General features: G+C 42.4%; 1 protein-coding gene across 2 annotated transcripts; it reads right to left on the bottom strand.

Moving 5' to 3' along the window:
- Window positions 1-27,245: 27,245 nt before the first annotated feature.
- Cd109 (CD109 molecule) lies at window positions 27,246-140,969 on the bottom strand. 2 transcript variants are annotated; one of them, XM_029482122.2, is made up of 33 exons: window positions 140,792-140,969; window positions 139,675-139,847; window positions 118,020-118,048; window positions 116,218-116,448; window positions 111,084-111,209; window positions 98,540-98,579; window positions 94,817-94,901; window positions 92,027-92,123; window positions 91,325-91,484; window positions 90,591-90,700; window positions 87,901-88,116; window positions 86,784-86,885; window positions 86,631-86,693; window positions 84,918-85,094; window positions 82,448-82,600; window positions 80,728-80,802; window positions 80,257-80,317; window positions 72,283-72,424; window positions 71,500-71,617; window positions 67,553-67,666; window positions 63,473-63,691; window positions 62,572-62,716; window positions 61,064-61,240; window positions 49,167-49,248; window positions 46,850-47,078; window positions 44,873-45,038; window positions 41,903-42,090; window positions 41,308-41,475; window positions 40,030-40,095; window positions 35,692-35,831; window positions 32,980-33,127; window positions 30,701-30,803; window positions 27,246-28,587 (listed from the first exon to the last, which is right to left on the bottom strand). In XM_029482122.2, exons 1-33 carry the CDS (start codon window positions 140,860-140,862, stop codon window positions 28,421-28,423), a joined length of 4,341 nt encoding a protein of 1,446 aa, XP_029337982.1. In that variant the 5' UTR covers window positions 140,863-140,969; the 3' UTR covers window positions 27,246-28,420. The 2 variants fall into 2 exon arrangements, with proteins under 2 accessions (XP_029337982.1, XP_021028513.1); XM_021172854.3 differs by having other exon boundaries at window positions 41,320-41,475.
- Between the last annotated feature and the right edge of the window lie 3,210 nt (window positions 140,970-144,179).

The raw sequence follows: 144,179 nt of genomic DNA, 5'->3' as shown, positions 1-144,179 counted from the left end.
AGAACACAATTTCCAGCCCAGGCTACTATGCCCAGCCAAACTCTCAATTACCATAGATGGAGAAACCAAAGTATTCCACGATAAAACCAAATTCACACATTATCTTTCCACAAATCCAGCACTTCAAAGGATAATAACAGAAAAAAACCAATACAAGGACGGAAACCACGTCCTAGAAAAAGCAAGAAGGTAATCCCTCAACAAACCTAAAAGAAGACAGCCACAAAAACAGAACACCAACTCTAACAACAAAAATAAAAGGAAGCAACAATTACTTCTCCCTAATATCTCTTAATATCAATGGACTCAACTCCCCAATAAAAAGACATAGACTAACAGGCTGGCTACAGAAACAGGACCCAACATTTTGCTGCTTACAGGAAACTCATCTCAGAGAAAAAGATAGACACTACCTCAGAATGAAAGGCTGGAAAACAATTTTCCAAGCAAATGGTAGGAAGAAAGAAGCTGGAGTAGCCATTATAATATCTGATAAGATTGACTTCCAACCCAAAGTCATCAAAAAAAAAGACAAGGAAGCTCATCCGGGCGGATCAGCGCCGGGGTAGCGGGAGCGCAGGGTTGCCTGACACCCGCCAGCTACCCACGACCCCCGCCGTAGGATTTTGGGACTGCTGGTGAGTGGAACACAGCTTCTGCTCCAATCCAATTGCGCGGGACCTGAGACTGCATTAGTTAGGGAAGCAGAAACCGGCCTGAGTAGGGCCACAGGCCTCATCCTGCCGGATCAGCGCCCGGGTAGAGGGAGCGCAGGGTTGCCTGACACCCGCCAGCTACCCACGACCCCCGCCGCAGGATTTTGGGACTGCTGGTGAGTGGAACACAGCTTCTGCTCCAGTCCAATCACGCGGGACCTGAGACTGCTCTGGTTGGGGAGAGAGAAATCCGGCCTACATAGGGCCACAACCCTCTTCCGGTCAGAAAAGCACTGGGGCAGCTGGGGCGCAGGATCGGCTGACACTCGCCAGCTACCCACAACACCCGCCACAGGATCTTAAGACTTCTGGTGAGTGGAGCACAGCTTCTGCTCCAATCCAATTGCGCGGGACCTGAGACTGCATTAGTTAGGGAAGCAGAAACCAGCCTGAGTAGGGCCACAGGCCTCATCCGGCCGGATCAGCGCCTGGGTAGCGGGAGAGCAGGGTTGCCTGACACCCGCCAGCTACCCACGACCCCCGCCGCAGGATTTTGGGACTGCTGGTGAGTGGAACACAGCTTCTGCTCCAATCTTTAAACAGTGACAACAATAACAACTAACCCCAGAGATTACCAGATGGCGAAAGGTAAACGTAATAATCTTACTAACAGAAACCAAGACCACCCACCATCATCAGAACCCAGCACCCCCACTTCGCCCAGTCCAGGGCACCCCAACACACCGGAAAAGCTAGACACGGATTTAAAAGCATATCTCCTGATGATGATAGAGGACTTCAAGAAGGACTTTAATAACACACTTAAAGAAATGCAGGAGAACACTGGTAAACAGGTAGAAGACAGTAAAGAGGAAGCACAAAAATCCCTTAAAGAATTGCAGGAGAACACTGCTAAAGAGTTACAAATCCTTAAAGAAAAACAGGATAACATAATCAAACAGGTAGAAGTCCTTACAGAAAAACAGGAAAACACATCCAAACAGATGATGGAAATGAACAAAACCATACTAGACCTAAAAAGGGAAGTAGACACAATAAAGAAAACCCAAAATGAGGCAACACTGGAGATAGAAACCCTAGGAAAGAAATCTGGAACCATAGATACGAGCATCAGCAACAGAATACAAGAGATGGAAGAGAGAATCTCAGGTGCAGAAGATTCCATAGAGAACATCGGCACAACAATCAAGGAAAATGTAAAATGCAAAAAGATCCTAACTCAAAACATCCAAGAAATACAGGACGCAATGAGAAGACCAAACCTACGGATAATAGGAGTGGATGAGAATGAAGATTTTCAACTCAAAGGACCAGCAAACATCTTCAACAAAATTATAGAAGAAAACTTCCCAAATCTAAAGAAAGAGATGCCCATGAACATACAAGAAGCCTACAGAACTCCAAATAGACTGGACCAGAAAAGAAATTCCTTCCGACACATTATAATCAGAACAACAAATGCTCTAAATAAAGATAGAATACTAAAAGCAGTAAGAGAAAAAGGCCAAGTAACATATAAAGGCAAGCCTATCAGAATTACACCAGATTTTTCACCAGAGACTATGAAAGCCAGAAGATCCTGGACGGATGTTATACAGACACTAAAAGAACACAAATTCCAGCCCAGGCTACTATACCCAGCCAAACTCTCAATTAACATAGATGGAGAAACCAAAGTATTCCACGACAAAACCAAATTCACACATTATCTCTCCACGAATCCAGCCCTTCAAAGGATAATAACAGAAAAAAACCAATACAAGGACAGGAACCACGCCCTAGAAACAACAAGAAGGTAATCCCTCAACAAACCTAAAAGAAGACAGCCACAAGAACAAAATGCCAACTTTAACAACAATAATAACAGGAAACAACAATTACTTTTCCTTAATATCTCTTAATATCAATGGACTCAACTCCCCGATAAAAAGACATAGACTAACAAACTGGCTACACAAACAAGACCCAACATTTTGCTGCTTACAGGAAACTCATCTCAGAGAAAAGGATAGACACTACCTCAGAATGAAAGGCTGGAAAACAATTTTCCAAGCAAATGGCATGAAGAAACAAGCTGGAGTAGCCATTCTAATATCTGATAAGATTGACTTCCAACCCAAAGTCATTAAAAAAGACAGGGAGGGACACTTCATACTCATCAAAGGTAAAATCCTCCAAGAGGAACTATCAATCCTGAATATCTATGCTCCAAATACAAAGGCAGCCACATTCATTAAAGAAACTTTAGTAAATTTCAAAGCACACATTGCACCTCATACAATAATAGTGGGAGACTTCAACACACCACTTTCACCAATGGACAGATCATGGACAGAAACTAAACAGGGACACAGAGAAACTAAGAGAAATTATGAATCAAATGGATCTGGCAGATATCTACAGAACATTCTATCCTAAAACAAAAGGATATACCTTCTTCTCAGCACCTCATGGTACCTTCTCCAAAATTGACCACATAATTGGTCACAAAGCAGGCCTCAACAGATACAAAAATATTGAAATTGTCCCATGCATCCTATCAGATCACCATGGACTAAGGCTGATCTTCAATAACAAAATAAATAATAGAAAGCCAACCTTCACGTGGAAACTGAACAACACTCTTCTCAATGATACCTTGGTCAAGGAAGGAATAAAGAAAGAAATTAAGGACTTTTTAGAGTTCAATGAAAGTGAAGCCACAACATACCCAAACTTATGGGACGCAATGAAAGCATTTCTAAGAGGAAAAATCATAGCTCTGAGTGCCTCCAAAAGGAAACTAGAGGGAGCACACATTAGCAGCTTGACAACACACCTAAAAGCACTAGAACAAAAGGAAGCAAATTCACCGAAGAGGAGTAGACGGCAGGAAATAATCAAACTCAGGGGTGAAATCAACCAAGTGGAAACAAGAAAAACTATTCAAAGAATCAACCAATCAAGGAGCTGGTTCTTTGAGAAAATCAACAAGATAGATAAACCCTTAGCCAGACTCACTAGAGGGCACAGGGAAAGCATCCTAATTAACAAAATCAGAAATGAAAAAGGAGACATAACAACAGATCCTGAAGACATCCAAAACACCATCAGATCCTTCTACCAAAGGCTATACTCAACAAAACTGGAGAACCTGGATGAAATGGAGAAGTTCCTAGACAGATACCAGGTACCAAAGTTGAATCAAGATCAGGTTAATGATCTAAACAGCCCTATATCCCCCAAAGAAATAGAAGCAGTCATTAATAGTCTCCCAACTAAAAAAAGCCCAGGACCAGATGGGTTTAGTGCAGAGTTCTATCAGACCTTCAAAGAAGATCTAATCCCAGTTCTTCACAAACTATTCCACAAAATAGAAACAGAAGGTACTCTACCCAACTCATTCTATGAAGCCACAATTACTCTGATACCTAAACCACAAAAAGACCCAACAAAGATAGAAAACTTCAGACCAATATCCCTTATGAATATTGATGCAAAAATCCTCAATAAAGTTCTTGCTAACCGAATCCAAGAACACATCAAAGCAGTCATCCATCCTGACCAAGTAGGTTTCATCCCAGAGATGCAGGGATGGTTCAATATACGGAAATCCATCAACGTAATCCAGTATATAAACAAACTCAAAGACAAAAACCACATGGTCAACTCGTTAGATGCGGAAAAAGCATTTGACAAGATCCAACACCCATTCATGATAAAAGTCTTGGAAAGATCAGGAATTCAAGGCCCATACCTAAACATGATAAAAGCAATCTACAGCAAACCAGTAGCCAACATCAAAGTAAATGGTGAGAAGCTTGAAGCAATCCCTCTAACATCAGGGACTAGACAAGGCTGTCCACTTTCTCCATACCTATTCAACATTGTACTTGAAGTCCTAGCCAGAGCAATTCGACAACAAAAGGAGATCAAAGGGATACAAATTGGAAAAGATGAAGTCAAAATATCACTTTTTGCAGATGATATGATAGTATATATAAGTGACCCTAAAAATGCCACCAGAGAACTCCTAAGCCTGATAAACAGCTTTGGTGAAGTAGCTGGATATAAAATTAACTCAAACAAATCAATGGCCTTTCTCTACACAAAGAATAAACAGGCTGAGAAAGAAATTAGGGAAACAACACCCTTCTCAATAGTCACAAATAATATAAAATATCTTGGTGTGACTCTAACTAAGGAAGTGAAAGATCTGTATAATAAAAACTTCAAGTCTCTGAAGAAAGAAATTATAGAAGATCTCAGAAGATGGAAAGATCTCCCATGCTCATGGATTGGCAGGATCAACATTGTAAAAATGGCTATCTTGCCAAAAGCAATCTACAGATTCAATGCAATCCCCATCAAAATTCCAAATCAATTCTTCAACGAATTAGAAAGTGCAATCTGCAAATTCATCTGGAATAACAAAAAACCTAGGATAGCAAAAACTCTTCTCAAGGCTAAAAGAACCTCTGGTGGAATCACCATGCCGGACCTAAAGCTCTACTACAGAGCAATTGTGATAAAAACTGCATGGTACTGGTATAGTGACAGACAAATAGACCAATGGAATAGAACTGAAGACCCAGAAATGAACCCACACACCTACGGTCACTTGATCTTCGACAAGGGAGCTAAAAACATCCAGTGGAAGAAAGACAGCATTTTCAACAAATGGTGCTGGCACAACTGGTTGTTAACATGTAGAAGAATGCAAATCGATCCATTCCTATCTCCTTGTACTAAGGTCAAGTCTAAGTGGATCAAGGAACTTCACATAAAACCAGAGACACTGAAACTTATAGAGGAGAAAGTGGGGAAAAGCCTTGAAGATATGGGCACAGGGGAAAAATTCCTGAATAGAACAGTAATGGCTTGTGCTGTAAGATCGAGAATTGACAAGTGGGACCTCATGAAACTACAAAGCTTCTGCAAGGCTAAAGACACCATCAATAAGACAAAAAAACCACCAACAGATTGGGAAAGGATCTTCACCTATCCTAAATCAGATAAGGGACTAATATCCAATATATATAAAGAACTCAAGAAGGTGGACTCCAGAAAGTCAAATAACCCCATTAAAAAATGGGGCTCAGCACTGAACAAAGAATTCTCACCTGAGGAATACCGAATGGCAGAGAAACACCTGAAAAAATGTTCAACATCCTTAATCATCAGGGAAATGCAAATCAAAACAACCCTGAGATTCCACCTCACACCAGTCAGAATGGCTAAGATCAAAAATTCAGGTGACAGCAGATGCTGGCAAGGATGTGGAGAAAGAGGAACACTCCTCCATTGTTGGTGGGATTGCAAGCTTGTACAACCACTCTGGAAATCAGTCTGGCGGTTCCTCAGAAAATTGGACATAGTACTACCGGAGGATCCAGCAATACCTCTCCTGGGCATATATCCAGAAGATGTCCCAACCGGTAAAAAGGACACATGCTCCACTATGTTCATAGCAGCCCTATTTATAATAGCCAGAAGCTGGAAAGAACCCAGATGTCCCTCAACAGAGGAATGGATACAGAAATTATGGTACATTTACACAATGGAGTACTACTCAGCTATTAAAAAGAATAAATTTATGAAATTCCTAGCCAAATGGATGGACCTGGAGGGCATCATCTTGAGTGAAGTAACACAATCACAAAAGTACTCACACAATATGTATTCACTGATAAGTGGATATTAGCCCAAAACTTAGGATACCCAAGATATAAGATACAATTTGCTAAACGCATGAAACTCAAGAAGAATGAAGACCAAAGTGTGGACACTGTGCACCTTCTTAGAATTGGGAACAAAACACCCAGGGAAGGAGTTACAGAGACAAAGTTCGTAGCTGTGATGAAAGGATGGACCATTTAGAGACTGCCGTATCCAGGGATCCATCCCATAATCAGCTTCTAAACGCTGACACCATTGCATACACTAGCAAGATTTTGCTGAAAGGACCCAAATATAGCTGTCTCTTGTGAGACGATGCCGGGGCCTAGCAAACACAGGAGTGGATGTTCACAGTCAGCTATTGGATGTATCACAGGGCTCCCAATGGAGAAGCTAGAGAAAGTACCCAAGGAGCTAAAGGGATCTGCAACCCTATTGTTGGAACAACATGATGTACTAACCAGAACCCCGGAGCTCTTGTCTCTAGCTGCATATGTATCGAAAGATGGCCTAGTCGGCCATCAATGGAAAGAGAGGCCCATTGGACTTGCAAACTTTATATGCCCCAATATAGGGGAATGCCAGGGCCAAAAGAATGGGAATGGGTGGGTAGGGAAGTGGGGGGCGCTATGGGGGACTTTTGGGATAGCATTGGAAATGTAATTGAGGAAAATATGTAATAAAAATATTAAAAAAAAAAAGACAAGGAAGGGCACTTCATTCTCATCAAAGGTAAAATCCTCCAAGAGGAACTATCAATCCTGAATATCTATGCTCCAAATACAAGGGCCGCCTCATTCATTAAAGATACATTAGTAAAGCTCAAAGCACACATTGCACCTCACACAATAATAGTGGGAGACTTCAACACACCACTTTCACCAATGGACAGATCATGGAAACAGAAACTAAACAGGGACACAGTGAAACTAACAGAGGTTATGAAACAAATGGATCTGACAGATATCCACAGAACATTTTATCCTAAAACAAAAGGATATACCTTCTTCTCAGCACCTCACGGTACCTTCTCCAAAATTGACCACATAATTGGTCACAAAACAAGCCTCAACATATACAAAAATATTGAAATTGTCCCATGCACCCTATCAGATCACCATGGACTAAGGCTGATCTTCAATAACAAAATAAATAATAGAAAGCCAACACACACGTGGAAACTAAACAACACTCTTCTCAATGATACCTTGGTCAAGGAAGGAATAAAGAAAGAAATTAAGGACTTTCTGGAGTTTAATGAAAATGAAGCCACAACATACCCAAACTTATGGGACACATTGAAAGCATTTCTAAGAGGAAAACTCATAGCTCTGAGTGCCTCCAAAAAGAAACTAGAGAGAGCACACATTAGCAGCTTGACAACACACCTAAAAGCTCTAGAACGAAAGGAAGCAAATTCACCCAAGAGGAGTAGATGGCAGGAAATAATCAAACTCAGGGGCAAAATCAACCACGTGGAAACAAGAAGAACTATTCAAAGAATCAACCAATCAAGGAGCTGGTTCTTTGAGAAAATCAACAAGATAGATAAACCCTTAGCCAGACTCACTAGAGGGCATAGGGAAAGTATTCTAATTAACAAAATCAGAAATGAAAAGGGAGACATAACAACAGACCCTGAAGAAATCCAAAACACCATCAGATCCTTCTACAAAAGGCTATACTCAACAAAACTGGAGAACCTGGATGAAATGGACAAGTTTCTAACAGATACCAGGTACCAAAGTTAAATCAAGATCAGGTTAATGATCTAAACAGTCCCATATCCCCTAAAGAAATAGAAGCAGTCATTAATAGTCTCCCAACCAAGAAAAGCCCAGGACCAGATGGGTTTAGTGCAGAGTTCTATCAAACCTTTTAAGAATAACTAATAGCAGTTCTTCACAAACTATTCCATAAAATAAAATCAGAAGGTACTCTACCCAACTCATTCTATGAAGCCACAATTACTCTGATATCTAAACCACATAAAGACCCAACAAAAATAGAGAACTTCAGCCCAATTTCCCTTATGAATATTGATGCAAAAATCCTCAATAAAGTTCTCGCTACCCGAATTCAAGAACACATCAAAACAATCATCCATCCTGACCAAGTAGGATTCATCCCAGGGATGCAAGGATGGTTCAATATACGAAAATCCATCAATGTAATCCATTATATAAACAAACTCAAAGACAAAAACCACATGATCATCTCGTTAGATGCTGAAAAAGCATTTGACAAAATCCAACACCCATTCATGATAAAAGTCTTGGAAAGATCAGGAATTCAAGGCCCATACCTAACCATGATAAAAGCAATCTACAGCAAACCAGTAGCCAACATCAAAGTAAATGGTGAGAAGCTGGAAGCAATCCCACTAAAATCAGGGACTAGACAAGGCTGCCCACTCTCTCCCTACCTATTCAACATTGTACTTGAAGTCCTAGCCAGAGCAAATAGACAACAAAAGGAGATCAAGGGGATACAAATCGGAAAAGAAGAAGTCAAAATATCGCTTTTTGCAGATGATATGATAGTATACATAAGTGACCCTAAAAATTCCACCAGAGAACTCCTAAGCCTAATAAATAGCTTCGGTGAAGTAGCTGGATATAAAATTAACTCAAGCAAGTCAATGGCCTTTCTGTACACAAAGGATAAACAGGCAGAGAAGGAAATTAGGGAAACAACACCCTTCTCAATAGTCACAAACAATATAATATACCTTGGCGTGACTCTAACTAAGGAAGTGAAAGATCTGTATGACAAGAACTTCAAGTCCCTGAAGAAAGAAATTAAAGAAGATCTCAGAAGATGGAAAAACCTCCCATGCTCATGGATTGACAGGATCAACACTGTAAAAATGGCTATCTTACCAAAAGCAATCTACAGATTAAATGCAATCCCCATCAAAATTCCAACTCAATTCTTCAAGGAATTAGAAAGGGCAATCTGCAAATTCATCTGGAACAACAAAAAACCTAGGATAGCATAAACTCTTCTCAAGGATAAAAGAACCTCTGGTGGAATCACCATGCCTGACCTAAATCTGTACTGCAGAGCAATTGTGATAAAAACTGCATGGTACTGGTATAACGACAGACATGTAGACCAATGGAACAGAATTGAAGACCCTGAGATCAACCCACATACCTATGGTCACTTGATCTTTGACAAGGGAGCAAAAACCATCCAGTGGAAAAAAGACAGCATTTTCAACAAATGGTGCTGGCACAACTGGCAGTTATCATGTAGAAGAATATGAACTGATCCATTCCTATCTCCTTGTACCAAGGTCAAATCTAAGTGGATTAAGAACTCCACATAAACCCAGAGACACTGAAACTTATAGAGGAGAAAGTAGGGAAAAGCCTCGAAGATATGGGTACAGGGGGGAAATTCCTGAATAGAACAGCAAAGGCTTGTGCTGTAAGATCGAGAATCGATAAATGGGACCTCATAAAGTTGCAAAGCTTCTACAAGGCAAAAGACACTGTCAATAAGACAAAAAGACCACCAACAGATTGGGAAAGGATCTTTACCTATCCTAAATCAGATAGGGGACTAATATCCAATATATATAAGGAACTCAAGAAGGTGGACTCCAGAAAATCAAATAACCCCGTTAAAAAATGGGGCTCAGAACTGAACAAAGAATTCTCACCTGAGGAATACCGAATGGCAGAGAAGCACCTGAAAAAATGTTCAACATCCTTAATCATCAGGGAAATGCAAATCAAAACAACCCTGAGATTCCATCTCACACCAGTCAGAATGGCTAAGATCAAAAATTCAGGTGACAGCAGATGCTGGCGAGGATGTGGAGAAAGAGGAACACTCCTTCATTGTTGGTGGGATTGCAAGCTGGTACAACCACTCTGGAAATCAGTTTGGCGGTTCCTCAGAAAATTGGACATAATACTACCAGAGGATCCAGCAATACCTCTCCTGGGCATTTATCCAGAAGATGTTCCAACCGGTAAGAAGGACACATGCTCCACTATGTTCATAGCAGCCTTATTTATAATAGCCAGAAGCTGGAAAGAACCCAGATGCCCCTCAACAGAGGAATGGATACAGAAAATGTGGTACATTTACACAATGGAGTACTACTCAGCTATTAAAATGAATGAATTTATGAAATTCCTAGCCAAATGGATGGATCTGGAGGGCATCATCCTGAGTGAGGTAACATATTCACAAAGGAACTCACACAATATGTACTCACTGATAAGTGGATATTAGCCCAAAAACTTAGGATACCCAAGATATAAGATACAATTTCTTAAACGCATGAAACTCAAGAAGAACGAAGACCAAAGTGTGGACACTGTGCCCCTTCTTAGAATTGGGAACAAAACACCCAGGGAAGGAGTTACAGAGACAAAGTTCGTAGCTGTGATGAAAGGATGGACCATTTAGAGACTGCCGTATCCAGGGATCCATCCCATAATCAGCTTCTAAACGCTGACACCATTGCATACACTAGCAAGATTTTGCTGAAAGGACCCAAATATAGCTGTCTCTTGTGAGACGATGCCGGGGCCTAGCAAACACAGGAGTGGATGTTCACAGTCAGCTATTGGATGTATCACAGGGCTCCCAATGGAGAAGCTAGAGAAAGTACCCAAGGAGCTAAAGGGATCTGCAACCCTATTGTTGGAACAACATGATGTACTAACCAGAACCCCGGAGCTCTTGTCTCTAGCTGCTTATGTATCGAAAGATGGCCTAGTTGGCCATCAATGGAAAGAGAGGCCCATTGGACTTGCAAACTTTATATGCCCCAATATAGGGGAATGCCAGGGCCAAAAGAATGGGAATGGGTGGGTAGGGAAGTGGGGGGCACTATGGGGGACTTTTGGGATAGCATTGGAAATGTAATTGAGGAAAATATGTAATAAAAATATTAAAAATAAAAAAAAAGGAGTTACAGAGATAAAGTTTGGAGCTGTGAAGAAAGGATGGACCATCTAAAGACTGCCATATCCAGGGATCCATCCCATAATCAGCTTCCAAACGCTGACACCATTGCATACACTAGCAAGATTTGGCTGAAAGGACCCATATATAGCTGTCTCTTGTGAAACAATGCCAGGGCCTAGCAAACACAGAAGTGGATGCTCACAGTCAGCTATTGGATGGATCACAGGGCCCCCAATGGAGGAGCTAGAGAAAGTACCCGAGGAACTAAAGGGAACTGCAACCCCATAGGTGGATCATTATTATGAACTAACGAGTACCCCAGAGCTCTTGACTCTAGCTGCATTTGTATCAAAAGATGGCCTAGTCGGCCATCACTGGAAAGAGAGGCCCATTGGACTTGCCAACTTTATATGCCCCAGTACAGGGGAATGCCAGGGCCAAGGGGGGGGTGGGGGGGGTGGGGACTGGGGGGGGTGTATTGGGGACTTTTTGGATAGCATTGGAAATGTAATTGAGGAAAATACCTAATTAAAAAAAAAACAGTCATTGTTTCAATGTGCTCAGCATGTATTTTCACTGTCTGTATCTGATAGAATAGCAGTTCACAGTGGGAAGAGATAAGGCAAGGTTAAACTTAACAAAGAGTGGTCCCCAGGGCTAGCAGATCTCACCCACAGCAGTAGACTAATGGTGCTCACCTCCCTCACCTGGGTTGTAAGGCACAGGATCCTATTTCTACCCCAACTAGCGATAAATATTACAGTGAGTCTCACAAGGGCCATGCACACGGTGCAATGACACATGAGGACAAAACACTCATACGATAAAAGCAAACAAATTTTAAAATCTACTGATAAAAAAGGAAATGCTATTAGTCTAAGTGAAGCAGATTATTCCATCCATCACCTCATGTAGCTCTCTCTCCTTTCCCCCATTGGCATGAGCCAGGTTGTTGTTGGTTCTGAACCTTGTTTAAAAATATAGCTCTTGGGGGCTGGCCAGATGGCTCAGCGGGTAAGAGCACTGACTGCTCTTCCAAAGGTCCTGAGTTCAAATCCCAGCAACCACATGGTGGCTTCCAAGCACCCATAATGAGATCTGATTCCCCTCTGAAGACAGCTACAGCTACAGTGTACTTATATATAATAATAAATAGATTATATATATATATCTTATTGACCAACTCTCAAAAGGGCAGTAACTACACCGACTGTATCTTAAGTAACTCTACTCCCAGTCCCCATCAAGTTGCAGTTCTACGGTTTACTTCATCCAGCATCTTGTTTCCCCAGAATGTTCAGTTCCTAAGCAACTGCATTCTTGACATTCATCTGCAGTGCCCCTACCTTTATGATAGCAGAACCAGCATGTGTATGCTGACAGTGTGGATAAGTTACTTTGTTAAAAGGCCAAGACTTTTCTGCACTTCTGTAATATCTGGAATTACTATAAGAAACTTTAGAATTATAATGAATTTTACTTGTAATGAAATGTTCTATAAGACTAGAAAATTTCCTAATCCCTCTTTCATTATAAACTTCTTATAAAATCTGGTACAAGGTACATATTACTAGAAAGTGTGTATGCACATGCGTGCGTGAGTATATGTGCATGTGTGTGCATGTGTGCATGTACATATGTGTGTTTGTGTTCACATGTGTGTTCATGTGTGTGCATGTGTGTGAGAGAGAGAGATCATACATGTACAATCACATGATCACACGTGCAGCAGTACAGTCCTCATCAAAATCTAATAATTTGGTTTTACACATATAAAACCCCAAAATTCATGTAGAAGCTTGAGGGATCCTCAACAGCCAAAATAAATGTGAACAGGAAAGTGACTTTGAAGGTATTTCCTGAATTTCAGGAGTTTCTACAAAAGGGAAAAGCCCACAGGGCCTCAACCCTACAAAAAGAATTGCCGATTATTGAGGAAAGCTGGGGTGAGAGAGGTGGACTTCCCCAGGGACAAGCACACCACTTAGTTGTCCAGTGGCAAATGGTCAGCCCTGAAAACATACTATAAGGAATTATTTGGACTAAATGGATATTTGGAAATATATATATTTAATACATACATGCATGCACTGACAATTAGTGAAAAGAGAGGCTTGAACTTGAAGGAGAGACAAGAGGGGTGCGTAGGGGGCTAAAGAGACAAAAGGGAAGAGAAAAATGTTGTAATTAAATTATAATATCAAATTTTAAAATGTATAGTAATAAAAGTATAGTGCTGCCATTAAGACAGATATATAAACCAAGGTAATAAATTGGTAAGACCAAAATAAATCCACAAATATATGATCAGGTTAATTTTTACATAATTCAATACTATTCAATTGGAAAGGGATGATATTTCATAGAATATATTTGAGAAAATTAGTATCTACATTCATAAAACTCAAGTTTTATTTTACGTCATGAAAGACAAATTTAAAGAATCAAAGACCTAAATCTAAAACCTTTAGACGAAAATCAAAGAAAACTTCATGATCTGAAGTTTCACAATAATTTCTTGGGTGTGGCACATATTTATGCATGATTAATTGATTGATTGATTGATTGATTGAGTCACAGGTAGATCTCTGTGAGTTCAAGGACAGCCCAGCCTATAGAGCTAGTTCTAGGACAGCCAGGGCAACACAGAGCAACTCTGTCTCTAAAATCAAAATAAAACAACATCATCAACAACAACGACAACAAGAATGCAAACCAAACCATAGTGTAAACTGTAAACTGATGTGGATGGCTATCGTCAAAATACAGAGAATAAAACATGTTGGCAATGTTACGAGCAAATCTAAAGCCGTAAATTTGCCACTGCTGCTAGGAATGAAATGTGGTGTTTCTATGACAGGATGGCGATCCTCAAAAAAATTTATCTACAGGTCTGATGATTGTGGAGTGCTTGCTTAGCATGCCCCACACCCTGAGTTCCATCCCCAGCATTGCGTAAACCAAGTGTGGAGGCTCATGCCTAAGTCCCAGCATTCCTGAGATGGAGACAGGTGGTTCAGAAGTCACTCTTCTGCCACAGTGTGCTCAGGGTCACGCTGGCCTACGTGAAACAAACGTGTTTCTAACAAACAAAGCAAAACACAAAAATATCATTAGGCAATTGCATTCATTGGTACATGCTGCAGATAACAGAAAGCAGACCCTTGAATACGTGCAAAACCATGTTTCTGGCAGCCTTTATTCACAGCAGCCAAAAGGGGGAAGCCACCCTAGTGCCCACAGTGAGATAGATGTATTGGGGTCCAAAATCTCCTCCCAAACCACACAGACGCTGATCTCAGTCAGACAGGGATTTATTTTAGTGAGCATACATCCCAGGACTGGTCAACCAGGGCCATGGTCCAGTCTCAGGAACTGAGCCATGACAGTGAGTGAAGATTCTACAGGGTTTTTAAACCCAAATTTCTCAAACTTCTGTGCCAAGTTATTTCACCAATCAGGATTTAGGGATAGGGGATTTCCTCAGGAACATGTCATTATTGTACACTTATCATGCTCCCATTGGTTGGGGTATTCAGCTGTGGCAGGGGACTTGTCTAATACTCATGTTTTAATTTGTCTACTAGGATGGGACTTGTCTAACATCCATGTCTTAATTTGCCAACCAGGATGTCAGCTACCCACATACATGACTCTTCCTGCCAAGTAGGATGTCAGTTCCCAGGAAGGTCTGGGGAACTTAAACTTTACTGGACCACTACTCAGAATGAAAATCTTATTGCAAATAATTTCTTATATTGATGTAGGTGTCTCTCTTATGTTGGGTCCATCCCAAGGGCAGCTTATAAAGGCAAATACCATAAAAGCTTATACACAGGTGCAGGAAGTGCTGTTCAAGTCCAGGCTTATTGTGGGACTATACAAAACAGTTCTACTGACTTTTGTCGTGATTGGCTGACAAGGGCACAGAACATAACAGATTATGTAATCAGTCTTGGCATTAGAAAGTTTCCTAGTAACAGCAGAAACATATGAAAAAGTTTCCTTACAGTGGCAGGCTAGCTAAGTAACTGTTACCTATGCCTTAACATTTTACCCAGGCCTTAACATTTGACAAGGTCCCAACAAAATGAACAACAATGTTCTGCCAGTGCTTGACAAATACAGAAGTAGATGCTCACAGCCCTCCATTGGTCTGAGCACAGGGTCCCCATTGAAGGAGCTAGAGAAAGGACCCAAGGAGTTGAAGGGGTTTACAGCTCCGTAGGATGAACAACAATATAAACTAACCAGTACCCCCAGAGATCTCAGGGACTAAACCACCAACCAAAGAGTACACATAGAGGGACCCATGGCTCCAACTGCATATGTAGCAGAGGATGGCCTAGTTGGTCATCAATGGGAGGAGAGGCCCTTGGTCCTGGGAAGGCTCTATACCCCAGACTAGGGGAATGCCAGGGCCAGGAAGAGGGAGTGGGTGTGTTGGTGAGCAGGGGGAGGGGGTTTTTGGAGAAAGACCAGGAAAGGGGATAAGATTTGAAATGTAAATAAAGAAAATATCTAGTAAAAAATTACAGTAGATGCATTCAATGGAAGAAAATTGTGACGTGCCTACATGAATAAATCTTGAAGTTGCTACGCTAAACAAAGAAAGCCATGCACAAAGGTACAATGACTGTGTCATTCCACTCCCACAAGTTACCAGAAAACACAAAATTGCTTGGTGATGTCTGGGGTGTAGAGAGGGGAGGATGGAGAAGTATCACTTGGTAGCTGTGGAGTTTTAGGAAATGAAGGAAGCTCTGGAGATGTAGTGATACTGGCTGTACAGTGGAGTAGATATGCTCATTACAGCTGGGATCCATGCTTGAAGCATCTAAGTGGTACATTTGTATGTGTATATGCTTTATCACACTGAAACTGTGATTCATTAGACACGGGTGAAGTTCACAAAAATAATTTGTGTGAAAAGAAAGAAGGCAGAGTAACCAACAATCTTTAGGGACAGGCCAGGGAAAGCAGTGAGTGGACAGCAGAAGAGACCAAGAACCTGTGTCCCAACCTCATCTTTGCCATTGCCCAACATCTGCCTCCTTTCTCACACTCAAGCCCAGCCTCATATCTTTTATGTTTGGGAGAACAGCAGAACAGCTAACTCTCAGTTTCTAAGCTAAATCTGAGTGGGACCATTTCAACCACACTTATGCTGTCCGCTGTGAGGATAGAGATGGGGTGTGTGGACCTGGCTGTTCCCACTGTGCATGTATGGTAAGGGCAGGGCACAAGATGAGACGTGACCAGCGAAGGCAGCCGACTCTGAGCTGCCAGCCACGGCACATGTGACCATTATGCTTTTGCACACTTTTAAAACGTCTTTTTAAAAATCTTCAGGCTAGAAAGGTAGCTCAGCTGTTCAGAGCACTGGTTGTTCTTCCAAAGAACCCGGGTTCAATTCCCAGCACCCACATGGCAGCTCACAACTGTCTGTAGCTCCAGTTCTAGATGACCTGCCTCCCTCACACAAACATACGTGTAGGCAGAACACCAACGCACATAAATTTTTTTAAAAATTAAAATTAAATTAAATCTTAAAAAATATATCTCTTGATGCCACCCACTTCCTCCAAGGTTCTCCCTCCCTCCCAGCTATCTGGTCAACCTACTGATGCCATGAATACAAGTCTCTGTATTAGAAGGAAGAGTCTGTCCCCTTTCACTAAAGTCCCCTACCTCTCTCTGGAACTCCTAACAAATCATTTGTGCCTTAACCTTGGGCCTTGCCCTTCTTACATGACCCTTATTTGCATTTTCACTGAGATTTCAGATATTATACTTTATCTTTACCATTAAATGTCTTAGGCAAAGGCCTTTCTTTACTATATTAAATTATACTATATGTATACTATATGTAAAAGGTAGCGTGAGCAAGAAAGTTTTAGAGAATTGTGAGGTTCAACAAACAACTCATAAGGAGAAATTGAGCAATGCAGATAATAAGGGTTAAAACCTTGTAGCCTCAGATTACATTTAGTGTTATTTTAGTTTTGACTAAAAATACCAGCCACTGTGTTATATAAATGCCTTCACCATCGTGTAAGTGTAAGACCAAAGAGATTTTTTTAAGTGCATTATTAAACTAACTACGAAAAGGCTTCCACATAAAATAAAAAACTAAAGCAATACAAATTGCACAGAGAAATGAGTTTAAGAAAATCAAAGCCAAATGGTAAAAGCCGAATTCTAAAGAAAAAGAATGATTCGCAGATGGTTCAGGAGCAGAACAGGGTAGCAAAACAAAATACAGGACCACAGAGATCATCAAATCAGTACCATGCCCAGGATTACAGTGAGACTGGCTGGCTGGAAACATGTTTGTTCTCAATTGCAAGCCAGAAAACTAGGACTCTGATGTAACCCTAATGAAGAGCGTGGGCTCAGGTGCTGGGTTCAAATCTTACTTCTTCCTCTTAAGTTCTATAATGCTGGGAAATAACTCACTAGCCCTAAACTCATCTCTAAATGGGGGGAATAATAATACTCACTCTATCACTGGATAGAGGTAAATATAAAGTATTTAGTGAAGAACCAGATAACTCCATAGACATAAAGTTAAGCACAGGGTCACGTTATTACTGGGATGGCACTGGGGTGGTTTTTATCATCCAACTCCAGTTTTACTCTACATTGCTCCCCCCATACTGAATGTGCTCTTTGCAGGCACGGGGCCATGCTAGATTAGAAGCTGAGGGATTGTGGATAAAGTGCAAGACTAAAACATAGTCAGTTGAGCTCCTGGAAGTCAGGTGAGAGTGAACTGTGGATGCTGTGTGATGCTGTCGGGATCCGAGCTGCTAAGAATGAACCGGCAGCGCTCTCCACTGCGATCACCTGGTCCATGACCTCATTCTCTCGGTATCTTGGCCTCTAATACATCATTGTCTTATTCCAGGTCTCTACTGCTGTGAAAACAATAACCACAATCATGAACAGCTTGAGGAGGGAAGGGTTTATTTCACCACGTCACTGCCCATTGAGGAGAGAAGTCAAGGCAGGAACCTAGTAGCAGAGCTGATGTTGTGGAGAGGTGTTGCTTACTGGCTTAGTCAGCCTGCCTTCTTAGACCACCTAAGACCACCTCCCCAGGATGGCACTGCCCTCAATGGACTGGGCCTTCCCATAGCTATCACTAATTAAGAATCACCATAGACTTGCCCACAGACCAATATGGTAGGCAATTGAGATCTCCCTCTCCCTCTCCCTCTCCCTCTCCCTCTCCCTCTCCCTCTCCCTCTCCCTCTCCCTCTCCCTCTCCCTCTCCCTCTCCCTCTCCCTCTCCCTCTCCCTCTCCCTCTCCCTCTCCCTCTCCCTCTCCCTCTCCCTCTGTCTCTCTCTCCCTCCGTCTCTCTCTCTCTCCCTCTCCCTCTGGTTTTTGAGACAGGGTTTCTCTGTATAGCCCTGGCTGTCCTGGAACTCACTTTGCAGACCAGGCTGTCCTCAAACTCAGAAATCTGCCTGCCTCTGCCTCCTGAGTGCTGGGATTAAAGGCATGTGCCACCACGCCCAACTGGCTTTCTCTTCCAAAATGACCATTCAGTTCTAAACCTATTTTTGGTTTCTTCTCTTGAAAACAATTGCGTAAGGAAGTAAATTCTTCCCTGGCAGTAAACATAGAGGAATTACTGCTTTGATTCTCTCATCCAAATAATTGAGAGATTTGGAAAAATTTTGTCCAGAGGTGGAGGTTTTCTATGGCATCTGAGGTTAGAAAAAAATACTACCCCTGCTTCTCCAGTTCCCTACAGTCCATTGTGGGTGTCTGAAAAAAACCTGTCATTCCTATGGTGGCAACAGCCTAAGGCTCTCTTAGGATAGGAGAGTCTCTCTAGCCCTGACTTAAATTTGTTTGAGAACTTCACATTCAAATTCCTATCAGTATCTTATCAACAAATGCTCTGCTTCCACACTGTGCCACTTCTAAGTATGACTCACTCCTGATGACTTTAGCTCCTCTTCATATCCTACAGTGTGACTGGAAAAGGCCAAAACACTGAGAAATCACTAACTTGGAGAAAAGCATGGGCAATTAGAGCATAAATTTGGATCTTCAGCCTTCCCAGTTATCCAGTGCTTCCCAGCCTTCCTCTGTACCTCAGAGGTCATCTTAACACTCCCCCCAACACACAACCACACAACATACATGCATACAGATTATACACACACTACATGCACACAACACACAGCACACAAAATACCACATACACACCACACTCACACAACACACAACACATTCACTACATATACATACACAACACACAGCATACAATATACCACACACAACATAATACACCACATATACATCACACACACTCAACACACACACATACATACCACACATACACACACACACATACCTGACAGCACAGGAGTAGGTCCAGAGAAAGGCAAGCTGCCTTGCTCATCTCCTGACTTCTGGTTCCCTGAGGACCCACAGCCTTTTGAAATATGACTACAAGAGTGGGTTTCAGGACCCAAATATAGCTGTCTCTTGTGAGACGATGCCGGGGCCTAGCAAACACAGGAGTGGATGTTCACAGTCAGCTATTGGATGTATCACAGGGCTCCCAATGGAGAAGCTAGAGAAAGTACCCAAGGAGCTAAAGGGATCTGCAACCCTATTGTCGGAACAACATGATGTACTAACCAGAACCCCGGAGCTCTTGTCTCTAGCTGCATATGTATCGAAAGATGGCCTAGTCGGCCATCACTGGAAAGAGAGGCCCATTGGACTTGCAAACTTTATATGCCCCAATATAGGGGAATGCCAGGGCCAAAAGAATGGGAATGGGTGGGTAGGGAAGTGGGGGGCGCTATGGGGGACTTTTGGGATAGCATTGGAAATGTAACTGAGGAAAATATGTAATAAAAATATTAAAAAAAAAGAGTGGGTTTCCCTTTGGGGGGGGATACAACCTCCATCCGAGTACCTTCTGTCTCTCACAGGGAAAATCATCACAAACATTTGCTTGCAGGAAGTGGGGAGGGCTGTGAAGACGTCCCTTCCATAAAGCACAGAACCCAAGGATGCTCTTTCCTCTCAGAGACCACAGATAACCCTCCAGAGGGAAAGGACTTTTCCTCTCACTTCTACACACATAAATTAGTCTGAAATTAACTAATGAGCACATGTAAGGCTGATGCCCTACAAGGCCAACAAGCATCTATTCTTATTCTTATCCTAGCTGTGGTTGCAAAAGGAAAAGGGCAGGGCGGAGGGAAGCACAAGGCAAAAGTAGGTAGGAAAAGACAGCAATAAATATCTGTCAGATGATTAAGCCAGACTCTTTGATTCCATTAGAGGATTAAAATTCCACAAACTCTGGGTCAAACTTTACTTGCCATAACTTATTCCCTAATCAAAACAGGCTAGAAGGATGATAGTGGAATTTGGCAATCATGGCCCTTTCTAGACTATCCAAAGGTTAACGATCATCAGGGTTTTAAACCCCAGGGTTTATTTTTATGAAGTCAAAAGGCACCCCCCACTCTGCCAGGATTTTTCCTCTAAAAATAACAAATTAGTATGCATAAGTTACATGCCAAAGATAAGAGCTCATCCTAAATCGTGTGCGGTTTTCTGAGGAAGAGAGCTTTTGATAACCAGGATATATGTTTGCACAGAGACTGGTGCAAGGATGGGAGGGTAATTCAGATCTCATTTTATTTTTAGTTCACAACAGAAAATTGATTTTGAAATTTGTATTGGGGATGTACTGTCTTCCCTTACCTCTCTCCTCTGCCCTCTAGTGGCAGCGTATGTTCATGCAATCAGTAATTCTATTGCTTTTCTTTCTTTCTTTTCTTTTTTTTTTTTTTTTTTTTGGCCTACTATAAACTTTTAAATCAATTTAATAAATACATTTTACTGTGTGACAAAGTTCCATATTTTCACTTTATTTTAAGATGGTGTATTAGCTTAAAGTAACTTTACCAAAACAATGTCATTGGGAAACTCCCACAGAGACACAATCTAAAGAATATTGTGGCAACCAAAAGGCATGGAAGGAATAGAATATAATTTCCATAGCTTAATTCTAGGATATACATTATCATTGCCATGCTAAGTCCTACATCAATGACAATATCTGCAGTTGGCTAACCTTGGCCAACAGTAGGGCCGACTTTGATGTCTCCCATCACACCTGTTGGCATTCTGTAAAATCTGCCATGGAGAGTGTGACAGAGACATTGTTACTGTGAGTATCCTAAATCTACCATGTGAGAATAATGCCTCACAAATATGTAATGGCACTTGAGCCACTGTACCAATTTAAAACATGCAAAGTAGTTATCATCCTTAACTTGGAAAATCTAAAAGCAGAATTTGCAGCTTCTCATTCCATGAGCATCAATAGTTCAACAAAGCAAGTCAGAAAAAAAAAAAAAGGAAGGTTGTTACAAAGAGTGTGGGCCAGCAGGGGGGAAATGCTGGTCCTCTTTAAGACAAGAAAGACAAAAACAATTATAACACCATTTTCTATGTCATGGGACACCCAGAAATGTCAAATAAAAATATTGAATTGTGTCGAAACAAAGACAACTGATGATATACTAGCCAGGAAAAAATATATAACTATATTTATATCAATAGACATACAGGATTAAGCATGATTTCAAAAAATATAAAATAAAAAAATAAAGCCAGGCGCATCTGAATAGGATCTGGAACTACACCTGCAATTCTGAAAAGTCCCACGTGCCAGCTGCAATATTGCCTGTGTCAATAACAAACTCTGAGGGAAAGCTGTGTATCTGAGTCCACATGAGCACAACTCTCTCCATCTTACAGTGAATATGCTTGGACCAGGGAATGGCACTCTTAGGAGGTGTGGCCTTACTGGAGTAGGTGTGGCCTTGTTGGAGGAAATGTGTCACTGTCATCGGGATGGGCAATGAGACCCTCCTACTAACCACAAGGCAGCCAGGCTACTCTTCAGCTCCCTTTGGATGAAGATGTAGAGCTCTCAACTCTTTCTGTGCCATGCCTTCCTGGATGCTGCCAAGCTCCCATCTTGATACTGGACTGAACCTCTGAACCTGTAAGCCAGCCTCAGTTACATGTTCTCCTTCATAAGAGTTTGCCTTGGTCACGGTGGTTGTTCACAGCAGTAAAACTCTAAGACATAAAGCGAAAATGCCAGCCCACAGATGCTGCCTTCAGAGGATCTTGAAAAGCAGGATGCACATAGAGTGCAATGGAGCACTGTGATCAAGACAGCATCTCACTCACTGGGAACATCCTAGTGGTCCGTCATCTTTTTCAGAACCAAAGCAAAGTACAGTGAGGTGGTAAACACATAGAATCACTGTTCTGTTCTGAATGTTTTTACCTATTGGTTATCACAGTATTCAGTATAGAGAACCAGAGTACAGGCAAATGTGGACAGAAGCATCTTCACTGCTATCTTCAGTTTCCTAGGCAATGGGACCTTAGATCAGACCACATCACTAAATGAAATCAATGGTCAAGTATCAGCCAAAGCAAATTTAAGGAAAGATACATTTGTAAATATCATTGCTTAGAGCCGTGACCGAAACGCCCTCCTGCTCGTCATTAACATGTTACCACTCCACACAGCCCTCCAGTTCTTCCTCAGGGAGCCTTTCAGTCACGTCTAACTCACTGCTGTGGCAGAACAAACTTTCTAAGAGCAATACAAAGCAGGAAGAGACCAAGCCATTGGCACAGAGCTATTAAGTGTAGAGGAATTTCAATCCATGATCCAGCTGGAATGACATACCTTTAATCCTTCTGACTGGAATACAGACACACCTTCAGTACACACCTTTAATCCCTAACAATGAAGGTAAAGTTAGTTTGTAGAAGGAAGCAGTCATGTTTGAGAGTGACGTTTGAGGGGCTGACAAAGTGACAAATCAGAAAGGTCTGACAGAATGAGTCAGGGCTAGAATATGACCAACTCTCATGAGAACAGCACAGGGAGATGCTATTTAAGAACATCGCAGGGGGAGTCAGTCAGTTGGGAGTCAACACAGTGAGTGCAGTGCAGTGGAGCTGAGTTCATGCCATCCAGTGCAGGTCAGCAGAGGCAGTGGAACCCAGAGAATAAGAGTGAGCCAGAAGATTAGAATGAATGGCCAGAGCAAGTTTGAGGCCAGGCCGAACAATTCAGAAACTGAGAGAAGCCAGATTGAGTCAGTCAGCATGGAGAGGAGTTGAAGCCTAACAAGCTGAGTTGTAACAGCCAGCCAGAGTTCAGAAAGAACTAGAAAGGGTGAGCTTATTCAGCAATAAGCCTCTGAGATGACAATTACATCAGGTGAATTGAAGTGCCATTTACAGTTAAGCCATGAGGAAGTACCATCTCAGCCTTGTCCTTCACCTGCTCACTCTTAATAAATTGACAATCAAAGAGAGATACAAGCTAAGGCAGGACCTTAAAAGCTAAAGAAGTACTTTACAAAAGCATTTTAATTCTAGTTGTTTGATTAATCGGTTGGGTTCTTGGAGAGCTGACAATCAGGAACTGCACCCAAGGCCTCACTGAGCACGCACTCGACCACTGAGCTATGTCCCCAGTCTCATGTAGCCCAGGCCGGCCTCAAACTCATACAGTCTAATGAATGATGCCCTTCAGCTTCTGCTCCTCCTGCATCCACTTGAGTCCAGTTATTATCAATACCTGTGTGTACCGTTATCCCAAGTCTGACTCAGTGATAGTCCTCAAACCCAGGGCTCCATGCATACGAGGCAAGCACTCTACAAACTGACCTGTATATGTCTGGTCACTGAATTATAGTTTTTAAGTGAGGAAACCTGTTTTACACAAAGATAATTCACATCCCAGTGGCCTCTCAGATCTACTGTTTCTTAGAGTGCACATCATTAGACCGGGAGGATAACTGATTATCGCAGAAGATAAGATACTGCTGGTGAGTACAGGATTCTTTGGGCAGGAAGGGGAGATCACATCCTTTACCAACACCCTCTCTCTGCTCCTTTGTTCATGTAACCTTTCCGGTGGGTTGTCTCCATTGGCATTCATGTCCCCACTGGCTTTTAATGGGAAATCTGGTTTCAGTAGCAGGCACAATGTGACTGTAGTTCCCATGTAGTGGAAGACAAGGTCCTTCACTTCTGTTCCTGCTAAGATTCAGTGACACAGCACCTGAGTACTTATCGGGGAAGATGTGGTCTATAGTTTCTTAGAGGTAAGAATAGGAATAAGAGATGAAAGGAGAAGGGATGAGAAGGGGAGAGGAGGGAAAGAGAAGGAAGGAAATTATAAATGAAGGATAGTATGCATTTGAGGTATGAGTTATGGTACAGAAATATTGTAGAATAGGTGCAGAAAAGGAAGAGTATAAAAATCTTGTTCAAATGAGATACAACCAAAAATAAAAATAATAAAATAAAATAAACTATTAAGTACAAAAGTATAAATAAGTAAACAATAAAAATGAAAGTCAGAAATGAAGTGAAACAGAATATACTTTGCTATTGGCTGGTGTTTTTCCTGGTGGGTCTGAATAAGGTTTCTTCCACCATTCCCTTGATTGGTTTAGATATCCTGCTGTGCAGGCTATACAGAGCTGATGTTCTCTGTAACTCATTGTGTGCGACTCCACTTTCTGCAGGGGTCCCCTAGTCTGAGTCCCCCAGCACTCCCCAGTTATAACATCACTGCTGCGGAGTGGTGAGCGGGGAATCACACACTGCACTGGGCTCTGACAGTGTGTAGAGGTCCCTGTTCACTGGGCTCTGACAGTGTGTAGAGGTCCCTGTTCACTGGGCTCTGACAGTGTGTAGAGGTCCCTGTTCACTGGGCTCTGACAGTGTGTAGAGGTCCCTGTTCACTGGGCTCTGACAGTGTGTAGAGGTCCCTGTTCACTGGGCTCTGACAGTGTGTAGAGGTCCCTGTTCACCGGGCTCTGACAGTGTGTAGAGGTCCCTGTTCACTGGGCTCTGACAGTGTGTAGAGGTCCCTGTTCACCGGGCTCTGACAGTGTGTAGAGGTCCCTGTTCACCGGGCTCTGACAGTGTGTAGAGGTCCCTGTTCACTGGGCTCTGACAGTGTGTAGAGGTCCCTGTTCACTGGGCTCTGACAGTGTGTAGAGGTCCCTGTTCACTGGGCTCTGACAGTGTGTAGAGGTCCCTGTTCACTGGGCTCTGACAGTGTGTAGAGGTCCCTGTTCACTGGGCTCTGACAGTGTGTAGAGGTCCCTGTTCACCGGGCTCTGACAGTGTGTAGAGGTCCCTGTTCACTGGGCTCTGACAGTGTGTAGAGGTCCCTGTTCACCGGGCTCTGACAGTGTGTAGAGGTCCCTGTTCACTGGGCTCTGACAGTGTGTAGAGGTCCCTGTTCACCGGGCTCTGACAGTGTGTAGAGGTCCCTGTTCACTGGGCTCTGACAGTGTGTAGAGGTCCCTGTTCACCGGGCTCTGACAGTGTGTAGAGGTCCCTGTTCACTGGGCTCTGACAGTGTGTAGAGGTCCCTGTTCACTGGACTCTGACAGTGTGTAGAGGTCCCTGTTCACTGGGCTCTGACAGTGTGTAGAGGTCCCTGTTCACCGGGCTCTGACAGTGTGTAGAGGTCCCTGTTCACTGGGCTCTGACAGTGTGTAGAGGTCCCTGTTCACTGGACTCTGACAGTGTGTAGAGGTCCCTGTTCACTGGGCTCTGACAGTGTGTAGAGGTCCCTGTTCACTGGGCTCTGACAGTGTGTAGAGGTCCCTGTGCACTGGACTCTGACAGTGTGTAGAGGTCCCTGTTCACTGGGCTCTGACAGTGTGTAGAGGTCCCTGTTCACTGGGCTCTGACAGTGTGTAGAGGTCCCTGTTCACTGGGCTCTGACAGTGTGTAGAGGTCCCTGTTCACTGGGCTCTGACAGTGTGTAGAGGTCCCTGTTCACTGGGCTCTGACAGTGTGTAGAGGTCCCTGTTCACTGGGCTCTGACAGTGTGTAGAGGTCCCTGTTCACTGGGCTCTGACATTGTGTAGAGGTCCCTGTTCACTGGGCTCTGACAGTGTGTAGAGGTCCCTGTTCACTGGGCTCTGACAGTGTGTAGAGGTCCCTGTTCACTGGGCTCTGACAGTGTGTAGAGGTCCCTGTTCACTGGGCTCTGACAGTGTGTAGAGGTCCCTGTTCACTGGGCTCTGACAGTGTGTAGAGGTCCCTGTTCACTGGGCTCTGACAGTGTGTAGAGGTCCCTGTTCACTGGACTCTGACAGTGTGTAGAGGTCCCTGTTCACTGGACTCTGACAGTGTGTAGAGGTCCCTGTTCGCTGGGCTCTGAGTGTGTAGAGGTCCCTGTTCACTGGGCTCTGACAGTGTGTAGAGGTCCCTGTACACCATCCCAACTGGATCACAGCTGTTTTGTGTTTGGTTTTTTTTTTTTCTTCTTCTTCTTCTTCTTTTTCTTTGTTGACCTGCTCCAAGTTCAGCACACTTCTTGAACCAAGGCAATGGACCTGCAGAGGTAGTGGCTGCCCACCTCCATCCATTCTGTACCCAACCCATCATCTGTCACCACAGACCCAGGACACCTATTCTATTATATTATATTATTCTATTATATTCTATATATTATATTGTATTATATTATATTATATATATAGATTTATATTATATTATATTATATTATATTATATTATATTATATGACACCTATGAGCCGACAGGGAATGTACCTGTCTGGTAGCCACTGCTAACCCCACTGCATTTTGCTTACTTGTCAATCAGTGGTCGCCCCTGCCTGCTTCTGTGCAGAAGATTTCGAGTGTCTCCCCTCAGCTTCTTTCATTTTCCTCCAGCTCTTTCTGTCCTATGAAAAGAGTCTGGTCATTTTATCCTGGCCCTTGTTCACCTGGTCACACAGCTATTTCTAAATAGATGAAAATATTATAAAGCAAACTCTTTAGAGTTGTGTAATTATATATCCATTTGAGAGAGAAAAGTAAAACACAGAATTAAAGAGCAAAATTAAACCACTTCTTAGATTGATTTGTTTTAATCTTTGAATGTTTACATATGTAACCTATTTCAGGGTACTCAAAAGGGATCGCTGGAAGGGAGAGAAGGAATGAAGAGATGAGGAAAGAATATTTCTTTAAGTGCTTACAAAAAACAACAACCAATAAATCCCATACTCCAGAATCAATTTGACTGAGAACACAAGAATCTTCTTAATGACTTACAGCATCACTGGGCACCAAACAGCCCAATACCCAGACCCTGTGGCTGGAAGAGACTGAACAGAAGCCAGGACCAGCACTATCGAACTTCGGGCAGAATTGTGTCCTGACTCTCTGAGGTCTTCAAGCTCAGCTTGTTTCCCAGGGGGATGGGTAGGCTGTGACACAAAGCAATATTCCTCATACCTTCGGTTCAGAGTGTCTCCTGGACTGAGCTCTTCTAGGCCAAGTCATGTGGGCATATGTCAGAGGGTTCTCCAGCTTGCACTCCTGAAGCAGGGTCAGAGTGAGACTGTCGCCATGACAGAAGAGAACACCCCAGCAACCCTTGAAGGCAACTTTCAGTGTGATACAGCAGCATGATACAGGAAATGTTTAAGACAGGAAATTTTCTCTATAAAGAGATTGGGGAGAGTCAAGTCTGGGGCATGTCATCAGAGCTGCAGCAGAAAAAGACCATTTTACTTTTTAAAACTTACTACCTACATTCTAAAAGAGAGTCAGCGTGCTGATCAGAGAGTCTCACTGAGACAGTGGGATGGGCCTACAGCAGAGTCAGGCCAGATGTGGGAAGGAACAGAGAGCAAAGTACCTCCTGTTGCTGCGATGACACCAGGGCAGATGCTGAAGGACTGGATACAGGAGAGCCCCCGCCCCTCACATCTTTTACAAAACAGGAATAATAGAAAATAACATTTTTATTCTAGCAAAAACAAATGCATCTAATAAACTTTCTTAGAGAAGGAGATATAAAGAGACACGGCGTCGTCATCCTGGTCATCTTCCACACAAAGATTGGGTGAATTGTTTTACGTGCTTACACAAGCTCTGGCCTGTTACACTCCCCAGGCCCCCCAAGAAAGGGAAACAATTGATTTTCAGAACCGTCAGAGGCAATCATCAGTTGTAGAAAGAAAACAATCACACTTGACTTTCTGGAAATGCTAGTTTTAGACGGAGTCCTTGAAAAATAAATCATAATCAATGTTGCACAAAGTACAGAAGGATGGAGCAAAAGACGAGAAGGCTCGAAGAACGTCGAAGGGAGTCCGTGGCTCCGTCCGTGTGTGACTTGCAGTTGGTGTCTGGACTGAGGTAACATGAGGACAGCTTCACCTGGGTGTTGTAGCTTCGCACTGCCTGTCTCCCTGTTTAAAGAGGCAGACATCCAGGTTACGTCTCCTCTGTTGAGGAACAGTGATCTTGCTGAGCATAAGGGTATCATGAGGTGGTTAGTCTTCACATGGTTTATTTTTTCTTTACCAGAACAAATGCAGTGCTCAAAAGGGGGCGGGGGCGGGGGGAGGAGCACAGATTGTAAACAAACGCCAAGAAACAATGTGTTCAGCCCAAGTCATCCACAAGCTGTTGGCCAGCATTAAAAGGCAGTGAACTGGCGGCAGCTGCACACACTAATCTCTAACTGAAGCGGGGAGAATTTTAAAGCTTGATTCGTTTCATCTTCTCAAGCGCTTACTTGGGGATGATATTTTCTACTCCATTAGGATCCCTGGGAAGAGTGTCTAACCCAGGTTTCACTAAGAGACTCTAAAGATGCTAGGAAGTCATCTATGCCCCTGATGTTAGACAGGGGCACACTAGCCAACACTGCTCACACCAGGGACAATTCGTAGCACACACTGATATTTTTAAACCGCATAAATAGCCTATCACAATATAATAAACTCACCAAAACAAAACCAGCTTTGTTTCAATGTTTTTAAAAAACTAAATGCGTACTAACTTATAATCCATCAATTTGAGGTACATTTTATACTATCAATGCTATTTTAAAGACTATATAAGGTGCATATCACGTTATAAAAAGCTCACTGAAAAACTAAACATTTTGTTTTATAATTCTAATAATTTTTTTTATTTTCTCCTGTTTTTTTAAAGATTGTCTTCAATATTACAAATGTATTTTCAGATAGTTTAAAAAAACATTAGTAGGTTTGATTTTTACTATCTTTCTTAAATTCATTGTAAAATAGTTCCCTCATAAATAAGTTGTTTTCCACAAAGTATGTATTTATATAAACACATATAAATATATGTAATGTATACATTAAATATTTGGCATACAACATATTATATATAATAAAATCTGTATACATATACCTTGAATCTTTTCTCTTTTTTTGTTTTGTTTTGTTTTTTTTTTCGAGACAGGGTTTCTCTGTGTAGCCCTGGCTGTCCTGAAACTCACTCTGTAGACCAGGCTGGCCTCGAACCCAGAAATCCACCTGCCTCTGCCTCCCAAGTGCTGGGATTAAAGGAGTGCGCCACGACCACCCAGCAAATCTTTTCATTTCTTAAGTGTTTAAAATATTTTGTATGCACCTAAAGACTATGAGTTGTGGGATTTTTGCAACTAGATTAAATAATACTTTGGATAGCAGGGGACTGTTATTAGGTCCCCACAGTATATTCTATCCCTTCACCTTAGGAAAAAGGTCCTACACCTCTCTTTCAAATATCCCACAAAACCTTGGGGGAATCCTCATCAATGACAGCTGAAAGCAAAGGACCAAAGTGGGTGGGGTTAATCCCAGGAGAGAGAACCACCTGGCACTGCACCTTTGTCTCTATACCTTGGAGTACTCTATCAAGCATTTCCAGAACAGTGAGCTGGCTCACCTTATTTCAAATGAAATTACCTGCAATTACCTGATACACAGTTATGTTTGCCCTTCTCATGCATTCCAATATTCCTGAAGTACCATGAGCACTTATGCAGAACAAACCTTTAATATTAGAAACTCTAGCCACAATTACCCCCTCACACAGCTTCAGTCTGAGTTCAACTTTTCCTAATTAATTTGGTAGTCTGCCTGGAGTTCCTGGTGAAGAATTAAACCCCACGGTATTATTCCACTCCTGTGGAATCCCCCTTCACCTCAGGGGTCAGACACACTAGGGGCTTGGAAAGAAACAAAAACTTGGAAACTAAACATAACTAGACACTGTTGGTTTTCTTGTGAAGTTTGTAATTATCGCATAAACCGTAAACACACTCATAAACACTATAGGTAGAATATCCCTTTTTAACGTTCCTACCTATACTAAAGAATGCCGCGTGAGCCTTATAAATTGTCAGTAGTCTTCATTTACAGACAGCCTGCCGCCTGCATCTCCTCCATCCACACGTTTTTCCTTCCAACCAACTGTCCCACAAAACTAACCCTGCAAGATGTCACTTTAAATGAGTCAAATGCCTGCCTTGATTCCCAAAGTCTTAGAAACCCCAGATCCACTTACTTGGTTCATAGTAGTCCATTATAGATACTGAACCATCTCGAATATTTGAAACTTTGTAGTCTCTCACAGTGGGAATATTAACACAAAACTGGGATTCATTTACCTATAAGTAAATAAATAAATAAATAAATAAATAAATGATTTGAAGAAGCTGGCACACAGTGTGTTCATAAAAATATCTGAGACATTAATTTTTCTTTCATTTTAGGAAATAAATAGAAACTAATATCTGGGGAGAATTTCTGAATGTCAGGTAGTATAGTTAAGAACTTATTATACATTTTTCTTATTTAAATTCCAAAACAACACTAATAGCATAGGAATGGTTCTTAGTCCTCTTCTACTAAAGGGGATGCTTGAGATTCAGAATCATTTAGTAGACAGCTAGCCTGCTCCTGGGACCACCCAAATCTGTGTCTTGGGCAGTGCATCGCAGTTCTAGCTGTTGCGAATGATTCAGAGAAGCCTAAGTCTACAGACAAGGACCAGTCCATGGAAGCCTTCCAGAGAGACCCCAGGGAAGGGATGCATGCCACAGCTCGTGAGGGACTGACACTTATTTCTATAAATGACCCTGATTTACAACTGTGAAAATGTAAACCATCTATCATGGAAATCAATATAGATATCTGTGTGTGTGTGTGTGTGTGTGTGTGTGTGCATGTATGCATATGTATATATTATCTGAATACATACACACCACACACACATATACACAATATTCCATGACAAAGCTATGCCACTCTTGAGTATGTACTGAAAGGACTCTAACTCAACCACAACCCACCCATTCATGTTTCTTCCTGCACTATTCATAACCCCAAAGAAATGGAAGCAGCCTAGATGAGTGAATGAAGAAAATGTGTGGCATACATACACAGCGGAAGGTCCGTTTAGCCTGAAAGAAAATTAAATCACAGTATTTGCAGGAAAAGAAATGGAACTGGAAAGTGTTGTGTTAAACCAAGTCAGACCCAGAGTGCTCAACAAATACCATGTGCTTTCGCTCAACTGAAGAGCCTAGATTTTAATTTTGACACGTGTTTATGCACAGGATGGGGTGTGAGACACTAAACCAGGAAGGAAAACATGAAGAGGGTGGGGGCACAAAGGATCCTAATGTGGGGAAAGGGTAATGGAATATATGTGAAGTGAAAGCAGAAATGGAGGCTACTGGGAGAGAGAAAGGGTGTTAGCTAGAATGAGCAGGGCCGTAGGGGCATTTCTATATACAAATGAAGATGCCATAATCAAACCCTTCGCCTTGTTTGTCCGATTATAAAAATTAATCAAAAAGGAAAAACGATTTAAAAAGAAACTGCTTATCAGGGCAGTGGAGAGGGTTCTGTGAAGTGTCTTCTGCAAGCAAGAGGTCCTAAATTCAGATCTCTGGAATTCACATAAGAAAGCCAAGCATGACACCATGTTCCCGCAATCTGGCACTCAGGAGTCGAAGACAGACAAATCCCCAGAGCTCGCTGACAGGCCAGCCTACATGAACCATAAGCCCCAGGGTCACTGAGCTATCCTCACTCATAACAAGAAGGTGGAGAGTGATGGAGGAGACAGTCAGTGTCAATTTATAAACTCCACATGCACATGCACACCAAATGTACACACAAAAAATTAATATTCCAAATGACTGTATAATATATATGCAAATATATATGTATACTATATATACATAATACTCCAATAAAAACTTACTCAGCTCTTTATAAAAAGACCTTCCTCGGGTTCATCATTAATAGTAACTCTCACACAGTGATATCTTTCTTTAAACTTGTGAGTGTATCCATGGTATGTGTATGTATATGTGGTTTATGTGTATTTGGTGGGGGCGGTGTAGATTCACCCATGCATATGAAAGCCAGAAAAGAGCACCAGACATTCTATTCTATCAGTCTCCACTTTATTCTTATGACCCAGGGTCTCCTGCTAAACCTGGAGCTGGGCTGACTGCCAGGAGGCCCTGGGATCCTCTTGTTTTCGCCCTCCACAATGATGGGGTTACAAGCATGTGTAGTCATGCCCAGTTTTTTGTATGGGTCCTGGGAACTGGAATTCAGGCCATCACACTGTACAGAAAGAGCCCTTACCCACTGAGCCATCTCCTCAGCCCCAGTGAGGTCTTTTAATAGAAAAAAATATCTGATTGTCATATCAAAATCATTCAAAAACAAAAAAAGCTGAAATGATGATCTAATACTTAATAGGCTTCTAAACACCATACACAGAACCTTCCACAATAAAGGTTTATGAAACATCTTACTACTTACAGAATCTAAATAAAGGTTGAGTTTCCCGTTATCATATTCCACTTTCTTCAGGGTCTCACTCAGAGGAATTGAATCTGAAGATGCACTAAAGCCACTGAGAAGGTTCACTTCCATAAGGACCATGCCTGTCCTCTCTGAACCCAAGTGACTGTATCAAAGGAAGACACAAGGAGAAAAAGAAAACCTTTAGGAAAAACTTCAACACATGATCTATATGTAAAACTTAAGTCTTCCAAATATTGCTCTAAACACTGTTCAAGCACAACTAAAATTCACTATAGGAACATTTAGAACACGTTTTCTTCTAGCTGTGGTAGTTTTATAACTTGTGGTGACAAGTGGAACGAGAGCTATAAGTGGATTCTTGAATAGGATGCAATGAGGAAGGCTCGGCTTGCAGGCTGTAGCAGGGACAGTGCATAACCATTCAATGGGTTCTAATGGCACTTTATACTGGTTCTAAACTAAATATTTCTCAAAACATTGGCATTCTTTCAAAAGTTGGCAGTACCAACTTCGGCTGCTTAAAACAGATGAAGAGAGGTGTCACTTGGCCTCTCTGTGTAGGTCCCAGTCTGAGACACAGAGGTATGATACTCAGCCAGTATTTGATAAATGAATCAATCAATCAATCAATCAACCAATCAAGAGAAAAGCAAGGGTGGAATTACTGACTGGCTAGAACTATCTAGTAAGGCCTAAAGGAGATGCATGTAAAGATTTCGTTTAATGTCTGACATATAGGTTTGGGATACATATAGGTCCCTCCTATGATAGTAAATAATAATATCTTGATGTTTTCATTCTTTAATAGAGACCAGTTACAAAGTTAAATAAAGAATAATGAAAGTCCTGTTTCCTTTCCTGCTGTAGAAATGCAAATAGCCCCAACTGCTGGTCAGAATACTCAAGAAAGGGGGAGGGGGAAGGGGGAATGGGGCAAACACATGGGCTGTTTCATCTCAGTCAAATGACAAGATCCAAAGGTACAACAGATAGTAGTAAATAACTAAGAAAGCTGAGTACCTAGATCAACACCCAGAGATAACCTTCATAGAGCACCAGTGGCTTCCAGCCCAACAACAAGCTGAGTTCATCATTGAAATGCCTTGAGATATTTGAAAGGAGCATCCTAGATGCAGAACATTTGAAAGTCACTTCTTTCTCAACACCAAGCAATGCTGGGGTGAGAAGACAGACTGACCAAGGAAAGCTTATGAAGCCTCTGGATTTAAGAGCTTTCTCTTGGTTGTTCTCAAAATCATGTGCACAAGCATAAGTAACAGGCTGGAGAAGAAAGCTGCACAGCTCTACTGGGAGATGAGCATTTCTGCAGAAATGAGATTTTCAAGTGCTTCTAGATACAGACCAATTTAAGAACACTTCTGGAAGCTTCAGTTACTAGCACACAATTACCCAAGACCAGAATCTTCTAAAGTGGAGTGTTTTCAGTATCTAAAATAACTATTCTTTTTTTCTGGATGTGTATGCTGTTATAAATTTTGGACCAAGAGTTAAAGGTAAATCTGAAACCAAAATGAAATTATTTCAACAAGAAAATAACCGTTTGTAACATTAAATAAGATTCAATATTTTACAGTTTTCCTAAATTAGACTTAAGTTTTATGAGGTTATATCTTTATCATCAACCACCCCAGGATTTTGACTAGGTTCACTTGGAGTGGGCCTCAAATACCATCATAAAGTGTCTAGTTATCCCCAAATACTTGCACCATTATCACATCAGTGGGCACATCTTGCCTGGTGGGTTAGAATTGTAATACACAGGATCAACAGCAGGGAGAGATCACTGGTGAGTGTTCTACCCCCACACCCTACATAGCACCTTCCCTCAGAATGAACACTAGCCAGGAAGGAGAGAGCTGGAAGCCCAGCTCGTCCACCTCCATTTCTCTATATCCTGTAACCAGAATGTGTGATGTCTTCATCAGTAGGGTCTTACCATCTGGTTCTGATGAACAGCCAAGAGTAATGGCAATAGCCTGCCTACTTTTGGGGTCCTCTGAGACCTCTCCCACCATCAACTCCTAGGAGGGTAATCCACAACTGGCACTGGGAAAGAAACAACTTCCTTGTTTGAAACTTTATGACTAAATGGCTCAGTTGGTCAAAAATGAGCTTTGTAACTGGAGCTCGAGCCATAGAACCCAAGGTGTAAGGGAAGAATCAACTGCAGAAAGTAGTTCTCTGAATTCCTGATACATACCATGCCCCACGCATGCTCTCACTGAGATGTATGTATCCTAAACCCAGCAAGAATCAACAAACAAGAACATTTTAGGGGCTGGAGAGCTAGCTAGGTGGTTGAGTGTGCTGGCTGGCTGTTCTCATGGAGGACCTGGGTTCAATTCTCAGCACATATAAAGTAGATCACAACCATCTGTAACTCCTGCCCCAGGGGACCTCATGTTCGCTCAGGGCTTTCTCAGATTCCCTCAATAAAATAAAATAATCTTAAAGAATTTATTTACTTCTATCCGAATTTGTTATAAATACAAAGAAAACTTGTGAACATTTTTGGCCGACCTAAGAAGGGCTTAAACATAGTTACCTGCACTTCTAGTATGAAATCTGTGGAGCACTGATAAAAGAAATCTCTTAATAGGGACTCCTGCAATGGTCCCACTTGACAACCATACAAATTAAGCCTTGAAATCTACTTTCTTAAAGGATCCGTTCACAGATACCTACCTTGTGCACACATTCAGATTCAGGTGACTGATGTCGTCCTCATTGTTCACAATGACGTCTAAATCAAAAACTTCTTGATTTTCGGTAGATCTCTGTCTTCTAGAAGAACCTGAACCTTTCACGTTATAGTCAACATTAAGCTGCAATAGAAAAAAGTTTCAATTAGCTTAAGTGAAGTTATAGACATCAGAGAGATGACGGCCACCTCTTTATTAAACCACCTCAATTTCTATCTACATGAAACTTAGCATATGTGACAAATTAACAGCAGTAAGCTGTTTGCAATTGTCTAAATAGTAGGTAATAATTCTTTTGTAATAAAACCAATTAAAGTTATGGTTAAAAATTATTTTTAAATTACTTTAAATTTGTGCTTAAATTATTTTTTAAAAAAAGTACCAGCCAAAAAAGTAAGCATCCTTATCCAATGCTTTTGTAAATGTTTGTCATTTTTATTGAGAAAATTATTAGGTGATACACCAAAGTAATGTCAGAACACTAGGGATGATATTTGTAGGTAAGAAAAAGAAGGGGGGGGGGAAGGAAAGCTACAGACAACCTTCTCGAAAGCATTGACTAATGTGTAATTAATTTAGTAATTTCTAAGCTTTGCTATTTTTTTTAAAGCTTTGCTATTTAAATGGAACTTCAGAACTCCCAGTAAGACAGGTCAAATTCAAATACCACCTGTCCAAATGCTGAAGATTAGATTTCATCATAAACCATTTTTCAAATATGTTAAAATAAATGACAGGTCAACGGAGTCTTTTTCAGCACATGCATCTTCTGTACCTAGCTGTGGCATGAACCGTACCATGGGAACAGCAGAGCAATGTGAGGACCAGTGTCTTTCTCAAAGCTTCCCCAAATCAGAAGCTTAGGAATGTGCTCAAATTTCTCTAGGCTGCCTCATCCCAAATAGAATGGAATTTTTAAATATTTCCTGCATCTACGTATTTTGAAACAGAATATCATAGATATTATAGAACCTGATATTACTATGTAATACTGAATTTCCCTTTAATTCTACTTGAAATGTATACATGACCCATGCACACCTCAGAAGCAAACATCTGGTACTCTTACTGTATTTAAGCACTTTAAACTATCTCTTGCTAAGCCTCCTCTCCTCAAATCTAATTTTTCTGTTTTGCCACAATACAAGTTCATTCACTTGCTCCTTCTGAGTGTGTTACTCTGGATATTTTCCAAGTCTCTTTTTTTTTTCAAACTACAACAATTAATTATTAAGTATAATATTAACTAGGATTGTCCCCAGAGCAATTGAAGAGCAGCTTTCTAACATCCAAAAACTATCTGTTAACATTAGCATCTGCCTTTCCATGCATGAAGCTGTCCCTTTAAGAGTCTAGTGTCATCAAGCAAGATGGCTATGCTTATCACTAGAGCAATGGCTAGCATCTATCTATAAGGATAGGGGTTGAGAGTGAGCCAACAGTAAAACTCAATTGTCTATTCACACAACTTCAAAAGAATGTATTCATCATCTCTTAGACTTTTCATGCCCCGGTACGTAAACATTTACTGCAAACCTGAGAGCTCCCTTTGCACTCTTTCCAGAGATCTTAGAAAAATATTCACAAAAGGGATCTCAATTCTTATTTCTGGGTGGTTGAGCTTTTTACATTTTCCCTCTTTCGTGAGAAATGCCTATGAGTCCCTCTCTCTTGTCTTCTGAATTTTGATACAGACATCAACTAGTGACCAATCTGACCAAAAGGTCTGTGTTTCCCAGTGTCCTTCAAACCTCCATCAATAGCTTCCAGCCAGCGCAGTGCTTCCAACAAATGTGGTGATTTAAGAAGACTAAGTTTCCAATTTTGTCTAAAAAGTGCTGCATAGTTACTCTTGGATTTATGTTTTGCAACAAGCAGCAGTCTTGGGAATAAGAGTTTCCCGTGGTTCTTCATATAGAACCACATAAATTATTTCCTATTTTTTTATTCTCACTGGAGAAAAAAAAACATTTCATTTCACTATAATTATTTTTCCTTGCCTTTTTTTTTAAGATGCTCCCTGTGTCTTGACTATCATGCAAAATAATCTTAGGGAGCCAGATTGAAGGCTCAGCCAATAAAAACGCTTGCTGTGCAAACCTGACCAGCTGAACTCTTTTCCTGGAACCCATAATGAAAAGAGAAAGCAGACCTCCTCACATGCACAGAGGTACGTGTGCACCAACGCGTACATACACATGCACATGTGCACCAAAAATAAATAAATCATCCTTTCCAAAAACCTTGAGAACTATTGGGCAGTTTCCAAAACGTATCCGTTTGGCCAAGTGTGTCTTCCCTGTTGAGCAATCATCACACCTGCACTGCCTAACTCGGTTCAGTTTGGCACAAACCAGGCATCTAGAAGGAGGGGATCTCAGTTGAGGAGCTGAGTCTTCAGGTTACATAGGCCAGGCGGCAGCTCGGAGGGGCATTAATGATTGGCGTGAGGGGGGCCAGCTAACCGGGGCAAGTGGTCCTGGGTTGTATAAAAAAAAAAAAAAAAAAAAAAAAAGCAGGCTGAGGAAGCCAAGGGAGAAAGCTAGTAAGCAGAAGTCTTCCATGGCCTCTGTTTCAGTTCCTGCCTCCGTGCTCCTGCCCTGGCTTTCCTTCATGATGGTCTGACACTGAGTTGTGTAAGTCAAATAAAACCCTGCCTTTCCAAGTTGCTTTTGGCCACGGTGTTTTATCACAGCAACAGAAAGCCAATGAAGATGCTCTTTCTCTCAGTTAAAGTAACTGTACCAGGGTTTTTAAAAAGTCCTTTTTGTTGGACCCTTTTGGAAAGGGGAGCAAACTGGGAGAGACGGTGGCCGGGACAAGTGTGGGTAACTAAGGGCGTAACTGTGATCAAAATATGTTGTCTGCATGTATGAAAATGTCATGCTAAAAACTACTACCAAATAGCATTAGTGAAGGCTTTTAAGAATATCTTTTTGCGGCCGGGCGTGGTGGCACACACCTTTAATCCCAGCACTCGGGAGGTAGAGGCAGGCGGATTTCTGAGTTTGAGGCCAGCCTGGTCTACAAAGTGAGCTCCAGGACAGCCAGGGCTACACAGAGAAACCCTGTCTCAAAAAACCAAAAAAAAAAAAAAAAAAGAATATCTTTTTGCTCTAGTAGCCATTTTATTACCCTCTAAGTGCTTGTTTGGTTTGTTCCCACTCAGGCCTTGTCATTTGTTCTCCGGATTTCCATTAAGATTACTTTAAAGGCTCTACAGTCTATATAGGTCTTCAGTACGATTACTCTAATCAGTGCTTTTCATGCTATCTCCCTTTTAACTGCAGCACTCATTGACCTTCCAAAGTAGACTTGTAAGCATTTTCCTCCTGCATCACGGCATCAAACATAATATAGTCATGCTCTAATTTTTTAATTTGCTACTTCATGAGGTTTTACTTTAAAGAAACACAATGTATCAAGACAACTTATGAAGCCATACTGACCTTCATATTCTTAGATAAATATTAAGAAGTTACAAATAAAATACATATTTATTCTCAGGCCCTCACATTGTATCAACTAGCAATGTAAATTTTTAGTTTCATTTGAAATTTTAAGTGTGTGTGTGTGTGTGTGTGTGTGTGTGTGTGTGTGTGTGTATAGTCTTACACACAGAGGCCAGAGGTGCAGGATTCCTCTAGAGCTGGAGTTATAGGTAACCGTGAGCACGTGACATGGGCGCTGGGACTTGGTCTTTTTGGAAGAACAGCCTTTGCCCTTAACCACCAAACCATCCCTATAGCCCTCAACACTATAATGTTTTAACTGTGTTTTCAAATACAACAAAAAATGTAGGCACCAAGCAAGGTGACACGTGCATGAAATCTCAGCACCTTGGAGACTGAGGCAGGAGGATCACAAGTTTGAGACCAGCCTGAGCTACAATGTGTAGCTGTGTCTACATAGTAAAACCATGTCTCAAAGGAAAAGAGGGGGTTTCCCGACTGTTTGTATAATTCACACTGGTGGGTTTCAACTTAAACTTCAAAAAGCAAGCAATCTCTAAAAGATGTTTTTCAAGTAGATTGCCAATACAAATAATTAGTTTATGCTCTAGTTAGTAACATCTCTAATACTTCTTATTAAAGAAGGAAACATATCTAGGGCAACATGGGGAAGTAGGTTTTCTTCCTCCTTTCCCTATGTGCATCCCAGGGATCAAACTCAGGCTCGGCAACAAGCACCTTTATCCCAGGAGGCATCTTGCCAGCCCTCATTAAAAGCCTCACACAAGCTGTCTAAGTTAAAGGCTTAGCAAAGGATGGTTAACAGAAGTCATACTTCACCACACAAAGAGACAATCACACAGACATACCTGACAAATAGCAAATCCCGAGCCATGTGCAGAAACATTAACAGTGATGGGATCTAGCGCTGTAAGCTGATAAAGGTAAGAGAGAGAAAGTGAGGGAGTCGAATTTGCCACAGACAGATCATTCCCAGTAGCACGAGTTCTGTGCCGTATCCCACACCAGAAGCAGAGGTAGTCCTGGAGAATGCTGGGAGCTCTGCATGGTCTCAATGATCAAAGGCTCTGTCTGCATCAACCATGTAACCCGGGCGAAGTGTTCTCCAAGCTCTTTCCCCCCAAGCCTTTGGGGAGGCACAATCCGTGCTCCTGACCAGAGTGCTCCCCTGTTGGAGTTGAAGCATGTCTCCCCGACCTCCCTTCATCAGGGCCGACCATGAACACAATCACTATGCTTAGCTCTAGCCTTCTTTTCCTGTGTCATGACTCCTTCTTCACCTATCTGGCAGCATAATCTTTTATTGTATTTTAAAGTAAGAATGACTGTACGTGTTTCTAATCCCAACATCCTGGAGGCAGGGGCAGAAAAGAATTATGAGGTCGAGGCCATCCTGGACTACATAGTGACTTCTATGCTACCAGAAAAAAAAAACATAATAGTGGTGATGATGATGATGATGATGCCAGACAGTGGTGGCACACACCTTTAATCTCAGCACTCAGGAGGCAGAGACAGGTGGATCTCTGTGAGTTCAGGGCCAGTCTGATATACAAAGTGAGTTCCAGGACAGCCAAAGCTACACAGAGAAACCCTGTCTTGAAAAACCAATTAATTACATAATTAGTTAGTTAACTAACTAATTGATTAACATATAACAATAATCCTACTCCCAATCCTCACTGTACTAAGAGAACAGGAAATACAGCTGAAAGAATAAGTATATGAGCCAGTGGGTTTAAACCCCAGGTCTACCATCCCTCACTTGTCTCCACTGCGAGTTTTCTGTGTCAAACTGTGGACAGCAGGCTTGGCCTGAGGCCTAACTGCAGGAGCACCTCTACAATGTCCATGCAACGCTGACACTCAGTAGGTATCACTCCTTCCCACTGGGAAAGCGTTCATATCTTCTCTTCTGCCCATCTTTCTTTCTCTCAAAGGTCCCATCTCCTCCACCCTTCCTTAGTAAAGAAAATCCAACCAAAAGCAGGACAGCCTGTCTCTACCTTTCTATGGAGCTCTGGGAAGAACTCTTTGTTGAAGTGAATTAAACTTGACTCTAAAAAGAAAAATTAAAACAGTATTCCAGAATAAAGAACCATCTACGCAGGTTTTAAACGACCCACCCCTGTCTTCACCTCTTCCTGCTGAAGGAGAAAGAGGTTCTGGGAGTCAATCCGGAAGTGTATGGATCTTGGTATGCCAGGCCCTGTGACGGTCAGTTGGATATCTGTATTTTCCTTGTGCACAAGGGCTGAAAATTCAGATAATGCCTTCAGGGCCACAACAGTATCCTGTTGAGAAAAAAAAATAGTTATGCATTTTTTTTCTTGAAGTATCCAGCAAGATCTCCAAAGAAAACAGTGAAGGCAACATTTGGGAACCTGCTGCACAATTTTTCACTCTTCTTGAGAGAAGACTGCTTTCTCGGTCCTCTGGGGGTCTCTTGCTAGGAGTATGCAAGAGGCTTAACAAACTACTACCACACAGACCTGAGCAACATGCTTACGTCAGTTACCGCAGACACAAAATAGCTAATAAAGATGGAGAACCGATAAAATCTTTATGTACTGGATATGAAGCTCAAATAAGAAAAGCACTAAAATTACCATGTTAAGCCTTTCATTTAATGTACGGAACTCGTTATGAAAGGCAGCTATGCTTTTCATAGATATTAGAAATTATCTTTTTTTCAGGGGAAAAAAATCTATCATCTCTCACCTGAGTGGATACAAAACCTCCCAGGCTGTTTCTTTGCTGGATGAGCCACCTCATAACCGGGATTCCCTCAGACACATGGTGCAGCGTGTGTGCCAGCAGTGCATAAGCAGCGATTTCAATGTCCACGGAGCGCGGCTGCCAGGACTCAGAGAGCGTGGGTCCTGATGACAACCAGAACTGTGTGTCTCCTAAGAAAAAAGGAAACCATACTGAGCAAACGCCAAAGAGCTTACGGTTGATACAAGAAAAACATGTCTGTAAACGTTCAAGCTCTATTTGACCAGCAAAAAGCAGATTATATATATATATATATATATATATATATATATATATATATATGCCTATATAAGCACATATAAACATGTTACATTTTAAACTGTTACAGTGTAGAAATTTTCATCCTTTCTTTGTTGCCTGCGTTTGAGAATGTTTTGATTAAAACATTTTCCCAAGGGAAACACCATATGTCTGGAGCAAGACTAAACAGTTATAAATAAAAAGGGGAAACATACATACACATACACACACACACTATATATATATACACACACACACACACACACTTTTTTTTTCCTTCCACAAATAGTTTCAGGCACTTGGGAAAGAATCCTGTTCCAAGAATGTATCAGAAACCAGCTCTCATGGTCTGTCAGACCGCTCCCCTTTTCTGTCCACTCAAAGCTTATGTTATAAATTCAAAATCCAGGCCCCAAGAACAACTGAGCAAGCATGGCTAGGTCAACAACCTTCCCAAGATAATCCTGCTCTAGCCTGTTAGCCCCTCCTGCACGAAGGCCTCTGCTTGCTCTCATCCTCAAGACGGTGATGGAGAGTGAGACAAGAATCGCAGTCGGCCCAGAACAAATTCAGGTGCATGGTAGCGTCTGTGTGGTACATTCACTCTGCAACCCTGGCACAAGTAACGAGGACTGGACCTAAACTATTAACCTTAGTGTCTGTCTCTACAGTCTGTTCTGAGAATTATTCTCTCCTCTCTCTCTCCCTCTCTCTCTCTCTCTCTCTGTGAGTGTGTAAGTGTTTGAGTGTTTGAGTGTGTGTGAGTGTGTGTGTGTATGTCTGACTGTGTGTGTGTGTCTGTGTGTATGTCTGACTGTGTGTGTGTGTCTGTGAGTGTTTGTATCTGTGTGTCTGAGAGTGCATGTGTGAGTGTGTGTGTCTGTATGTCTGTGTGTGAGTGTGTGTGTGTCTGTATATCTGTGTGTGGGTGTGTATATGTATATATATATATATATATATATATATATATATATATGTGTGTGTGTGTGTGTGTGTGTGTGTGTGTGTATGTGAAGGGCTATGTGTGTCTGAGTGTGTGTGTGGGAGTGTGTGTGTGTGACTGTATGTGAAAGTGTGTGTGTGAGTGTGTGTATGTCTGTGTGTGAAAGTATGTGTGTTTGTGTGTTAGTGTGTGTGTGTATATATCTATGAAAGGGGTGTGTGTCTGTGTGTGTCTATGAATGTGTGAGTGTATGTGTTTGTGTGTGTCTGTGAGTGTGTGTATTTGTATGTGTGTGTATGGCTATGAATGTGTGTGAAAGTGTGTGTGTTTGTGTGTGTATATCTATGAAGGGGGGTGTCTGTGTATGTGAATATGTATGTATGTATGTGACTGTGTGTGTCTATGAGTGTGTGAGTATGTGTGTTTGTGTGTTTGTCTGTGAATGTTTGAGCGTGTGTGTGTGTGTGTGTGTGTGTGTGACTGTATGTGAAAGTATGTGTGTGTGTGTGTATCTATAAAGGGGATGTGTGTCTGTGTTGTGAGCATGTATGTATGTATGTATGTGACTGTGTGTGTCTATGAGTGTGTGAGTGTTTGTGTTTGTGTGTGTGTCTGTGAGTGTGTGTATGTGTGTGAATGTTTGAGTGTGTGTGTGTGTATGTGTGTGTGACTGTATGTGAAAGTGTGTGTGTGTGTGTGTGTATCTATAAAGGGGATGTGTGTCTGTGTGTGTGAGCATGTATGTATGTATGTATGTATGTATGTATGTATGTGACTGTGTGTGTCTATGAGTGTGTGAGTGTTTGTGTTTGTGTGTGTGTCTGTGAGTGTGTGTGTGTGTGTGTGTGTGTGTGTGTGTGTGCATGCGCACACTGGCTCCCTTAGAGCTGAGGTTATATGCCTTTGTGAGCTGCTTGGGTCCTGAGATCCAGATTCTAGTCCTCATGACAGGGCAGCAAATGTGTTTAACTGCCAAGTCATCTCTCCAGCCCCACGCTATCTCTTTTCAAATGAACAGAACTTTGAATCGGTGGATACTATCTAAAATTACTTACACACACCAGTTCACCCTAAGACACACTTTGATCTCTGACTACTTTATAAGAACCTTTGGAAGAGTAACATCTGTACTTCACAGGCCAGAAACTCAAAAGAGTAACCAACTCAAAGGGAAATTCAAGGGAGAACCTGTCTAAAAGAAGATGCCAGGCTGGGGAGTTGGCTCAGTGGTTAAGAGCTCTACCTGATTTCTGGCCAAGCAGAACTAGCTGTTACTCCAGTTCTGGGGAATGCACTGCCCTCTGCTGGCGGCTGTGGGCACTACATGCACATAGTACACAGACTGGCAAAACACCCATAGTAAGTAGGTAGGTAGGTAGGTAGGTAGGTAGGTAGGTAGGTAGGTAGATGATAGATAGATAGATAGATAGATAGATAGATAGATAGATAGATAGATAGATAGATAGATAGATAGATAGATAGATAGATAGATGATAGATAGATAGATAGATAGATAGATAGATAAAAGTCAAGTTCAAGTCCTGGGATGACAAGGATCAATTCAATATAACATAACATGCAGATCACATCTGGTCTTGAACTGATCTGCATTTTTCATCTTATCCAAACGATGCAAATGTCATAAATATCATAATTAACATACAAAAGTTTTTCAATCTATTCTATGAAGCCCAACATTCCACAAGCCTCGGCTGGGTCCCAGGCATTACCTTCCTTTTCTGATCGCTGCATCAGCAAGTTCAAAGCCTCCTCTGCTTTAGGGCTCCCAACTGTAGACAGGGCATAGGATATAATTGCTAAGGTATAATTGTCCGAAATTCCTCTGCTGAATTCAAATTCCAAAAACTTGATTGAGTCTTGTAGATCGATATTAGGCTTGGAAGAAAAACATGCATATTTTACTACTTCCCCTTATGTAAATAAAAAGTTCGTGGAAACATCCACTCAAAGGATGATTCCAGGCCTGTTAAATATCTGACCTCGGTGTAGACAATGGGAATCAACAATGTTTACTGACATTTAAATATCTGCTATATATCCTGAAAATAATAGTACTGTTCTGTTGCTGTAACCAAGGAGACACTATTCTTAGAAATAAATAAATAAACAAACAAACAAACAAATGCAACTTCTAGAGCCTCTTTATCCTGCTGAGTATTATAAATCCAAATGGCAAAAGAAAACTATGGCTTCAGGAATATGCTTCTCGTATGAACCCTAGGAATTGAATCTCTAAGCCCAGAGAAAAGTTTGTCTTGCACAGGTCCAGTACTAAAGTGAGAAAACAGTCAGGTTTAATAAAGAGAATGGCTACTGAGATTGAGAAGTGGGGCCAATAAGCAATATGGCATCAAACAGCCAGAGAGCCCTATGGCAACATTAAGGGAGAAAGAACCTGTAGAGACCATACCCAGTGGATAGGCAAGGCCCCCAGTTGAAGGATGAGGCCACTCACCCATCTCAAAAATATTAATACAGAATTACTCCTGTCAAAAGGAAATGCAGGGACAAAGAGTGAAGCAGAGACTGAAGGAAAGGCCATCTAGAGACTGCCCCACCTAGGGATCCATCCCATCTGCAGACACCAAACCCAGACACTGTTGCAGATGCCAAGAAGTGCTTGCTGACAGGAACCTGGTACAGCTGCCCCCTGAGAGGCTGTGCCAGAGCCTGAACAATACAGATATGGATGCTCACTGCCAACCCTCAAACTGAGCATGGGGACCCCAATGGAGGAGTTAGGAGGAGGCCTTTTAGAGATGAAGGGGTTTGCAACACCATAGGAGGAACAACAGTATCAATCAACCAGACAGACAGAGAGACACACACACGCACAGAGTACCCAGGGACTAAACCACCAACCAAAAAGTACATGGAAGGACCCATGGCTCCAGCTGCATAGGAAGGAGAGCATTGCCTTATTCATCAATGGGAGGGGAGCCCTGTGGAGGCTCGATATCCCAGCGAAGGGGAATTCTAGGGTGGTGAGGCTGGAGTGAGTGGGGGAGTGGGGGAGCACCCTCATAGAAGCAGGGCAGAGGGGTGTGGGATTGGGGGTTTGTGGAGGGGAAACTGGTAAGGGGGACAACATTTGAAATGTAAGTAAATGAAATAACCAAGTTTTAAAAAGATGATTACATCTTTGCATGGGCATCCATCATCATCTACAGCCTTGCCCGCTTTCCGCTCTTCTGCCAAGTTTCAAAGGTGAGAAGTTTTCACTAAATTAACAGACAGTGCAATTATTCCCTACAGGTTTAAAGATCTTAAAAACAAACTAAGGAAAAAAATCCTTCAAGGTGACTGAGGACGTAGCTTGGCCGGGCGTCTGCCTCCCCTGAGCAACACCCTGGGCTCAATCTATAGCACTGAAAAAAAAATTCACTTCAACTTGCTAGGACACATTTCAAAATTCTAAAGTGCTTTCTCCTAACAATGAAACATTGCTGACCTCTGTTCCAATAACAAGCACAATGCATATATTATTACAAAGCCTTTCAGCGTCCCCTAAGAATGGGTTACTATTTTTCTCTAAATTTTGGAATGTGTGCCCAAATGCAAAGGCATAGCTATACAAACACAGATTTCACATGCCATGTAAAATTGCAAAGTACTTCCCATTTCAAGACACATATTTGACTCAGCAAGATCCACTTTATTTCAATTTGTGAAAAAAAAAAAAATACCTGATACTTTTTGTATCCCAGGACAGAAGTCACAATATAGGCTGTAAGTGTTACTGGGCTTTTGGTGCCCCCTTGAAGTTCATTGTGAATCACTCTTCCTGGCTCCCAAAATTCACCATTGAATTTCTTATGTGCATTAAGCCAAGTATATGTTCTGTGTAACACATCCTGATCAATATCTATATAGTAATCAGCTTCCAGAAAGCATCTTAAAACAAATGCTGACAGCCTTGGAGAAAAAAGAAGAAAGCACATAAGATACAGTTAAGCCCTAAGTTCACGCTGAGCACATGAAACACAAAACAGTTCCCCTTCGGAAAAGTCACCAGATATAAAACAAAAGGAAAGACAGCAAAGAGACAATATTAAAAAAACAAAAAAACAAAAATGTGTCTTAGCTGGTAGACCTGGTTCTTATTTGGGCATGACTAAGAAATTTCAGATCAAATCACAGAACGTCACATTTGAAAATGAATTTAGGAATTATCTGCTTGTTATTTAGAAATAATCTTATGCCAGTATTTTACAGGTTGAGAATCCAGCCTTCCATGGTGGTTAAATTACAAAATGGTGCACATCTCTTGACTGCTCCAGGCATGCACCAAAAAAACTTCACAATGCTCAGCTCAAAGCTTTAGATAAGCATTTGACGTTCACAAGCAAAGCTCAGTACTTTACCTGAGAGAAATGGGTAGTTTTCAGTCCTGTAGAACTGTAAATTAAAGGTCAAGCCTCCCTGATCCACATATGTACGTTTACCATCTGCTGCCAATACCTAGAAATGGTGTGTGTCTATGTGTCTGTGTCTCTCTGTGTGTGTCTATGTGTGTGTGTGTGTGTGTGTGTGTGTGTGTGTGTGTGCCTGTGTAGAAGCCCAAGGTTAACACTGAATGTCTCCTCATGTCTTTCCTCATTCTCTCCTACCTTTGTTTTTTGAGACAAGGTATATCACTGAACCTGAAATTTACCAACTGTACCAAACTGGATGGCCAATGAGCTTCAGAGACCTGCTTGTCTCCTCAAACACCACCTAATCCCTCCCATCTCATAGGCTCATGACACCATGATCAGTTTTTCACATGGATTCTAGAATCCAAACTCAGTTCTCATGCTTGTGTGACAGGCACTGTACTACGTGTAGCATCTCCCCAGCCCTAGGAATAATTTTTAGAGAGAGAAAGAAAAGACATTAAAATAAGAATAGAGCAGAGCAGAAGGAAGGGATATGAAGGTGGAGAGAAGAGAGGAGATATATAGATTATATAGAGGTACAGGTACAGAGACAGATAGATAGATAGATAGATAGATAGATAGATAGATAGATAGATAGATAGATAGATAGAGATAGATAGATAGATAGATAGATAGATAGATAGATAGATAGATGTGTGAGGGGAAAGAAAGAATGAAAGGTGGGTACAAAAGTGGAAGGCAGGAAGAGAGATTATACAACTGAAACCCCTCATAACAAAAATGTATAGTATTTCTCGTACACTTCACAGAACCATGCTACAAAACATTTGTATTTGTGGGGAGAGGGTTAGAGGACAGACAGGATCTCAGGCTGTGGCCCAAGGTGGCCTTGATCCTCCCGCGTATACATCCAAAGTGCTGGAGTTACAAGCTTGAGCCACTGCCCAGCAAGAACAGCAGAGTGCAAAGAATGCCAAGTGGGAGAATAAAGTGCTCTCAGTTACAGATTGGCATCTGGCTTCTGAACAAGACAACGGCCAAGGCAGTATGTCTCCTCAAAGCCCTACGGGAACTTACTCTAGCATCCAGGCCTCCTCTATTGCAGGCAGACAGAGAAGACCACCCCAGTCCTTGAAGTCAGCCATAGCAGACAGAACAAGGAGTGGGGGTAACTGTCCCAAATCAACCACAAGGATTGGAGGCAGGAGGACATGCTGTGGACTTACTCCTTAATCCCAACATTCTTCCTTTTTCAAGAAGTATGGTCGTAGGGAAACCACCCAGGCTATTTTAACAAAGCTCTTGCACTAAAATCAGAGCTAGCAACACAAATGGCACAAGGGCATTTTTCTCGTCATCTGTACCATCATCTTAAAGAATTTTTGTTGCAGCTTTTCCGACAAAAAAAAAAAAGTATTTTTTTCTGTTTCTAAATAGAAAGCACTTGATTTGCAAATACTTTACAATCATTATTAATGACCTCTTTTAAAGGCATGCTTGGTAAAAAGCAGTTACAACATCCACACAAATAGTCTTGTCTGTCCATCCCATGGCTACTGCAGCCTAATAAACACCTGATCTGTGATGCAGAATTGTTTAATTAGAAGAAAAAAACCGCACTTACCAAGTGCTCCCAGAAGAGTCACTGTCCCCAAAAGCACTGAAGGAGCCATCTTCCCTCTGATAAAGAAGCTCCCTTTGGTAACCTGAAGATACATAAATCCAGGCACAATCAACCCACTTGCTATGGCATCATGCTGGGGCCGTTGGCAAAGAGGGGAAATAAGAAGTGATACCCAAGACCCTTTGGGTCATCCAGAAGCAAGCAAAGACAAGGCTGAGCTTCACTGACTTCCAGTGTTCACCAAAGGGTTTCCATGCTTAGCTAAGATTGCCTGTGGTCTAGGGAAAACACTATCATAACTAAAGTTTAAAGCAGAGTACAGAGAGCACAGCTGATTTCTGTCCTTAGACTGACAACAGAGGGAAAATTACAGACAATCTAAGGCAGTGTTTTTTAAATGGCTTGATCATGGACACCTGAGGCAAATGATAAAACCAACTGGTCTTCTCCACACCAATTCCATACTTCACGTTTACACACACACACACACACACACACACACACACACGGTGGTAGTAATGAAGTATTACTATATAAGTAACTTAGGATACTTTGGAGATGGCTCACTCATAAAGTGCTCACCACACAAGCATGCGGACCTGAGTTCAAGCCCCTATCACTACCCCAAAAGGCAATCACCTATAACCCCAGAACTGAAGAGGCAGACTATCTGGAATTTACTGGTCAGTCAATGAGCTCCAGGTTCAGTGATAGACCAGACTCAAAAACTAATAAGATGGAGATATGACTGAGGGAGACACCTGGTATCAGCCTCTGGGGTCCACATATGATTGTGCATACATGTACCCATATGCAGCGTACATACACAAAAATACACACACAAATAAAGTAAGTTGTGAAAGTGTTAATACACCTGCTTTAATGAAAGCAGAGGTTTCTTATACTTGCAAATAAATTATTGCAAACGAAGGGAAGTTGGTTCACATTTGCAAAGCCATACAGAGTTCAATGTCCAGTGTTAGAAACTGTGTGGCTGGTGGGATTGCAAGCTTGTACAACCACTCTGGAAATCAGTCTGGAGGTTCCTCAGAAAATTGGACATAGTACTACCGGAGGATCCAGCAATACCTCTCCTGGGCATATATCCAGAAGATGTCCCAACCGGTAAAACGGACACATGCTCCACTATGTTCATAGCAGCCCTATTTATAATAGCCAGAAGCTGGAAAGAACCCAGATGTCCCTCAACAGAGGAATGGATACAGAAATTATGGTACATTTACACAATGGAGTACTACTCAACTATTAAAAAGAATGAATTTATGAAATTCCTAGCCAAATGGATGGACCTGGAGGGCATCATCTTGAGTGAGGTAACACAATCACAAAGGAACTCACACAATATGTATTCAGTGATAAGTGGATATTAGCCCAAAACTTAGGATACCCAAGATATAAGATACAATTTGCTAAACGCATGAAACTCAAGAAGAATGAAGTGTGGACACTGTGCCCCTTCTTAGAATTGGGAACAAAACACCCATGGAAGGAGTTACAGAGACAAAGTTTGGAGCTGTGATGAAAGGATGGACCATCTAGAGACTGCCGTATCCAGGGATCCATCCCATAATCAGCTTCTAAACGCTGACACCATTGCATACACTAGCAAGATTTTGCTGAAAGGACCCAAATATAGCTGTCTCTTGTGAGACGATGCCGGGGCCTAGCAAACACAGGAGTGGATGTTCACAGTCAGCTATTGGATGTATCACAGGGCTCCCAATGGAGAAGCTAGTGAAAGTACCCAAGGAGCTAAAGGGATCTGCAACCCTATAGTTGGAACAACATGATGAACTAACCAGAACCCCGGAGCTCTTGTCTCTAGCTGCATATGTATCGAAAGATGGCCTAGTCGGCCATCACTGGAAAGAGAGGCCCATTGGACTTGCAAACTTTATATGCCCCAATATAGGGGAATGCCAGGGCCAAAAGAATGGGAATGGGTGGGTAGGGAAGTGGGGGGCGCTAAGGGGGACTTTTGGGATAGCATTGGAAATGTAATTGAGGAAAATATGTAATAAAAAATATTAAAAATTAAAAAAAAAAAGAAAGAAACTGTGTGGCAAGCCCGTGGGCATCACTGAACAGTCCACCTCTCCTATGGAATCCTGAGCTGCTCTCCCTTGGATTTTCTACTACAAAGCCTGCATCTGAGCATCTGGATTAAGGAATAAGACAGAACATTATGTTTCACGGTGATATTTGAGATTGATAATAAAGGGAATGTATATATATTTATAGTAAAAGCAAATTTTTCTTAGTTTTAAGAAGAGAACATTAGTTTATAATCTTCATTTTTATGCCTAAAATATTTCTGATAGACAAATTGAAAATCTTTATTTTGTATTCACATTGTACAAAGAACTGCGAGAAGCCCCTTATAAGTAAAAACTTGGGTGACTCTAATAACCCTAAGATGTGATGTCATTATTAACCTTTTCATGAGATAACATAAAATGGGTCAGAGCTGAGATCAAGGCATGAAATCAGAATTTATGGAAATTACCACGCAGGTAGGTATCCTCCAACCCTCCCCCCATCAGTGTCAAAAACTAGCCTTAGTCCCCCACTAAGGGCAGCCAGTCCAGAGGAAACAGGGCTCGACCATTTTCAGTTGTCAAGTGGATCAATAAAACAGATCCCAGACTCCCAGCTCTGCTCCTATGGAAAAGAGAAGGAAAGAAGGGAAACCAGGGAGAAAAGCTGCTTTGACTCTCTGCGGCAGTCTCTTCTGACACTCCCTTCCTCGTCCTACACTGGCCATGCATGCTGGAGACGCCTTGGCTGCTTGTCCTCCAAGCAACTGCCTATGTCAGGCCTAAACTCCACTCCATTAGCAGGAAAGGACACTGATGACGTGGCTATAATGTTTACTGTTAGTATCTAAGTTGGAGATTTTTCAGCACAATAGATGAGCAAGTCAAAAGCTTGGTTTTCTCCAAAAGTTTACAAATAAATAAGAGTATCACTCACATGATCACTGTTTTACAAACAGCTCTTTTTGTGTGGCAAATAATAACATAATAATCATAATTATCAAACATCTCTGAAAATTAAAATACAGAAGTTAGGAAGCTGTTGGGTACCAATCTATAAACTACTGCCTACAATGGGTCAGATAAGACGCAAATCTTTCCAGTCATGAGTTTTCTCTGGGCTAACCATGAACGTAGTCACAACTTATCAAACTAAAGTTGAAAGCACTGACTACAGAAATAAAAAAAGAACAGCCCAGGGCTGGGGTGCAACTCATCAGTAGAGCACTTGCCCAGTGTGTGCCTTGCTCAGGGTCCAGTTCTGAGAGAAGAGAGTATTTTAACAGACGAAAACAGGATTTCAAGACTCAGTCAGAGTCTCACCTGTAATGCAAACTGCAGACGTTGTCATTTAAACATCTGAAGAAAAGGCTCCTTAAGCAGATTCAATAGATAAAGGCTCCTGCTGCCAAGCCTGGAGACCTGGGTTTGACTCCCACATGAGAAACAAGAGAACCAAGTCCCAAAAGTTGTCCTCTGACCTCTACACACATGTCCTCCCATACTTAGACATCCACATACACAAAATAAAAATAAAAATAAATAAAATGTAACTTTAAAACAAATCTGAATATATGAAGAAAACAAGCCGATAAATGTTTCAATTAACAGGCTCAGGATTTCCACTCCTTGTCAAAAATGGTTTCTTTTTACAGTTCTTTCTTTTCTTGACAGCAAACTGTGTTTCACTCAGTGATGTAGCTATTGGTTATAGGACCCCTGGGCCACCAACACTTAAGTAAGACAATGTGCTGTCCCTAAGTGACATTTAAGTAATCATAATTCACACTAGATCTTCATTAATGACTTAAAAAATAAAAACAACTTCATAATATTTACAAGACTTAGAAAAGACAATCTCTGAAGGGAGACTCTGATGTCATCACGAAGAGTGATGTCAGGAAACATGGACCGACAAGCCTCTTCCGGTCAGAAAAGCACCGGGGTAGCTAGGGCACAGGGTCGGCTGACACTTGCCTGCTGCCCACAACACCCGCCACAGGATCTTAAGACTTCTGGTGAGTGGAACACAGCTTCTGCTCCAATCCAATTGCGCGCGGGACCTGAGAGTGCATTAGTTAGGGAAGCAGAAACCGCCTGAGTAGGGCCACAGGCCTCATCCGGCCGGATCAGCACCGGGGTAGCTAGAGCGCAGGGTCGGCTGACACCCGCCAGCTACCCACGACCCCCGCCACAGGATTTTGAGACTGCTGGTGAGTGGAACACAGCTTCTGCTCCAGTCCAATCACGCGGGACCTGAGACTGCTTTGGTTGGGGAGGGAGAAATTCGGCCTACATAGGGCCACAAGCCTCTTCCGGTCAGAAAAGCACCAAGGTAGCTAGGGCGCAGGGTCGGCTGACACTCGCCAGCTACCCACAACACCCGCCACAGGATCTTAAGACTTCTGGTGAGTGGAACACAGCTTCTGCTCCAATCCAATTGCGCGCGGGACCTGAGACTGCATTAGTTAGGGAAGCAAAAACCGGCCAGAGTAGGGCCACAGGCCTCATCCGGCCGGATCAGCACCGGGGTACTGCCAGCTACCCACGACCCCCGCCACAGGATTTTGAGACTGCTGGTGAGTGGAACACAGCTTCTGCTCCAATCTTTAAACAGTGACAACGACAACAACTAACCCCAGAGATTACCAGATGGCGAAAGGTAAACGTAATAATCTTACTAACAGAAACCAAGACTACTCACCATCATCAGAACCCAGCACTCCCACTTCGCCCAGTCCAGGGCACCCCAACACACCGGAAAAGCTAGACACGGATCTAAAAGCATATCTCCTGATGATGGTAGAGGACTTCAAGAAGGACTTTAATAACACACTTAAAGAAATACAAAGGAACACTGGTAAACAGGTAGAAGACAGTAAAGAGGAAGCACAAAAATCCCTTAAAGAATTGCAGGAGAACACTGATAAAGAGTTACAAATCCTTAAATAAAAACAGGATAACATAATCAAACAGGTAGAAGTCCTTAATGAAAAACAGGAAAACACATCCAAACAGATGATTGAAATGAACAAAACCATACTAGACCTAAAAAGGGAAGTAGACACAATAAAGAAAACCCAAAATGAGGCAACACTGGAGATAGAAACCCTAGGAAAGAAATCTGGAACCATAGATACCAGCATCAGCAACAGAATACAAGAGATGGAAAAGAGAATCTCAGGTGCAGAAGATTCCATAGAGAACATCGGCACAACAATCAAGGAAAATGTAAAATGCAAAAAGATCCTAACTCAAAACATCCAAGAAATACAGGACACAATGAGAAGACCAAACCTATGGATAATAGGAGTGGATGAGAATGAAGATTTTCAACTCAAAGGACCAGCAAACATCTTCAACAAAATTATAGAAGAAAACTTCCCAAATCTAAAGAAAGAGATGCCCATGAACATACAAGAAGCCTACAGAACTCCAAATAGACTGGACCAGAAAAGAAATACCTCCCGACACATAATAATCAGAACAACAAATGCTCTAAATAAAGACAGAATACTAAAAGCAGTAAGAGAAAAAGGCCAAGTAACATATAAAGGCAAGCCTATCAGAATTACACCAGATTTTTCACCAGAGACTATGAAAGCCAGAAGATCCTGGACGGATGTTATACAGACACTAAAAGAACACAAATTCCAGCCCAGGCTACTATACCCAGCCAAACTCTCAATTAACATAGATGGAGAAACCAAAGTATTCCACGACAAAACCAAATTCACACATTATCTCTCCACGAATCCAGCCCTTCAAAGGATAATAACAGAAAAAAACCAATACAAGGACAGGAACCACGCCCTAGAAACAACAAGAAGGTAATCCCTCAACAAACCTAAAAGAAGACAGCCACAAGAACAGAATGCCAACTTTAACAACAAAAATAACAGGAAACAACAATTACTTTTCCTTAATATCTCTTAATATCAATGGACTCAACTCCCCGATAAAAAGACATAGACTAACAAACTGGCTACACAAAGAAGACCCAACATTTTGCTGCTTACAGGAAACTCATCTCAGAGAAAAAGATAGACACTACCTCAGAATGAAAGGCTGGAAAACAATTTTCCAAGCAAATGGTATGAAGAAACAAGCTGGAGTAGCCATTCTAATATCTGATAAGATTGACTTCCAACCCAAAGTCATAAAAAAGACAGGGAGGGACACTTCATACTCATCAAAGGTAAAATCCTCCAAGAGGAACTATCAATCCTGAATATCTATGCTCCAAATACAAAGGCAGCCACATTCATTAAAGAAACTTTAGTAAATCTCAAAGCACACATTGCACCTCATACAATAATAGTGGGAGACTTCAACACACCACTTTCACCAATGGACAGATCATGGACAGAAACTAAACAGGGACACAGAGAAACTAAGAGAAATTATGAATCAAATGGATCTGGCAGATATCTACAGAACATTCTATCCTAAAACAAAAGGATATACCTTCTTCTCAGCACCTCATGGTACCTTCTCCAAAATTGACCACATAATTGGTCACAAAACAGGCCTCAACAGATACAAAAATATTGAAATTGTCCCATGCATCCTATCAGATCACCATGGACTAAGGCTGATCTTCAATAACAAAATAAATAATAAAAAGCCAACCTTCACATGGAAACTGAACAACACTCTTCTCAATGATACCTTGGTCAAGGAAGGAATAAAGAAAGAAATTAAGGACTTTTTAGAGTTCAATGAAAATGAAGCCACAACATACCCAAACTTATGGGACGCAATGAAAGCATTTCTAAGAGGAAAACTCATAGCTCTGAGTGCCTCCAAAAGGAAACTAGAGAGAGCACACATTAGCAGCTTGACAACATACCTAAAAGCACTAGAACAAAAGGAAGCAAATTCACCCAAGAGGAGTAGACGGCAGGAAATAATCAAACTCAGGGGCGAAATCAAACAAGTGGAAACAAGAAAAACTATTCAAAGAATCAACCAATCAAGGAGCTGGTTCTTTGAGAAAATCAACAAGATAGATAAACCCTTAGCCAGACTCACTAGAGGGCACAGGGAAAGCATCATAATTAACAAAATCAGAAATGAAAAAGGAGACATAACAACAGATCCTGAAGACATCCAAAACACCATCAGATCCTTCTACCAAAGGCTATACTCAACAAAACTGGAGAACCTGGATGAAATGGAGAAGTTCCTAGACAGATACCAGGTACCAAAGTTGAATCAAGATCAGGTTAATGATCTAAACAGCCCTATATCCCCCAAAGAAATAGAAGCAGTCATTAATAGTCTCCCAACTAAAAAAAGCCCAGGACCAGATGGGTTTAGTGCAGAGTTCTATCAGACCTTCAAAGAAGATCTAATCCCAGTTCTTCACAAACTATTCCACAAAATAGAAACAGAAGGTACTCTACCCAACTCATTCTATGAAGCCACAATTACTCTGATACCTAAACCACAAAAAGACACAACAAAGAAAACTTCAGACCAATATCCCTTATGAATATTGATGCAAAAATCCTCAATAAAGTTCTTGCTAACCGAATCCAAGAACACATCAAAGCAATCATCCATCCTGACCAAGTAGGTTTCATCCCAGGGATGCAGGGATGGTTCAATATACGGAAATCCATCAACGTAATCCAGTATATAAACAAACTCAAAGACAAAAACCACATGGTCATCTCCTTAGATGTGGAAAAAGCATTTGACAAGATCCAACACCCATTCATGATAAAAGTCTTGGAAAGATCAGGAATTCAAGGCCCATACCTAAACATGATAAAAGCAATCTACAGCAAACCAGTAGCCAACATCAAAGTAAATGGTGAGAAGCTTGAAGCAATCCCTCTAAAATCAGGGACTAGACAAGGCTGTCCACTTTCTCCATACCTATTCAACATTGTACTTGAAGTCCTAGCCAGAGCAATTCGACAACAAAAGGAGATCAAAGGGATACAAATTGGAAAAGATGAAGTCAAAATATCACTTTTTGCAGATGATATGATAGTATATATAAGTGACCCTAAAAATTCCACCAGAGAACTCCTAAGCCTGATAAACAGCTTCAGTGAAGTAGCTGGATATAAAATTAACTCAAACAAATCAATGGCCTTTCTCTACACAAAGAATAAACAGGCTGAGAAAGAAATTAGGGAAACAACACCCTTCTCAATAGTCACAAATAATATAAAATATCTTGGCGTGACTCTAACTAAGGAAGTGAAAGATCTGTATAATAAAAACTTCAAGTCTCTGAAGAAAGAAATTATAGAAGATCTCAGAAGATGGAAAGATCTCCCATGCTCATGGATTGGCAGGATCAACATTGTAAAAATGGCTATCTTGCCAAAAGCAATCTACAGATTCAATGCAATCCCCATCAAAATTCCAAATCAATTCTTCAACGAATTAGAAAGTGCAATCTGCAAATTCATCTGGAATAACAAAAAACCTAGGATAGCAAAAACTCTTCTCAAGGATAAAAGAACCTCTGGTGGAATCACCATGCCGGACCTAAAGCTCTACTACAGAGCAATTGTGATAAAAACTGCATGGTACTGGTATAGTGACAGACAAATAGACCAATGGAATAGAATTGAAGACCCAGAAATGAACCCACACACCTACGGTCACTTGATCTTCGACAAGGGAGCTAAAAACATCCAGTGGAAGAAAGACAGCATTTTCAACAAATGGTGCTGGCACAACTGGTTGTTAACATGTAGAAGAATGCGAATCGATCCATTCCTATCTCCTTGTACTAAGGTCAAGTCTAAGTGAATCAAGGAACTTCACATAAAACCAGAGACACTGAAACTTATAGAGGAGAAAGTGGGGAAAAGCCTTGAAGATATGGGCACAGGGGAAAAATTCCTGAATAGAACAGTAATGGCTTGTGCTGTAAGATCGAGAATTGACAAGTGGGACCTCATGAAACTACAAAGCTTCTGCAAGGCTAAAGACACCATCAATAAGACAAAAAAACCACCAACAGATTGGGAAAGGATCTTCACCTATCCTAAATCAGATAAGGGACTAATATCCAATATATATAAAGAACTCAAGAAGGTGGACTCCAGAAAGTCAAATAACCCCATTAAAAAATGGGGCTCAGAACTGAACAAAGAATTCTCACCTGAGGAATACCGAATGGCAGAGAAGCACCTGAAAAAATGTTCAACATCCTTAATCATCAGGGAAATGCAAATCAAAACAACCCTGAGATTCCACCTCACACCAGTCAGAATGGCTAAGATCAAAAATTCAGGTGACAGCAGATGCTGGCGAGGATGTGGAGAAAGAGGAACACTCCTCCATTGTTGGTGGGATTGCAAGCTTGTACAACCACTCTGGAAATCAGTCTGGCGGTTCCTCAGAAAATTGGACATAGTACTACCGGAGGATCCAGCAATACCTCTCCTGGGCATATATCCAGAAGATGTCCCAACCGGTAAAACGGACACATGCTCCACTATGTTCATAGCAGCCCTATTTATAATAGCCAGAAGCTGGAAAGAACCCAGATGTCCCTCAACAGAGGAATGGATACAGAAATTATGGTACATTTACACAATGGAGTACTACTCAGCTATTAAAAAGAATGAATTTATGAAATTCCTAGCCAAATGGATGGACCTGGAGTGCATCATCTTGAGTGAGGTAACACAATCACAAAGGAACTCACACAATATGTATTCAGTGATAAGTGGATATTAGCCCAAAACTTAGGATACCCAAGATATAAGATACAATTTGCTAAACGCATGAAACTCAAGAAGAATGAAGTGTGGACACTGTGCCCCTTCTTAGAATTGGGAACAAAACACCCATGGAAGGAGTTACAGAGACAAAGTTTGGAGCTGTGATGAAAGGATGGACCATCTAGAGACTGCCGTATCCAGGGATCCATCCCATAATCAGCTTCTAAACGCTGACACCATTGCATACACTAGCAAGATTTTGCTGAAAGGACCCAAATATAGCTGTCTCTTGTGAGACGATGCCGGGGCCTAGCAAACACAGGAGTGGATGTTCACAGTCAGCTATTGGATGTATCACAGGGCTCCCAATGGAGAAGCTAGAGAAAGTACCCAAGGAGCTAAAGGGATCTGCAACCCTATTGTTGGAACAACATGATGTACTAACCAGAACCCCGGAGCTCTTGTCTCTAGCTGCATATGTATCGAAAGATGGCCTAGTCGGCCATCAATGGAAAGAGAGGCCCATTGGACTTGCAAACTTTATATGCCCCAATATAGGGGAATGCCAGGGCCAAAAGAATGGGAATGGGTGGGTAGGGAAGTGGGGGGCACTATGGGGGACTTTTGGGATAGCATTGGAAATGTAATTGAGGAAAATATGTAATAAAAATATTAAAAATTAAAAAAAAAAAGGAAACATGGACCATCTTCCTCAGATGAAAGCTGTTGGGCCAGCCAGAACACTGATCACACATCCTGGCTGGTAAGGACGTGCCAAGGCTAGGTAGAATGGTTAGTGTCTACAGGTATGAACTGAACTGTGGAAGCACTTCCGAATTCTCCTGGACCTGACTTCCATTATTAAAAGGATGAACTTGAGAGCCCAGAAATTTGATATTGATCATCATCCAGTCACTCTTCCTGTGCCTCCATTTCCTCACCTAGGATATGGAGATAGTGGTGCAACTCCCACCAATGGGTTCTGTGAGAATTAAAGAAACATGCAAAGCTTTTCCCTAAGATTAGCTGCCCTTTCTATTATCACACAATTCGGTATAAACAGTTTTCTGTATAATGAAGGACTCTAAAAGAAGGGTTCGTATCAAAACAGTCTCATTACTTGAGTTTGGCAATTTATGGAAAATGGGCATGATGGCTACTGGTGTGCCTCTCTGTCATTTAGTCCATTCATCTTTAAAGAAGGAAGAAGAGGAGGAGGGAGAGGGGTTGGGGAGAGGGAGGAAGGAGAGGAAGAGGAGAGAAAGAAACCACACACACACACACACACACACACACACACACACACATGCACATATACACACTCTAGAAAACATTGAACTATACTTTCCCAGACTGTGCTGAGTAAGCGCTTCCCAGTCATTTCCTATATAAATCCTTCCCATCTTGATGAGTTTCCTGTCTAGTGTACATCATACAAACCATGCAGGCAAAAGCAAGGTGAGACTGTTATTTGGGGCTGGCTTTTGTAGTGTTTTATGATTGTTAGAAATGGTTCACTAATCTTCAACTTCTCTGGCCATGGACGCTGGAGGCAAGAACTCGGAACACAGTGAATAGTGAGTTGAAATCCCAGGCTAGCAACTAGCTCACCATACATAGCCCTGGGAAAGCTACTTAACTTTCCTGTGTCCTGGCTCCCTTGAGCTAATAGACAGCTTACAACACGGCCTGCCACATCGGCAGCACTAGACCCACGCTAACGTTACTGTGGGCAGGTCGTAGCCATAGCTGAGCAGTTCTTGTAGCTCAGACAGTCACGTCAGATGTGCAAGCATCCACTCCATACACACTGTTCTACCACAAAGCTAACCTGAACCACCTAAGACTCTGTCTGAAGAAAGAATCGTGAACAAGTGCTCACAAATGAGCAATGGATAAAATTCATTCATTTTATTTTATAAAAGAGTTTTAAATTAGCAGCAGTTAAGCAACAGTTGGCTACCTGAAGACAAGCGGCCCCGCCCCACTGCCTGACCTTCAGCACATCTGTACCAAGTAGTTCCACAAATCATGCACTAAACACAACCTCCATCTATTCAAAACATGGCTTAGGGAGACCCTGACCTACAAACAACTGGAAACTTGTTTTTAACAAATAAAAGTCTATGCACCTACTGCTTACCTTGCCTCATATATGAAAGGGCCTTTTCTTTTAAATTAACTGTCAGCTGTTTCTGTTTAGTCAGATAATCCAAAATGTAAATATTTGGAGCAAAATATATCATGTTCTGTTCACCACATCCATAAGGCATCCGTATCAGTGAAGATAAGCCATTGATGGAGGAACCAAGAATATCTCCTGCAAGCACAAAACATTTGGTTCAATGAGTGATAATCATTTGCTCTTACCTGCTGGTGGCAGGCAGTCTCAGCTCAGTACAGGTATCTATCATAGAAGCCAGTGAGACAGAGTAGAAACTTAATCAAAACAAGAGCAATACCGTAAATACAGGGTTTCTCTGTGTAGCCCTGGCTGTCCTGAAACTCACTCTGTAGACCAGGCTGCCCTTGAACTCAGAAACCCACCTGCTTCTGCCTCCCAAGTGCTGGGATTAAAGGCGTGTGCCACCACGCCCGGCAATACCATAGATCTTAACTTGTGGACTGCATGATAAGTCAGGATGCTTCTGCCTAAATAAAGGGTATAAACTAAGTGTTTCTTTAAATTAGAGAGTCAAACAAGTGTCAGAAATTAAATGTCAAGACATTTAATGCTTCAAAGGAGACTCAACGTGCATTGGGGAAGACTGTTTAATTCAAAAGCATTTTAGGTTACTGGAAGGGAACTAGAAGTAACTGACATTCCTGCAGTAAAGGCTGCTAGGATCTTGCACAGGAAACTATTCTAGGCAAGGGTTCCCAAGCCTTGCTTACCAGACTCGCTGGTGTAAAGTTTCCAAACTACACTTGCCCTGACCATAGTCTAAGAAATTCTAGTTCAGTACGTTTAGGAAAAAACAGACATTTGTGTTTTTAAACACGTTATGTAAGATTAAAATCCCCAGCAGTGGCCGAGAGGCACAGAGTCCGGAAGCTCTTCTCTAGAAGACACTCTTCCCTCTTGCTGTTAGAGAAGGTGTGGCCTTGTATCTGTACATGAGTTTATCTATACATAAGAAGCAACACCATCGGAAATCCAAAGCTTCCAGCTAGGTGTATCGATGCATGCTTCTAGTCCCAGCAAAGAAGCTGAGGCACACGGATCTGGATTTCAAGGCCAGCCTAGGCTACATACCAAGACCTTATCTCATAAAACAAAGAGCCAGTGATATAGGTCATGGGTAGAGAACTTGCCTAGTACGTGCAAAGCACTGTGTTTCATCTTGGGAAGAAGGGAGAAAGATTAAAGGAGAGAGGAAGGAGGGGAAGGAAAGAGAGAGGAAGGAAGAAAGGGAGCAAGCTCAGACCCACCCCAGACATACTAAACCAGAACTTCTTGTTAAGCAAGACAACACACTCACAAATGCATTCTGCATGTTGAAAAACACTGATTTAAGTTACAGTAGTTGACACCAACTAAAATCTCCCACAATCTTTTCCCATTGGGGCTAAGTAAGACAATATAGCTATAAATAGATGGAAAAATATTATCAAATGCAAATCAGCCAGTATGCCACACACTACTCTTACCAATTGCTGTGATCTGAACTCTTTCACTGCCAATGACCGTATCAGGAGGAAAGGAGAATCTCATAGATTTCTGGTTACTTTCTACGTTGCTATCTGTCAGATCCAATAAGACAGATTGCGAATACGACTTTTCTATCCCTTCAGGCTGTAGGGGAAAGAACACAGCATGTCATCTGCTTATCTGTTAACAGAGAATGGTGTGCAGATCTAATGACAAAGATCTAGTCCGCTGTGGACACAGCTGCTCAGTCCATACCTACCTACCATTTCCTGATTCCGACTTGAAACATGTTAAGCACTTGCATTCTAGTTAAATTGAGAAAGCATTTTATGGAACTGGAATGGAAATGAAAATGACAGGGGGAGAGGTGAAAAAGAACATGACAAAGAAAACCCTCAGGGAGCAGATTCATCCGATGTTATCCAAACAAAAGCACCAAACGCCTTAACTGAACTCACTTTTAACTGGACAGAGATCCAGATCCAAGGCAATGACACCCCAGAACAAGAGTGGCCATCCACCGTGCTGGGCTGTGTTTTTATACACAATGTCCTCTCAAACCAAGAGTCTATGAAATCTACTTTGAGGAGTTCTAAAATGCCTACTCTCTACCTCATCAACCTATGATCCAGTAGGAGTGTAACGCTGTTTGTAGCTGTAAAGGACTATTTAGAAATACTTGACAATCCTAAATTCGCTTCTGCTCAAATTTAAAAGGGAAAATGACAGTATCTTTATAACACACATGTGTAACATTTTTACAGACGGATAAGAAAACAACATTACCAGGAGAAAATATTTCAGGATTACTAAAAATTTGACACAGAAACACCATCTCCCATTTGCTTTTTAATTCCGCGCTAAGTTTCAACTATATCCATCTAAACCCCAAATATTTACCTTTACTACAATTGTCCGGGTGACAGCATCAGAGGCAGTGGGTGAGGCAGCCGTCACTGTGATGGGAATCTCTCCCAAGTGCGTGGGCTTGATGGGAAAAACAAGAGTGATCCCATTATCCCTGGGAACTTGAACAGTCTTCCGGTATATGGTGTTATTGACGTCATTTGAAGTCATTAAAATATCAAAGCTGTCACTTTCCTCAATGAGTACCACAACCTGGGAAAGAAAGAGAAAGTAAAACCCAAAATTTTGTGTTTAAAAAAAATTGCTCTCCTGTAAAGTGTCGTCTATCGCTATTATATTACAAGTATGAGACTCAAAACCAGAGAAAAATAGGACAAAGACTCAGGCATTTTTTGGCTTAATTTCCTGTCCTTACACTAACTTATCTCACTACACAAAGCCACTGAGTGATGGAACTATACACAGAAAGTCCACTTCAAACATTAGTTTCAGCATCTCCTGACTTAACTGTGCCATCTTAGGAGACACCGGTTCTATCAGGGAAGCATGAGACAGATTAAAATACTGTTTGATCTACTGAGGCTCTCAGCAAAAATTATTCAATGAAAACTGTGATTACTACATTCATTCTAAAGCATATGCTATTTACAAATTTATTCTCTGCTCTCCTTAAGTAGAATTCTTCCAGGCTGGAGTAGTGGTTTGGTTTGGTTTGGTTTGGTTTTGTATTTGTTTTTGAGACAGGGTCTTATTGTGCAGGCCTGGCTGGCCTAAAACTTGCTATGAAGATCAGACTGGCTTTGAACTCACAGAGAGATATGCTTGCCTCTGCCTCTGCCTCCTCTGCCTCTGCCTCCTCTGCCTCTGCCTCCTCTGCCTCTGCCGCCTCTGCCTCTGCCTCCTCTGCCTCTGCCGCCTCTGCCTCTGCCGCCTCTGCCTGCCTCTGCCTGCCTCTGCCTGCCTCTGCCGCCTCTGCCTGCCTCTGCCTGCCTCTGCCTGCCTCTGCCCCTCTGCCCCTCTGCCCCTCTGCCCCTCTGCCCCTCTGCCCCTCTGCCCCTCTGCCCCTCTGCCCCTCTGCCCCTCTGCCCCTCTGCCCCTCTGCCCCTCTGCCCCTCTGCCCCTCTGCCCCTCTGCCCCTCTGCCCCTCTGCCCCTCTGCCCCTCTGCCCCTCTGCCCCTCTGCCCCTCTGCCCCTCTGCCCCTCTGCCCCTCTGCCCCTCTGCCCCTCTGCCTCTGCCTCTGCCAAGTTCTGGGGTTAAAGACATATCACTATGCCCAAAGGTGAGGGAGGGTTTAGAGCAGCAGCTTTCAACCTGTGGGTCACAAATCCTTTGAGAGTCGAATGACCCTTTCACAGGGGTCAACTCAGACCATCTGCACATCGATATTTATGTTACAACTCATAGCAGAGCCACCATTAGACTTATGAAGTTGCAATGAAAATAATTGTATGGCTGGAGGGTCACCATGACATGAGGAACTGGATCAAGGGCCACAGCATTAGGAAAGTCGAGAACCACTGGTTTAAGAGTCTAACGTTGTAAGCCTAGCTAGCCTGAAACTCATTATGTAGACCAGGCTATACTCAAATTTCCAACAATCCTCCTGACCCTGCCTCCCAAGTGCTGAGATGATAGGTGTGTCCCACCACAACCAGCATGGGCCTTACATTTTACAAAGTATTTTCTAATTTATTTTCTCTCTTTTTTTTTCACAATAACTTGTGCACCTAATAGTAATAATGATTCTTTTAAAATAGATTAGGAAACTATGAATCATGTTATTAAGTTATCTGCTAGTGAGAGGCAAACTGGATGTTAGGCTTTTTGATTGGATCTTCTGCTCCTTATACAGTAACATTCTGGCCACATTAAAAAGTACAGTTAAAACGTGAAATGCTGGAGCTGGCAGGATATCTCAGTGGTTGGCTTATGCCTATTCCATCTCCAACACCAAAAAAGTAATAAGTAAACATTTTGATTTACTATGCGGATGTACACACTTAACCTCATACAATGAGGTTATCAGCATATGCCAAGGGCTGAAAACTAAGCCATTTGACTAATGCAACTGTAGGTACATCGCAAGCAGTGGTTAAGTCCTAATCCTTGCATTACAGCAACCTGACTGCCTGACGAGACACAGGAACATGACTCCCACAAAAAAAAAAAAAAATTACTGAAAACATAATGTTCTGAATAACCCTACAAACCTAACAGAGTAGGCGAGTTCCTCAGGAAAGGAATCCTAGCTGCAAGCTAGCTCAGATAGAATAAATTCTTACCAACTGCCATGTTTCAGGAAATATTAAAAGGAACTGCAGTTCCCGCACTACACCCAGCTACTCTCTCTGCCCCAGCAGTGGTCTCGCTGCCTCTGTCTCCATTTAGCCCCAGCAGCAACCAATCGCAGTCCTCCCAGCTCCAGTTGGCTTGTCTCAGTGCCGCCCATACCTTCTCAGCCATTTACCTCCAGGGGCTACTTATCACAAATCCCCTTAACCCAGTAAACCAAAACTCTAGAAGCTTATAATCAATCGGTCAGATTTATATATCAATAAATTCTCAATACACAAGATAACCAACCAATAAATTCAGGGTCAATTGATAATGGTCCAAGCTGCCCACCTAGATGAGGCAGGTTACCCCAATTACTCTATCCCTATATGATATTATAGTCACCTGTGGCTATTTAAAGCCACGCTGAATCTGAACCATCCTGTTCATCCTCCATCTTGCTTCCTCTCCTTCTCCTGTGTTGCTCCCTGTCTCAGCAACTCTTAGCTCCACCTCCTTCTTCCCTGTCCAATCAAGGGCCTCCTGCTGCACTAATATTTAAATTAAGTGGACAGAGAAAATCCTGCCACACTGCAGTAGGTTCAAAATGGTAATGAGAAGAAGAAAAACACATTCTAGGTATGGAAGACCAGGAAGAAGACAGGAGGTAGAAGAAAGAAAGGCACCTCCCCAAGGCCAAAAGGAAGTTCCCTAGCTAAACAGGAAGATCTGTTCTAGGAAACTAAGAGAATGCACAGATATTCTAATGATATACCCAGACATTAATAAGCAGAAGAAATCACTAACAAAGTATGTATACTTTCAATCTCCCATCATCATACAAAATTCATGGAGGAATATCAGATGTGTGCTTCCTCCCTATGAGTCGTTAGTCATGGAGGCTCCAAAGGACCCCAGAAAAGTATCGGTCATTGCCATTGTCTTGGCTGCCTAGACCCTGTTGCTGAAGATAACATAAACTTTAGTTATACTACAAAGACAAATAATGCTACAACTGAGCCAGAAGCTTCCTCCATGTTGGTTAGCCCTCCCGGTGCCAAAAGCTGCCATGTAGGCAACTTACGGAGAAAATTTATCAATGCTCTTACCCATATGTGGATCTTGCATGTTATACAGTCCCAATCTGTCAGGCAAGAAATGCCCACGGGTACAATAGTGGAGCGACAGTTATGGCAGTAACCAACTGCTTTCCAATTCATTCTAAGGCCCACTCTATTTATGTTTGTACCAATAGACCAGTGCTGTTCTCCAGCTGGGTTAAAGCAATGAAGAGAGGTTAATACCAAGGCTTAGCCCATTGACTTACAGCTAGGGACGGCATTCACAGGGTCCAGCCATCCTTGAGGAGCTATTGTACGTTCTAATGACTGAAAGGGAGAGTCATTGCCGTCAGTGGTATAGGCACTAGAAAGCCATCTATATTTCAGTGAATAGCTCCATACACATGTTCATGTGGGTGGCCCTGGTTAAAGGCAAGGGAGCCATAGTACAAAATTAAGAGAAAAAGACATAGAAGTGGGAGGAGGAACCTCCTGGGAGAAAAGGAGAGTAAGAGAGGGTAAAGTGAATTCGACTAGACTGTGTTATATGTGGGTGTGAAACTGTCAAAGAATAAATTTAATACTTATTAAAATTTCAAATTACCAAGTTAAAAGAGTAAAGCCAGTAAAACACATATAAGCCAAAAAGCAAAAAACAAACAAACAAACAAAAATGCTTGAAGATTCTGATGCTCAAGTACTATGCATACTATGCAACCAACCAAATCTTGCATTTTGTTCCAAAGTATAAAATCAACAAAGCTTTGAACACATTACCTTAACGGTATCTTTCAAATAATTAACGATGGATACTTCCAAAGCAAACTCTTCACCTCTGATAACAGAGTACGGAAGATTCAGGAAAAGGAAAAACGGCTGGAAGGCTTGCAGCTAGAGAGGACACAATGAGGACATGTTTTGATTCTGATTTTAAAAAATGTTTCACATTATATACAAGAGCAATATTCATAGGACCTTTACAGCCTGGAACTCCTAGAGGTGTCCACATGCCTATCTACCATCACCTAGCAACAGCTTACACTGAGTGAGTGGTGAAAAGCTGTTATTTAACCTAGTAATTACTGCGCTATGTTAAGCACCTAGTAGTAACCAAGCACTTCATATGTTATTTGTGCAATCATTATACCCCCATAAGGGTGCTGTGTTCCTATTTTATTTTTTAAAAATGATGTTCGGAAATTTCTGTAACTACTACAAGTGAAGGAGCCATAACCCATTCTCTGCGATACCAAAACAAGCTGCCATTCTGTTACACTATTGATTCCATAATGTGCTTCAACAGTTACTGTCCAATCCAACAGTTCCTGTTTGAGACGCACTTGAGGAAATCTCTCAGTGTGGCCAGCTCAGAATGCCCCCTCCTGAAATAAAGCCACTTTAGGCCAGTGGTTTCTAGTAGGCATACCCTGTGCCTCCAACCCATGCCTCTGTAAGCTACATACAGCAAAGCCAACATGAACATGACCCAATACAACATTAAGCATGGGGGTAAGTGGGTTGGTTTTTTGATTTTTTTGAAATTTGATTGCACATTTCTCAACTATGAACTTTGTAGATGACAAGACCACCTCATAATGTAAAGAAGATGGGCGTGTCTGCCAGGTTTATGTAGACATGTGTAGACTGAACCTTTTAGATTGTCACAGTGGCCGAACAGTAGTAGCAGCATTTTGTGGAATCAAGTTCTACAACACTTAGTATTGTCCCAAACCATAAACAACCACTGTCTTGTATTCCTTGTGATTCTTAATTATTTATTATTTGTGTGTGGTTTATATTTGGGACACAGAAATATGATTTGTTGCAGATTACAGATCTTATAATTTAAAATACCATGTAAGTACTGATAAATATTGAATATTTGCTTAGACATTTATGTAAATAAATTATCTGTTTAAATGACCTGGGCTTTCACCATATCATATACAAACCCAAAGGACTAATATTTCTACAAATTTCAATTACAGATCCTAAGGAGGCAACACAAAATCTCTGTTATTGGGGCTTTCAGGTATAATAGTAGTGATAGCTACTGGATTGAGGCCATTCAAGATCCTTATATTCTTATTAGTAACTGGAAACAAAATATGATGATATTTGAGCATGGACATGAAGAAATGCCTGCTAGGAGACAGCTTGAGAAGTTGTGCTCATCTTTAAAATAATCTAGCCATTGTAAGCTTTATAACAAAATAGGGGCCGGAGAAATGAATGGTTAAGAGGTTAAGAACACTTGCTGCTCATATGAAGAACCGAGATTTGATTCCCAGCCTTCACAAGTCAGCTCAAAACTCAAGTTCCAGGGGATCCAACACCCTTTTCTAGCTTCCTTGGGCACCAGGCACATACACAGTGCACATAAATAGATATGGGCAAAACACTCTTATGTATAAAATTTTTAAATGTTACACTTGATGTAGCCAAAAGGCTGAATTTTCTCTACTACTATAAGCTTAAAAGTAAGTTATAATACAAATGATACCTGTTTTCTGTTTCCAGGAATGATTAAGTAAAGGAAATTCCTGCCATCTATGCAATGAAGTATTCATTGCTTAAATAGCATTACTTATTGACAGTCTTACTTAGCATAGTAATGCTTGGGTTACCTAAAATTGATCATAATGTGGAACTTTGTCCTAGTAAAGATAGTGGCAATTGGTAATAAAATAAAAATTAATTCAACACTGAAATCTTGAAAAATAATAAGCATTATAGCAATGACTTGAGTTGGAAATTAGGAAGAAATGCCTACAAATAAGTGACAAGGTAAATTAAGGTTTATAATGTTGAAAAGGATAAATTAAGCAAACTGTGACACAAATTTTAAATATAGAAAATCTGTAAAATGTTATGTGTTATCTAAATTTGAATGTTTTAGATACATTTATGATGTACTAAATTACTCTTGTGAGGCTATTCTTGGGCCTAGCAAACACAGAAGTAGATGCTCACAGTCAACTATTGGATGGATCACAGGGCCCCCAACGGAGGAGCTAGAGAAAGTACCCAAGGAGCTAAAGGGATCTGCAACCCTATAGGTGGAACAACAATATGAACTAACCAGTACCCTGGAGCTCTTGTCTCTAGCTGCGTATGAATCAGAAGATGGCCTAGTCGGCCATCAATGGAAAAAGAGGCCCATTGGTCGTGCAAAGCTTCAATACAGGGGAACACCAGGGCCAAGAAGTGGGAGTGGTGGGGGAGGAGGGAGGGGGTAGGGCATGGGGGACTTTTGGGATAGCATTGGAAATGTAAATGAAGAAAATACCTAATAAAAAAACAAACAAAATAATTACTGCTTTTAGTAGTATGTGGTGCATTTACCTTAGTTAATTATAATTACCTATATGTATTTACTATTGCAAAAATATGCACCATTTACAGAACATTTAATTTTACTCTGGTGTTCCTTCCATGTATGAAGACATTGAACCCTGACCACAACCTACAGTAAAGGAAGAGAACGTCAGAGCACTGAGCTGACCACTGCTTGACCCACACCAGGCTCTTACGCTCAGAGTTTATAAACATACATTTTTTTTAAAACATATTTCTTTCTTTCCTTTTTTTTTAAGATTTATTTATGTATTTGTCTATTTTATTTATTCAATGTGTATGAGTACACTGTAGTTGTCTTCAGACACACCAGAAGAGGGCATTGGATCCCACAGATGGTTGTGAGCCACCATGTGGTTGCTGGAAATTGAATTCAAGACCTCTGAAAGAGCGGTAGTCATTACTGTTAACCACTGAGCCATATATATACATATATATATGACTTCATTTTCAAAGGAAAAGCTTCAACCGTGCATGCATTTTCTGATTTGACTAAAAGACTTCTGACTTGGGGGCTGGTGAGATGACTCAGTGGTTAAGAGCACCGACTGCTCTTCCAAAGGTCCTGAGTTAGATCCGTAACAAGATCTAACTCCCTTCTGGAGTGTCTGAAGACAGCTACAGTGTACTCACTTATAATAAATAAATAAATCTTAAAAAAAAAAAAAAGACTTCTGGCTCAAAGAATGAAATAAAAACCTAGAATTAAAAAGTAAAAAAAAAAAAAAAAAAAAAAAAAAAAAGTTTAAACAGTAATATTTTTAACCTTATGACCAAATCTACCAATTTAATATAACTCAGATTCAACAGGGCCAGCAAGATGACTCAGTGGGTAAAGATACTTGCTAGACAAGTCTGGCAATTGGAGTTCAATTCCCATTCCCAGAATTAACATAAACATAATTGGAGAGAATTGACCCCACCAAGTTGCCCTCTGACTTCCATGTGTGTGTGCTGTGGTGCACACACACTAACACAATAATAATAACAATGAAATAATAATAAGAAATAATAATAATAATTTATGGCTGGGGAGACGGTTCAACGACTAAGAGCTGCTCTCCCAGAAGACCCAGGTTCAATTCCCAGTACCCCCATGGCAGCTCACAACTGTAACTCCAGTTCCAGGGGATCTGACATCCTCATACAGACGTATGCCCAGGTAAAACACCAATGCACATAAAATAAAAATAAACTTATAAATAATAATACCTTACTATTTTTTTTAAAAGATGTTGCCACAATTGAAGGCAGAAAGGTAAAATCACAGTAAACCATGATCAATAAAGTAATAGATAGCTGATCATTCTCTGAGCCTCATTTCATTAGATTTCTGAGCCCTTCCCCCAAGTCAATATTCTTTCTACCTCTGCTGGAGCGGTTGTTAACCCAAAACCCAGGTCTTCTGAGATGACAAAAGCCGAAGCCACCCAAGAAGTGATGGAGTCAGGTACAGTAACTTCAAATTCTTCATAAATCTTAGATCTGAAGTCAACACAAATACAGAAATTACACAACCAACATTTCACATCATTCCAAATAAGTCAACATAACAATTATTAGAAATTTTAATTATTAGAAACAATTATTAGAAAATTTTTAATTTTTTACATTTATGTCATTTACATATCTAAGTTTAAAGTCTCTGAGCATCTCAGTTTCTCAAGAAGTAGTTTATAATATCATACTATGCACATTCCAATAAAATCCTTCTCAGTTGACTACTATTATTTTCAGCAGTGGTCTTAAATACATATTTTCCAGTTTTACTCCAATACTCCTCTCTCAATTTACAGATAAGTTTGTGGGTGTTTGGTTGGTTGTTTTATCTGTATCCCTATCATGTCTGTTATGGGTTTTCCTCCAATAAAGGCTAGGAGACTTCAAGAAATTTTAATTCACCCTTCCTTTTATAAAGCCTGTCACCCTCTCCTTGGTGATACTCTGTGGTCACAATGCTCATGTGATTCAATCAAACACTACAATTAGAGGCAACCGACATCATACTAAACCCCAAACTCCTTCATCTACTTAGTTCCTCAACACACAAGATTTATACTTAAAGTACATTAGAAAGTAGGAAAATATTATTCAAGATATACACTAAGCAAAACACAAATGGACAAAGAACTTTCTTTACAGATCATTACCCCATGTAGGCGTCTAGCCAAATCCATGTTTCTGGAAAATTCTTCCTGACATGTACATTGTTAACTGAAGAAGCATCTTCAAAATCAACCAGGTTTGCCTCATTTTCCTCCGCAAAGCGCTCAGAATACTCTTCAGTATCGTCTGCAATAGACATGGACCATGGTGGGGAAAGGAAAGGCACCAGACAGAAAGAATTGCAAGCTTGGCCCCCGGGACCCTCAACCTCACAACAGAATGAAGTTCAGAATTTATCTTGTTCAACTCTGTTTTCTGAAGAATTATCCTAGATAACAGACAAGCCATAGGACTTACCAAAACCACATGGACAGTGAACTCAGAACTAAAAATATTTTTTCAGTCTCCTCTGTTCCAATGACCAATAGCTGAAAACTTAGATATTAGTTGCCTACTTTATTTAATTTTAAATTATTAAAGTTAAATCACATTTTTGAACCTGCCTATGTTTTTTTGTACTGTTCTTTGCATGTTCATTGGTGCTGGGTGCTATTGGCTTTGTTCAGCCTAGGACATTATACTCAATCAAATGGTTGGATTACAAATTTAAACAAATGCGTGTGGATATCAAGATATTTGGGTCATATATCTATCTCTTTTTTTTTTTTCAATTTTTCTGTAAGTCTAAAATTCTTACAAACTATGAGCCAGCATAGATAGTACTTAGTACTCAGTAGAGGCAGGCCAATCTCGGACAGTTCAACACCAGCCAATTCCCAGGATGGCCAATGCTATGTAGAGAGACCTTGTCTCAAAAAAAAAATTTTAAATATAATGTAAAGAAAATTACATCACAGTGTAATAGGTACCAAAGCTATAAAAATGACTACAATAAAATATTTTATAACCTATAGAGAAGATAAAAATTTTTTAATAAACATGAAAGGATGATAATATGTAAGGTCTATTAAACAAAAAATAGTTAAATTTACAAGTAATCTGAATGATGAAAAGAATTTCAGTAGAAAATACTCCTTTTCCAGTCAGTTGTCTGCATTCCATTTTCTTCAAGTCTTACAACCAAGGGCAAACCATGCACAAGAGAAAACTGAAGCACGTACAAAACCGTCTCCAGAATACAATACTGAGTATTTGGTTAAAATGGCATCATGGAGAGAAGAAGGAATGGTTGCATTCAGACTTTGAGTATATACATCATACTAGAGACTTTGGAAAGCAATCTTGTGGTTTCTCAAAAAATTGGGAATAGTTCTACCTCAGGATCCACTACCACTCCTGGGCATATACCCCGAAAATGTTTCACCATCCCACAAGGACACTTGCTCAACTATATTCACAGTGGCTTTACTTATAATAGACAGAAACTGGAAACAACCTAGATGTCCCTCAACCAAAGAATGGATAAGAAAACGTGGTTCACTTACACAATGAAATACTGTTCAGCTATTAAAAACAACGACATCATAAAATTGGCAGACAACTAGATCAAACTAGAAAACACCCTGAGTGAGATGATCCAGACCCAGAAAAACAAACACGGTATGTACTCACTTACAGTTGGACATTAACCATAAAGTATGGGATATTCATGCTATAATCCACAGACCCAAAGAAGCTAAGTAACAAGGAGACACCAAAAGGAGAAAGTTAAATCTAACTGAGAAGGGGAAATGAATAGATGTCAGGGATGGAGGGAAGAAAGAGACCAGTTGGGGGAGGGGTGGGGATAGGGACAGGAGGGATCAAGTGGGGTGGAGGACAGGAGGAGAGAGTACTGAGAGAGACAACAGGGATGAGGATGGGGGAGCCTCTCTAGGATGAGCCAGAAACCAAGGGCAATGGGAATCCCCAGGAATCTACAAGAGCTACCCTAGCTAAGACTCCTAGCAATAAGAGATAGGACACCATCTCTTATAACCAGGGGAGACTCCCAATGGAGGGATGGGAACACCAATCCAGCCATAAAACCTTCAACCCACAATTTGTCCTGCCTACAAGATGTGCAGGGGTAAAGATGGAGCAGAAATTGGGGAAATGGCTGGCCAGCTTGAGACCCATGCAATAAGAGAAAATCCACCCCTGACACTATTAATGATGCCCTGCTATACTTGCAGACCAGCGGCTAACATATGTGTCATCTGCAAAGCTTCACCCAGCAACTTATAGAAACCAACTGCAGAGGCCCACAGCCAAAATTAAGGGGAGCATGAGGAATTCTATGGAAGAGGGAGGAGGGAGGATTGAAGGAGCCAGAGGGGGTCAAAGACACCACAAGAAAACCCTCAGAATCAACTAATCTGGGCTCACAGGAGCCACAGAGACTGAACTGCCAAGCAGGGAGCATACTTGGCCTGGACCTAGGCCCTCTGCACATATGTAACAATTGTACATGGGTCTTCATGTCAAACCCTTATAGAAGAAGCAGGAGTCATCTCTGGCTATATCGTCTACCTTTGGATACCTTTCCTCTAACTGGGCTGCCTTGTCTAGCCTCAGTAATAGACGATGTACCCAGTCCTGCTGCAACTTTAATGCCAAGGCTGGTTGATATTCTTGGGAGGCATCCCCTTTTCTGAGGGGAAAGAGAGTAGAGGTGAATGGGGGAAGGAGAAAGGAGAGGGAGAGACCGGGAGGAAAGGAGGAAAGGGAAGCTACAATTGGAATATAACGTTGATTGATTAATGAATTAAAATTCTAAAGCAATAAGCAAAAAAAATTTAAAACACACTTAAGAGACATATCTACTCTGCTTCTACATGTCCCCTGTGTTCCTCTCGTATGAGTTCCAAGTCAATAGCATACACCAGATCATAGAAGGAAACTCCTCCAAGGTAAGGAAAGATATACATATGCCGATACAGAACGCACACAGAATACCAAGGAGACAAGACCAGAGAAGAAAATCCTCACAGCGTATCATTGTTAAAACCCTAAGTAGACAAAAGAAAGAAAGATGCTTGAGAGCTGCAGAGGTAAAACCATGAGCCACATATGAAGGAACATCATCAGAATACCAGCTGCTTTGACAGCAGAAACTTTGAAAGCCAGAAGAGCCTGGAGCAACGCATCCTGTACCCATGTGATCATCTCAACAGATGGAGAAAAAAATAGTCTGTGACAAAAATCAAACATGATAAAAGTACTAGAGAATGTAGAGGGAACATAGCTCAACATTATTTGACAAAGCTGCCAAAAAACATACATTGATAGAAATAATCTTCAACACATGACACTGGGGAAACTGAATGTTCATAGAAAGAGAATGAATTAGATCCATATCTACCACCTTGCATCAAGACCACCTTCTCAGTCTCAAGTGAGTTTAGTGTGACAATGTAGCCACAGGCGTGCAGTCATCTCTTCTCCTTGCTGCTGTATCAGCCTTGCTGCTGCTTTGGTGCATAAGAAGGTAAAGCAGAGACTGAAGGAAAGGCTGTCCAGTAATCAGCCCAACTTGGGATACATCCCATGGGTGGATACCAAACCCTGACACTATTACTGATGCCATGTTGTGCTTGCAGACAGGAACATAGCATGGCTGTCCTCTGAGAGGCTCTACCAGCAGCTAACTGAGACAGATGCAGATACTCACAGCCAATCATTGAACTGAGGTTGGGGACCCCTATGAAGAGTTAGGAGAAGAATTGAAGGAGCTGAAGGGGATGACAACACCATAGAAAGACCAACTAACCTGGACCCTTGGGAGCTCCCAGAGACTTAAGCCATGAACCAAAGAGCACACATAGGCTGCCTTGTCTGGCCTCAGTGGGAGAGGATGTGCCTAATTCTGTAGAGACTTGATACCTGAGGGAGAGGGGATGCAGGGAGGGGGAACACCTTCTCAGAGGCAAAGGGGAGAGGGTATGGGGGAAGAACTCTTCCACTTGGAGAGAGGCTACATTTGGGATGTAAATAAATAAAATAATTAATAATAATAATAAAAATAACCTCCTAACAAGAGGGAAATCATATCTGGGTAACTGAGAAATCTAGCCAACTATCCAGGCCTAGTGAGGTCATAGATCTTAGAAGAGAACCTACAAATGCCCCACTTACTAAACCAACATAATCCCTAATTACATTCCAAGTATTTGTCCTTATATATACAGGTAAGTGTAGTCCTCACCCTCATCAAAGAAGTTTCTCTTTGCAACAGACAGAGAGAGTAGAGAAATGGCATGAGGAGAGACTGTTCCCAGCTTGCCAGGCAACCTAGGGTCTTTGTCACTCTCAGCAGACTGAGACAGAGGAAGCATGCTTTCTCAAGTAGAGAATACTGGTGTTCTGCCAAGTAAGCTGTAAACCTGAGGAAATGACCTTCATGATCCTTTTCTCATGAGGAAAATGCTTAATTTTCTACTCTTTAATTATAAGAAGCAACACATCTAAGAGTTGGACTGCTAACAGATTTGTCAGTCTGCAAGGAGGTTTGGGTCACTGAGCCAAGGTAAGCTATTGCTAGGTAAAATAGCATCTGGTGTAAACTGGAAACTGTGGGGAAATCTTTATTCTGTCTTTTGTATAAAATATGCTGAAACTTTGAATAAAGTGTGCATTGGCTGGCTGCCGCTGTGTACCCCCTGTGTCCTGTGAATGCGGCTCTACCCTTAGGACCACAACACACTAGATGTTGACAAGAGACCGCTACTGAAAACTACCAATCACAATGCAAAGTTGTAGATCCTTGTCCCAACTGATACATCTACAGTACAACTCTTGCATCTAAGATTCAGGGAGCATTTCAGAAAGGAGACTATGGAAAGACTGTAAGAGCCAGAGGAACAGGAAGTGAGATTGTGTCTTCTAGGAATGTCAGAAGTTACACCCATATTCTCACCAATGAGACTGCCTAAGCATGAGCTGAACAAGAGCAAGAAGAATGGGGACAGGGGAAAGCCCAAGAGGCCTCAACCCTGCATCATTAAGAAAGGATGAGAGCATGAGAAACAGTCTTCCCCAAGGAAAAGCCACCAACTGGTTATCCAATACCAAATGGTCACCTGTAAAACATACATACATGTATGCATATATAATATATAGTATATATATGTAACATTATAAAGACTGAGAAGGTTGTATTTATATATCTAGGAATACATACACACACACACACACACACACAATGAAAAAGGAAGCCATGAATTTCAAAACAATCAAGGACAGATCTACAGGAGAGGGTTTAGAAGGAGGAAAGAGGAAAGAGAGGGGGGATGATAAAATTATAATTTCAAAAAATAATTTTAAAAAATGAAGAAAAAAAACTTAAAATTAAAAAAATAGTTAAGAAACAACTCTGCTCTGCCCCAGGGCCCTTCAGTACTCCTGTAGCCTGCTGTGCTTCTCCATCATGGCCCTGGCACAGCCATCTTCTCCATCTGCCCCCTTAGGCCAAGGAGAAACCCTCATAGCCTCTTGCATGCTAGGCACACACTTAATTTCATCGCTGTCTATTGAATACTGAATCAATGATCTTAACCTAAGGGATAAGCTAAGTGGGAAGTTCACAACATATCAAGCATGCATGACACATCTTGAGTTATTTAATACACTGTATGAAGGAAGCTGTTCAGTACATGGGTAAATTATGATTTTACATTTACTTTCCTAACAAGCCTACAAAACACATAATATTATTAAATATATGTGGAAGGGAGAAACTGGAGGCTTAAAAGCTTGACTAATTTGTCCTGGGTCATACTCTATTGTTTTTAGGTGTATGGGCATTTTTGCCTGCACGTATGTCTGTGTGTCATTACACACAGTACAGGCAGAGACTAGAAAATGACATTGGATCCCCTGGAACTGTAGTTACGGGTAGTTGTAAGCCAGTGTGGTACTGGGTGGGTGCTGGGAATCTGGAAGGGCAGCCAATGCTCTTAACTACTGATCCATTTCTTCAGTCTTTAGAGCCATATTCCTAAATCAAAGCCAGTAGTATATGGCAACCAGCTCCTTTCTCAAGCACTGTGATACTTTTTAGAGGAAGAGGAGTGACTGGTAAGCTCTAGCAGGAACTAGGACAGACGTTTGAGAAAACGACAATTTCATACCAGAAAAGAAAAATGGAATCATATCAACCAAGTTTGTCAAAGAAAGGAAACACAAGGCTGTAAATGGGTACAAATGAAAAACTTGATGTGTTACCTAGTGAACCTGAGCTATTTGTAAGGCTCGTGAGTGTAGAAACAGAAACAAGATAACAACTGGAGTTGGTACCAGCATGGTGGTGATCAAAAGACAACAGAAGTTAGGTAGACCTTCAAATCCCCCAGGGTAACAAACTAAGACTGCGAGTCCTAGACCTAAAAGGAAGTTGACGATGTTAATGCTAACTGAAAGAGTGACCATTGATGGGTTTGCTCTTCAAAGCATGAGCAGCTCTTAGCTCAACATGGTCGAAAAATGGCCAAGAGCACCTGGACCTCTGTGTAGCTACTTATTCTGAGACAGAAGAGGAGAAATGGATGTCCATCACTGGGGTAGCTGTCCAGGGTCCTATTTGCTACTGAGGTAGAAGGGTTCTCTTGTAGTGAAAACATGAAAGATTCTCAGCCAAGGATGCAATAGGTGCAGCTTTTCCTTAGCATCCTGGCTGGATGCCAAAACCTCTAAGCACTCAAGTCCTATACACAAAGCAGTGTGGTGTTTTAGATAACCTACAAATTCCCATACACTCTAAATCACCTCTATACTACTTCTGATACCTAATATCATATAATAATACGGTATGATATATTAACATAATATAATGTTGTATAGTTATTATACTACACAAGAACAAGAGTTAAGTCTATAGATGTTCAGTAAAGAAATCTTTTTTTTTTTTTTTTTTTTTGGTTTTTCGAGACAGGGTTTCTCTGTAGCCCTGGCTGTCCTGGAACTCACTTTGTAGACCAGGCTGGCCTCGAACTCAGAAATCCGCCTGCCTCTGCCTCCCAAGTGCTAGGATTAAAGGCGTGCGCCACCACGCCCAGCTAAGAAATCATTTTTAAAGTTATATTTGAGAAGGACACAGCCACATTACTGACAACAGACAGTGCTGCTTAGAGCATCAGACAGGACTGCACATGTAGAGGGACAACAGAAAAAAGCTATGAGTCAGGAGCTGGAGAGATGGCTCAGTGGTTAAGAGCACCGGCTGCTCTACCAGAGGTCCTAAATTCAAATCCCAACAACCACAGGGTGGCTCACAAACATCTTCTGGTGTGCATGAAGATGTCATATACATAAAATAAATAAACAAATCTCTTTTTAAAAAACACTGTGAGCCGGGCATGGTGGCGCATGCCTTTAATCCCAGCACTTGGGAGGCAGAGGCAGGGAGATTTCTGAGTTCAAAGCCAGCCTGGTCTACAAAGTGAGTTCCAGGACAGCCAGGGCTATACAGAGAAACCCTGTCTCCAAAAAAAGAAAAAAAAAAAAAAACACTGTGGTGCATAGTGATGCATAGAAGTGAAACACTCATACACATAAAGTAAGCCTGAAAACACTTTTTTTAAGTTGTGAGAGAAACTGGATAGAGAAATATTTGGAAAGTTGTTTAGAATAGAGACTATAAGGATGAAACATAAATACACTGATAGTTTTAGTACACAGAAGTGATAATAAGTCATAAGCCGCCAAGAGAACAAAAGTTAGAGGATGCAAACACTTCAAATACTTGTTCCTCTTAACTAATTCTAAAATAACAGCACAGTTTGCAACACGAATTAGACCCACAGGATGATCCAATACATCCCAACTATAACCCTACCTTAATAAAACTACAGAAAGGCATTCATTTCAGAAATGCAGTCTGGAGCCCAGGCACCATTCCCTGCCATCCTCACACAGACTTGCTAAGTTCATAAAATGCAAACACTTTGGCACACAGCAGTCATGTTGACCTAGAAAGTCCCTGTTCCATACAAGTGATATGCAATACGTGAGGTGAACTAGTACTACTAGTTAAACATGTAAAATACAATGAGTTAAACATGTTCTAAGGCTTTACTTACAGACTTCATCAATGCTATCTCTTATAAGGGTTGCATCTGTCAACACCCAGAGACCACATTCCTAGAAAAGAAAAAGTTAATTTAAAAATGTTAACTAAAATAAAATCAAAATCAAAGTTTAAATGTTCTCTAATCATAGAGAACATAGCATGCGTGTGTGCGTGTGTGTGTTTAACAACTCCCTTCTCCTCTCACACAGTCATAAAAACATCCTTTTCAAAGTCAAATATAGTAATATTTTTAAAATGTGTTTAATGGCAATTCCACTAATCTAACAGTGAATGGATGCATTCTTCCATTGGCTTTTAAAACTGAAAGGACGTATTTCTCCACTCTGGTTAGATTTCTGGGACAGTGAATTTCAGTCATACCTCCAATAGAGGTTAGTCTCCATTATATTTACTTATAAAAGAGTTTATAATAGTAAAAGACACTAATATCTTTTCAGACTATCTGCCCAACTATACATACCTGAAATACAGCGAAGGAGTTCATGAACGTGCCTAGATAATATTCTGTGTTATAAAGTTCCAGTTCATGGACCATCTGCACAGAAGATAAGACACAGGGTGAATGGACTCGCATCCATCCACCTGCCCGCCACTGATTTCTTAGAAGAAATGCAGTATGCGGTCCTCATGTTCACTCAACTTGAAAATAACACAAATCAAGGAACCACGACTATACGAATGATTGTTTATCACATTCAACCAACCACAATTACATTTCTTATTTGAAATTACGTTTACTCTGCTCAGTAATACAGAGTTCCTTATAAAGATAGACCTGAGAGGAACCAAAGTGTTACGGACTCAGGCAATCGATGCATAGAGGTCAGCCCTGAAGTTTACTCTTAGCAGAGACAAGCAGGCTAAAGTGAAGAGGGTTAACACACATTCCATAAGAAGCCAGTCACTTAAATTCACAAAAGAATAAATATAAGTTATAAATATTCAGAAAACTGCTCAGCTTTGTTGGGAATCAAAGCATCAGAATTACACCTGTAGGAGGTTTTTTAATAATGGGATCCTTTCATGTATTACTTTAGCAATCCAACTGTTTTTAAGGATACTGCTAGTAAGAATGCGCAAAACAGGCTAAAAGGATTGGTCAAGGTTCTTTCTCTTTTCCTCAAAAAGATGGACATGGGATCAGAATTGAACCCAGCAAGTCTACACCTAGATATATACTCATAAGAACTAAAAGCAAAAACTCCAGGGTGGGGGTCTTTCTACACCAATGTTCACTGCAGCAGCACTCACAACAGCCAGAAGGTTAGAGGAGGAGACCTACGAGGCAGAAGTATGACAAAGTCGCTTCTAGAACTTAAAATCAGCACAAAAAAGCCAGATGTGGTTACACATGCTGATAACCTGAAAGGCTGAGGCAGGAGAACCATGAGTTTGAGAACAATCTGTGTCATATAATAAGAATCTGCCTCAAATAATAATAATAAATCCAGGTGATGGTGGGGCACACCTTTAATCCCAGCACTCGGGAGACAGAGGCAGGAAGATCTCTGTGAGTTTGAGATCAGCCTGGTCTTCAGAGCTAGTTTAGGGACAACCAAACACACACACACACACACAAAACCCTGTCTCAAAAAAACTAATAATAATAATTAATCATTAATAATAAAACAAGTAATCATAGCATGTACCTCAGTGGCCTAGCATGGTACAGTGTCCAGGTTGAGTTCCTAAGATCTCACACACACACACACACACCTCATAGGATTCAAAAGTGCTCAGAAAAAAACTGTCATTGAATCCTAGAACTATCAAAAAATGTAAATTAATATTAAAATGAATTAAAAATTTTAAAGTAAGCACAGTAAATATACATAAAAGATACAGGGAATACATATTATATAATTATATATTAGCAATATATAATTAAATATACACAAAAGATACAAATATTAGTAATATATATATAATTAGTAATAAGAGCAAAAATTAAAATTTGAAGGGTAATAATGGGTATTAAAAATATAATAGAAAATACACATGTACCTCTGCCCAACTCACACTGGAAGGCAGCTAATTTCCTTTTAAAGGCTTTTCTGTTATCACCTCTTACTATTCAGAGGGACTAATGAATTTGCTTTAAATCTTTAAGGTAATAAATGCAATAGTTTTTTTTTTCTTTTAACAACCCTTTCACATGAACAAGAGAAAATTAAACTCACGCTTTCCATTGTAATACTGTTGGGGTTTTCCATCAATGTCACACTTTTGTCAACAGCTACAATCCCCACCAGGGAGTCAGACTGTGTCGCAGAGATCCTGAGAGAGACCTTATCAGATGGCTTGACTCTAGGTTTACTCCAAAACAGCTTTACCTAAGAAAAGGAGAAGGCAAAACTAACTTTTCTCCTAATCAGATGGCTCAAAACCCATTGATGCTATCTCTGCCTTGGCCCATGGATAGTTCCAAAAACCATACACAATTTTGCCTAAGGAACGGAATTTTTTTTTCAAACTCCTACATGTTTGCAAACCATGAAACATCTCCATGTGGTATAAGCACCAATTATCCTTCACCTTTCTGCCTTGCTCCCTCCCTTTTACCATCTTCCAGTTCTCAGTCCTCAGACTAAGCCTAGAACAGTCATATCTAAAATCCCTGGAGAAGACCACGGTCTTAACGAAGAGGCAGAAAGGAAAACCACCATAGGTCCGAAGCAATCATCTGCTCCCTCTGCTGTCTCCATGGCCCCTTGAACTTTATCTGTCTTTATGTTCCACAAACCCCAGTCCAACTAATACTTCATAACGACCACTTCTCTGTCATGAGGGAAAGTTCCAATCCTGCCGAGGACCTCCGCGTCATCTAGCTCAATCCTAAAAGCAAACTGCACCCTGGATTCCACTGCCCAACCAAGACGTTTCCTCTAAGTGACTGTTCTATTAAAATGCCTGGCTTCCTCCTCTGTGTGATCCCTAACTGATCTTTCACTTTAGTCTTTTTATCATTATGCAAAGATCAGAGAAAATATCTTTTTGAAAATGAAATTTTGAAATTTTCTATTTCATTTGTCAAAAAATATCCTTTGAAAACACCCTTTGCTATACTCTGCTTCTCTGGAGGAGGTAATCTTACACCCTGCTCTTAGCTTCATACCTGGTCCCTAGGGGTGTGTCTCCTTATTTAGGCCTCCATAATTCCTTCTAAAATTCACCCGGTTTACATGGTTATTATAAAGTGAATCTTAGACAGACACTAAGAAAATATATTGCTACTTCTTTTTAAAAAAAAATTTTTTCATTAGATTAAAAACATAGAACTTTATATTATACTTAGAGAAAGTTAGAGTTACTCAAGGCTGGGGTGCAGCTCAATGCTAGCACATTTACCTAGAATGCACAAGGCCCTAGACTTACTCTCTGTCATACAAAAAAAAAAAAAATTAAAAACCGTTTTAAACAAAAGAAAGCATGAATTCAACACTTTTAACAATTTTAAAGATAATATTGAGAGGTACACAAATCTCATTCAAACTGATCCTTGTGGATTGCTGTCTATATGCCAGTGAAAACAGGCACAAGTTAAGGCTAGAGACTGTGGTTGGGCAGTGGGAAAAGAAGGCGGGCTGAGAGTTTTAGAGACGAGTCCAGAGAGACAGAGAGACAGGGAGGGAGACGGAGATGAGGAGACAAGATGGAATCTCTAGGAGAGGAATAGGAACCAGAACCGTGCAGTCCTGGGAGCCATAAGTATTGGGAATTTCTTAGACAGATGATTAATAATTAGGGTGCATTTGCCCCATCTGGGTGTGCAGCTTTTGTTTACATCAATTGGGTTTTAAGTTCTTTGTGTGGGCATTTTGTGGGTTGAGAATTTACTGATATAAATCTGACTGATAAATTACAAGCCTCTAGATTTTGCCAGGTTACCGGTATTTGTGACCACAGAGAGTGGATGGCTGGGAATGCGAGCAGGATCGCCAGCAAGAGAACCTCGCAATGGGCGGCGCTGGATGAGGATCATCGAGACTCTGGTAGAGGGGGCGCAGTGTGGGTGCCTGATTTTAAATATTTCACACATAGGAAGGTCAAGGAAGCGGTGAGAACAACGGCTCTTTCTGGCATCTTTGACATGATTACACTGGGTTTCTTACAGCTGGGGCTGAGGTGGTCTCCTGTGCAGGCTGGTTACTCAGACTAAGTACCCAATATTGGTGCACTGGAGACAAGACTTCACCCAGAACCCCAAATGCGAGACATCATGATCACTGAAAGTTTGTCCCTGTTAGCTTCCAGATGATGGAGTAGACCATCCAAATCCCGGCTCTGCTTCCGTGCACATCTCCAATGGCCCTGCTCTCTACACCTACCTCATTGCCACACTGAGGTCAACACTCGTTGTGGTCCATGTCACCGCTGGAATTTCAGGCAGAGCAATTTTTGTTTGTTTGTTTGTTTGTTTTTGTTTTTAAATACTGAAAGGACTTTGATGAATTTGAGTTAAAGTCTTAAAGCCAGGAATCACAGCTGACAAATAACTGTGGTGCTTAATACGAAAATATACATCCTCTGGATATAGGGAGTAATACAAGTTTCTAGACAGTGTGGATAACTGATTCTTCTTCAAAGAAATATTACATTTCTCAGATGTCACTAGAGTGAAGTTTTAAATATCATCACCTTAATTCTTACCTTATTTTCAAAAACAAGCTGAACGGGGACTTTTAGAATATCATTTATAATTTCCCCATCCTCTGCAATATAATATGCGATTATACAGGCCTTTGGAGCCCAGGAAGCCTCTGGTGTTAAAGAGAAAGTTCTTGAAGTTTGTTTGCCTGCAGCCACCAACTGTCCCTTTGATATTACCTGAAAATAAATAAATAAATAAATACATACATACATACATACATACATAAGAGGGTGAAATTTTTTGCTAAAGATTGTCATATTTCAACTGAAGTTATATTTATAATAATCTCTAGGATAAGTTCTTAAATTATCTTCACAACCTCTTTACAGGCAGAAATCTGTGATAAATTTTGAGATGGTTAAATTTCAACAACAACAAAAAAGATGTTGTGATTGTTAAGACCAGTAATGAATCTTTGAAAAAAACAAATGAATGATATTGACCAAAAAATCTACATAAGTTAAAAAAAGATTGCAGTAGAGTTCATGTCATCCTTTACAAATGTTATTTTTAATTCCCGATTTTTATTTCCTTTTTGCACTTCTAATTTCCAGTTGGCATATATCTGTACATGTTTATGGAACCCAGTACAAGGTTTCTGTGTATTTATACAATGTACAATGACTAAATTAAACTGCTCTTTCTAGCCCCTAATGCATTGACTTTTTTTTTAAGTGGTGGCAGTAATTTTTATTATTATTTGTCCTTTGTGAAATTGGGTAATTCCCACCAATAAAACATCATTGAGTATTTTTAACATACAAGTGTGGATATCAAGACCTTTCTTCTGCATCCATTGAGACAAGTGCATTTCTTTATGTTTAATACATTACATTAATATTTTTGGTATTTTTAATGTGTCTATATCTGTTTCTGTACAGGGGGGTTATGCATATAAGTACAGGTACCCACAGAGGGCAGAAGCCTCAAACCCCCTGGAGCTGAAGTTATAGGTGGTTGTGAGCTGCCCAACAGCTGCGCTCCACTCTGAACGAGGGTCTTTTGTAAAGCAGTAGTACATACTCTTAGCCACTGAGCCATCTTGCCAGCCCAGCACTGAGCTTGGTCTGTGCATTCAGGGTCATTTCTGAGAATGCCCCTATTGCACTGACCATTTCTTTGTCTTGGAACCTAGCATGAGATGGAAAGAAATACAGAGCTCTAATGGGAGAGCTCGGTTAGCAAAACTACAAGACCAAGGTGGCAGGCTTTAATTTTCTTTCTCATATTTCATAATTCTCACCAAGGGATTCATGTTGTCTATAGACGAGAAATTCACATGTTGTTTTGTTCTTGGTGTAAAATTTAATTATCTGTTTTAAATGAAGATATAAATATAGTCAAAGAAAGAAAACTGATTACACAATAAAAAAAGAGCAGACTAATCTGTAATGAGCTAGGAAGTCTGATGAAGACATAAGGTAAATATTACTTAAGGTGGATCTGTAGCAGATCATACTCCGAGAAATCACTAGCCTGAGAGGCAGCCAGGTGGGTGAAGGTGCTTGCCACACAAGCCTCATAGCCTGAGTTCAACCCTTGAAATCCATGATAGAAGGAGTGAATCGACTCTTGAAAGTTCTTTCTGACCTCCTCATACATGCCATGACACACAAGTGCCTGCATTCATACACACACATTACACATGTGCACACACACATACACACACACATAATAGTAAATCAATAAAGAAAACCTTAAAAATCAATTACCATATAGCTTAAGTCCTTGAATTGTCTGTTGCCACCAACCGTCAAATCAAAAGGTGACCCCACCTAGAAAAAATATATATTAGTTAATATGTACACACCAATTATAAGAACATCAAATCAGGCTGCAATCCTCAGGCAGGTCACAAGCATTACCTTTATATATTCATCTCTGGTTTTAAGCTGGATGTACGTCTTACTAGGAGAGGTAAACATACTGTGGACTGTCACAGAACTTGTACCATCAAGAAAAGAAGCCTGTAACAAAAGCAACAACGTGTAAATGTCCAGCTTCAGTAAATTGAGAAGAAATGCTAAGTGCCCAACAACCACAGAAAGCCAGATTCTTTGATTTTTGTTTTCGTGCAGAAACACATTCACCAGACATTGGTTCCTTGTCATTTTGTGGGTCATACTACACAGAATTTGACAGCTTTAAAATATGAAGGGTGAGGGTGGATCTTTGGCATTGTAGCACAGAAGAAGAAAGTGTAGCCCCTCACTTCAGAAACAAAGAAATGCTAATAGAAGATGGAATTAAACGTAAGATGGATCCTCTCCTTCTTCCCAGAGGAAGCTCATATAGAAGCAAGAAACAGCACACCTTGCTTGACCCACCTAAGTGAAGAGTCAAAAACTCAGATGTAGTGTCTCATATCTCTAATGCCAGCACTCAGGAGGCAGAGGCGGGAGGATCTCTGTTTTGAGTTTGAGGCCAGCCTGGTCTATAAAGCAAGTTCCAGCAAGGGACACGCCTGTGATCCCAGCACTCATGAAGCAAAGGCAGGAAGATCATGAGTTGAGGGCAGTTGGAACCACACAGTGAGCCCCAGGCCAGGCTGGGGTATGCAGTGAGGCCAGAGCTCATTCCCACCAGTGTTGTTCCCACTGAGTTAGGGCTCTGGCTCTGGCAGTGCTGGTACCAAAAGAAAGGTTACAAGAATCATGGACTTTCTCAGGCAGCCCAGGCTAGGAGAGAAAGCTCGGGAAAGGTGATTTCAAGTAACTGAAAACCAACCAAGATGAGGGTGTGGGGCACTTCTCCATCAAAATCTTCACATTGCTATACTTTCTGTGGTCCTTAAGATGAAATTACAGGGAAACATCCAAAGTAGAGCTTAGCCACTGTGGTCAATGAGTTCTAACACTTCCCCTACATGTGAGGCAGACATGTGCCCATGCCCCATGGTCTTTGAACTCTAACGATGTTAGTATCTCTCACAAAGTTACAATAGCAATAACACCACTGCTGTGATATGAAACCAGATCATACCTTCAGTTGTAGCTCGCTGGAAATGGACATGACTGGGAATTCAACCTTAATGATTCCATTTTGGGGGATAGTATAATTTGTGGTCTGGATATAATCCATTTCCTGATCTCCCGGATTCTCAGGGTGGTTATTTTTCCGCTGGGTCACTGCTGTGACCAAATCATTTTCTATTTCTTCAGGAGTTAGTTGATTGCCATCAGAGCGGCTGACCTTCACCTAATTGTTAAAACAAAATATTTTAAGACAGATAATAGGAAAAGCAAAAGAGTTAAGCCCAGTTGAATGTAGTCTGTCTGTACCGTTCTCATAATGCTGGACTTTGACAATTTTTGGTAGCACCCCAATCCACATCTAGGAAGCGTCTGGCACCATGATCACTGCCACCTTAGTCATGTGGCTCTCTTGACTAACACAGCTCTTTGGTGGTATGTCCCTCCTTTTTGTTCTGTTGTAATTGACAGGAGTGAAGATATTCTAAATACACACTTGTATCCTGCAGTTTGGTTATCAAACTATTGACATAAGGAACATAAGTCACCGGAGTCTCCACCTCCCCCAGGAATCTCATGGGAGAAGAGGGTCTGCATCAGCCAGAGGGGAGACTTTTCTCCCAGAGTCCCAGCTTTCTAGATACCATATAGGAGGGACAGTGATGGTCTGTTGGTGGCTCTGTGCTTTGCCTCGAGACTGTTTAGAGATCCCTAATGCTGGCCTCTCTTTAAGCCTTCACTTCATGACTCCAACAGTGAGCCTGGAGGGACTGGATCTCTGGATCCCACTGTGGCTGCCCTGAATAAATCTCCATTCTGTTTTTCATCACTAATTTGACTGCTTTAATCAGCTTACAGAGGACAGGTGGCCAAACATGGCTCACTGGGTCACTAGCTATGACCCCGAGTCTGGTGACACTCTGACTCCCTGTCAGTTCCTTGTTTTTTCCTCCTTCAAAATTTCCAACTCTCAGCTGGCTTGGCTTCATAGTTCTTTGTGTTTACACCCCAAACTCAAAATTCTCATACCCGCCTTATCCTGGAGCTCCAGCTGAGGAACTCTCTACCTGACAGCCAATCACTTCAGAGTCAGCAAATTAGTACCAAGCGACCGACCACCAATATGTTTCCTGTTTTCACTAACCACCACAATCCTGACAGACCGGCTATCTCAATTTGCCCACCAACCCCCACTCCCCCACCTCCCAAATTCATTGAGTACCAAGACCTATATTTCTCTGCCCTTCCTCTCCACCTCCATTGCCACCACCACAGGATGCCTCCTAGGCTCACACCTGGCCGCTGCTGCTCTCTTCTCCCAAACCTCCAACAGTCCTCCTCAAACACTGCTCTCGTGGCATCTCTCTCTCTCTCTCTCTCTCTCTCTCTCACACACACACACACCACACACACACACACACACACACACACACACTCACTCCACCCCACTTCCACCCCACCTGTGTCCATAGGCTCCAAATCTCACTGCCTAGAGCATAACAGTCAACCCATCTAGGAGACCCTCTGGAGCTCAGGATCTCCTAGAGTTTCCGAAGCTTTGCCTCCTATTAAATCCGGCCAAGTCCTCTGTGGCAAACACACAGGCTCGGTCACTTTTCTAAATGTGCTCTGCTCTTGCCAACCACAGCTCCTTTTGCATTATCTCATTTTGCTCCCTGCCTCCCACCCATGTGCTCCAACATTTAAAACACTACAAATCTTGTCACCCATCCATCATTAAGGCTCCCTCTTCTATAGGCAGCCCTTAATAACCTCCATCTCCACCCACAAAGCCAGCTCTCCCTTCCTTGGTCTCCCTCAGCTTCATAAATACCACATCCTGCACACTGACAAAATGCACTCAAGTTGAGAGATGGAGCATAGATAGGAGCAATGGCCAAATGTCCTACATGTGAACATGTCATGAAAAAGCACCACAGTATTTTGGGTGATTCCTAGTTTACTTTTTTCAATTTACTCAAATAATAAGTATTAATTCTGCATTCTCTCTGGAAAATACAGTATATCCTTGATGATAATTTTTAAATATTATATCTTTGATGAAATTAAATTTTAGTCCTTATAAAAATTAACATTGGGGGCCAGAGAGATGACTCAGCGGTTAAAAACACTGGCTGCTTTTCCAGAGGTCCTGAGTTCAATTCCCAGCAACTACATAGTGACTGACAACCATGTGTAATGGGGTCTGATGCCCTCTTCTGGTGTGTCTGAAGAGAGCCATGGTGTGTACTCATATGCATAAAATAAATAAATAAATCTTAAAAAAACAAAAGAAAAAGAAATGACTTTATAGAAAAAAATATATTAGACAAAAGTCACTTGGAAGCAATTCTCCATGTTCTTTTTTTCTTTTTCTTTTTCTTTTTCTTTTCTTCCTTTTTTTTTTTTGTTTGTTTGTTTGCTTGCTTGTTTTTCAAAACAGGGTTTCTCTGTGTAGTTCTGGCTTTCTTAGAACTTGCTCTATAGACCAGGCTGTTCTTGAATTCAGAGAGATCCACCTGTCTCTGCCTCCCAAGTACTAGGATTAAAGGTGTGCGCCACCACCACCCAGCCACATTCATATTTCTGAAGAGGGAAAGTAAGCCATCACCTTTTTTACTTAAAGACACAGAACACATGATCTCCTAGTCTGCCTCCTTTCTCCAGGACTCATGCCTAGTAATAAATACACCAACTTACAGTGGCTGTGAAGTTGAGAGATGGTTTCAAGACAGTCGTATAATCAAAAATCTCAATGATGTAATCATGTTGCTTGAAAAACACATTGGTGCTTGCCATTCTTGAGATACCTATATTGGAGATTGCATCATGTAGGTTGTGAAAGTTCCTTTTCACCAGGGGGGTGTATCCACCTAAGCTTCTGCTGAAGGGGCTAAAGATATCAGGGCACATAAGTCTACTCTTGTTACTGACCACAATCCCAAGAGAAAGACCAAAGTTTAGCACACTCTTCTCCCCGTGGTGTACACCAGGAGAAGAAAGCACAGACCAAAGAGGTTTTGCTTGTTGGGACAACTGAAGCAGTCTGCTGAAATAGTAATACAAGGATCCAACCAACTAACTCTAACGTTCTTATTAAAAAGAGTAAACTGTCCAGGAAGTGACAAAGGAGAAAAGAAAGAAGAGGAAGTCAGACAGTCCACTGAAAATGTAGGCCCCCTGTGTTTTTCTAAGGCTAGAAAAATAGAGTTGAAATGGGCGGAGGGGAGGGGAGGACGAATAGCCAACACGAAGTTGAAGTCCAGGTTTCATAGATTGTGAATGTCACTGTTTTATGAAACACTCCACAAGTTAAAGTCTCCAGCATTAAATAAGCTCCTCAGAAGAGCCTCGAGTCCCCTCTCCTGAGACTTGCTAGCACAGTAAGCAGGTAACAGACAACACAGAGTTTTACCTTCCTAGAGGCTACAAACCTGTGAGTGATTCCGTCACAGTAGCTATAATCTCTACCGGCCCAGGAAAGGATGGGTCCACATTCTCATAACTCCCTTCCGAGACATCCGTTACCGTTTTCAAATTCATTACCTTTTTCATCTCGTAATTATCAAAAGAGAAGTTTGCAAATCCATTTATCTGTTTTGTTCAAAAAAAAATCCATTTTACCTTTCACTTTAGGAATTCAAATTCTTAGAAACAAAACTCGTACACAGTCATATTGGAGAGTTCTTTATTCTCTCATCTAATGCTAGAAAGTTCTTGATTTTTCTTACAGACTTATTTTAGTAAGGCTGTATCCAAACTTTACTTTTAGAAAAAAATTTAAATTTTCCACACTGTGATCTGAATCATAATTATATCCCACATCTGTATCGCGTTATGTTGGAAATGGGTATAAATGTTCACTAGGTCCTATGTTCTCCTGCTGTTCCTGTAGTGAATTTCTGTTGCTCATCCCTTTGTGACTTTTGAGGAATCTCAGGAAGCACCAGTGGGCTGGCCTCACATCTGCTCCATGGCTGAAGCTGGTCTTGAACCACTTACCCTCCTTCCTCCACCTCCCTGAGGGCTGGAATAATCGGTGTGTTCCACCACACCCCACTGGGTCCTATAGTTATTTTTTTTATTGAGATTGAAATTATCCCTGTTGTAGATTATAAAAGATCTGCAAAAGTTACCTCAAAACTTTTTGTGATATTCTTCTTTTTTCCCCAAAAAGATAAAGGTAAAAATGTAAGTGACAGACTTCCCTTCACTGGCTTCCCATACGTATACCTGAAAACAATTTTTAAAATATTGTATTATTACATTTTCAACTCGATGGTGTCAGAGGAACACGGTAGAAAAAATATATATATCACTTTCAATAAGCATACATTAGCAATTCAACAGAGAAGAATTACATTAAAAGTGCACCTCTCCGACAATTTTTAAAAAAGCACAAGTCCACCACGTAGCACTGTTATCCCAGCAGTCAGGAGGCTGAGACAGGACAAGTTCAAGGTCGGCTTGAGCTACTTCTCAATGATCTGTCCCAAGAAAACAAAAAACACCAACAAAAGCACAAAGAACGAAGAGCGTTCTTAACAGATAGTGATCCTTCAGATTGGGTCTCCAGATGAAACTCTGAATTAAAGCATCTAAGAGCAGCTCAAACGCTGCCAATCTGAGGCCTCTATCACAGAAGTGTGAACATTAAGGGAAGGCACAGCTTCTCCGATAATGAGCTCTAAAAAAAACTAGGGAAAGCTCTCAGGCTAGAAAGCTGGACTGGCCATCGTCTGGATGTCTTCACACCTGTAAAAATGTCTGGATGTTAATGAAGTTAAAATCACCATAGGCAACTGTCACACACTGTCCCAGAACTCTCCAGGAGGGATTGTCAGACCTTAGACTATAGAGTACCAAATGCATTTATTTATAGCTACCAAAAAAAAAATTATTTTGTTTTTAAGCAAGGAAACTTTAAAAACTAATTTTTTAAACATCATTTCAAACTCATCTCCTGTCAAACCAGATTCTCTGACAATTCACAGTCTTTTTTTTAATGTTTTTATTGGATATTTGCATTTATATTTCAAATGCTATCCCCAAAGCCCCCTACTCCCTACCCTGCCCTTCTCCCCTACCCACCCACTCCCTCTGCCTGGCCCTGGCATTCCCCTGTACTGGGACATATGATCTTCGCAAGACCAAGGGCCTCTCCTCCCACTGATGGCCGACTAGACCATCCTGTGCTATATATGCAACTAGACACAGCTCTGGGGAGTACTGGTTAGTTCATATTATTGTTCCTTCTATAGGGTTGCAGACCCCTTCACCTCCTTGGGTACTTTCTCTAGCTCCTTCATTAGGGGCCCTGTGTTCCACCCAATAAATGACTGTGAGCATCCACTTCTGTATTTGCCAGGCATTGGCATAGACTCACAAGAGAGAGCTATGTCAGAGTCCTGTCAGCAAAATCTTCCTGGCATATGCAATAGTGTCTGGGTTTGGTGGTTGTATATGGGATGGATCTCTGGGTGGGACAGTCTCTGGATGGTCTTTCCTTCCACCTCAATTCTGAACTTTGTAACTCCTTCCATGGATATTTTGTTCCCCATTCTAAGAAGGAGCAAAGTATCCACACTTTGGTCTTCCTTCTTCTTGAGTTTCATGTGTTTTACAACTTATATCTTGGGTAGTTTAAGTTTCTGGGCTAATATCTGCTTATCAGTGAGTGCATATCATGTATGTTCTTTTGTGATTGGGTTACCTCACTCAGGATGATATCCTCCAGATCCATCCATTTGCCTAGGAATTTCATAAATTCATTCTTTTTAATAGCTGAGTAGTACTCCATTGTGTAAATGTACCACATTTTCTGTATCCATTCCTCTGTTGAGGGACATCTGGGTTATTTCCAGCTTCTGGCTATTATAAATAAGGCTGCTATGAACATAGTGGAGCATGTGTCCTTATTACAAGTTGGAACATCTTCTGGATATAAGCCCAGGAGAGGAATTGCTGGATCTTCTGGTAGTACTATGTCTAATTTTCTGAGGAACCGCCAGACTGATTTCCAGAGTGGTCTTAATTTTATTTCCTTAATTATTCCTTCTCATAATGGCGGCATTTCTTCGCGTAAAGGAAAGGCGATCTTCAGTAAATCATTTTACTGCCAGAAAGTCTTTCTAAAATGGGTTCTTTCCATCTCTATTTCAAACGTTGGGCTAACCCGTAAAGCCAGTTTTCCTCTGCAGTTCACAAATTGTAATAGTAAACTGATGTTTCCTGAATCTGTTAATTAGACACAGAAATAACCTCTCCTCTGGTCCAACTCCAAAGCAAATGCAGAATTTTCCAAATTAAGAGAAAGAAGAAAGAAAAATCCACCTTCAAATATACCATCCTTCCAAGCAAAAACAGTGAAGTTATTGGGGACCTGACATCAAAATCACTCACCCGAGCCCTCGGCACCTAACAGGGCCTGTGTCTTGTTAACTATTAAATAAAGGCAAAACCAGAATGCCAGGATATTGCATTTTTAAATGGTTGTGTCATATGATAGTTTAGAGTGCTTGAAAATAATAACTTAATGTATTCTCCAAGGCATTTTTATTTTAATCTTGGCTTCAAATGTGAAGCAGAGGCTACAGAGAGATGACTCAGTGGTTAAGGTTTTTTCCCATTCTGAACTATTTTCCCGCCCCTAGTACCCAATGTTTTAGAAATTTGACGATGCATTCTACCAGCTCTTACTCACTAGTCTGTGGGAAATATTTTAGGAATGACAGCTTGAAGTAAAGATGTGGACATCTGTCCTATGCTAAATGAAGTATTGCAGACAGTTGATTACTACAGAGTAGAAGACTTTTTTAAAAGGAAAATTTTGTGCTAGTACTCTTACGTGTGTATGAAGGGTTTTTTTTTTTTCCACGCTGTTTTACAACAGTTTAGAGCCATACCAAAAGGCAAATGCAACTTACTTTGCTATGACGGAGCCATTTAACTGCTTAGACTTCAAGGAACAATACAGCGGTGTCTGCAGGGTGACTTCGAACTTCGGTAACACTGCAAAAGAAAATCAATCTGTTAAAGAAATCTATTTCATCAACCTCTGAAGCTGACGCACACAAAAATAAGAGTTGTTCTCACGAGTTGATAGTTGGTACTTCTTGAACACGGCTGTATTAGGATCCATGTGTTAACATAAATCAAAAGCCCTTTATGTAACTCCATCAGATAGCCTTACTTAGATCAGCTTTATACAATAACAAAATGGGTTTGTTTGCTCGCTTTAAGTTTGTTTATTTACTTATCCATTTTGCATGTGTGTGAGCGCCAGAAAGTATGCATGTGCATTCCACATGTGCAAGAGGAGCCTGCAGAGGTGAGAATGTGGCGTCCCTGGGATTGCAGTTGCAGGTGCTTAGGAGCCATTACATGGATGCTGGAAACCAAACCCAGGTCCTCTACAAGAGCAGGCAGCATTCTTGACCACTGACCCATCTCAACAGCTCCCACAAAATGTTTTGCAATTAATATTCCTTAAAATAAAATACTCTAACACAATAAAAATGTTTGTGGTTGGGCTGGAAAGATGGCTCAGCAGTTAAGAGCATTGACTGCTCTTCTGAAGGTCCTGAGTTCAAATCCCAGCAACCACATGGTGGCTCACAACCATCTATAATGAGATCTGACACTCTCTTCTGGTGAGTCTGACGATAACTACAGTGTACTTATATTTAATAATAAATAAATCGAGGGCCCGGAGTGAGAGGAGCAGAAGTGAGCAGAGGTCCTGAATTCAATTCCCTGTAACCACATGATGGCTCACAACCATCTGTACAGTTACAGTGTACTCATATACATAAATAAATCTTTTGTAAAAACAGTACAATCTTTTTTTAAAAAACTGTTTGTGGTTTTAGCTTGAGCCTATAGAAAAGTTTTTATAATGTCAGTGACCAAAGAAATACATGAGACTCCTCTAAGGGACCTCACCAACACAATTTATGTAAGATAAATATCAAAAAGGCTATTAAGTCAGTAAAATACCCCAAACCCATGGGACCAAAGGCACTCAATGTGCCAAGACATTGATAAACTCTAAGCCAGTGTAGGAGGGAAGCTCAAAAAAGTCACATAGGACAACTATGTCCCTCCCACACACCTCTCCAAAGAATACAAATCTTCAAATACTATAGGTTGCCCACCAATCACCCTATGACTGTACCTCACCAAGGCCGTGTAACCACCCAGCACCAACACAGTGAAATATGAAAACAACATACAAAAATTTTGATCATGCCAGCCATGGTGGCTCACCACTTTAATCCCAACACTTGAGAAGCAGAGACAGGTGGATTTCTATGAGTTTACGTCCAGCCTGGTCTACTTATCAAGTTCCAAGGAGTGGAGAGTACCCAATGAAATCCTTTCTCAAGAAAAAAAACAGTCACTTCCCTATGATTTCTTTTAGAACATTGACCAAAGGGAATAAAATACGAGCCACATGTGTAATTTTTCATTTCTAGTGATCACATTTTTAAAAAATAAACAGGTAAAGTAAATTTTGCAATATTTTCCTTAACTTGTCTAAAGTCTTCTTGCTTTAATATTTAGCAAAAATTTTAAATGTATTATAAATGGACTTTCTTTTTCTTGCACTAAGTGTTGGGATGAATTTTACATGTATAACACATCTCTATTGGAACCAGATACATGTCTATATCCGTACACCTATATAGGGTGAGGGGCTCTGGGTGACACACAAAATTCCAGTTAAGGAGTCGCAGAATGGTATGGCCAGCCTAAGCTAAGAGTGGCTTTTACTCATTTTAACTGGTTGGAACAAACAAAAGGGAAATGTGTGATGATGCCTAAGCTTGCTGCAGGATAGTGGCATTCGCTTATGTGTTGGCTGTGTCTGCTATCGTTCTAGAGAGACACAGATGAGCAACTGAGACAGATGCTGTGGCTTACAGAAACCAGAGTACTACTTTCAGTCCCATCGCAGGAAAAGACTCTGCTGGTCCCTGTTCCAGGCCATGGCATGGATAGGAAAGTACCATGGAAGATAGGGGGGCTGGAATCACAAAGACGTAACAAACTAGATTTCAGAATTCTTTTGGCCAGGTTAAAAGTGATCACAAAGGGCTTTATAAGTCAAATTAAAGGGTTCATCTACTGGACCATCTAGAGACTGCCGTATCCAGGGATCCATCCCATAATCAGCTTCTAAACGCGGACACCATTGCATACACTAGCAAGATTTTGCTGAAAGGACCCAAATATAGCTGTCTCTTGTGAGACGATGCCGGGGCCTAGCAAACACAGGAGTGGATGCTCACAGTCAGCTATTGGATGGAACACAGGGCTCCCAATGGAGAAGCTAGAGAAAGTACCCAAGGAGTTAAAGGGATCTGCAACCCTATAGTTGGAACAACATGATGAGCTAACCAGTACCCCAGAGCTCTTGTCTCTAGCTGCATATGTATCAAAAGATGGCCTAGTCGGCCATCAATGGAAAGAGAGGCCCATTGGACTTGCAAACTTTATATGCCCCAATATAGGGGAATGCCAGGGCCAAAAGAATGGGAATGGGTGGGTAGGGAAGTGGGGGGGGGGCGCTATAGGGGACTTTTGGGATAGCATTGGAAATGTAATTGAGGAAAATATGTAATAAAAAAATATTAAAAATTAAAAAAAAATTAAGTAGGATATGCTATGCAATGTAAAAAAAAAAAAGGGCTCATCTACAAGCTCAAAGACACTAATTGATCAGTTCTTAGGGAGGCCTTAAGCTTTTACTCATCTCTGCCTTCTCTCTATCCACCAAGAACAGCCAGCCACTGCTTTCGTCTGTGTGCTTATAAATGCAATATGGCGCCTGCACGAAGATGTTCTACCTTAGCTGAACACCGTCTCCACTGTGTCAACCAAATAAAGATTTATGGAAAGTAACTGATGTCAAATTGATAATTTGGGGGTTTTTTGGGTCTGGGGAACTGAATTCAGGTCCTTGCCCATGCTCTCAACTGAACCACATCCCCAATTCCAATGTTTAGTATTCCAAGAGTCAAAAATAATAATATTTTATAAGTACAGGGGAGCCAGGTGCTTGGGAGGCCAAGGTAAGAAGATAGCCACAAATCTGAGGCAAGCCTGCTCTTGAAAGCAAGTTCCAGACGGCACTACATGAAGAGACCCTCTCTCAAAACAAAACAAAACCAGAAGGCTGGAGAGACAGCTAATTCTTTAAGGGAACCAACTGCCTTTCAAGAGGACCCAGGGTTGATTCCAAAACCTACATGGCAGCTCACAGCCATCTGTAGCTTTAGTTCCAAGGGGATCCAACGCCCTCTTCTGGCTTTCACAGGCACAGCACACATGTGGTGCACGGACATACATGACAGGTAAAACATTCATATACATAAAATAAAAATAAGTAAATCTCAAAAAAACAGAAAATGAAAAACTGTCATAAGAAAAGACTGACGTTGTGGAATGTTAGATCTTGCCCCCTTTTGCTTTATAATAATATAATTTCAGAGCATTTGCAAAGGAATGTTGAATCCTAGAAGGAATACTAAACTTATATCTTTATTGGGATTTTAATTTTAAATAGCATGTCTCTTGAAATTTTCTCATCTCTATATATAGTAATAAATGCAACAGTTTCCCTTCAAAAAATGAATAACTCTTACCATATTCTAGGACCTGAAATGACTGGTAATATTGTTGATCCTATTGGGAAGAGAAGACAAAAACAAATACGAGTTAATCTTACCCTCTTCTCTGCATAAAAGTATTTAAAAATTAGTTTTGAATTGAATTTTTAATGAGATATAACTCAGCAGTTTAGAACATGAGATGTTCTTCTTAAGGATCCCGATTCAATTCCCAGCACCTACATCACAGCGCACAACTGTCTGTTAATTTCACATCCTGAGGACCTAACACCTTTACACAAACATAACTGCAGACAGAGCATCAATATACACAAAATAAATCATTTTTTAAAAACATAACTTCCCTAACTTACCTTCATTTAAACAAATCTGATTTTCATCATTTGCAAAACAAAAATTAGGTTGAAGAGTTCATAAACTTATGAAGCCATGACAACACATATCAAACAGAAAAAGATTTCAACTGTGTTTTGAATATAACTTTAAAATACAGAAAAAATGAAATTGTTTGTAATTAAAATGTTTATAAATATCATGACGACAAAGTTATCATGAAACAACATATCCCACCTTCTAATCCCTTGAATTCTTTTCTACTGTAATATTAAAACCAATACATCCTATCCTGATTTAACAGATATTAATTGATCCCTTTTCCAAGACTCACAAGAAAACAGGTTTTCTCATTTGTCATTTTCTAACTTACAATTCTAACTATGTGGATAGCCTTTTGGGGTGCCACCAGGCAGGAATCTGACCTTAGGCCACAGCAAAGAAGCAAGCCAAGGCAGGAATCTGACATTAGGACATGACAAAGAAGTAAGTTCAGGCAGGGACCTGACATTGGCCAAGGACAAGGAAGTAAGAATCTAATTTTAGGGTAGAACAAAGAAGTAGGCTCAGATATCTTTTTTTTTTTTAAATTTTTCTTAAATTCTAATACAAAAGAACTTTATTATTTGCCGTTTCTTTTTTTTTAATTAGGTTTTTTCTTCATTTACATTTCAAATGCTATCCCAAAAATCCCCCATGCCCTACCCCCACCCCACTCTCCTCCCCACCCACTCCCACTTCTTGGCCCTGGCGTTCCCCCATCCTGAGGCATATAAAGTTTGCAAGACCAAGGGGCCTCTCTTCCCAATGATGGCCGACTAAGCCATCTTCTGCTACATATGCAGCTAGAGACACGAGCTCTGGGGGTACTGGTTAGTTCATATTGTTGTTCCACCAATAGGGTTGCAGACCCCTTTAGCTCCTTAGGTATTTTCTCTAGCTCCTCCATTGGGGTCCCTGTGTTCCATCCAAAAGCTGACTGTGAGCATCCACTTCTATGTTTGCCAGGCACCGGCATAGCCTCACAAGAGACAGCTATATAGGGTCCTTTCAGCAGAATCTTGCTGGAGCATGCAATGGTGTCTGTGTTTGGGGGCTGATTATGGGATGGATCACCGGATGCGGCAGTCTCTAAATGGTCCATCCTTTCATCTCAGCTCCAAACTTTGTCTCTGTAACTCCTTCCATGTGTGTTTTGTTCCCAGTTCTAAGAAAGGGCAAAGTGACCACACTTTGGTGTTCGTTCTTCTTGAGTTTCATGTGTTTTGCAAATTGTATCTTGGGTATTCTAGTTTCTGGGCTAATATCCACTTATCAGTGAGTACATATCATGTGAGTTCTTTTGTGATTGGATTACCTCACTCAGGATGGTACCCTCCAGGTCCATCCATTTGCCTAGGGATTTCATAAATTCATTCTTTTTAATAGCTGAGTAGTACTCCATTGTGTAAATGTACCACATTTTCTGTATCCATTCCTCTGTTGAGGAGCATCTGGGCTCTTTCCAGCTTCGGGCTATTATAAATAAGGCTGCTATGAACATAGTGGAGCATGTGTCCTCATTACCAGTTGGAACATCTTGATCAAATAGTGATCATTGGGGCTTTATTGTCTTGCTTGTTCCTTAACTATTGTCTTGCTTGATTCCTCATTGTGCTACTCGCCCTTAATACTTGCATGTAACTAAAATGGTATAAAAGCAGACTGGGAAAAATTAAACCTGCCTTCAGCCTCAGAATTGATTGAACCCTGCTACAATGTTGTCTAATTGTCTTTTTTCTTTTTAATCCTCTCTCCTTCACTGGAGAACCTGTTGACTGACTGAACAGGCTTGGTCATAACTACAAATTCTAAACAGCAAAAACCTCAGTAAAATGGCTAAGTGATTTCACAAATCTTAAACTTCTATATTTGTCCTAGCAAACAGAGCTGCACCATTAAAACTGTAGCTTTCCTAGAAATAACAACTAATCTAAAGTGTGTATTTTAAGGTTTTTGTTGGTTGGTTGGTTTTTTGTTTTGAGTTGGTTTGATTGGGGCAGTGGGGTTGGTTGTTTTGTTTCGTTTCGTTTTTATGCGAGGCAGTCTCACATATAGCTCAAAACAGACTGGATCAGCCTATGTAGTTTAAGCTCAACTAAAACCAATGATAATCCTCCTGTCTCAGCTTCCCATAGTCACCACACATGGTTCTCATTACTTAACCTTAAAAGAAAAGATACTTCAAAATACAAAGCAAATCTTTATATGCTGACAAAGTAGTTGTCTAGGTCTGGGACATAAATCAGTAGCAGAGCCTTGAGGAGCACATATTAGTATCTGGGTTTAATTGCCAATGCTGAAGAAAAACTGTTTACAATTTGGTTTAAATATCATCACTTAATGGTTATACTAAATAGGGAATGGAGATATAGGTCAGTGTTTAAGAGACATTTGCTGCTCTACCAAAGGACTTAAGATTGGTTTCTGTAACTCCAGGTCCAGATCTGATAGATTCCCTCTTCTGGTTTCTCTGGGCACATGTACACCACATACACACACTTTAAGATGTTTTAAAGAACATTGTAAATAAATGTGTTACTTAAATGAGCCTTAAGAATTTCCTTATCAATGATCCCTACTCTCTACTTCAATTGTTTGCATGTCATATATGGGAATATTATAAGCTGCATGTATCTGATTCACTAAAGTTGGTTATCTTCAAAAACCAAATCAAGAAGGTAACTGTAGTCTGATTTTCCAGGAAGATATAAAATTAAAATCTGCACCTAAATTGAACCAGCACCAGCCTCCCAAAAAGTGCCTCAAGCAATACCATTGTGGTGGATAAAATGAGTTTATTATGGGTTACTTAGGGAGTGATGTATAACTAGAGATAACTGCAGTCTTCAAAAATTGCCACCACTACCACCACCAAGGTCCTATATTATATGACTCTAAGATCACAGTAGAATTGATACACATCTGCTCAGAGTCCTACCTAGTGTTAAAAAAGAAGTTACTACAGGCTCAGACAGCAGAGTGCTACCCTGTTTTAAAAAGTAGAAATGAGCCAGGCATGGTAGTACACACCTTTAATCCCAGCACTTGGGAGGAAGAGGCAGGTGAATCCCTCAGTTCAAGGACAACCTGACGACAGAGAAAACTACACAGAGAAACTGTGTCTCAAAACAACAACAAAAAGTATATACATCACAAGTTTGGACACTGTAAGGCACAGACGAAGCCAGACTCCAGGAATGTTCTATGCTTCTTTGCTCTCTGTCTTATCAGAGATTCTGATGCTCTCAGCCAACATGTCCAACCATATGAAGAGTCTTTTGTTTTGTTGCAATCTGGCACACAGATCAGCTGAATGGTGGCTTGCTACAAGGGAATCCACTATGAGTAGGATTCAGATGAGGTAATTTACCTACATTTACCTGACTTGCTGATAAAGAATTCTTGTCTTTGAAATAGTTTGACCTCAGTAGTAAATACAGAGATCAACACAAATAAGCATAAGGGGGAGGGGAGATGGCTCAGGGTTTAGAGCCGTTGTTGTTCTTCCAGAGGACCTGGATTCAATTCCCAGCACCAACATGGTGGCTCACATCATCTCTAACTCCAGTTCTAAGGAATCCAATGTTCTCTTCTGACCTCCAAGGGCACCAGACATGCACATGATACACATGCCTACATGCTGGCAGGACATTTTATATAATAGATTAGATAGATAGATAGATAGATAGATAGATAGATAGATAGATAGATAATCTTTTAAAGGTTTAAATTTTTAAAAGCATATGGAATGAGATAATCTCTGTTGAATTAAAGTTCATACACAGCAAACATTAATTAGTACATGAAAAACAACATATGAAGTTCTTTAATGGTAGACGAGTCCTAAGGATCTTTATTGTTGTTTCTATACTGAAGATTCCTAAATTGTTATCTCTAGTCCAGATCTCAACAGAGAGACTCAGGCTCAAATCCCCTTGCTGAACATGTCTTTCATTATGTCCTCCCAAACATCCTGGACTGGTGTATCTGGGTGGAGCCTCTTCCCAATAGCCTTCCCCATGCCGTTCGGAATACCTCTTCTCTCCCACAATATCCTGCACCCTGTTTAGCATAATCATTTGCTTTGCTCCATCTTCTTTATGGAACTGTGAAGTCCTTATAGCACAGTAGCTAATTCAGCATGCTGTTGGTATCTATTGAATGAATTCGTCTACAAATGAGTAAACTGGTTGACTCGCATCCCCAGGTCAGTTGCTCCCATGGTCCCTCAGCTTAATCACTAAGGCTCATCTCTGCAATTTCCAGTCCAGTGCTCTCTGCATTTGTGCATGAGGCCTGGGAACCTGGAGCGTTGTGATTCCTGGTCCACTACTCTCTACATTAGATACATGAAATCTAGGGCCTCTAAGGTCCTCATGACTCCCAACCCAGGTCACTCTGTTACATAAAAGCCACCTCAACTCCTTATTGTAAGGTTGAATCTTGTCTATAAACTATTAGGCAATCTTTTTCCTCCTTTATTTTCACCATAAAATTGGTTTTTTTTTAAAAAGCATCTAAATAAACAAAATATCACAATGGAAACATCATCATATAAAAAGTGTCACCGTGTTTATTCTGACTTACTTGGAAGAATGACAGTTAATAAAAGGGTTTGCCAAGTGACTGAAAATATTTATTAACATTTATATTGCCCTTTCCTTGCTGTGTTTAGAGCCCAGACATCTGTACTCTGATCTGTAGTTATGATGTCTTTCTCTAGGAATGCCAACCTAGATCATGCAGAGTCATCTACAATGGGCTTAACAAATGAGAGATGTCCATTTCCCAGCAGGAGCTACTGAATCAGAATCTCCAAGTGGAAGCATGAAAGACCCGTTCATCCATCCATTTCTTTGACCATTCTTTCATCTACTACAGCAGAAAATGAATGTCGGGCACTTGATGGAAGTAGAATGAGAGTATGATCTAGTGCAAAGCCGCTTATCAACTGTATTTACGTGTCGTTACCAACTATAACAAGCAGTGTGGGTCAGATCTGCAGAGACGAAGACTGGAGATGAGGTGAAGAAGCAGAATGAGATCAAACAAGGCCTTGGGTAAACAATGGTGAAACATGAATTTTATTCTGTGAGCAATGAGAAGTGTTTAGAAGGCTTTAAGCTGAAGGATAACAGATCCAGCTACTGTTTAGATTACATTTACTGCTGTGTAGAGAATGGGTTGCCAGTTAGAAACAAGGAAATTTACAGAGGATGACTAATAGACTCTTGAAACTGTGATGGCAACATTAACAAGGGATGTAGAGAAGAAACGAAAAAGAAATGGGTCCATCTGACATGTCCATAAGAGTCAATGCCACAGGAGCTCATGGAGGCTGGACTTGGGTGGTAAGTGAGCGTAAGATGTCAAGGATAATGCCAAGGTTACCAGCTAGCACAGCTGCCAGGAGGGTGAAATAGTTCAGTGAAGTGGAAAATGCTGGAAAAGATCCAGATGCGGTGAGAGAAGATCACAAGGATGGTCCAGGTCTGGGGCTCGGAGGCCTGGGTCCTCTCAGTGACAACCGAGTCGTTGGCATGGGGATGGAAGTGGAGGCCGTGCCTACAAGTGCACTTGCCTAAAGTGAATTATGAAAAGAACCTAAGAGCAAACTGTGCAAAATGCACAAGAAAGCAGGAACCTTCAAGCCAAAACTGGAATGCCTGGGGAGATCAGACGGTTGCTTTTCTTTGTGGAAGACTGAGTAGACAGAGACAGCAATGCCCATGGGAGAGGAGGTAAAATCAAAAGTTGTGTTTATCATTTGACTCAGTCTCTCCTTTTAATGATTTATGTTCTTCCATTCTTTTTTTTTTTCCGAGACAGGGTTTCTCCGTATAGCCCTGGCTGTCCTGGAACTCACTTTGTAGACTAGGCTGGCCTTGAACTCAGAAATCAGCCTGCCTCTGCCTCCCAAGTGCTGGGATTAAAGGCATGCGCCACTAAGCCCGGCTTTATGTTCTTCCATTCTTGATGTCTAACAGTACAGACTTTCCTATACCTAGCATCTCTTTTCTGTTCCCTCACAAGATTTACAGCATCCCTAACCTCTGACTTCTGCTACATCTTCAACTTAGGTCCCTTTTTCTACTGGATCTTTCCATAAAGCCTAATAAACTAAATGAAATCTTTCAAAAAAAAAAAAAAAAAAGACTAATAGTGCTGGAGAGATGGCTTAGTGATTAAGAGCACCAGCTGTCCTTCCAGAAGAGCTGGGTTAAAGTCCCAGAACCCACGTGGCAGCTCCCAACCATCTGTAACTCCAGTTTCAGGGGCTCCAATGCCCTCTTCTGGCCTCCAAGAGTATATATGTGGTACAATGGCATGCATGCAGGCAAAACAACCATACACATAAAACATGGTTTTAATTTCTTTTTTAAATGAGGGGTTGGAAGATGGCTCAGTGGGTGATAGCGCGAGATGCTCTTCTCGTTCAAGTTCAGCTCTCAACATCCTCATTCCAGCACACCATCTTCCAACCCCTCTTCTGACGTCTGGGAGCACCAACCTTGTTAGAACAGTGCGATCCTCACCGGTCACATCCCTTCATCCATAAGATGAGGAGACAGATCAAAGCCATCTGTTGCTTTGTAACTTCTGTTACGTAACAGTGGTGGAAAACTGGCCCATCTATGAATGGATAGAAAATTCGCTGAGACCCACAGCTACCCTGTACTGCATGTGAGAGGCACAGGAATGGGAATGAAGACCTAGAAATGTTCCACAGTCAAAGGCACTTGGGCTGGAGAAATACATCCCCTGTAAGATGCTAGCAGCTGCACAAGCCTGAGAACAGGAGCCCAGCTCTCCCCCACATACAGGCTGGGTGTGGAGGCCTGCGCCTAATGCATCTATAACCGAGAAGGGCAGACAGGCGGATCCCAGAAATGGGGGCTTTAGGTTCAGGGATAGCGTCTGTCTTAAAAAATAAAACTAAGATGAAACTCAGTACTTAAATTTAAATCTTTTTCTATTTTACTTAAAAATAGAAAAAGATGAGCTGGATGGAGAGATGGCTCAGTGGCTAAGGGCACTGACTTGCTCTTCCAGAGGTCCTGAGTTCAATTCCCAGCAACCACATGGTGGCTCATGACCATCTGTAATGGGATCCGATGCCCTCTTCTGGTGTGTCTGAAGAGGGAGATAATGTTCTCATATACATAAATCTTTTTAAAATTTTTTAGAAAAAGAGGCTCTGGCCTCCACACTTGCATCCATATGCATACCACACACATACATACACACACACATAGCACACACGCACACTTGTTACTTCAAAATCCTGAAAATGAAAGCAATACATGATGACCAAATACAATCTCGATTATTCTAGAGCGTCTAAGAGTCAGTGAGTGACTGACTGTCTTACACTGTAAATCAGTAGTTCTCAGCCTCCCTAATGCTGCAGCCTTTTAATACCACAGCGCCTCATGTTGTGGTGACCTGCAAACATAAAATTATTTCTGTTGCTAGTTCATAACTGCAGTTTTCCTGTTATGAACCGTAATGTAAATATCTAATATGCAGAATATCTGATATGAGACCCCTGAAAAGAGTCACCCTATCCTCAGGGGATTTTGCCCCACAGGTTGAGAACCACTGCTATAAATGAACATGGTTGAATTGGATAAATTCCAGGGAGCGCACAGTGTGTTTCACTAAGCATCCCTTTCCTGACCTGAGGGAACATGTGACTGAAGATGCCACTGCCTGGTTATCTACCGTCACTACACCTCAGACCCCTGATAAAGCCTCCAGGTCTAATGCACTGTCTTCCCACTGTGGTGCTTAAAGCATCCCATAGGTTTTCTTTTCTACAAATAGAATGAAATTTCTAATTCCTCTTCTAAAAATAATTTTTCCCAGTTTATATTGAGAATGGTTACTGACTAAAAAAAAAACAAAACAAAACCTAGCATATATGATGATGGAGCATTCAAACAATGAGTATATCTCATCCATAGTCATGACTCACTGCTAAAACAAAAGTAGGTAATAAAACATAAAGCCCTGAATGCAAAGCAGGAGTCAAGCAAAGACAAAAACCAGAAGTGAGGCCTCCGCTCACCACTCAAACATGCCTTTGATTACACTGCCCCCTGGTGGACACCGATTTTGTTAAAGAGGTCTGTTTTGGGGTTTTGTTGTTTTTTGTTTTTTCTGGGTTTGTTGTTGTTGTTGTTTTCTTAGTTGTATGCTTCATATTGACATTTCACAAACAATGAGCACTTGGTGTTTGTCTTTATCAGAAGGATAATGATACCTTCAAAAGTTTTCCAGGGGCAAGCAGCATTTAGACATCTAAAAACTGTTAACTTATATGCAAGCACTGTTGCCAGCTCCCGGGGCTGGAATACACACACACTCATTATATATTTGTAGATTATCATTGCTGTTCTTTCCTGTAGCATGGATGGCCTCAGTCTTAAAGCAATACAGTGACTAGAAAGCTGCCATTGGTTCTGAACTGAACTAAAAGTCAAGCAAGAGGTCTCCTTTCTACCGAAGTATACCTAAGAAGTTAGCTTGCTATGCTGTGGTCATCCTGTTGCAAAATGGACATAGTTGTACCCATATCACAAAATTACCTATGAAGAACAAATGGGAACATATATAAATACTGCACCTGTGCTTTCCTGGGAGTAGACCCTAACCTTCGTAAATATTTTCTACATGACATAATATAAATGTGTTTATTTTCTCATAATGGTGTATCAGTCATCATACTGAGAGATCACACTGAGAGACCCTTAAAAACCAACATTTCTCATGGTATCCTGTATCTTCTCCAAATTAATATTATTATCCTCAGGTTTAGATGTTTTGTTTGGTCATTGTACCAACAGACATTAACTTTAATCCTTATGAATTACTCACTGCTTGTATGAACCTCATTTGCAACACTGCCTCCAACATTCGTTAAAACCATGTTACACATTCAGTAAGAGCAGCTGAATTATCCAAGGCTCAAGTTGGCAGGTATATAAACATCGGCAAAGGCGCCATTGGCCGGTCAGCAAATGTAAGCGTCTAGTAGGACCCTAGCACCGACTCCTTCCTTTAAGTCGGTTCCCTCACCGTATCCCACAGGACTCCTCCATCAGGCTGCTTCAAGCAAGAGCTATCCCATACATCTCACCCGACACATCATGCAAAGCACCTTCTGGTGTTTACATAAAAATTAGATATTACTCACCTGTGTATCATAAAGTATAAAGTAATATAAATATTACACACTCCATGGCCACCCTATCTCATAAATAGGTGACATTAATTTTTCACTTGTTTTAATTACAGTGACATGAGTTTGCCATCTAGCCATCTCTGAGCACTGGACAGTCGTGCTAAGTGCATCTACACTGTTGGCAACAAATCCCTGGACCTTCACCTTGCAGGACAGAAACTACACCGTCCAAACAACTCCTCATCGCTCCACCCCCTGGTCTCTGCCATTCCACTTTGTATTTCACTGATTTTCTATATCCTAAATATTGCATTTACACGAGACCACACAGCAGCTGTCCTTTTGAGGCTGATTTCATTCGGAGCAATCTCAAGGCTCATTTGAGTCACAGCAGGTGAATGAGTGATCTTCCTCTGTAAGGTGAGGACCCCTTTATCATTTTGAAGTGCAAATGGATGGATTAATTTTTGCCAATAATGAATCACATCTGTGAATATTTTGACTAATATCATAAAGACCAGACAAATGAGCTTATCCATTATACCAGGTATGACCCCTCCGCTGGAGCCTGTTGAGAAGCACCCCAAGATTGAGATGTGGAAGACATATTGACCCATCACGCTACTTTCAAATAGGGCAAGCCATGTGTGGTGGCATATGCCTGTGATCCCAGTACCGTGGAGACAGGGGCAGACATATTGAGACCCTATCTTAAAAATAAGTAAATAAGCCAGGCAGTTGTGGTACATGCCTATAATCCCAGCACTTGGAAGGCAGAGACAGGCAGATCCCTGTGAGTTCGAGGCCAGCCTGGTCTACAGATGGAATTCCAGGACAGCCAGGGCTACCTAGAGAAACCCTGTCTTGAAAAACATACATACATACATACATACATACATACATACATACATACATACATACGTAACAAAAGTACCAACTAAAAAGATCTAAGAAGTTAAATATCTTAAATAACTCAAACACTGAATTATTCTTCTGGGTTGCTTCCTTGTAAATGTCTTAGTAATGGAACTATATAATTCTAAGATGGCATAAGAACCACATTCTATGTGCTTGCAAAGATCTTCTTATCATAAGTCATGTTTGAGTCAAGAATATCTGTGTTGTAGAGAAGAGAGTATTGAGCCATGGGGAGAGGAGAAAACTAACACAAGACTTTTTTAAGGCCACATAGAAACCTACTACATATAGGAAACTACTACTTTAAGTTTCCTAAAATCGATACATATAATCATATAAAAGAAGTTAAAATCAAGTTACCCTATAATGGGGGAGGAGGGTAGGGTAGGGAAATGCCTCTCCCAGATTTCAGAAACTAGAAAATAAAAAGCCCAGGGACAGTATGGGGTTCTTTTCAAGTTGTTCTGTGGGGGTCCCATACCCCCCAAAATTACAGGCTATTGTCCTTGTTCCTAGTTACACTCCAGAACTTGATGGTACGGCCCTATTACAGAAGATACTGCATACTTAAACTACAGGACATGGAGGAATCAAGCTGGTACCAATCTAGAAAGTTAGTGCCTACTGGCTATCTGGGAGGTTCTATATATACTCCTAGGAGAAGAAAATAATCAACTCTTACTCAATTGTGACCCTGCGTCTACAATAGTGAGGGAATTGGCAAGACACGCCCACTGGGGCAAGGTGCACAAGTGATATTTGATCAGCCAGCCACTTTCTACTTGGATTTAAGGCCCACTCCACAAGACAGAACTCATGTCAAGTAACTAGGCAAAAGGTCCATGGCTGGCTAGGTCACAGGCCCTAGAGGAGAACCTGTATTATTCTTTCACTAAGTAGACATAGAATTAAATTGCCCACTAAGTTCTTATCTTTCAACCATAGATTCATGCATCTCTCAACCCTTGTCAGTGAAGCTTCTTATAGATACTAACACAAAAGCCCACGGCTTGTCGACATGCAGAAATTAAAAGATTATGAAGTGACTAGCATCTATATCACACCCTCTCGCCTTTAAGGCTATTGTGTCATCTGAGGGTAGAAAGATTCTAAGAGCCAGAGGTAACGGCCACGACAGGGTCGCTGCACACATGAACTCACGGTGGATGTAAATGCATGAGGGATGTCTGCACAAGATCAAGCCAACCAAAAGCCCATCACTGATGAACAAGGAGTTCATAAAGTGTAACACTAGCAAGGGCACTGTTGGCGATTGATGTCGGCTAGGGTTGGCAATTTGTAGTCCTGGGTGCTGTAAGGAAGCAGGCTGAGCAAGCTATGGCGAGAGCAAGCCAGTAAGCAGCACTCCTCCATGGCCTCTGCATCAGCTCCCGCCTCCAGGTTCCCGCCCTGTTTGAGTTCCTGTCCTGATTTCTTTCAGTGACAGACTATGATGTGGAAATGACATAAGCCATTTCCTCTGCAAAGTGCTCATGACCATGTTGCTTTACCGAAGCAATAGAACAACTAACCGAGGAGAAAGTAGTGCACCCAAGGGAAGCTGAGGCAGACACAACAGAGGCACTGCACTGCTCCTACCCTGCCAGGTCACAGACCTGTGTGTGAGGGAAGTGAATACAAGGGGAACCTTGAGGGACAAGGCCAGAAGAACAGGGGTCAATGTGACTCTTTAAAGCCTCTGTTTCTTACAACAAGATCAAAGCAGGTTTGTCCAATCACATTTTAATCCTTATTCTGAAACATCAAATGTGCCAAACGAATAAATTTGTGTTCAGTGCTCAGTCTTAAAAGCATCAATGCACGCAATTAATAAATATTTAACCAGCTTTAGAACAAAATGCCAAAATGTCTAAACCTCCAAACACTCTATGATAGAAAAAGATAATGACTGTAATGGAAACCCTGTTGTAAAATATAGCAAATTAACAATAAGTCACCAAATTATCTAGATATTCATAGTAATATATTTCTGTCTATAGAATGGCTTAGGAGAAACTTTACCATATGAACAATTTAAACCATTTTTACATTCTCCCCCAAAGATACATTTATACTCACATTCACTTGAACCTGAATGGACCAGTCACCATATATTGGATTAGAGGATAGCTGAAAAGTTTTAGAAACGACTCCAAGATCGCCTTTCTGAGAAAACCACTGTTGGATCACATTAGACTTCGGATCCTGCAACAGAAACAAGTGTGTGTTAGCTGTGGAAGGCTGCCCAGGGGCATGTGTGTGCTACTTAGGAATGATGCCTGAGAGTACTGTCAGACCCACCACCCCAGACACATCTAGAACTTTCCCCCAAAATATGGCACTAAGATGGTGTAATGGTTAAGACCCATTGTCACCTGGATTAGAGTTTAGAATCACCCAGGAGACATACACCTAGGTGGGTTGGTGAACAGGCTTCCAGCGAGCTTTAGCTAGCAGCCCAGACTGAGTAAAATGGAAAGGAGAAGAGAAGCCAGGAGACAGGCAGAGCTCATCTCCCTCTGCTTCCTGAACATGGATGTAGTGTGACCAGCTGCCTCACACACCTGCCACCAGGCAAGAGCTGCTCTCTCCGCCACCATCCCTCCCATGGTAGACTGCACCCTGAAACCACGAGCCAAAACCACCCCTCCCTTAAGATGCTTCTGAAAGGTATGTTGTCATGGCAACGAGAAAAGCCACCAACCCTACAGAAAGCTTTTGGGAAATGACATATCTATAGCACTAAGGAAGACAAATCAAGGTTTCTTCCTTTCCCCTTACTTCACCTGAGGCCAAGCTGACTCTGATCCACCTTTTAATTCCTGACACTATAGCTCCCCCTACAGAGGACATACAGCATGCGCGCCAGCAAATTCACATGAGTGGCTTAAAGAAACCGCCACTAACCGTACAAAGTAGTGCACACACAAGAAAATCAAAATACAGGGGCCTCAAGAAACTAAGCTAGGGTCACCACCTGATCTGACCCTGACACTCAACATACATTTGAAAGGACCTAAGTCAACATACATGCACATCCATGTTTATTCAGTATTAGTCACACTAGCCAAGATGCCAAGCCAGCCTAAAATGGCCACCAACAGAGAAATGGATAAATAAAAGAGTGGTATATCTGCACAATATAGAATGAAGGTCTGCAACAGCCGCTGGGTGGAGCCTCTCAGAGGAGGATTGTGGGTGGAAGGAGGGGACTGGAAGGGGGAAGTGAGAGGAATGTAAAGTGAATAAGTAAAAAAAGATTAATTTAATCTAATTTTTTTTAGAAAAAGAATGAAGTTCTGCCATTGGCACCATTTGCAGGAAAAGTGGATACAACTGAAGACAGTGTGTTAAGTGAAATAAGCCAGACTCACAAAGGCAAATACCTCATTCATAAATGGAACCTATATTTCAATAGAGGAAGCATCTGTGTGTGTGTGTGTGTGTGTGTGTGTGTGTGTGTGTGTGTGTGTGTGTGTGTGGAGGGGGGCAGAGACAGAGAGACAGAGACAAGAGACAGAGAGAGATGAAAGTAGAAATGGACTATGCAAAAGGAGAAAGAACACAGAGAAATGAGAGGAAAAGAATGAGCAGCACTTGGCCATCATTGTATGCAAATATATATTCATGTCACTTACATATAACATGAAAGCCTTTGTTGGGAAGAAAACCAGGGTGATAGAGGGTGACTATTAATAAAACACAGTGATGTACATGTATGAAAATCATAAAAACATGACTTTATGTTTATTAAAAAGGAGGAAGGAAGGGAGGGAGGGAGGGAGGGAGGGAGGGAGGGAGGGAGGGAGGGAGGGAGGGAGGGAGAGGGAAATAAATTCTCACTGTTGAGATAGAATCCTCATTCATTAAAGACCCACTGGGCTAGGTACTCCAGCTTACCTCTAAACATTATAATTCTCCTTCAGTAAATAAGTCAGACTCAGAAAGACAAGTGCTATATTTTCTCTCATATATGGAATCTACATTTCAATATAAAGGGAGTGTGTGTGTGTGTGCATGTATGTGCATGTGTACATGTGTGTGCATATGTACACATGTGTGCATGTGTGTATGTGTACATGTATGTACATGTGTGAGCATGTGTATATGTGTGTATGTGTGCATGTGTCACATACATGTAGATGTGTGTGTGTATGTGTGTAAGTGTGCATGTGTATGTGTGCATGTGTGTATGTGTGCATGTATATGTGTGTATGTGCATGTGTATGTGTGTGTATGTGCATGTGTGATATGAAAACAGAAATGGTACTATGTGGGGACAGAAAGAGGAGGTAGAATCGTCCTTTCCCTACTGTTGAGAAAGCTGCCTGCTAGCGGGGTTAGTAAACACTCAGCTGTCATTGACTGGCGTGGCTCCCTATTATAGCAACAACACATGATGGGACTCAAACTTCAAACTCATGTCAGCTCTCTGCTCAGCCAAAGTATATCAGAGAACTATTTAATTAGGGGTCCATGAGGAATGTTCTCATCTCCCCACAACCTCACAGACAAAGTGGCTTCCTACAGTATCCATGCAAAGTATTCATTTCTCACACTCCCATCCTGCAGTATCCATGCAAAGTATTCATTTCTCACTGTTCAGTCCTGGCAATGCTATCCAGCCCTCTGTCTACTTTGCCTCCTCTCCAACCTCACAAATCCACCATGCCCGACTCTAACAACGACACTGATCCCTCATTCCTCACAAATCCACCAGACCCGACTCTAACAAAGCTACTGATCCCTCCTTCCACTCTTGCTCGCTGCTCACCCTGTCATCCAGAACAGTCGATCTGAGAACGCACATGGGGTTGAAAAGCTTGACCCATCGCTTCTCGGCCTTTTGGCAAAGATCAAGTGAAAAGCTTGACCCAGGCTAATAGTAAAGAGAGTCAGTTATAATCACAGCAGGCCCCTAGGTGACGATGGCTTCCTGGTGTCCACAGACTGAGGGCCACACACTTGCAGGATCTCTACTTCTAGGTTCTTCTTCCCAGCATACACATTCATTTGCAATTCACCACAGAACTCTACACTGCTGGGCCTCTGCTACAGGAACTGTCCCTCCCTCTCTCATCCACTAGTAAAATAAGCTCAGCTCCCTGCTGCACAGGGAGCTCTTTGTGAATGGCCTCTGGCATATCTAGGGTTTACTCTTCTTGAGTATGATTCACTGTAAAATGCAGTGAAAATCTTTCTTTACACATTTTATTTTACAAAAATCTGTTTCCAGCTACACTGTGAACTCTTGAGACCAAGGATCACACACTTTCTCTTATTCTCTACCCTTTGACGAAACATACTGAGCCCACCCAGTTATTAGAGGCCAGAAAAAAAAATTATCCTTGAGAAGGAGTTACCTAAGGGAGAAGGAATGAAAAAAAAAAAAAAAAACACTGCTGATGTGTTATGGTGCTAAGTTTTCTCCTAGATGGTGTCGTGGCCCTTTAAGCAAAAGAAGGCTAAACTGACACTTCTACCTTAAGACGTTGCTCTTGGGGCTAGAGGGCCAGAGCACCAGTGTGCAGTCACAGGGCATACCCTCCAAGCCATAAATAGCTGTATCCACACACAGTCACCTGTACTCAAACAGAATATACCCTCCAAGTCAGAAATAGCCATATCCACACAAGGTTATTTGCCTGTACCCAGAGCAAATTTTTGAAGCAGAAAGCCCAGGGCAGAAGCCAGCTGTGCCAGCTGCCACCGCAATGTCAAAGCCACTTACTTCTACACTGTAATGCTAAACTGGCTATAGGAGAGAATGCAGGGCAAGATAGGGCTTGCTTTTTCCACTGCTGAAAGGCCTCTAAAGTCACTGTCTTTCGTGAGGTGAGTTACTAAGACAGAAAAGATAGGCATATAATAGACAATGCTCCTCACAGACACACAGAACACCCCTCAATATGCCACCATGATAAATATCTGACCCTAAGGATGATATCTTCGAGTATCATCATCTCAGCCATTATCGGCAAGTCGGCATGCAGGCTAGATTAGATGTCCTGTCCCAGATCACTATTTTTGGCTGGAGAACAACAAAGCAGACATTCACAGCCTCCTACCTGGCCTCTGCGGTGAGGAGTGTGGCTAGACGTGAATCCATGTCCTGACCTTACAGCTCAGCATCAAAGGGAATTTATAACCACCCCTGCTCGCTGTTCCTAAGCATTGAACTTCGGTGTGAACAACCTTCCCCAGGCAGGAGCACTACATGTTGGCCAGGCCAGATGGACCCCTTTATATCAGACCTAACAGAGGAAGGTCTCTCTGCATCCTTCCCAGAAGTCAAATGTGTCAAGTATACATTCTCATATATAGTCATATATACTTTGAAAAGTCCAGGCCATCTAACACCCTTAATCCCTAACAAGATCTAATATAAGCTCAATGCTTCAACCCAGCGGCTGTATCTAACCTCACCTCTTAACAAGTATCCTTTCACTCCGTACACTCAGTGCCCTTTGGGCCCTCATATGTGATAACCTCACTGCTCTCATCTGTCCACCCTTGTATTTCATTCAGGTCTCTGCTCACACGGCTCTTCTCTGGCAACTCTCTAGAAAGCGCTAACCATAAACTCACGCTCTCTGTCCCATCTCTGGTTCTCTGGTTCTCCTGACCACACATTATCACGCACGTGCATACGGACACATGAATATCTACCCCCTCATATGTATGTTAATCGTCTGTCTTCTTGCCACCCATTGAAAACTGAATTCAACATGAACAGGGACTTAATCTGTTCTGTTCTGTTTGATGTCTCAGTGCCTGGATAACAAAAGTTCAGTAAGCAAACTCATGAGTGGATAGGTCATAGTGATGCAGCCAGGATTAGACATGAACGGGCAGACTCCATTGCCTGAGCTCTGAGGTTCCATCACCTCCCTCCAAAGGATCGCCGTGTTGAAAGGTGAAACTCTGTCACTGTGTCATGACTATGAGCAGAATCCTCAGCTGGGCGGTGGTGGCACATGCCTTTAATCCCAGCAATGGGGAGGCAGAGGCAGTCGGATTTCTGAGTTCGAGGCCAGCCTGGTCTACAAAGTGAGTTCCAGGACAGCCCCCTGGGCTATATGGAGAAACCCTGCCTCGAGAAAAAAAAAAAAAAAAAACAAAAAAAAAATAAACAAAAAAGAGAGAGAGAATCCTCAAGGCAGTCTTAGAGGGATGGCTTGAAGTCCCCCCTTCACGTCAGCCTGCCACTCACCTTAATGAAAATGTCCACGGACGTCCTATAAGGCTTGAGATCTGAGCAGAGTGTGAGCACCCGAAACTTCACTTCCTGCTTCGGCTTGTAGAATGCCTTGTCTGTCTGAATGAGGACTGATACACTCTTGCTCTCAAATGTTAAACGTGTCCTGTTGGAGAATACGATCTCGGTCTCTGATTGTCCGTTTATGTGTAGCTCATAAATCTTATCTGCACTGTTCAGAGGTAGCTGGGTGGGGAAAGATCAGACATATCAAAGTCTCACCATTTTACCTTTAAAAAAAAGTTTCAATTACAAGTTAAAATAAAAAGATTAAAGACATAGTATTATCTAAAAGAGCTGTAGTGTTGGGGAAACTTGTCCTTCATAGGTATCAAAGCTGAACACTTTGCTTTATCTCCTTTAAAATCCTGTACTCTGCTCTTCAATTAGATCAGAGAGATTCTGGAATGAGGGACGCTCCCTCCATACCTGTCTCTCTCAGCAGGCAATCAGCCTGTGAAACACCAGTGTTTGTTTCCTTGCTATATTCTCTCAAACACTCATCTTTGATGCTTTCTTTTCCTATACCCTGTTCAGCATGTGATTGGTGGCCATGCCGCCATTTTTAATACTATTAATAACAACAGAATACGACCATCTGGTACGAACAGACCACAAACCACATTGAGCAGTTATTGAGCAGTTCACATGTTCTCTGTCATTTGACCTCAAGATAATCCCTCAGCCCAATTCCACACCCACCCTTGACTGGATTCTTCTGCTAAGACCATTTCACAAAGAAACTAGGTTTAGAGAGTTAGGGACAGCACTCCAGGCTGCCAGCCCACGTCTAAACCTAGCATGGGCTATATCACTCTAGAAGCAACATGATGTGGTGATTTTAAATATGTCCAGAAAGTCTCTGATCTATCTCCCTTCAAAAACTAGAGTCTGCACTGGGATACCAAAATAAGGCCTGGAAATAAAGGGAAAACTAGTTGAGAACAGGAAGGGGTCAGCAGGGATAGAAGGGGGCAAGAGAGGGTAATGAAAGGCTAACGATCAAAATAGAGTACATACAGGTATGAAAAAGGCATGAAATACATTTAAAAACAAAAAAAAACGAAACACATGTTAATGTTTAACATGAAAACTATTATGTGTCATTTTAAAATGTTAATTTAAAAGGCACCAGGTGTGGTTGGCAGTGCATGGCTTTCATTCAGCACTAAAGAGACAGAAGTGAGGAAATCTCGACACATTCATAGCCAGCCAGAGATACTTGGCTACATAGTGAGACCTTGTCTTTAAAAAGAAACAAAGAAAAGAAAGAAAAGTATTAATGCAGGAATAGGGCCAAACACAATAAAGTGATCTAATGGTCCAGTTAATTGAAGAAAACTCCCTGCAAGGAGTTTCAAGAACATAATAGCCAATCTCTCTAAAGTTAAGGTTGGTCTTAAAAAGTACAGTAATTTCAAGTAAAACTTACAAGTAATGTAATGAAGAGCCAGTAAGAAGGTATGCCATAATTACAATATATTTCTTTTGTTGTTGTTGTTTTGAGATTTTCGGGGGTGGGGGGGAGTTAGTTTGGGTGTTTTGGTTAGTTTTTTTGGTTTTTGGAAACAGGATTTCTCTATGTAGCCTGCCTGGCTGGCTTGGAACTCAGAGATCTGTCTTCCTCTGCCCTCCCTCCACCCCAAGTGTTAAGATTAAAGATGTACACCACTACACCCAGCTTGCAATGTATTTCTGAAGCCAATTTTTGGCATTTATTTATTTATTGAAGCCAAATAATTTAAATGAATACTTACTGCTGGAAGAACAAGAGTCTTGAAATGGCCTAAAAGGGCAACAAGAAAGGAAAGGTATTTGTCAGGATTTAACAAGACTTTCTTTCACTAACCAAAATAGCTTTATTCATTCCCCAAATAACCAAGAACTTGTAGACCATCCTTATGGAGAAGCTAAAAATTGGAAGGTGATCAACCAGGGATGAAATCCCAGCAAGTTCTACCAGTCCCCAGTTCTACTCTCACCAGAGCTGCTCTTGCCGCAGTTAAGGTTCCAGGGTTTGAGGGAGACTTCAGAGAGGACCAGAGAATCTGGGGATTGGAACTCAGGGAGGGGATGTTGTTATGGTTCCATTTCTCTTGGGGGTTGTAGTACAGGAGATTGCACCCAGGGCTACATGGTATCTGGCTTGTGCTCTGCCCTGAGATCCGTCCCCCGTGGGGTTCACTCTTCATGCTCTCAGACACTCATGATAAAGGGAGGCATTAGTCATGCCCAGGGTGAGCCAGGCCTCAGCAGTGATTCACAAGGGTCAGGCTGGTCCAGACTATTTCTCATGTGCACTTTCTAAAAATAGGACCGATGGTTCAACGCATGCCAATTTTTCATCAAACCCATTTACTTCAAGGAAAAAGAGTTTTGAGTTAAAATTGCCAAAGACCTTATCCAACATTCCCATCACATGTGAAAGTAGACCCTTTATTGGAGAACTATCTATTGAAGGAGCCACAGTGTCTCTCTCAGATGAAGACATATTGAGTCTACCATGTCAGAGCAGGGAAATACAAGATGGCCCAGTACAGAGTAAGAATTAACAACAGGCTCTGAACTCACACCACACACAGGGTTCTGTCATGAATTCTGTTTCTACAGCTCACTAGTTTCATCCATAAAAAGAAAATGCTGATCATTGTTCCAAACATACACAGTGTTTTGTGGGGAGGCTGTTGTCACCTGTCATCTACAGACACACAAGAAGCACTTGAAGGTCATCAGAGTACCAGAAAGCTTAGAGAGGTGTCTACCAGGATCTCAGCTTGTCTCTATAGCAACATTCCCCAGTTGTTTATGTGGAAACATACCATCAGTAAAGCTTGTGACATATATCACCAATATCAATCTACATTTTTACAGTGGGATATGTATACTTCCTCATTCAAGATATTAAATATCAAGAGCCTGAATTGCTTAATCATGCTCAAAAAAAAAAAAAATAGAAGTAGCTGAGTGATGGCTCACACCTGGGAGCATCTGGGAGGCTAAAGTGGGAAGATCATCTTGAGTCTGAGACTAGCCTGGACTACACCATGCATCCAACACCAGCCTGGGCTGCATATCAAAAACCTGCCTCAAAAATAAAGTAAGTGAAAATTAGTATATTTTCTAACTTCACATTATGAAACAATCATGTAAATTCCCAGCTGTCTTCCAGTGAAGTCAAGGGATAGGAAATAGGTTTGCAGGATCACCAGGCAATTCGCCATCATTGATTACCAGCCAGCATGGAGTAGCTATTTATAAGCACTCCTGCAAAGAGAGGGAGTCTGACATAATAGGACATTGAACAAAATGTGGAATACGTGAAGAGAGTTGATTGGATGTTGGAAGACAGAGGCGAGAACAGCACTGATCTCTAGTGCAGTGGGATAGGAGGAGTCGGTCAGGGGAGAAAGGGGAGGAACCAGGACAGAGAATGCACAGCAGAGCAGGACACTGTGACCCTACCAAAGCCAGAGCTGGCTGGGCTGAGCCAAGCTGGGAGCCAGCGATTGTAAGATGGGTCTAATCTGACTGTTATTCTTTTTATGTCTCTTATTATCTTATTTAACAGGGAAAATTTAAATTTATGATGTACAGTATGATGCTTTGACACGTGTATAACCTGTGGGGTGGCTAACTTGAGATGCACCGCCTCACAGATATTCAGATTTGCTGTTAGAGCAACTACCTCTTACCCTATTGGCAATTCTCATGTCACTAGGAGTCAGAGCCATGATGAACACTGGTATTTATTCCTCTTGTCTAACTAGCCTTTTTTTATTCTTTGACCAACATCTCCCATGAAGCTTCTAGCTGGATAACCAGCAGTTTAGCCTCCTTTTCTTAATGTTCAACTTTTTAAAACTACATATAGTGAAATCATACCATGTCCTCAAATTCACCCACATTGCAAGTGGCAGGGTTGCCTTTCTCAGAGTCAATCAGTATTCCACTGTGAATATATACACTATGTTTCCTTACCCACTTATCTGTTAGTGGACACTTAGGTTGTTGCCACCTCAACTCTTATGTGTGGTGCTGCAATAACAGGGGAATGCAGGTGACTCTGACATGCTGATGTCATAGCTGGGTATAAACACGGTTGTACAGGAACACTCTGTGTTTATTAAGCGTTCACTTCTCACGGGATGTTTATATTCTATACTGAACTGACGTGAAACTGAAAGACTGTATCAGGAACTAGACTTGGTAAAAAGAAAAACTTTCAGAGATATATAAATTCAACCTCCTTCACGGGCTTTTTTTTTTTTTTTTTTTTTTTTTTAAGTTGTTGACTGGCTTCTTTGAGAACCAGAAATACACTATCTGACATTCTCTATACACACTTGGAAATGCGGAAGTAGTCCTCCCAGACAAGCATTTAGGAACAGATTAGTATACACAACTCCACAGAGGGGTCAGTTAACCATGGATGTGGCCAGAGAAAGAATACTCTAAGGGGACATAAGAGGGCCGAGAGCTAAAACATAAAAGACAATTACACAGAATCCATGAATTTGAGACAGAGCAAAGGGGCTCATGGGAAGGGCTGGAGGGAAGAGGGGAAGAAGGAAATGATTATATGCTGTAGGATCAATCATACATACATACATATGTATCTATCTATGTATATGTATATGATATGTATATATCAGCATGACCTCCTCATATTTTGTTTTGTTTGGTAGGTTATGATCCATTATTTATTGAGTGTTTAAGTTGTTTGGTCACACTACTTCTTTCATGGTATATTTGTGTCTCCATGTTCATATGTGTGTGCACAGAGTATGTCCCTACGTGTAGAGTCTGGACTCGATATGTGTGTGTGTGTGTGTGTGTGTGTGTGTGTGTGTGTGTGTGTGTATGCATGATGAATGAAAGCAAAGAAAAGCTGCAGTCAGAGAGTATTAATGAAACCTTGGGGCTCTGGGACTCTGTAACTGGTCAGGCAGCAATCGTGAGCCTTGGGCGTGCAAGCCTATGGAGACCAGTGAGAAATGGCCACCACTTTATGTTGACCTACTAAACTTTGGGATGGCTTGTTCCCAGCAATAGATAATTGGGAACTCTTGGAAACAAACAAAATTAGCTGGCAAAGCTCACCCCAGCATGGTGTAGTACACCAACATCCCAGTACTCGGAGGGCTGAGGCAGGAGGATCACAAGTTTGAGGCCAGCCTGAGCTCAAAAATAACAAATACAAAAACAAATCTCAAACAAGCATACAGGGATGACAAAAGAAAAAACTCCAGCAAACTTCTGAAGCTAGGCCATCCCACATAGCAGGCACCAGACACACGTGACACCTGTAAAATACACCTGATTCCTTAAACCAAAACAGAGCAAAATATTCAGCAATGGTTTTTATAAGGATTTTGTGTAGTCATTGTATCTGTAATCCCGCTCAAAGTGTACTATCAAAATTAATTTATATATTTCATTTTACTTTTTTGTAATACAGTCACTAGAGAATGATCTATTATCTATATTGTTGAACTATATTTCTGTTCTACAGTGGTGTCCTGGAGGATGGAGCTCTGACATTATTTAGAAACAATAAAACAGCCAACAAGATCTGACAAAATACCTTTTTTTTTTTTATGAATCAAAGCAATACATATACTTCTATGGACCTACATTCCAACTATCTTCACAAAACTGAAATCAAGGAAACTGTCTGCCTCTGAGTTTCTTCTATAGTTTGTGCCAATTCTAACAGCGGCGATACCACGGGTCTCGCCGTTTCAGCTCGGTTTAGTGTAGAAGTTTCTGTTCCAAGTAGGAGCATTCTGAGCGAATGTTCCAATAATTCTTTTATCCTTATTTTACAAATGGAATCTGGAGTCCTGGATCACTCAAGACTCTCAACAGGCAGCCTGCCTCTTGGATTGGACCAGCTGTGGACGGTCTCAGTATCCTCTCTTGCAGCGCTGGCTATTGTCAAGAGTTTCATCTGGCTTGCCTGTTGTGAAGGTCCCTAATTTCTTTACACATAGAGGTTTTAAATCTCATCTTGGATTCCTTGTTTTCCTCATCTGTGTGGATCCTGGTACCTAAACAGGCCATCCCCAGGAGGGGGCATCCGATCTCTAGCTAATGAGGATAAGAGAGCTGGGACACATCCTACAGTTTAGATGAAAGAGCCTTTCTCCTGCAGTGGATGTGGGTGCTGCAAGACAACAGGCACCACTGTGTCCCACACCAAAATCAAGTATAAAAAGCTGAAGTGCCGAGAGTCGTGCCCCAGCAAACCAGCCGGTTCCTGAGAGATACTTAGTTTTCATCGCTTCTGGATAAATCTACAGGGTTAGCTATTTTGTCAGCCCGGGGGATGGCAGAAACCATGTGCTCCCTTTGTTTACCCTGACCTCACACACACGGGCTGCCTCCCACGGACATCAGATTTACAAAGACTGAGGAGAGATAGAAATGTGAGTACTGATCGCTACCCACGTGACATCAGGCAAGGAGAAAGAGGAAATCAGTTGGGAGCCTGTAATAAATGAATCTCTTACACTGACTAAACTGGAGGGCAAGCATGCTGGCCATTCCAAACAGGCTCACTAGAAATCTCATTTCACAGTAACACTCGATTTGTTTTGTCTTGTTTTGTTTTGTTTGTCTTGGGTGTAGCTTTTAGTCAGCTCAGAACTTTGAAGGGTTTCTCAGGAGATCAAAGCTGGAGGAGTTTCGTGCCTGAGTCCCACTACAGACCTATGATGACATCCGTCACAGAACCAGGAAAGATGCAGAACCAGGAAAGATGCAGAGCCAGGAAAGATGCAGAGCCAGGAGGGAGCCTACAGGAGCAGCGACGTCTCAGCCTTCCTAGCTCCCGCTGGATCCTGCGTCTCAGATAGTGTGTAGATAGAGCAGTTGAGGCCTGGCACTAATCCCATGAATCCTTACTAAAAGGTCAACTTTAAGTGTGTAACATTACTTACTGCTATTGCTGTTGTCCTCCCTGTAAATTTAAAAATATATCTTGGAATGCCCTAGGCACTCACTAAGTCCTAGTACAGGACTTATTTGAAAGTCTAAAGATTTTACAATAACTTGGGTCACCAAGTCATAAAAGTAGGAGGGGTGGGAGTGGGGAGGGAAGCAGTATAGAAGACAAATAATAATAACTCCTTTCCCTGATTGTTGCTAGGGTGAGAGTTAAGCAGATAATATTTGCAAACCTTTGGGAACATTTTTTTTTTTTTATTTTGGCCAGGATCCACTCAGACATGGGAAATGGCTGTCTCCTGAAAGGTGGCTCCCACTCTCTCAATCACTAAGGATGCACTCCACTTTGTAAAGTTCTTACAGCCCGTTGTTCCAGGCAACTGTGGCCTCCGATCACTTCTCAGAGCCTTCCAGACTGCTGCCTCTGCCCCTCGGCAGGCAGTAACTCAAAAGAAGCCTTGTCTGTAGACTTCACACTTGGCACAGGTGGGAAAACTTGGTCTTTTGATTTACAAATAGAGTCAATTTTATCTGTTTTGAAAACGAACTTCTCTAGCTACACAGAAGTAACAAACTATGTTAGTCAGTTTTGTATTTAGAAATGTATTGGTAGCAGGGATGTTTTCATAATTTTCAGAGATTATGCATTCTTCATGAATACTTTTGTATTGCTGCTTGCAAATATGCATTTCCAAACTTGAAATATAGGTGTGAACAGTGAAAAAAAAAAAAAAAAAAAAAAAAAAAAAAAAAAACAACAACAAATAGAGTCAAGGCTGGTTTTAGGTTGTGTAATGAGCATACAGAGGAATGAACCTCTCCTCAATATTTAAAACACACATCTGCTGCCTCACCTAACATCTGTCCTCACCAAGTATCCCTGGAGAATCAGTGACCAGAAAGACTAGAGGACATTTGGTAATAAAACTAGGTCCAATGTGCCAACAGCCTCATGAGGCCGCGAACAACTGTTGTTGACAAGGGAAAGCAACTTATATTAACAGTTTGGGGATGGGGAGAACTCTGTTAACAGACTTGCGATTAGCGGAGAAGCCTGAAGATTGACAAGTTCCCACCTCTCATGAAGAAGTGGAGGAATAATTGTAAAATCTTGGCCATTACCAGGACAATCAGAATGGCATTGATATTGATGTTATTAGCAACTCTATTGATACTAAAATAGTTTTGCTTGGAAGAGTATGTAAAGCTTATTTCTGCCATTTTCCTAAGGTTGTCAACCATTTCAGAGGCATTGTAGCATATAAATATTTTATAGAATATATAATAATATATATAATATATAATATAAAAAAAAAAAAAAAAAAAAAAAAACTAGGTCCAAATATCTCTCTATTTAAAAAAAAAAAAAAAGCCGGGCGTGGTGGCGCATGCCTTTAATCCCAGCACTCGGGAGGCAGAGGCAGGCGGATTTCTGAGTTGGAGGTCAGCCTGGGCCACAGAGTGAGTTCCAGGACAGCCACGACTACACAGAGAAACCCTGTCTCGAAAAACCAAAAAAAAAAAAAAAAAAAAAAAAAAAGATTTTTCCACTGTGATCTGCTCAACTTAATATTTGAGGCTGAGGCTTAATATCTTTGGCAGTTCTTTGCTATGCAGTCATGTGCAAAAATAAACTTATGTTAAACTTCTTACCTCTTTACCAGTTTATTAAATATCCTCTCATTATGCAGAAAAGTATTTTATCTCCCGATGAACTACAAAAAGATGAGCACTTTCCACCACAAATCTGTGGGACATAGAACTTTAAAGTACAGTGTTTCTCTTTGACAGTTTAATGTAGTTTTGGCAACAAAAACAAAAGCAAATAAACAAGTTGAGTCAATACAGAATGTGTAAGTATTTTACAGTCTCTTTTAAACCCTCCTTTGGACTCTTACACACTCTTGGTTATTTTTCCTCTCCTGTTTCCCCTTGCTTATAAATATTTCAGTAACTATGACATTCATACATGTTCCATGTATATAACCCAGTGAGATAAGATCAAACAGAAACCCACTAAAGTAAGATAAATTTAAACTAAGGTTCAATACAAATGGAAAAGCAAGAGTCGGGCAGGTTCCTGACTTACAAACATAGAGTAAGGCAGGCCATCCACCACCCGCAGACCAGACTTGGCCCACACTTTTGTATAAGTTCATGAACTAAAAATGGTTTTTCATTTTTAAACAGATGGGTCAGGGAGAATAATCTTTCACTGTTAGTCAACAGCGTACAGACTTTCAAGTTGCTCACCCGTTTCTCTACGGCTGCTTTAAAGCTATAAGGTAGTGTTCAGTAACAGCAATAAAGACAGAAGTCTACAGCAAAGCCTACATTTACCCTTTTTTGTTTGTTTGCTTTTTTTTTTTTTTTTCTTGTTTTTTGAGACAGGATTTCTCTGTATAGCCCTGGCTGTCCTAGAACTCACTTTGTAGACCAGGCTGGCCTCAAACTCAGAAATCCACCTGCCTCTGCCTCCCGAGTGCTGGGATTAAAGGTGTGCGCCACCACGCCCAGCTGGCCTTTTTTTTTTTTTTTTTTTTTGTGGTTTTACCCTTTTTAATAAAAGGCTGTCATCCCCCTGTAGCATGGTGCACTGTAGGGAGACTCCCTCCTCCTTCCTTAAGGAACAAGGTTGAATGTCCACGAATGCCAGCATCAGAGAGAGGACATGTTTGTGCTCAGAAAGAGGTGGGAGCCTCCATATCTGACCCCAGAAAATGCAAAGAGAAAGACAGCTACCTAACTCTGAAATATTACTATATGTCAGGTATTGAGGTCAGTGCTCTAAAGCAATGTATTAACAACAAAAAGAAAATACTTGAGTGAAATCAAATTCAATAACATGCCGGGCGTGGTGGCGCACGCCTTTAATCCCAGCACTCGGGAGGCAGAGGCAGGCGGATTTCTGAGTTCGAGGCCAGCCTGGTCTACAGAGTGAGTTCCAGGACAGCCAGGGCTACACAGAGAAACCCTGTCTTGAAAAAACTAAATTCAATAACATATCTTACTTGACCCAGGATGTTCAAAATACTATTGTCAAACATATTTTTTTAAAGTTATGAGTTTAATCCTTTTGGGTAGCAATATTCAAAATCTAGTATGTACTTTATAGTCATGGCTTATCTCAAGCCATATAAGTCCCATTCCACATATTCAAAAACTATTTGTGAGGTCGGGCATGGTGTCTTTAATACCAATACTCAAGAGATAGAAATATGTAAATCTCTGTGAATTTGAGGCCAAACATGGTCTACACAGCAAACTCTAGGCCATCCAGGGCTACACAGTAGGACCCTGTCTAAATTATTATTATTATTATTATTATAAACACTGCATATAACTAATGACTCCCACATTAGATGCTACAGCGCCAAAAAATATCTCATGTAACAAAGCTGCTCAATAACTGCTATTGCTGGGTGGTTCAAGAGCGTACACTTTCAATGTGGCTTTAAAACTCCCACTTTGGGGCTGGTGAGATGGCTCAGCAGGTAAGAGCACCCGACTGCTCTTCCAAAGGTCCTTAGTTCAAATCCCAGCAACCACATGGTGGCTCACAACCATCCTTAACAAGATCTGACTCCCTCTTCTGGTGTGTCTGAAGACAGCTACAGTGTATTTACATGTAATAAATAAATAAATCTTTAAAAAAAAAAAAAAACTCCCACTTTGACCCACAGTGCCTCCTGATAGGATGCCAGAGACCCAGGAATTATTTCCAAAACAGTCATTACAACATAATCGTATAGAGTTTGGCATACAATAGATATTTAAAATACTGAATATAATGAATGCCTTCTCTATGTTCCTTAAGAGACTTAGCACATATTTCAACGCAGTAATGCTAAACTAGTCTGTAGCTACCTGTTCATAAACACAACTCCCTACCTCTGCCTGCTACAAGGAAGCTACGGCCCTATTCTTAGAAGACGTTCCTCTCCACTTAGTCCAACTTCTTCACCATTCAGTCTGGCTTTTAGATTTTTTAACTCATGAATCATTTCCTCAAATTAACAGTCCCACAGACCTGCCCACTAGTTCTCCACTGCTTTTCCCCTACTAGATCTTGGAGCTACTTCACCCAGGGCCTGGCGGGCAAACCATGGTGATGGATGAGTATCGACAAACACCATGCTTCTTCTCATACGCAGAATCTGGGGTGTGTGTGTGTGTGTGTGTGTGTGTGTGTGTGTGTGTGTGTATACATTTATGTGTGTGTATACGTGTGAGTGTGTGTGTGTACGTGTGAGTTTGTGTGCACGTGTGTGTACACGTGTGTGTAAGTGTGTGTGTGTGTGTGTGTGTGTGCATGTGTGTGTGCATGTGTGTGCGTGTGTGTGTGTGTGTGTGTGTGTAAGAAAGGAGACAACCAGGAGGGGTGGGAACGAGAGAGGGAGGGGGAACATGAGCAATTACATGAGAGAAGTTTATGAAAATGTCATCATAAAATATGTCATTTTGCACAAACAATACACAGTAATAATCGAAACAAAGTCAATCCCTAGAACTTTTCTATGAAAACAGTACAAAATAAATAAATAAATAGCAAGACTGGTATTCACTCCAGCCTTCCGCCTCAAGCTCTCTCTCTGTCAAGCACTACACTTTTATATGATAGTTATCTTGACCCTGACCAAAATATGATGAGTCAAAAATGATGAATCAGAATGCCACCTCATATACGAACAAGCATGGTGGGAATAAACTCATCCTATCCCTTTATGCCTCTAAAGAGGCACAGTGACATCACAAACAGCCCTTTACACACACACACACACAGCCCAGCCCTTTCATCCCAATTTCTCACAATCCACCAGTGGCTCCATCCACCAGGGAGGAGTTTTCCTTTTTAACATTCCTCTCCTTGGCCCCACTTCCTAGAAGAAGGTAGCCAGACCTACATGATTTAGAGGAAGGTGGTAACTATGGCAAGGCCCTCCTAAAGTTCTACTAATTGTGTGCTTCTTTCAGAACTATTTCTTGCCTTACTTTTCCACATTCTCTTTCATCAAATGAAAACAACGGTGCTGAGGTGGAAACACACACCTGAAATCTCAGCACTCAGAAAAAGAGGCAGGAAGATCACAAGTTTGAGGTCAGCCTGAGCTACCAAGAGAGACTCTGTCAAAACTTCCTGCCCAGGACTGTATTTTCTCTCGCTCCTGGCTTTCTGGGATGTCACCCTTTCCTCCTCATACCCGTCTCTGCTCTGCCTATGCCTATCGTTCCTCATGCACACTTCAGCCATCTCTGTCATGTTCTTTTAAGTTGTATCTCTCGTGCAGCTCAGATGGTCTTGGTATCTATTAGTCTTTATGAAAACCATGCCTTCAATTCTTTCCCCAGATATAATTTTAAGATCACCTTGCTGCCTCCCCAGACTCACTCACTCCCGGAGAGGACTGGAGCATGTTCTCAGAAAACACATACAGAAACTGCTACCTGCCCCTCAAGGCTGCCACTCCAACCACCACACTGCAGCAAGTCAGTTCATTCCTGCAGCATACCCTTCCTTCCCATCTCTAAGGTGGAAATAATGGTTCCCAGCAAACACCAACTATACCATAGCCAAGGAGGGGGCTATGAACGGGCATCTGTAGCCCTCTAAAGGGAGAAGAAAACAGTGTCATGGCACAGAGTGAGAGAGAATCTCTGTTTGCAAACTTTGATGCATTTCATCTGCACACATGGGAAGGAAACACACCTCCCGCTCTGGATGCACTCAGTGTATGAGACTAGAACTGGCCCAATCTTTCAAGCTATATATTTTATTTAAAGTAACAGATATACTAAAATTACATCTATTCATGGACTACAATGTAAAGTTTTAATGTGTGAGGAGATTGTGTCTATTTTAAATCATGGATCAAATATTTATCAACACTTTATAGTTAAAACTTTCAAAATCATCTTGTAGGGTTTTTTTTTTTTACATTTTTAAGTTACGTGTCTGTGTGACTGTGTGTGTGTGTGTGTGTGTGTGTGTGTGTGTGTGTGTGTGTGTACATGTCATCGAACCTAGATGAAGAACAGAGGACAAACTCTCTTTCTGTCACATATGGGTGAGTCTCAGGGACCGAACTATGGATTTCAGGCTCAGCTGCAAGCATCTTTACCCACTCACCCATCTAACTGGCACCTATTATAGCTTTTGATGTGCAAAACATGCTACATCTAGTCACTCCACTAAGAAACAGCACCCCAGAGCTGCTTTGCCCTCTCACATATCTATAAAGTAGTGCCCCAATCCACCTGTGCAATTTTAGGCAGGGTAGAATTCAGCTTCTGTCTTTGGTTGGTTGGTTTTTGAGAGTGGTTTGGTTTGGTTTTGGTTTGAGAGAGAGAGAGAGAGAGAGTTTCTGTGTAGCCCTGCCTATACTAAAATTCACTCTGTAGATCAGGCTGGCCTCAAACCCAGGGATCCACCTGCCTCTGCCTCTGCCTCTGCCTCTGCCTCTGCCTCTGCCTCTGCCTCTGCCTCTGCCCCTGCCCCTGCCCCTGCCCCTGCCCCTGCCCCTGCCCCTGCCCCTGCCCCTGCCCCTGCCCCTGCCCCTGCCCCTGCCCCTGCCCCTGCCCCTGCCCCTGCCCCTGCCCCTGCCCCTGCCCCTGCCCCTGCCCCTGCCCCTGCCCCTGCCCCTGCCCCTGCCCCTGCCCCTGCCCCTGCCCCTGCCCCTGCCCCTGCCCCTGCCCCTGCCCCTGCCCCTGCCCCTGCCCCTGCCCCTGCCCCTGCCCCTGCCCCTGCCCCTGCCCCTGCCCCTGCCCCTGCCCCTGCCCCTGCCCCTGCCCCTGCCCCTGCCCCTGCCCCTGCCCCTGCCCCTGCCCCTGCCCCTGCCCCTGCCCCTGCCCCTGCCCCTGCCCCTGCCCCTGCCCCTGCCCCTGCCCCTGCCCCTGCCCCTGCCCCTGCCCCTGCCCCTGCCCCTGCCCCTGCCCCTGCCCCTGCCCCTGCCCCTGCCCCTGCCCCTGCCCCTGCCCCTGCCCCTGCCCCTGCCCCTGCCCCTGCCCCTGCCCCTGCCCCTGCCCCTGCCCCTGCCCCTGCCCCTGCCCCTGCCCCTGCCCCTGCCCCTGCCCCTGCCCCTGCCCCTGCCCCTGCCCCTGCCCCTGCCCCTGCCCCTGCCCCTGCCCCTGCCCCTGCCCCTGCCCCTGCCCCTGCCCCTGCCCCTGCCCCTGCCCCTGCCCCTGCCCCTGCCCCTGCCCCTGCCCCTGCCCCTGCCCCTGCCCCTGCCCCTGCCCCTGCCCCTGCCCCTGCCCCTGCCCCTGCCCCTGCCCCTGCCCCTGCCCCTGCCCCTGCCCCTGCCCCTGCCCCTGCCCCTGCCCCTGCCCCTGCCCCTGCCCCTGCCCCTGCCCCTGCCCCTGCCCCTGCCCCTGCCCCTGCCCCTGCCCCTGCCCCTGCCCCTGCCCCTGCCCCTGCCCCTGCCCCTGCCCCTGCCCCTGCCCCTGCCCCTGCCCCTGCCCCTGCCCCTGCCCCTGCCCCTGCCCCTGCCCCTGCCCCTGCCCCTGCCCCTGCCCCTGCCCCTGCCCCTGCCCCTGCCCCTGCCCCTGCCCCTGCCCCTGCCCCTGCCCCTGCCCCTGCCCCTGCCCCTGCCCCTGCCCCTGCCCCTGCCCCTGCCCCTGCCCCTGCCCCTGCCCCTGCCCCTGCCCCTGCCCCTGCCCCTGCCCCTGCCCCTGCCCCTGCCCCTGCCCCTGCCCCTGCCCCTGCCCCTGCCCCTGCCCCTGCCCCTGCCCCTGCCCCTGCCCCTGCCCCTGCCCCTGCCCCTGCCCCTGCCCCTGCCCCTGCCCCTGCCCCTGCCCCTGCCCCTGCCCCTGCCCCTGCCCCTGCCCCTGCCCCTGCCCCTGCCCCTGCCCCTGCCCCTGCCCCTGCCCCTGCCCCTGCCCCTGCCCCTGCCCCTGCCCCTGCCCCTGCCCCTGCCCCTGCCCCTGCCCCTGCCCCTGCCCCTGCCCCTGCCCCTGCCCCTGCCCCTGCCCCTGCCCCTGCCCCTGCCCCTGCCCCTGCCCCTGCCCCTGCCCCTGCCCCTGCCCCTGCCCCTGCCCCTGCCCCTGCCCCTGCCCCTGCCCCTGCCCCTGCCCCTGCCCCTGCCCCTGCCCCTGCCCCTGCCCCTGCCCCTGCCCCTGCCCCTGCCCCTGCCCCTGCCCCTGCCCCTGCCCCTGCCCCTGCCCCTGCCCCTGCCCCTGCCCCTGCCCCTGCCCCTGCCCCTGCCCCTGCCCCTGCCCCTGCCCCTGCCCCTGCCCCTGCCCCTGCCCCTGCCCCTGCCCCTGCCCCTGCCCCTGCCCCTGCCCCTGCCCCTGCCCCTGCCCCTGCCCCTGCCCCTGCCCCTGCCCCTGCCCCTGCCCCTGCCCCTGCCCCTGCCCCTGCCCCTGCCCCTGCCCCTGCCCCTGCCCCTGCCCCTGCCCCTGCCCCTGCCCCTGCCCCTGCCCCTGCCCCTGCCCCTGCCCCTGCCCCTGCCCCTGCCCCTGCCCCTGCCCCTGCCCCTGCCCCTGCCCCTGCCCCTGCCCCTGCCCCTGCCCCTGCCCCTGCCCCTGCCCCTGCCCCTGCCCCTGCCCCTGCCCCTGCCCCTGCCCCTGCCCCTGCCCCTGCCCCTGCCCCTGCCCCTGCCCCTGCCCCTGCCCCTGCCCCTGCCCCTGCCCCTGCCCCTGCCCCTGCCCCTGCCCCTGCCCCTGCCCCTGCCCCTGCCCCTGCCCCTGCCCCTGCCCCTGCCCCTGCCCCTGCCCCTGCCCCTGCCCCTGCCCCTGCCCCTGCCCCTGCCCCTGCCCCTGCCCCTGCCCCTGCCCCTGCCCCTGCCCCTGCCCCTGCCCCTGCCCCTGCCCCTGCCCCTGCCCCTGCCCCTGCCCCTGCCCCTGCCCCTGCCCCTGCCCCTGCCCCTGCCCCTGCCCCTGCCCCTGCCCCTGCCCCTGCCCCTGCCCCTGCCCCTGCCCCTGCCCCTGCCCCTGCCCCTGCCCCTGCCCCTGCCCCTGCCCCTGCCCCTGCCCCTGCCCCTGCCCCTGCCCCTGCCCCTGCCCCTGCCCCTGCCCCTGCCCCTGCCCCTGCCCCTGCCCCTGCCCCTGCCCCTGCCCCTGCCCCTGCCCCTGCCCCTGCCCCTGCCCCTGCCCCTGCCCCTGCCCCTGCCCCTGCCCCTGCCCCTGCCCCTGCCCCTGCCCCTGCCCCTGCCCCTGCCCCTGCCCCTGCCCCTGCCCCTGCCCCTGCCCCTGCCCCTGCCCCTGCCCCTGCCCCTGCCCCTGCCCCTGCCCCTGCCCCTGCCCCTGCCCCTGCCCCTGCCCCTGCCCCTGCCCCTGCCCCTGCCCCTGCCCCTGCCCCTGCCCCTGCCCCTGCCCCTGCCCCTGCCCCTGCCCCTGCCCCTGCCCCTGCCCCTGCCCCTGCCCCTGCCCCTGCCCCTGCCCCTGCCCCTGCCCCTGCCCCTGCCCCTCTGCCCCTCTGCCCCTCTGCCCCTCTGCCCCTCTGCCCCTCTGCCCCTCTGCCCCTCTGCCCCTCTGCCCCTCTGCCCCTCTGCCCCTGCCCCTGCCTCTGCAAGTGCTGGGCTTAAAGGTGTAGGCTGCCACACTGCCCAGTGTGTTTGATTTCTTGAAACAAGGCAACCCATTGAAACTCTTGACACTGTAACCCCTTCTTGTCTCAAACTCATGGCAATCTTCCTGCCCCAAGCCTCCCAAGTTCTGAGATTGAAATGCACACTCGCTCAGCTTTGCGCTTTTAATTCCAAGTATTATTCTTCTGGATCCTCCAATATTATCCTTCCTCCTACTCCTACCCTTCATTCATCCATGGAATGTTCAATTCAAGGAACGCCTTTGGGAACATGAAAGTTTTAGCATTTCAAAACCAACCTAACAAAATATAAAGGCTCAATGGTAACCCAGCCCAAATTCTTCCAGGATCTGCTTTCTATTTCCACCACAGCTCTTCAGTGAGTCATGAGGACAGTGACTCACTCAGCGTTAGATGAGCAATGCATGTTTAACTTGAAGTTTAAAAAATTAGCGTGTTTACCCTCAACCTCATTCAATCCCTGATTCACAACCAAACCCCAGGACATGCTGTTTCTCTGCTAAAAGTTAACACCAATGCTTAAGGTCCTGAGATACTTGAAAAGCAAGCACAGAGATTCAGGAGGGGCCTTCTCTCAGAGTCTGTGAGTCATAGAGCTTGCCAGGGCTTGCCTCTCACTCACTGGTATTCCAAAGCTTGGTCAACTAGAATTTGGGAGACACTGGCAGGTCAGTGTTCTCATCTCACAGCGCTGAGACTCATCTGTGATGACGATAATTCAGACGTAGGTACTGGACCTTAGCCGAGTCCGAAGGGCAGCCCTGAATCTACACTTTGTAAATGCAGTTCTCACCCTGAGAAGCACGGACATAGAATTTAGATCTCTGCTATTCTCTGACCAATCCTCTCTTCTCAGTTGGTCCATCAGGAGCCACCCTACCTGAGCTAACATAAGACAGGACACTGCACAGGACTCAGGTGGTTTCAAGCTTCTGTTGTCCATTTTGTTTCGTTTGGGGGACAGTATTGTTATGTAGCCCAGGCTGGCCTCAAACTTCATCTTTCTGTTTCAACCTTTTAAGTGCTGAGAGCACTGGTGTATATTACCACGCCTAACTCAACTGACAATCCTTTAGATCCACATGAGGTCTCATAAGATGCAAGTCTAATCTACCACAAGCAAATCTGAAGATGATTTCGAGCAGTGGCTCTCAACCCCTTTGGGGGTGAAATGTCTCTTTAACATGGCTCGCCTAAGGCCATCAAGAAACACAAATATTTAGATTACAATTCAGAACAGTAGCAAAAATATAGTTATGAAGTAGCAAGGAAAATAGTTTTATGATTGGGGGGTTACCACAACATGAGGAACATCTAGGAACTGTACTAAAATGTCGAAGCATCAGGAAGGTTGAGAACCACTGATCTAGAGAAAGATATGTACAGTACACCTCCAGTCTCTGCAACTCAGACAGAGCTAAGCTCAGGCTCAGGCCTCACCATTCCCTGACTTATGTGCCAGGGAATCTGGATATTTCCTCCTATTTCTAAGTGTCTATTTCATCCACTTGTAGAAATTAAACAGTGTCCTCAGTATTATAAGCAAACAGTACTTAATGTACTAAATGCCTCTTAATGACATATATTCCATTTTTTTTATTATTTCAACTCCAGAGCCATCTCAATAGGAGATTAATAATCACCTTGGATATGAATTATTGGTACTCTCCTCTAATAACAGTAGCTAATACTTTCTCGGACAGTTCCTGATACGTGCTTTAAATATTTCTTCTTAGCCTGGCAGTGGTAGTGCACGCCTTTAGTCCCAGCACTTGGAAGGCAGAGGTAGGCATATATCTGAGTTCTAGGCCAGCCTAGTCTGCAGAACAAGTTCCAGGACAGCAAAGGCTACACAGAGAAACACTGTCTCAGATAGACAGATACATAGATAGATACATAGATTCTTTATTTAATCCAATAATTATCCAATAATCATATAATCAGAAACCATTATGTATCAGATAAGGAAACTAAAGTAGTCCTCATGTCCCACAGCCAACTAGAACATTAGATGGAATGGCCAGCACCTAATGTAGTCTTTTACCTTCAGTATCCACCCCTATGAGCATCTACCCACACAATGGCAAAGATGTGTAAATGAAGAGCCTACACCATTTAAAATTAATTCTCATGTAAGTACAGGCTTAGACTGAGTTCTTTGTGCAGAATTGCCTGTACGAACCTGCCCTGGGATCCTCCTACACACTACACTAATTAGTGTACTTTCACAAAATCTGTGGGACAGATCTTGATCTACACAGATGAAAGGTACATTTGACAGCATTGTCTCCACCAAAGGGACCATCCTTACAAAGCTGGACAGCTTTTTTTCCCCCATGTTTCAGCTAATACCTCAAATATTTAAAATTCCCCTCCCTTACGGTGATGGAAAATAAAAAATCTTCCATACTCAGAAAGATAAAACTATTAGAGGAGAGATTTTTAATTTTTAAACAGGTATTTTTATTTTATGTGTGTATGCCTGTCTGTGTATCTGCATCCCGTGCACACACATGCCCACAGAGTCCAGAAAAGGGCATGGGATGCCCTAGAATAGAAGTATAGGTGGTTATGAGTGGCCCAGTGCCAGTGGTGCTAGGAACAGAGCTCAGGTCCTCTGCAATAGCAGCACATGCCTCTAACTGCTGAGCCACCTCTCCAGCCCCAGCACTTTTCTTCTTAAAAAATAAAATCAACAGATTCTAGTCACTCTCCAAGAGTTAAACACAAAATCAAATGCCAAGTTGTCCGAGGACACAGATATGAAGACTATTTCATCCCAGTGTTGCAATGAGAAGGCAAAGAACGGAGTCAGGAGCATGTCTGTGATTTCAAGGCCTGACTGGTCTACATTTTGATCTCCAGGCCAGCCTAGGACATATATAGTAAGACCCTGTCTCAAAGAGACCAAATAAATTGAGACTCGCCAGAGATGCTCAGGCGGGGTTCCCAAATGTTTCCATTGGCATCTTCAGTTCAACCTTTTCTTTTTTTTTTTTTTTCTTTTTTTTTAATGATTCTTGTTTTTTACATGTACTGATGTTTTGCCTGCATGTACGTCTGTATGAGGATGTCAGATGCCCTGGAACTGACGTTACAGACTTTTCCTGCCACACGGGATTGAACCAGGGTCCTCTGGAAGAGCAGCCTGTGCTCTTTCCCTCTGGACCATCTGTCTAGCCTTCCCTTCCTCCCACCTCCAGATTTTTTTCTTAGACCGGGTTTATTCGGAACTGGTAGCAGAACTTTCTTTGGCTGAGGGAAAGGTTATCATTTGTTATTTGATGTAAATTTTGTTTGGAAAAAAAATAGGGGGCAATTACAAACGAAATGTTCCCGGTGAAGAAGGGAACAAGGAATAAAGGTTAATTTCCAGGACACAAAAGAGAGAGAACCAAGAAGAGGAAGAGGAAGGAAGGCTCAGACTTCACCCAGCAGGCAGAAGCCACGCCTCTCCTCTGCCACACATCACAAGCTGAGCTCTCATTATGTTTGATTGTGTTAGCAGAACCACCTCTTGCATATGAAGGAAAGTAAGATAATGAGCTGCAGAGATGAAGGTCAAGAAGATAAGGAACTGAATAACATACTGAAAGGGCAGAACTCCACAAAGCTTAGAAGAATTTTTTTTTTCTAAAAGACTACCATTCACACACAAAATCAGGTCACATACACCCATATATGTCAGGAAAATAAATTATTCCATGAAAGAAAGCCATCCTCTTCTGCCTATAATAAAGTATATTCTTGTTTTAGGGATTGATGGCACATGCCTTTAAGCCTAGCACTTGGAAAGCTGAGGCAGGAGGATGGCAAGTTTAATGCTAACCTCAGCTACATAATGAGTTCAAGGCCAGCCTGGGATAGATGTGACCTGTTTCAAACCACCACACACATACACACACACACACACACACACACACACAAATCAAAATAAGGCCCACCCAAAAATGTAAATTAAGCAAACTGTGTAATCTGAATATTAATAATAGTAGTGGCTAGAAATACATTCTTACACTGTAGCACACAAGCCTGGTCCAGGGATTTTGGGGGGGGGTTGGTTTTTTGGGGTTTTTTTTTGAGACAGGGTTTCTCTGTGTAGCCCTGGCTGTCCTGGAACTCACTGTAGACCAGGCTGGCCTCAAACTTAGAAATTCGCCTGCCTCTGTCTCCCAAGTGCTGGGATTAAAGGCGTGCACCACCACACCTGGCTCAGGGATTTTTCTAATCACTCAAATTTTTCTAATCTTATCTCCAATAGATGATAACTCTCTATTAAAACGAACCTTTTCGTGAGGGAATTGATGAACTAATTAGACCGAAAATGAACTTGTTTGAACTTAATGGGAAAATGCAAAACACAAATTCCATAAAGATTCAGGCTCTGCAGAAGTCTCATTCGTCAGCACACTGTCAGGACTGCAGGAGTCAGATAAAGCAAAGGATGTGAGGAGAAGAAGGCAAGAATGCCTTCATCCTCAAGCCCTAGCATTACAGGAAGCATCTGCTCGGAGAACAATTAACAGCCTCCGACTGTACAGTAGGACTCTCCTTTCAAAGCGGGAGAGTGCTTCTGGCAGTGTGAGCCTCGGAATCGAGAGACTCCCGGTGAGAACTGTGTTTTCCCACTTTCCTTTTTAAAGATCCATTCCAGCCCAGGGCAGGTCTTCCAATATAACCTTGAACATATGGGGGAGTCCCTCTCCAAAGTTAGAAACAAAATCTAATAGCATCAAAACCAAGCCATAACAATATGCATCCCTAAGGCAGTTGCTATTTATTGTAGAGGAAAGTGGCAAAGAAATGTGTGGGAAAGAGCAGAATTCTAAAATAAGAGCGTAGGCTTAGAGAGGTGGCTCAGCAGTTAAGAGAACTAGCTTCCAGAGGACCTCGGTTCAATTCCCAGCAACCGCGGCATGGTTCACAACAGTCTTCAACACCAGTTCTAAGGGATATGATGCCCTCCCTGTTCCCCTCAGGCATTGCATATATGTAGCATACATACAAACATGCAGGCAAATATTCATGTCCATAAAATAAAATAAAATAAAATAAAAGTAAATGTCCAAGGAAAGCCCAACTATTTATCAAAGTCATTCACGGTCTTCCGGACCTGTACACTCCAGGAAAACTGCCATCAACGTCATAAGTTCTGGTTGAATAAAGAACGAAGGTGAAATTGTTTATGTATTGTTGCCTTTGAGTTGACTCACTCCAGTGTTTCTTTAGCTACTACCATAAACAAGGGCTTGCTCATTTTCAGAAACGATAAGTCCAATAATTCAAGGTAAGGCCTGTCTCCATGTGCGAAAGGATATGCCTTCTATATCTGCTTCTTTAGGGCTAGCACTACTGTCCGCAGCTATTGCGTAACGAATGCCTAGGGGGACTACATCCTAGAAGATTTTTAACTGGATAACTGCACAAGATGGACAGTTGCATCACCTCCGTTGTGCTGATGAGGAATCTGATGCTCAGAACAGTTAGGGGACCTCCTTAGAATCAAAGTAGTTCTAGAAGCCAAAGTCATCAGCAAGTGCCAGGTCTATGAGAGATCCTGTCTCAAAAATAAGGTGGATAGTTGCCAAGCAAATGACTCGAGGACAAGCCATGAGTCCTCTTGCCTGCACACATTCATGCACACACATGCATGCGCAAGCAGGACACACACACAAAACAGCCCAGGCGTTAAGAACCAGTCTACATTTCTTCCCCCAGGGAAATAACTCCTCTCCCTGACTTTGCTCCCATAGTGGAAAACAGCCAGCCAGAGCACACAGAACGCTTTTTCAGATTCCCAGCTTAAATTTCCCTACCCAGCCAGTCAACTTCCTGTAGAGAAAGTCACAAGATGCATAAACTTCTATCTCACTTGATGATATCTTTCATTTTTTTTCCTATACTGATAAAGGGCAAATTTTTACATGAGGCATTATTGTGAAATCCTGCATGCATTGTATGCTCTTACATGACTTAAAAATAAATAAGTAAATAAACAAATAACTCGAGTAGAGGAATTTACACCTCAGTTTCTGGTATAAACACACATTTAGTTATATTTGACTTTTTTTTTTTTTTGCTTTTATTGACAATGCTTAACAAGTTGCACTCACTGGATATATAAGTGCTCTTGTAATCAGGAAAAATGGAGAATATATATCCATTTTAATGGGAAAAAAAGATGTTTTGCGAATTAATAGTCCCTAGGTTTAATTTTCCCTTAATAGTAGAAAGAAAAGGAAAAAAAAAAAAAAAAAAGATACTCCTGACCAGATTAGAACTCAAACTTAAAACAAAAGATGTTGGTTCTCTATAATTGGCCAACACTTTTCACAAGGCTCTCTTCCCTCTCCCACACTCACATCACCTCTAAGCTACTGGAGTTTGTTTTTCTTTGTTTGTTTGTTTAGGTTTTGTTGTTGCTGCTGTGCTATAAAACTGAATTATGTCGCTCTTCTTTCCTTCCCACTGGCTTACTTAATAAAATCCACTGCACCCAATAACCATGGTGTTCTGTGAGACAGACATCTATCTCTGCCCATTCTCTGGGCAGACACTGGCCTGCATTTCCCACCCTCCTGGCCATCTGTATATGAGCAATGGTGGCAAGTAGAGTTTCCAGGCCAGGCCCACAAACACCTCCCACGTAGGAAACTCCGGATGTTCTTCCCCTGCAGTCTGATGTGATGCAGCCACACACGGAAGGAATCTGGTTCTTTGTCCACTTGGTGGAACACTCGGGGACAATTTCAGACTTCACAGCTGTTAGAATCAAACAGGCACTGTGGAAGTCACTGCTAATTTGCAAAGGGGCACTATGGAAATCACTGCAAACTTGTTTGTGCACCTCTGTTGTGTTGCCTAGCCCAGGGCTCTATTACCATATTCCAAGTGTGGCTGTTAGACAGTGCAGTTTCTCTTACCTCTGTGAAAGACTCCTTCTGCTTCCAGGATGGATTTCGATTTGTTGGAAGCTATGTTGAACACCTGAGCCTTTACAAGGACCTGTGGGGGGCTATTTTCCAGGAGATCCACCCCAATAGTCACATTTGCTCCGGGTCTGATGATCCCTGGGGCTGTCACCAGAAAGCGGGACCTAAAGAGTTGCCAGCAAAAGAAAAGCAAAGTCTCTTATTTACACACACCCCACTTCGATTTCTGAAAGGGGGGGGTGGTCTCTGCACTGCTCCACTACAGTATTTACAGTGAACGTGGTGCCTCTGCTGTTTCGTAAGGCCATAAAATGCTACGGAAACCATAATTCCTCAAACAGTTCAAAGGCACAGTAGCCAGAAGGGAAAAATAAGTCACAGCAAAATGCAAGTCTCCAAGCCTCGATAAGGTGACTTCATCTCCACGTTATTATTTTTAGGAAGCACGCGCACGAGCACATGTGTGCACACACACACACACCTAGATTTATGATTCAGCTGCTCAAATCTATATAACCAAGGGGGGGATCATCTAACTAGTCCCATTAATTGAAATCACCACCTGAAAATAAATACCCAGCAATGAGATCTCCGGGTTAGGAAACATGAAAGTCCCCCAAGGAGGCCGGGTGTGGTAATTGCACGCCTAGACTCCTGCCACTCAAAACTGAAGACTGCCCAGCCTGAGCTACAAATGAACACACACACGTAAAAATAACGATTTCTTTGCTGGGGGAAAAAAAAAAAAAAAAAACCCACACTTAAGAAATGGAGCAATTTATACAGTCTAATTTTTGTTAATCTTCCTACAGTCTCTGATATAACATTCTCATCATACTCCGGTCACCTCAGTCACACTGACAGTGTCACGGTAGAAACATCCAGTTTAGGGGGGGAAAAAAGTCTCTGAAAAAAAAAGAGGTACATTATTGAGGAGCAACAAGTTGCTAGGCAAAAGGCAGAGCAGCGTGAACTACAGCTAGAACGACGTTCTTTGACAAGTTGTCTGACAAGTTGTCGCAGCGCAAGGACCCTAAAGAAAGCCCCCCTGGTGGGTCCCACACGCCGCGCGCATCCCCTGCGGGCGCCCTCCAGCCCGCGCTCCTACCCGGGGGCGGCCAGCGCGACCGCGCACACGCAGAGAAGGTGGGCCGCGCTCAGGAGCCTCCGACTGCGCATCTCTGCGTCTGCCCGTGGGGTCTGCAGCCCGCCAAGTGCGCGCCCTGCGGGGTGTGGCTGGCCACCTCCTGCCCTGGCCTGTCCCGCTTCACACCAGGGTTTAGCAATCTGAAATGGGCGCGCCTAAAAGCAGAGGGATCTAAATTGAGACTTGATGGCTCCACCCATCCCGCTGCATCACAATGGCGCTTCTGGCTTCTCCCAGGCTAACGTCGCGCTGTCCGGTTGCTGAGAAAAGCAGTCTCTGCACGCGGTGGCCACAACCTGGCCCCAACTTCCCTGCTCTCCAGGGAGAACAGAGGGCGCCCATTTCCCCCGCCACCGGGAACCTGGGGCTTGTTTACTCTAGCGCTCTACCAGGGATGCCCGGAGTGAATAAACAGGCCCATCCTTGTGAGCGGCATCCAGGGCAGCTATGTGAAGTGGGGGAAAGTCAATCATTGTCCTCCAGACGATGAGTCAGAAGTTTAGGAAAATGGCAAGCGTTCGCGTGCCTACACACACACACACACACACACACACACTCACTCACACTCACACATCGGTAGGTATATATTGGTAGTTTCTGTATATGTATGAAAAAGGGGGAGGAGAGGGACTTTTTTTTTTTTTTTAAGATAAAAGTTGATGTTTACTTAACTCCCTAAGAAAATGTTACGGTTTCTCGAATTTAAAAAAGAGTGCCTACCCCTGAATGTGACCCCAGCACCTAGTTTTTATTTAAAGAGAGGTGGGAGAGGAAGGGGAAGGAGAGAAGGAAAGGGGAACATGGGGGGGGGGGGTCTGGCACAAGTAAAACGTTAAGTGATGCCACTTGAAGCTCAGAAGCAACTGCTTGGGAAAATGGTTGTGTCCTTGTAATCATCGCTAAACACATTTTTCTGCTGAAAGTACTCATTAGAATCCTGAGTTTGTAACAATTTGTCAGAACATAGGGTCCCGAGAGAAGTGTGGCGCTGGGAATGAAGGTGGCCAGCAATTACTGATCACTGCCTTTCTGAACCCAGGTTTTCTGAAGCTGCCTCCCCCACACCCTACTTGGCACCACCCCTGTCTTCAGATGACTCGGTTTCACCATGACTACCCCATAAAAGCCGGGAACTGCCAAAGACTTGGAAAACAGGCACATTCAGTCCCTGAGGACTTAAACTTTCTCATTTCCAAAAGGTATTTTAGATAATGACGGTCTGGTTTGGAACGAAACGCAACTAGAGAAACGTTGAATGTTTTAACTGTCTGCTAAATGGAGGGAGGTGGCACCTGGACCAAGTGTGGGTTTGGGAGCACAGAAATTGCTTTCCTCCCTTCCTGTCCCGGCCTTGGTCACCCTGCTGAACGTCTGAAGATGTCCCTTGTGTCCTGTTCTAAGGGCAGCCTATTGTTAGTGGTCATCATCCTGTGCAAGTGGGGCTAGGGTATGGCGAGAAGTGTCTGAATGTTCCCCGGGGTGCAGCTGGCTCTTGGCACAGCTGCTACTGCTAGACTGGCCTCCTCAGCTCCCTGGTACAGGGAGGAGGAGCAGGTTCGAGTGTGGGCAACGAGCCAAGTTCTAAATCTGTGTTTGTCACACTCCAGTGTGTGTGAGAGTCACATCAAGATGTGGATGTTGATTCAGCCTGTCCCGGGTGGAAACTGCAACTCTTCCTTCCAGCCATGGACAGTAAGTAGTCCATAGTCTCCAGGTAGGGGCAATTAGGGACACTGATGAGAAAAACTACAAAAAACAAAAAAACAAAAACAAAAAGTTGGAGTAACTGGGTTACTTCCCAAGATAGGATTTCATAGTAATGGACAAGAAATGCAGTCGGGGACTCCAAAATATGATAACATTGCGTTCCAAGATTAACAGAGAAGATTAGAACCAGTAGGATCATTTCAATGGTGCAGTCTTTAGGTTGCTATAACCTCCAGGTTTACGTCTTCCTCATCACGATACACTTTTGGTAACAGACTCAGCCTCACAGGATGTCCCTATTACAAGGAAGAATAGACTCAATAAAAGGAAACCCTGTCTCAAAAAAAAAAAAAAATCCCTCTCACTTCTATTTTTTTTAATTTCCCTTATATTTATTCAGTTCTTTCAAACTCCTAGGAAACTGCGGTTTTTCTTTTTCTTTTCTTTGTTCTTTTCTCTCCCCTATCATAATCTTCTTCTACATCCCTCCTTTTCTCTTGCCTTTCCTCTATTTATCCTCTCCTCTATTTTTTCCCTTTCCCTGCATCCTTCCTATATGTCATTCATTAACAATTTCCTCATTTTCCCTAAAGAGCTTTCAACTCTGTGGCACATTCTGTGCTAATTTTGCAATTTCATAGCATGGGTGGTATATTTGGGGTTTTTTTTTTTTGGTTTTGTTTTGTTTTGTTTGTTTTTTGTTTTTTGTTTTTTGTGTTTTTTTTTTTTTTTTTTTTTTTTTTTTTGGTTTTTCGAGACAGGGTTTCTCTGTATAGCCCTGGCTGTCCTGGAACTCACTTTGTAGACCAGGCTGGCCTCGAACTCAGAAATCTGCCTGCCTCTGCCTCCCGAGTGCTGGGATTAAAGGCGTGCGCCACCACACCCGGCGGTATATTTGGTTTTTAATCAATGTAGTGGTTTGAATATGCTTGACCCAGGCAGTGGCACTATTTGGAGGTGTGGTCTTGTTGGTAGAAGTGTGTCACTGTGGGTGTGGGCTTTAAGACCCTCATTCTAGCTGCCTGGGAGCCAGTCTTCCACTGGCAGCCTTCAGATGAAAATATGGAACTCTCAGCTCCTGCTGTACCATTCTTGTCTGGATGTTGCCATGCTCCCACCTTGATGATAATGGACTAAACCTCTGAACTGGTAAGCCAGCCCCAATTAAATGTTGTCCTAATAAGAGTTGCTTTGGTCATGGTGTCTGTTCACAGCAATGAAACCCTAACAAAGACAACCAATTTTGAGTATAGTCCTGTATGTTTATATCTTAAACAGTTTGATTTGTTTTCTCCTTTCTGAGTTGTACTGGAGATGGAGCTGTCAAAAATATGCTGTTCAATCAGAATATAGTTATAAATCCAGAAGAGAGCTCCAAACCAACAGATGCTCAAATTGTAGTGCAGAAATGCAAGGAACATAAAAGAACCCAGCAGCATGACTCTCCCAACTGGCCTCAGTGATACTAAATAAGATAACAGAAGATTTCCAAAGTTGACTAGTATAAAAATAGATTGGGGTATAATGGTTTGAATGAAGAATGCTCCCCATAGTCTCAGCTACTTGAACAGCTCATCGGTGGTATCTGGGGAGGTGGTGCAGCCCTGCAGGAGGAAGGACACCTCTAGGGCACAGCCTCACC

This window comes from Mus caroli, unplaced genomic scaffold, assembly GCF_978045245.1.
Source record: "Mus caroli unplaced genomic scaffold, Mus_caroli_1 scaffold_11, whole genome shotgun sequence".
Lineage (NCBI taxonomy): Eukaryota > Metazoa > Chordata > Mammalia > Rodentia > Muridae > Mus > Mus caroli.
This window is presented reverse-complemented; position numbering and strand designations above follow the sequence as displayed.

Excerpts from the sequence above, each read along its gene's own strand:
- Cd109 (XM_029482122.2), bottom strand. The coding sequence starts at position 140,862 with ATGCGCAGTCGGAGGCTCCTGAGCGCGGCCCACCTTCTCTGCGTGTGC. Across the intron at positions 98,580-111,083 it reads CCATTCAGGTTCAAGTGAAT|GATCAACAATATTACCAGTC; the intron begins GTGAGTATAAAT and ends TCTTCCCAATAG. Across the intron at positions 30,804-32,979 it reads TCAACCTTTATTTAGATTCT|GTAAATGAATCCCAGTTTTG; the intron begins GTAAGTAGTAAG and ends ATTTACTTATAG.